This window comes from Saccopteryx bilineata, chromosome 1 (assembly GCF_036850765.1).
Source record: "Saccopteryx bilineata isolate mSacBil1 chromosome 1, mSacBil1_pri_phased_curated, whole genome shotgun sequence".
NCBI classification, from domain to species: Eukaryota; Metazoa; Chordata; class Mammalia; order Chiroptera; family Emballonuridae; genus Saccopteryx; species Saccopteryx bilineata.
Window position 1 is genome coordinate 270,527,442 of NC_089490.1, and position 142,830 is coordinate 270,670,271.

General features: G+C 47.3%; 2 protein-coding genes and 1 non-coding gene across 3 annotated transcripts; 2 read left to right on the forward strand and 1 right to left on the reverse strand.

Moving 5' to 3' along the window:
* The first annotated feature begins 237 nt into the window (after nucleotides 1-237).
* Nucleotides 238-96,046, forward strand: AHRR (aryl hydrocarbon receptor repressor). Its single transcript, XM_066253595.1, has 11 exons — nucleotides 238-360; nucleotides 21,151-21,223; nucleotides 29,558-29,739; nucleotides 50,514-50,620; nucleotides 77,438-77,527; nucleotides 84,306-84,435; nucleotides 85,422-85,555; nucleotides 88,937-89,136; nucleotides 91,535-91,596; nucleotides 91,867-92,008; nucleotides 92,792-96,046. The coding sequence occupies exons 2-11, from the start codon at nucleotides 21,162-21,164 to the stop codon at nucleotides 93,804-93,806; spliced, it is 2,124 nt and encodes a 707-aa protein (XP_066109692.1). The 5' UTR covers nucleotides 238-360; nucleotides 21,151-21,161; the 3' UTR covers nucleotides 93,807-96,046.
* Nucleotides 60,185-60,327, reverse strand: LOC136321291 (small nucleolar RNA SNORA48). Its single transcript, XR_010728560.1, has one exon. It is a non-coding gene; the product is annotated as a small nucleolar RNA SNORA48 (small nucleolar RNA).
* A 5,882-nt stretch (nucleotides 96,047-101,928) lies between the features above and the next one.
* Nucleotides 101,929-135,667, forward strand: EXOC3 (exocyst complex component 3). Its single transcript, XM_066243067.1, has 13 exons — nucleotides 101,929-101,983; nucleotides 103,582-103,776; nucleotides 106,189-106,408; nucleotides 121,906-122,587; nucleotides 124,539-124,656; nucleotides 125,484-125,609; nucleotides 126,626-126,726; nucleotides 129,287-129,397; nucleotides 129,476-129,626; nucleotides 130,983-131,105; nucleotides 133,267-133,428; nucleotides 133,963-134,090; nucleotides 135,243-135,667. The coding sequence occupies exons 2-13, from the start codon at nucleotides 103,633-103,635 to the stop codon at nucleotides 135,412-135,414; spliced, it is 2,238 nt and encodes a 745-aa protein (XP_066099164.1). The 5' UTR covers nucleotides 101,929-101,983; nucleotides 103,582-103,632; the 3' UTR covers nucleotides 135,415-135,667.
* The last annotated feature ends 7,163 nt before the right edge of the window (nucleotides 135,668-142,830 follow it).

Consider the following 142,830-nt stretch of genomic DNA (forward strand, 5'->3'; position numbering starts at 1 on the left):
GGAACTGAGGATGAGCGGAGCCTGGGGGCCTCGCGGGGGGCCTGCAGCAACCACCCCGGAGCGGGCAGTGCCTGGGGAGGCCATGGGGGTAGAGGGGCGGAGCGCTCGACCCCGCCGAGGCGCACACAGACCCGGAGGGTCAGAGGACGAGAGGGGATGCGCTCGCGCGCCCCCTGCCGCCTCCGGGTCCGAGGCTCCGGGGCGGGGCGGGCTCGCGTGCCGGGGTGGGGCCGTCCTTTCGCGGCCGCAGCCGCCGCCTGGTCCCCGAGATGCGAGAGCCCGCAGCCGCGCCGCCACTGCTCCCGGCCCGGGCGGGCTTCCTCCGCCGGCGCGCCTGAGCCTCCGCGCCGAGCGGCTCTGGTAAGTGCCCTGCGCGATGGAGACGCTAGTGGGGAGCCCTCTTCCCATGGTCCTTTTACCCCATCCTCCCTTGGATCACCCTCCGCCCACCCCATCTCACGTCTCCAGGCCCTGGGGCCCAACGGGCAGCTTCTCACTCAAGAATATAAAAGACTTTTGACGAAGCCGGTCCACTTCCACAGCTCATGGTTCCTCACCCGCACAGCCAGTAGTAGCCCCAGTCCCCGTCCCCATGCAGTGAATTGAAGCTCCTGCTTGTGATCCACCCTTGCTGGGGGAGTTGGTTTAATTGCCCTTCGGTGTTAGCCCAGTTTCTTTCAGAAATGTTTTGGGCAGATGCTGGCAGGGGGGCTTTGGACCCATGCCCTGAGCCCTCACCAGAGCAACTGGGAGTGGGGAAGGCCGAGGTGGAACAGCTTGGACCCTGGCACCGCTAGGCCCCTGCTTCCGGGCAGGGAAGCATCAGGCTTGGTTCTCACACTTGGGAAGGGCGGAAGGGCCCATGTTCCAGGAATTTGCTTGGTTTCAGTTAGTGGCACCAAGAAAGTTTTCCCCCATAAAGTCTAGTTTTGAGTGGCTGAAAATCCCAGATTGTGGATACTTCATGAATGGGACATACCATCAGGGACCTGCTCACCCTGGTATTGCCCCAGTGACCCCCATTGAGAGGGGCAGGTATTTGTCCCCTGGAAGCATCAGGCAGGCCTCCAGCTGTTAGTATCATTGTGGGGTGAGTGAGGAGGTGGCATCTGAGACCAGCCACAGGCTCTGGTCATAAGTGTGTGTGCCCTAGGCATCTATCCCCAGGCTCTGGGTACTTGACAGCTGTGAACTGGACTTCTCCAGGGAGCTTCTGGCAAACATGGGCTCCTAAATCCGGCTGGCCTCTGTCCCATGCCCACTCGCCATTGGGGCCTCAGATCTGGCGTCTGCAGGCTCCTGGGTTCGAGTCTGTCAGTCCTGGCAGCGGAGGAGGGGGGCTTTTGGTGATGTGCAGACCATCCCCACTGGTTGACAGTGAGTGGCCTTGACATGAAGGGCTCTACCATCTTCTGCAGCCTCCCCGAGGTGGCTGGAAGTCACCTTATTTTACAGAGGAGGAGTTTGATGCGATAATTGGCAGTTTGTGGCTTCTGTCCAGGCTTGGTCCCAGAGCGGTGCATGCCCTGTGGAGAGAGGGTGGGGGGTGCTGCTGGGTTGGGAGGATTTTTTGTTTGTTTCTTGCTTACCAGTATTTCCTAAAATGGACAGTTATTCCTTTTACCTCTTATAAGAGAAAGGTTTGTGCAAAAGTTCATATTTCTCTGAGACACACAGTCAGCTCCAGAGCTTGATCGGGGTGGGAGGCCCACAGCCCCCTGGTCAGGCTCAGTGTACCTGTTCACCTGTGTGATGCCCAGCCCCTCAGCCCTGCTCCCTGTGCCCCTGGCCAGCACCGTCTGCTGCTGCAGGAGGATGCCAGCCATGGGCAGCCACAGGCCGCAAGGAGCCTAGTGGAGAGGGTCCCCGGTGCCCCCTGAGGCAGAGAAGGAAGCTGGCACTGGGCTGGGACCTGCACCCTTCTCAGAAAGGCATTTCTGTGGGGAGTATGTTTCAGTCGAGGAAGCTTTGTCTTTTTTGAGGAGAGTGCACAAATATTTAGTAAAACAGAGAAACTACTGCATAGTATCCACCTCCTGTGTACGATTCCTAAGCTACGAACTCGGGCTCAGCCTCCAAACTGTGTTACTCAACTGGGAATGGGGTGGGGGCAATGGCTACCTCCACCCCCTCCCCAGTGGAGAGGTATCTGGAGATATTTATCTGCTCTTGGTGCTTTTTGCCATAAACTGTGTTTTTAGGGCCTGTTGAGCACTAAGCTGGAGACACGAAGGAGAATGTGGTTTTGTGTGTATGTGTGGGGGGGGGGCAGTTAGGGACAGGTGATGTGCGAGGCTGGGGAAGGGTCACGCAGAGGAGCCCGGGTCCTGTCTGAGCTCCCCCTGCGGTGGGGAGGAAGATTTTGGATGGAGTGAGCGGGGTCATGCTGCCCTCCCCCGGGTCTCCCCTGGTCCCCTTCTCATCTTCCCCATTGTCCCCACACCCTCCATCAATCCTGCTCTGAAGCTCTGGCTTATTTGGGAAGTGGTAGTGCTGGTGACAAACTCTCCTGGGTTGGTGCAGGTCAGCTCACCCCTTCACCTTTGACCTTGAGGGGTGGCTGCGTGGGTTACTGAGAGCCTGGCCCCTCTCGGGGTCCAGGGAAACTTCCCTGGCCTGTCTCCCCCAGGCTGACGCTGGGCCAGAGTGAGGCTCAGGATACTCCTGTTAGAGTTGAAAGGCCTTTCGGTTCAGATGGGAGGGTCTTGCATACTGGCGTCCAGCCACCGAGGGCCCAACCTGACTTCTCAGAGAAGTGCAGGAGTGGGGACCCTCACACAGGGCCTTCTGAAGCACCCGTCCACCTGTTCCTGCTACAGCCTGTGGGCACCAGGACCCTATCCCTGCTCACCCACCCCACCCCAGGGCTCAGAGCCCCCTGTTCCCTCCACAGCACTCTCTGTCAACTTAAAATGCATCTTCGCTCTCAAGCCCCTGCTGCCCCCGCATTCTCCTGTCCTCCGGGCAGAGCTCCCTGCCGGTGCTTTCGCCTCTGGCACCGATTTTCCCCCTGACATACCAGAAATTTTATTTTTGTATATAAATTTGTGTTGTGCATTCTTTATTGAGGTAAAACTCACATAACATAGAATTAACCATTTAAGAATGTATACAGTTCAGTGGCATTTATTTAATATATATATTGCCAAAATATACTAATTCCTGCATATTTACTTCACCCCAAACCGAAACTCTGTACCCACTAGCAGTCACTCTCCATTCCTTCCCCCAGCCCCTGGCAACCATGAATCTACTTTCCATCCCTGTGGATCTGCCTGTTCTGAACATTTCACATCAGTGTAGTCAACGTGTGCCCTTTCGTGTCTGCTTTCTTTCATGTAGCAGCATGTTTTCAAGGTTCATCCATGTTGGAGCATCAGAACTTTATTCCTTGTATGGCTGAGTAATATTCCACTCTGTGGAGAGAGCATGTCTTGTTTATCCATCCACCAGAGGATGCACATTTGGGTGGCTGCTACTTTTCGGCCCCTGTGAATATGTGGCTGTGAGCGTTTGTGTGCCAGGTTTTATTGAGCATGTTTTCAGTTCTCTTGGGCACCCACTTAGGACTGGGGTTTGCTGGGTCATATGAGAACTCTGTGTCTAGCTTTTTGAGGAAATGCCTCACTTTCACACAGCAGCTGCACCATTCGAGGTTCCTACTAGCAGTGCACAAGGGTCCCAGTTTCTCTACAGCCTTACCGAGATTAGTTACTTTCCATTTATTTGATTACAGCCATTCCAGTGAGTGTGGCATGGTATCTCCCAGTAGGTTTGATTTTCATTTCCCCAATGACGAATGGTGTTCAGCATCTTTTCATGTGTTTGGTGCCTATTTCTTTTTTTTTTTCAATTATCTATTCAAGTTGTTTGCCCATTTTTAAATTGAGTTGTCTTTTTGTTGTTGAGTTGTAGGAGTTCTTTGTGTAATGTGAATACTAGACTCTTATCAGCTGTATGATTGAAAAATATTTTCTCCCTTTCTGTGGGTTCTCTTTTCATTTCTCTGGTAGCGTCCTTTAAAGCACAAGTTTTTAATTTTGATGAAGTCCAATTTTTCTACTTTTTTTTTTTCTTATTTGTGACTTTGGTAACATTTCTAAGAATCCATCGCCCAATTTAAGGTCATGAGCCTCACGTTTTCTTGAAAGTTTTATAGTTTAACTCTTACACTTCAGTCTTTTAACTAATTTTAGTTGATTTTTTTCCTATGGTGTGAGTTATTCTCTGGCCTATGGGTATCCAGCTGTCCCCCTCCACCTGTTAAAGAGACTGTGCTTCCCCACTGGCCTTGCCACTCTTGCTGAAAATCATTGACCACAAGATGCCTATTCTCATGGCACATTTTCTCTCTATGTAATACTTTCAAATATATTATGGATATTTTCAAATCTTTTACAAAGGTGGACACAATTTCATAATGAGCCCAACCTATTCATCAGCCAGCACACACAGGCAGCTCTCCATATTGGCTGACCCGGTTCCGCTTACACCCCACTCGGCTTCCCCACTGTAGAGGCAAATCCCTGACATACCATTGCTTTCGTATGTGTTTTAGTATGCGTCTCTAGAATAGGTGCACTTTAAAAAAATTAGCTTTTTATATTTTTAGCTTAACTTTTGGTGTGATTTGAGAAACTTGAATAGAAAGAAGTATTAGCCCTGGCCGGTTGGCTCAGCGGTAGAGCGTCGGCCTAGCGTGCGGAGGACCCGGGTTCGATTCCCAGCCAGGGCACACAGGAGAAGCACCCATTTGCTTCTCCACCCCTCCGCCGCGCTTTCCTCTCTGTCTCTCTCTTCCCCTCCCGCAGCCAAGGCTCCATTGGAGCAGAGATGGCCCGGGCGCTGGGGATGGCTCTGTGGCCTCTGCCTCAGGCGCTAGAGTGGCTCTGGTCGCAACATGGCGACGCCCAGGATGGGCAGAGCATCGCCCCCTGGTGGGCAGAGCGTTGCCCCTGGTGGGCGTGCCGGGTGGATCCCGGTCGGGCGCATGCGGGAGTCTGTCTGACTGTCTCTCCCTGTTTCCAGCTTCAGAAAAATGAAAAAAAAAAAAAAAGGAAAGAAAGAAAGAAGTATTAGCTACAACAGTGGAGTAACTACAAAGGCAACAGGACCCTGATGGATTCCCCAGGGCTGAGCAAATCGAGAAGCACACTTAGGAGTGGAGTTCCCACCCCAGTCTGGGTTCAGGCCTCCTTGGAGAAGGGATTGTTCAGCCCCTTGATTGGTGGCGTGCACTGAGTCCTGGCCTCTGGCAGTGGTGAGCAGAAACAAACAGGAAAATCGGAAGCCCTAGAACCTGGAGCCCCTCACTCTTGCACACCTCTCCAGTGCCTCTCCTGGCAGTGGCACATTGTGCTAACTTGAAAGAAGGAATGCTTGAGGGGTCCGGCCCGTCAGTGCAGGGCAGGCAGGGAGGGTGGATGGTGCAGCTGGGAGGCAGCACCGTTCAGCCACTTCACGGGCAGCATAGGAACCTTATCCCAGCATACCTCTCCTGGCCTTGTGCTATCCTTGCCAACCCCCTGACATCTGCCGCTGTTATAACCCCCACGATACAGTGTTATCGTTGTCTTTAAATAGTCAATTATCTTTTAAAGATATTTAATAGCTAGAACAAATCTGTGCTTTGTGTTCTGTGTTGCCATCTGGTATCAGTTTCCTTTGGCCTGAAGACATTTCTTCTAGTGTGGGTCAGCTGGCAGGGAATTCTTTCAGTGTTTGTATGTCTGAAGAAGTCTTTATTTCATCTAAATTTTTGAAAGGTATTTTTACAGGGTGTGGAAATCTAGGCCTTAGTGTTTTTCTTCTCCGTGCTTTCCAGCCAGGGCCCCACTGTCTTCCGGCACGCATGTTTCTGATGAGGCATCTGCTGTCATTCTCACCTTTCTTTCCCTGCCCAATGACTGTTTTCTCGGGTGGCTGTTAAGATTGTTCTATTTATCGCTGGCTGTGAGTATTTGATTATGATGTACCTGGGTATCATTTTCTTCACATTTCTTGTGCCTGGGGATCAGTGACCTTCTGGAATCTGTATGCTTACAGTTTTCATTACATTTGGAAAATTTCCTGCTGTTTCCTAAATTTTTCCCCCATCACCTTCTTATCATCCTAGTCTTTTTTTTTTTTTTTTTTTTTTTTTTTTATTTTATTTTATTTATTTATTTATTACAGAGACAGAGAGTGAGTCAGAGCGAGGGATAGACAGGGACAGACAGACAGGAATGGAGAGAAATGAGAAGCATCAATCATCAGTTTTTCACTGCGCTTGCAACACCTTCATTGTTCATTGATTGCTTTCTCATATGTGCCCCGACCGTGGGCCTTCAGCAGACCAAGCAACCCCTTGTTGGACCCAGCAACCTTGGGTTCAAGCTGGTAGACTTTTGCTCAAACCAGATGAGCCCGCACTCAAGCTGGCGACCTCGGGGTCTCGAACCTGGGTCCTCCGCATCCCAGTCCGACGCTCTATCCACTGCGCCACCGCCTGGTCAGGCTATCATCCTAGTCTTTAGGGCCCCAATTGCACCTTCTGAAATACTTGCATATTTCATTTTTATTTTGGTGCTATTGCAAATGGTACTGGTTTCTAAAAATCTGTATTCAGATTGTTCATTGCTAGCCTATAGAAACACAGTGTGGTTTTATGTATTGTTCTTGTCCTATGACCTTGCTGAACTCAATCATTGGTTATAAGAGATCTGTCTTAGTAAAAGTATTGGAATGTGCAACCATCTGTCTGTGAACACAGTGTATATTTCTTCCTTTCCTGGCTTCATAACATTTCTCTTTGTCACCTCATTGTCCTGACTGGTGAGCAAATGAGATGTTTGACGGAAATGGGATGGAGGATGTCCTGGCCTTGTTCTATCTCAGGGGAAGTACTCAGTCTTTCACTGCCGGATGCAGGGTTGGCTGCAGGCTTTTTTGAAGATGCTCCTTCTCAGGTTAATTAAGTTGATTGCCTATTCCTAGTTTGATGAAAATTACTCATTATTATGAATCATTTGGAATTTGTCAGAAGCTTTTTTTATGTATATTGAGATGGTCATGTGTATTTTTCTTTAGTTTATTAATATAATGAATTATATCGATGAGCTTTTGGATGTTAAAACAGCCTTGAATTCCTTGGACAAGCCTCACTTGTGATGTATTGTCCTCTTCTGCGTTCCATTTGCTAATATCTAATTGAGGATTTGTGTGTCTATGTTCATGAGGGATATTGGTCTGTAGTTTTCTCTTCTTAAAATGTCTTTGCTTTTTGGTATTAGGGCAATGCTGAACTTGTAAATGAGTTGGCCATTTTAAATTTTATTTCCATTTTCTGCCAGAGGTTGCAGAGAATTGGTATATTTATTCCTTAAATTGGTAGAATTTATAAGTGAGACCATAGTTGTTGTTGGAATAGATATAGGAATAAACCTGTTATCTATTTTTTCTTGAGTGAATTTTGGTAGTTTGTGTCTTTTAAAGAATTTGCCCATTTTATCTAAATTGTTGAATTTGTGGGGATAGTATTTGTCTTGGTCAACTTGGGCTGCTAGAACAAAATACCATAGACTGGTCAGCTTAAATAACAGAAATTTATTTCTCATGGGTTAGAAAGCTGGAAGCCCAAGATCAGGGTTCAGGTGGTTTGGTTTCCAGTGAGAGCCTCATCTTGACTTGCAGATGGCCACCTTCACATGATAAAGAGAGAACTCTTTTTCTTCTTTCCAAGGTAACAGTTCTATGGGGTCAGAACTCTACCTTCATGATACCATTAAACCTTAATTACCTCCTGAAATGCACTCTGTCCAATATGGTCAAATAGAGGATTAAGGCTTTAACATATGGATTTGGGGGACACAACTAAGTTCATAGCAGTATTCTTTTATTTCCTTTCTAGTATACACGAAGTCTGCAGTGATATCCCTTCTTTAATTCCTGATATTGACAATTTGTGTCTGTCTGGTTTTTTTTTTTTATTAGTCTGGCTAGAGGTTAATCAATTTTGTTGATCTGTTCAAAGAACCAGCTTTTGGTTTCATTGATTTTTCTCTATTATTCTGTTTAAATGTCTTTTTTTTCTTTATTATTTCTATCCTTGTGTTTGATTTAGATTTCTTTTCTTGTAGTTAAAATGGAAACTTAGATTACTTATTTGTGACCTTTCTTCTAATATAAATGTTTAATGCTATCAGTTTCCATAAAAGTACAGCTCAGCTTATTCCTACAAAGTGTGATATGTAGTATTTTAATTTCCTTTCAGTCCAAAAGACAAAACTTTAAATTTCTTTGAGACTTTATTTTTGACCCATGGTTATTTAGAAATGGGTTGCTTTCCAAATATTTGGGAATTTTTTATATATCTTTCTAGTTTAATTTCTTAATTGTCAGTGAACATACTTTATATAATTTCTATTCTTTTAAATTTGTTTTATTCCCTAGGATATAGCCTATTTTGGCAAATGTTCTTTGTACAAAGATATGTACTCTGCTGTTGTTGGACAAAGTGTTCTATAATTTCCAATTAGTTCCTGTCTGTTGTTGTTTGGATGTTCTATATCCTTTTTTTTTTTTTTTTTTGCATTTTTCCGAAGCTGGGAACGGGGAGGCAGTCAGACAGACTCCCGCATGCACCCTACCGGGATTCACCCGGCACGCCCACCAGGGGGCGATGCTCCACTCATCTGGGTCATCACTCCGTTGCATCCAGAGCCATCCTAGCGCCTGAGGCAGAGGCCACAGAGCCATCCTTAGCCCCCAGGCCATCTTTGCTCCAATGGAGCCTTGGCTGTGGGAGGGGAAGAGAGAGAGACAGAGAGGAAGGAGAGGGGGAGGGGTGGAGAAGCAGATGGGCGCTTCTCCTGTGTGCCCTGGCTGGGAATCGAACCTGGGACTTCTGCATACCAGGCCGACACTCCACCACTGAGCCAACTGGCCAAGGCCTGGATGTTCTATATCCTTTTGATTTTGTTTACGTGTTCTATCAATTACTGACAGAGCAATGCTGAAGTCTGATGAATTACCTTTCCAGTTTTATCAGGTTTTGCTTCATGTATTTTGAGGCATACATGTTGTTAGGGGCATACACATTTAAGATTGCTATGTCTTCTTTTTTTTTTTTTAATAAATAAATTTTTATTTTAATGGGGTGACATCAATAAATCAGGGTACATATATTCAAAGAAAACATTTTCAGGTTATCTTGTCATTTAGTTCTGTTGCATACCCATCCCCCAAAGAGAGATTGTCCTCCATCACCCTCTATCCAGTTTTCTTTATACCCCTCCCCCTCCCCCTCCCTCCTTCCCTCCCATCACCTCCCCTAACCACCACACTCCTATCCATGTCTCTTAGTCTCATTTTTATGTCCCACCATTGTATGGAATCCTGCAGTTCTTGTTTTTTTCTGATTCACTTATTTCACTCCGCATAATGTTATCAAGATTCCACCATTCTGCTGTAAGTGATCCGATGTCATCATTTCTTCTAGCTGAATAGTATACCATGGTGTATATGTGCTCCATCTTCTTTATCCAGTCTTCTTTTTTTTTTTACAGTGATTAAAAGCCTTTAAGCAAACTCTTGGCCAATACTGCAAGAATCCATAAAAGAGTAGTGTCCTTAACATGTTCACCAAGTCCAAGTTGGCCCCATCACCATGCCAAATCCCTGAAAAATGCAACCCAACCACAGTTCAGTCTGTTAGGAGCTGTCACAGGGAGCAGGAGTCCAGGAAAGTTCCCCACAGGAAAAGTCCGCATGGCACTGGAATTGTTGTCACCATTCTATACTTTGCAGCTCATGTCCAAGTCCCAATGACCGCTGCTTCTAGCTGGTAATGATTCAGGTAGACTGGAAAAAGCCATGTGCAGCATGCGTGGATATGGAGCTTCTGTTCTCCTCTGCCTGGAGAGATGAGACCAGGTTGCTTTTCCCTGGAGCTCTGTGACTGTGGCCTGGTAAAGAGAACCTTGGGATACACTAAGCTGGGTGGCAAAGGTAGATTCATAATAGAAGTTGACAAAAGGGGGAAAGAGAGCTCTAAATTAGGAGTAGGTCCCAGCCTGAAATATGAGTGGGGCATTGAGGTAGGAGGGATAAAAGAAACACTATATATTAAGCAAAGCAGCAGAAAATAGGACTATCAACACCCACAACAGAGATCTTTGAGGGAAGAATAAAAAACGTGACTATTCAGGCAAAACATAGTTAAGTGGCCCTTGTGCAAATGAGATCAGTTTACCTGCTTCTTGGAAGAAATACCCTAGGCTCGTCCACAGTGTTGTAGATGGGGCCGACGGCCCTGGGCACCTTCAGCCTTCAGTGGCAAACTCCATCTTTCTGGGCAAGATTAGGTCATAGGTGGCTGGAGCAGGGCTGGAAGAGACTGAACCCTCCCTTAGAGGAGCAAGGGGCAAGCCTACCTTCCAGTGTCCCTGTCCTCACAGCAGAGGCATGTAAGCCTGGCAGGCTTTAGCTCAATGACCTTCCTTTCCACTATTGAAGCAGGACCCAGATGGCATCCTATGAGACCCCTTTGGGGTGTTGGAGCCTTTAAGGGTGTATCCTAAAAGCTGGTAGTTCCTCTGATCTCTATTGGGCTTTTTCTGCCTCTAGGTATCTTAAAAGCCATGCTCAGAAGATCTCGCTGAGGGGTTTGAGGATCCCCATCTGCCTATATAAATCTTTTCCATATATCTGGAGCTATTTGGAAAAAGACAATACAGTGTTATTAGCTGGATCTAATATAGAAGTAGTTTGCAGGCAAAAAAGATTTGGTGTCTCCTGTTCATCAGCATTCAAAAGAAATGTAATTTTTTTTAAAGTAAAAAGTATGATATGGTAGACCCGTAGGAGTTCCAGGATATGACTACCCCCTTTAAAAAAAAATTTTTTTTAATTGACCTTAAAATGTTTGCTGAGTACACTTTAATAATACCTTAACTTTAAAGATTGTAAGCATGACAAAATACAGTGAATGCTTTTGCTCCATATGCAGGAGCACTTTCAGTTTAGCCAGTTTAGGAAATCCAATAATAGAACAGTGCATACAGACAATGAGCTATAACATGTTTAGCAGCCTCTCCTGTTCTGACAGAGGTTACTATAGATCCGGAATATGTATCCACTGTAATGTGGACATACGACTGTTTGCCAAATGAAGGTATATGAGTAACATCCATCTGCCAAAGTTGTCCTGGTAGGGGTCCTTGAGGGTTAACTCTAAATGAAGGGGCAGTATAGGACCCCTTGGACAGGATTTCCCAATCTGCCGTGCTGCTTTCCGAGAGAGTTGAAACTGTTTACACCGGGCTGCAGTGTTCTGGTGATGAATAGTATGAGACTGACTTGCTCGGTCTGTCATGGTTGCTCTATATAATTTTCTTTTGGGTAGCTTGATCAACAAGGGCATTCCTAGAGATACAAATGGCCAACAGATATATGAAAAGATGCTCAGCTTCATTAGTTATTAGAGAAATGCAAATCAAAACTACAATGAGATACCACCTCACCCCTGTTAGATTAGCTATTATCAACAAGACAGGTAATAGCAAATGTTGGAGAGGCTGTGGAGAAAAAGGAACCCTCATTCACTGTTGGTGGGACTGTAAAGTAGTACAACCATTATGGAGGAAAGTATGGTGGTTCCTCAAAAAACTGCAAATAGAACTACCTTATGACCCAGCAATCCCTCTACTGGGTATATACCCCAAAACCTCAGAAACATTGATACGTAAAGACACATGTAGCCCCATGTTCATTGCAGCACTGTTCACAGTGGCCAAGACATGGAAACAACCAAAAAGCCCTTCAATAGAAGACTGGATAAAGAAGATGTGGCACATATACACTATGGAATACTACTCAGCCATAAGAAATGATGACATCAGATCATTTACAGCAAAATGGTGGGATCTTGATAACATTATACGGAGTGAAATAAGTAAATCAGAAAAAAACAAGAACTACATGATTCCATACATTGGTGGAACATAAAAATGAGACTAAGAGACATGGACAAGAATGTGGTGGTTACCAGGGGTGGGGGGAGGGAGGACATGGGAGGGAGGGAGGGAGAGAATTAGGGGGAGGGGGAGGGGCACAGAGAACTAGAAAGAGGGTGGCGGAGGACAATCTGACTTTGGGCGAGGGGTATGCAACATAATTTAATGACAAAATAACCTAGACATGTTTTCTTTGAATATATGTACCCTGATTTATTAATGTCATCCCATTACCATTAATAAAAATTTATTAAAAAAAACAAAAAAAACCCACACACACAAAAAAAACAAGGGCATTCCTAGGCCCTGGCCGGTTGGCTCAGTGGTAGAGCCCTGGCCTGCAGAGTGTGCAGGATTCCCGGGTTTGATTCCCAGTCCGAGCACACAGAAGAAGCGCCCATCTATTTCTCCACCCCTCTCCCTCTCCTTCCTCTCTGTCTCTCTCTTTCCCTCCTGCAGCCAAGGCTCCACCAGAGCAAAGCCACCCCGGGCACTAAAGATGGCCCCATGGCCTCTGCCTCAGTCGTTAGAATGGCTCTGGTTGCAATAGAGCAACACCCCAGATGGGCAGAGCATTTCCCCCTGGTAGGCATGCCAGGTGGATCCCTGTCAGGCACATGCAGAAGTCTGTCTGACTGCCTCCCCATTTCCATCTTCAGAAAAATACAAAAAATAAATAAAATAAAAAATACAACAATAAAAAATGAAGAAAAGAAAAGAGAAAGAAAGAAAAGAAGAAAAGAAAAAAAGAAAAAAAAAAGGGCATTCCCTTGTGCTAAAGCTCCAGGGAGCATGAAGTGAGCTTGAGTATGTCCTATGAAACATGGAGCTCTATGTTGACATATAAGTCTTTAAAGAAGGAGGAACTGCTGAAATAGTTCATCAGCATTTGTCCCTAAGACAGCAGTCTTTATAGTGGAAACACCATAAGTAAATATTTGCTGTCTGTCTATACATTAAAGGGGGAATATGGCAAATGCTGAAAAGCCATGATCTTTGTGCCCCTCCCTCCCCCAACCCCCTCCCTCTCCTCCCCCCCCTGTAACCCCAACACTGTTGTCCATGTCTCTGAGTCTCATCTTTATGTCCCACTTATGTATGCAATCATATAGTTCTTAGTTTTTTCTGATTTACTTCTTTCGCTCAGTATAATGTTCTCAAGGTCCATCCATGTTGTTGTAAATGATCCGATGTCATCATTTCTTATGGCTGAGTAGTATTCCATAGTATATATATACCAAAGCTTTTTAATCCACTCATCCTCTGATGGACACTTGGGCTGTTTCCAGATTTTTGCTATTGTGAACAATGCTGCCATAAACATGGGGGTGCATTTCTTCTTTTCAAACAGTGCTATGGTGTTCTTGGGGTATATTCCTAACAGTGGTATAGCTGGGTCAAAAGGCAGTTCGATTTTTATTTTCTTGAGGAATCTCCATACTGTTTTCCACAGTGGCTGCACCAGTCTGCATTCCCACCAGCAGTGCAGGAGGGTTCCCTTTTCTCCACATCCTCGCCAGCACTTATTCTGTGTTGTTTTATTGATGAGCGTCATTCTGACTGGTGTGAGGTGATATCTCATTGTGGTTTTAATTTGCATTTCTCTAATCATTAGTGAAGTTGAACATTTTTTCATATGCCTATTGGCCATCTGTGTGTCCTCTTTGGAGAAGTGTCTATTCATTTCTTTTGCCCATTTTTGGATTGGATTGTTTGTCTTCCTGGTATTAAGTTTTACAAGTTTTTTATAAATTTTGGTTATTAACCCCTTATCAGACGCAATGTCAAATATATTCTCCCATTGTGTAGTTTGTCTTTTTATTCTGTTCTTATTGTCTTTAGTTGTGCAAAAGCTTTTTAGTTTGATAAAGTCCCATTTGTTTATCTTGTCTTTTATTTCACTTGCCTGTGGAGACAAATCAGCAAATATATTGCTGCGAGAGATGTCAGAGAGCTTACTGCCTATGTTTTCTTCTAAGATGCTTATGGTTTCGCGGCTTACATTTAAGTCTTTTATCTATTTTGAGTTTATTTTTGTGAGTGGTGTAAGTTGGTGGTCTAGTTTCATTTTTTTGCAGGTAGCTGTCCAATTTTTCCAACACCATTTGTTGAAGAGGCTGTCTTTACTCCATTGTATTTCCTTACCTCCTTTGTCAAATATCAGTTGTCCATAGAGCTGTGGGTTTATTTCTGGGTTCTCTGTTCTGTTCCATTGATCTATGTGCCTGCTCTTATGCCAGTACCATGCTGTTTTGAGTACAATGGCCTTATAATATAACTTGATATCCGAAGTGTGATACCTCCCGCTTTATTCTTCCTTTTCAAGATTGCTGAGGCTATTCGTGTTCTCTTTTGGTTCCATATAAATTTTTGGAATATGTATTCTATATCTTTGAAGTAAGTCATTGGTATTTTAATCGGTATTGCATTGAATTTATAAATTGCTTTGGGTAATATAGACATTTTAATGATGTTTATTCTTCCTAACCATGAGCACGGTATATGCCTCCACTTATTTGTATCTTCCCTGATTTCTTTTATCAATGTTTTATAATTTTCTGAGTACAAGTCTTTAATCTCCTTGGTTAGATATATTCCTATGTACTTTATTTCTTTGGTTGCAATGGTAAAGGGGATTGATTCCTTGATTTCTCTTTCTGACAGTTCGTTATTAGTGTATAAAAATGCCTCTGATTTCTGACTATTGATTTTATATCCTGCCACCTTGCCGAATTCATTTATCAGGTCTAGTAGTTTTTTGACTGAGATTTTAGGGTTTTCTATATACAATATTATATCATCTGCAAATAATGATAGTTTTACTTCTTTTTTTCCAATTTGGATGCCTTTTATTTCTTTTTCTTGTCTGATTGCTGTGGCTAGGACTTTCAGAACAATGTTGAAAGAGTGGTGAAAGGGGACACCCCTGCCTTGTTCCTGATCTCAAGGGGATTGCTTTTAATTTTTGCCCATTGAGTATGATGTTGGCTGTGGGTTTGTCATAGATGGCCTTTATCATGTTGAGGTATATTCCCTGTATTCCCACTTTGCTGAGAGTTTTGATCATGAATGGGTGCTGGATTTTATCAAATGCTTTTTCTGCATCTATTGAAATTATCATGTGGTTTTTCTCCTTTCTTTTGTTTATGTGATGAATCACATTGATTGATTTGCAAATATTGTACCAGCCTTGCCTCCCAAGAATAAATCCCACTTGATCATGGTGTATGATTTTTTTCATATATTGCTGGATCCGGTTTGCTAATATTTTGTTGAGGATTTTTGCATCTAAGTTCATCAGGGATATTGGCCTATAATTTTATTTTTTTGTGTTGTCTTTGCCTGGTTTTGGAATCAGAATTATGCTTACCTCATAAAAGGAGTTTGGAAGTCTTCCTTCCTCTTGAATTTTTTGAAATAGCTTGAGAAGGCTAGGAGTTAGTTCTTCTTTGAATATTTGGTAGAATTCACTTGTGAAGCCATCAGGCCCAGGACTTTTCTTTTTGGGAGTTTTTTGATAGCTGTTTCAATCTCATTTGTTGTAATTGGTCTGTTTAGGTTTTCTGATTCTTCCAGATTGATTTTTGGAAGATTATATGATTCAAGGAATTTGTCCATTTCATCTAGGTTGTCTAGTTTTTTGGCGTACAGTTCTTCATAGTATTTTCTTACAGTATTTTGTATTTCTGTTGTGTCCATTGTTATTTTTCCACTCTCGTTTCTAATTTTATTTATTTGAGTCCTCTCTCTTTTTTTCTTGGTGAGTCTTGTTAAAGGTTCATCGATCTTGTTTACCTTTTCAAAGAACCAGCTCCTGGTTTCATTGATCCTCTGTATTGTTTCTTTAGCCTCTATGTCATTTATTTTTGCTCTGATCTTTATTATTTCCTTCCTTCTACTAGCTCTGGGCTTTACTTGTTGTTCTTTTTCTAGTTCTTTTAGATGCAGGGTTAAGTTGTTTATTTGAGCTTTTTCTAGCTTCTTGAGGTATGCCTATAATGCTATAAACTTTCCTCTCAGGACTGCTTTTGCTGTGTCCCATAAATTTTGAGTTGATGTATGCTCATTATCATTTGTTTCTAGGAATTTTAAAATTTCTTCTTTGATCTCAATGCTAACCCATTTGTTATTTAATAACATGCTATTTAGTTCCCAAGTGTTTGAATGTTTTTCAATTTTTCTATTGTGGTTGATTTCTAGTTTAATGCCATTGTGATCAGAGAAAGTGCTTGATATGATTTCAATCTTCTTAAATTTGTTGAGACCACTTTTGTGCCCTAACATGTGGTCTATTCTAGAGAATGTACCATGAGCGCTTGAAAAGAATGTATATTCTGCTGTTTTAGGGTGAAAGGTTCTGAAGATATCTATTAAATTGAGTTGATCTAATATGTCCTTTAAGTCTGCTGTTTCTTTGTTAATTTTCTTTCTTGAGGATCTACCTAATGACATTAATGGGGTATTGAAATCCCCTACTATTATAGTATTTTTTTTTGTATTTTTCTGAAGCTAGAAACAGGGAGAGACAGTCAGACAGACTCCTGCATGCGCCCGACCGGGATCCACCCGGCACGCCCACCAGGGGGCGACGCTCTGCTCACCAGGGTGTGATGCTCTGCCCCTCCGGGGTGTTGCTCAGCCGCGACCAGAATCACTCTAGTGCCTGGGTCAGAGGCCAAGGAGCCATCTCCAGCACCCGGGCCATCTTTGCTGCAATGGAGCCTCGGCTGCGGGAGGGGAAGAGAGAGACACAGAGAGGAAGGAGAGGGGGAGAGGTGGAGAAGCAGGTGGGCGCTTCTCCTGTGTGCCCTGGCCGGGAATTGAACCCGAGACTTCTGCACGCCAGGCCGATGCTCTACCACTGAGCCAACCAGCCAGGGCTCCCCTACTATTATAGTATTGCTGTTGATCTCACCCTTTAAGTCCATCAAAGTCTGCTTTATATATTTAGGTGCTCCTATATTAGGTGCATAGATATTTATAATGGTTATATCTTCCTTTTGGATTGCTCCCTTTATCATTATGTAGTGACCTTCTTTATCTCTAACTATGGTCTTTGTTTTAAAGTCCATTTTGTCTGATATAAGTATTGCTACCCCAGCTTTTTTTTCATTTCCATTTGCGTGAAATATTTTTTTCCATCCTTTTATCTTCAGTCTGTGTGCATCTTTTGATTTAAGGTGTGTCTCTTGTAGACAGCATATGTATGGGTCCTGTTTTCTTATCCATGCAGCTACCCTATGTCTCTTGATTGGATCATTTAATCCATTAACATTTAAGGTTATTACTGATATGTAATTGTTTATTGCCATTTTTTTCTTTAAAACTGTTTTCCTCTTTTGCTATATTCTTTTTTTCCTTTGATCTGTTTACAACAGGTCCCTTAGCATTTCTTGCAGCCTTGGTTTGGTTGCAGTGAATTCCTTGAGGGTTTTTTTGTCTGTAAAGCTTTTTATTTCTCTTTCAATTTTAAATGATAGCCTTGCTGGATAAAGTAGTCTTGGTTGTAGGTTCTTGTTCTGCATTACTTTGAATATTTCTTGCCATTCCCTTCTGGCCTCAAGTGTTTCTGTTGAGAAGTCAGAAGTCATCCTTATGGGGGCTCCTTTGTAGGTGATAGTCTTTTTTTCTCTAGCAGCTTTTAATATCTTCTCTTTATCATTTAGCTTTGGTATTTTAATTATGATGTGTCTTGGTGTTGGTTTCTTTGGGTTTCTCCTTAATGGAGTTCTCTGTGCTTCCTGAACATGTGAAATGTTTTCCTGCCTTAATTGGGGTAAGTTTTCCGCTATGATATGTTTGAACAAAGTCTCTATCCCTTGTTCTTTCTCTTCTTCTTCAGGAACCCCTATGATGTGGATGTTATTTCTCTTCACGTTGTCACAGCTCTCTTAGACTTTCCTCAGACTTTTTGAGTCTCTTTTCTTTTTTCTGCTCTGCTTCCGTGCCTTTATTTATCGTGTCCTCTAACTCACTGATTCGATTCTCTGCTTCATCCATCCTGCTTTTAATTCCTTCCATTGTATTCTTTATTTCAGATATTGTATTTGTCATTTCTGACTGATTCTTTTTTATTATTTCAATGTCCTTTTTTATATTTGTTATCTCTTTATTTAGGTTTTCATAATGGCTATGGTTGTTCTAATATCTTTAAGCATCCTAACAATCATTATTTTAAACTCTGCATCTGGTAATTTGGTTATATCTGATTCACTTAGGTCCTTTTCTGGGGATTTCTCTTGGTTTATTTGTGTTGTATTTCTCTGCCTCCGCATTTTCTCTTTGCGAGAGTGGCTGTGATTATGCGCTTGGGTGTACAAGTGTTGGTGGCCTTGGCCTTTGCCCCGCCCCCGTGTGTGACGTTATGCTCGGTCCTGAGGGCACTGGCGAGTACCTTTGCTGAGCTGTGGGTCTCCGCCTGTTTCCAGGCTTTCACCCTGCCCTTGCAGGAGGAGCCCGTTCAAGGGACGGCTGCTAGCCTTGGCTCTACCGCCAGGCAGGACTGCATGCCCAAGCTCAGCTCAGTAGTGGAACTCCACCTCTTCTGGGCTTTTGGCTCCACCCCCGCGGGAGTAGCCGGCTACCAAGTCAGACCGCAAGCCTGAGTTGCACGGGCGGGGCAAGGCTGTGCTCCTGCACCCTTGCTCAGGGGCTGGTCTCCAGCCTTTCTGGGGTTCCCACCTTTCTCCCACAGGCTGGATTACAGGCTGTCGACAGCTGAGCTTGACTGCTTTTACACTCCCCCTTCTCCCCAGCTGGGCAAGATTGAGCTCACACCTGAGCCCCGTGGTGGCCAGCTGGCTTCCGCCTCTGCCAGAAGAACCGCGCTTTTGTCTCCCGCTGCCGCCCGCCCTCCAGCGAGCCCTCAGTCGAGTGGGTGGGGGCGTTGCAGCTCGGACCCTAAGACTCACTACTGTAGACCCAAAAGCTCCCTCCTTCTATGTGACTCTTCTCTGAGTGCCATGGGGGAGCTTGTTTGGCTGCTCTCCTGCTTCCCTTTGCTGGTATTGCTGTTTCCGGGGGAAATATTCACTTCAGCTTTGGGGAGTGACTCGTCCCAGGGGTTAGGGTGACTATCTCCCAAAATGTTTCTCCCTGTGCCTCCTAGATTACACTCTCTTCCTGTTACTCTGGTCCCCTCCTCTCTCCCCATCCCCAGGAGCCCCGGGTGAGTGGTTGTGAGAGAGATGTTCTGTGCAGTCCCTTTAAGAAGGGTCCTGGGTCTGAGAAATCAGACTCTTTCTCACAAACAGTATCCTGACTTGTTTCCAGCTAAATACTGTCCTTACGCCTCTTCTGGGCTCTGGGGCTGCAGGCTTGGGCTTTGTTCCTGGGGCTCAGGACTCTTCCCCCTCTGCTAAACTCACTTCCCACCACGCGAGTCTCTCCCTGCTGCTGTTCACTCTGGGGAGCTGGGCAGCCCTCTCCGTGTGTCCGCTTTTCCTACCAGTCTCGGTGTGGCTTCTTCAGTGTTCCTTGGTTGAAGAGTCCTCTTAGTTTAGTCCAAAGTTGGTTTTTCCAATGCTAGTTCTTAAAATTAGTTTGTAATCCACTTTGGTTCTGGGAGGTAGATGTTGGTATGTCTGCCTACTCCAGCTCCATCTTGTAAACTCTTGCTATGTCTTCTTGCAAAACTGAACCGTCATTATGTGATACTCTTCTTTGTCCCTGGTAATATCCCTTTTTTGAAGTCTACTTTGATACTCATATAGCTACTACAGCCTCTTTTTTTTTTTCACCTTTCCGAAGCTGGAAATGGGGAGGCAGTCAGACAGACTCCCGCATGCGCCCGACCGGGATCCACCCGGCATGCCCACCAGGGGGCGATGCTCCGCCCCTCCAGGGCCTCGCCCTGCTGCATCCAGAGCCACTCCAGCGCCTGGGGCAGAGGCCAAGGAGCCATCCCCAGCGCCCAGGCCATCTCTTGCTCCAGTGGAGCCTCAGCTGCGGGAGGGGAAGAGAGAGACAGAGAGGAAGGAGAGGGGGAGGGGCAGAGAAGCAGATGGGCGCGTCTCCTGTGTGCCCTGGCCGGGAATCGAACCCTGGACTTCTGCACGCCAGGCCAACGCTCCACCGCTGAGCCAACCGGCCAGGGCCACTACTACAACCTCTTTTGATTAGTGTTTGCATGGTGTGTCTTTTTCCATCCATTTACTTTACCTGCTTATGTCTTTATATTCAAAGTGTGTTTTTTGTATTTAAAGCAGGTCCATGATGCATTTATGATATTCTCATGGCACTTTCAGCACAAGATGAAAGTAGCATGTTTAAGTCTTCCTCCTCTTCAGGTTGCACATGCTTGAGGAGAGGTGAAGGCTCTTGACTGCCTCTCCATGTCTCTTGGCCCAGAACCTGGCATTGAGTGGTCACTGCACACTCATCTGCAGGATATGTGAGGACTTTGATGTCCTTGCTGCACACAAGAGCTGACCAACCTCAGGGCACAGATAGTGAACTGGCCCTCAGGGGCCGCCTCTAGGATTCAGGCAGCTGTGTACAGCAGTGCTTGTGGAGGCAGGCATGTTTGTTCCGCTCGGCTTGGAGCAGCTGTGTTAGTGGTCAAAGTGGAAGCCCTGCACTGTGGACTCAAGTGAGATTTTTCACAGAAAAGAGGAAGCCTATTGGCCAGAAGTTTAGGGCCATAGGGAAGGAGATGGGAAGAGGAAGAAGACCCACCACAAAGACCACCGGGAGAGGGCACGCAGCCCTGGGCCTGCACAGAGTCCTGATGCTGTGCCTTAGCTGTGTGTCCTGCTCACAGGTGCCATGGGTAATGGCTTCTGGGTTGTAATGGCAGGCTCAGTGTATTTGTTTACTGTAAGCTTCCCAAGCCAGGCACAAGAGCACAGGGCTGTTCTCTGGAGGCATTCCTTGGGCCAGGCTGGAAGACCGTGATGCTGCCCATCAAAGGGGAGATGTCAGCTGGGGTGCACTGAAAGAGATGAGACGTGAGTAGTGCAGGCTTGTGCTGGAAGTACTGTGGATTATCTTGCTTGAATGGCAATGGAGGAGCGGGACCCCGGGACGAGGGGCATGACTCATCTATCTGAGCACAGGGACCTCAGCTGACACTGCTACCTTTGGCAGTCTGGGAGTCCTGCAGGCATTGGGGCCTCTTCAGCATGACCAACCCGATGCTCCTTCTTTTTATTTTCAGGGCCAAAGAAGATGATCCCGCCGGGGGAGTGCATGTACGCAGGGAGGAAAAGAAGGAAGCCCATCCAGAAGCAGTAAAGTATCAAGTTTCTTTTTCTTTTTTTTTTTTTTTTTGCTGATTGTTATTACTGATGAAGGTGGAAGGTGTTTCTGTTCTCATTGACAAACATGAATTTTAGGAACAAAGTGAAGGAGGGAGAGATTTTAGCCATGCTAAAATGGAGGGGTTTGCAGAGGCCTGGCTGGCGGTGCCCCCTGGCAGGAGACCCCCGCTGCTCCCTTTGGTGGTGACTGATGCTAGAACCTGCTTTGGCTGCTCTCCTGACTTTGATGGATGGAGGTGAGGGCCCAGTGATGCTTATTTGGCCAGAAGCCCACACGGAGGGCTGCGACATCACTCATACCTGTGGTGAGCACCTGAGCCCCCCTCTGCCTTGGTGACAACCCGTCCTCAGGGAGGATGCACCAGCGCTCCTTTGAGAGCTTCACCACAAATAAAAGAAGATTGTGTGGGGCTTGTCCTCTCGGCCTGGGGGCTTCTGGAACCCCATGGCTATAGATCCCCACCACCCCCGAGGTAGACCACCACTGCTCATAGTCCCTTTACCTGCCCGTGGCTGACCCAGTGGAGCTCTGGGCCACTGAGGTGTGAGGTCTGTGGTAGCTTCAGGAAGAATGGGGTTTGGGAAATGCCCTTCTTAGAAGGTCAGCAGAGAGAGGCATCTTAGAGAAACACAATCTACCTCTGGCTACTCCAACAGGGGTCCTGCAGGCGTCTACCCTCAGCTGGGCTCTCGATGTGTGCAAAAAGCTGTGTGATGCAGCTCGGTGCATGTGTGAATCCAGCTCTGAGTGACTGTGTGTGTGGGGGTGCACACCTGCAGCCTTGTCCATGTGTGGGTCTGTGTTTCTGTGACTTAGGCCGTCCTCCTGTCCTCTAGGGGCTGCAGGAGTCTGTGGGAGGCTCTCAGGAACGTGGCTCTACCAGCCCCAGTGATAGGCAGCAAAGGCCCGCGGGCTGGACTTTGGCAAGTGGATTTGTCACCCGAGTCTGCCGTGCAGCCCTTGAAGCACCACAGGCTTTAGGTGGGGTGGTGCCAGGAGCACAGGCACAGCATGGCCTGCAGGGCAAGGCATCCAGAGGATGGAGCTGTGTGTGCCTGGCTAGGGCAAGGCAGAAGGGCGTAGACTTGTGCCTCCTGCCAGCGTCCATGGAGCAGTAGCAGGTTATTAACTCGCAAGAAGGTAAATCAAGGCCCAGACCCAGCATGTACATGCATGCCTAAATGGTATTGCTCAGTCAATGGTATGAGCATTTGTGATGTTGACAGGTCACCAAACTGCCCAGCATTCAAGAGGTGCCTCTTCCCCAGCCTGGGCACACAGTGTAGTTCAGACTTTGGTAATTTGTGTGCTTTTGTTACAAGTGGAGGTTTGAGAGTCATTGTATTTCCTTCTTTGTGAACTGTGTTGATAACTTTAGCTCATTTTTCTATTATGTCATTAATATTTTTGTGTTTCTTCATCCTTAGGAACTTGTTTTATGCTAGAGAGACTAATTCTTGAGTGCGTTTCAAATACCACCTGTGTAGAGTTTTCACACACAGAGCGGGGCTTTTGGAAGCCAGCAATGGTTAAAGGATCTGGGTTTCCTGCAGAGGTCAAGGAAGGCCCAGGGGTCCCTTTGGAGGATGGATCGGTGACGGTGCCCAACTGGAATGCGTGATGGGCAGAGCCAACTCCTTAAGAAAACCACCCGCCCTCTCCTGGAGGAACAGAGAAAGCAAGCAGTGGGCAGAGGCTGAGTCCCACCCCAGACACGTCTCAGGACAAACTGCTCCCACTGGTGTGGGAAGTAGATGGACCTGGTTCACATCATCCCAGGGCTCAGCCCACCCCTACCGTCCATCCTCACTGCTGCCCCAGGCACTTTGTTCAGCAGCATGAGGAGGTACAAAAGTTGATAGTGGGTAGAGCAGGAACTATACTTTGCTGCAGTCCCCACCCCTCCCTGTTGTCCACATGGTGTTCTTTGCCATGCAGAAAAATTTAATTTCTTTCTTTTTTTTTTTTAAGTGAAAGAAGGAGAGATAGATAGAGAGTTTCCTACATGCGTTCCAACAGGGATCCACCTGGCAACCCCTGTCTGGGGTCAATGCTCGAATCAACAGGGCTATTCTTAGAGTCCAGGGCCAAAGCTTGAACCAATCAAGCCACTGGCTGCAAGAGGGGATGAGAGAGAGAAGGCGGAGAGGAAGGGGGAGAGAAACAGATGGTCACTTCTTTTGTGTGCCCTGACCGGGAATCAAACCCAGGATGTCCGTAAGCCGGGCCAATGCTCTATCTACTGAACAACCAGCCAGGGCCGAAATATTTAATTTCTGTGAAGTTGAATTTATTAGCCTTTTTCTTTTTGGCTAATTAATTTTACACCATGATTAGGAAAATCTCTGCTTCATGTTTCTAAGAGAATTTTGCAAATTCTTTTTTCAAATTTTACTGATTCTTGAAAAATTTTTTAAAAACCTTTAAGCCCTTGGAATTTTACCTAGTATAAGGAGTGGGGTTTGAATCTGTCGAATTCTTTTCCCCTATGGCCACCAAATGTTCATGATACTTTTATTGAATGATTATTCTTTTCCTCACTGATATAAGTGCCATGAGCCGTGCAGACTTGGGATTTGAGAAGCTCATAGGAGCAGCTGGGTGTGTGCACGTGCCCAGAGCAGCTCCCTGGGAACATGTTCCGGGAAGCAGGGCAGGGGGCACGTGACTTCTGTTTCCGATGTTTGAGTGCAGGGCACCCGAGCTCGCAGGCCCTCCGTGGGTGCGAGCTACATCCCTGCATCCCAGCTGTGGTCCCAGCCTCCTTCTCACCCTGCAGGGCTGTGGGACTGTAGTCTGGCCCTGCCTTCTAGAGTGGGTTGTGGGTGATGGGTCTGTGTGCACCCACCTTTCTGCTGGAAGGTGTGGGTGATGAAAGTCATGGAGCATAGAGTAAACAGAGGAGATAAAATTTGGCTGGGCTCATGGGCACCCAGATCCTGGGCAGGACTTGCTCCTGAGAGGGCCCCTTGGGGATGGACGCAGAGAGTGTATACAGAGAGTGGGCCTTGGTGCGGTTGGACCCCGTGGGCTTCTGGGTGCAGCATGACTGTGCTATCCTGGGGTGGTACTTGGAGCTCTCAAGGGTGAGTGAGCAGTGGGCCTTTCCTTTTGCTGCCTGCATTTCCCATCTTTATTGGGCTGTAATTGAGGTACCCTGGACTGCACAGATTTAAAGTGCGTAGTCCGATCAGTTTTATTTTTTTTATTTATTTTATTTTATTTTATTTATTTATTTATTTATTTTTTGTATTTTTCTGAAGCTGGAAACGGGGAGAGACAGTCAGACAGACTCCCGCATGTGCCCGACCGGGATCCACCTGGCACGCCCACCAGGGGCAACGCTCTGCCCACCAGGGGGCGATGCTCTGCCCACCAGGGGGCGATGCTCTGCCCCTCTGGGGGGTCACTCTACTGAGACCAGAGCCACTCTAGCGCCTGGGGCAGAGGCCAAGGAGCCATCCCCAGCGCCCGGGCCATCTTTGCTCCAATGGAGCCTTGGCTGTGGGAAGGGAAGAGAGAGACAGAGAGGAAGGAGGGGAGGGGGGTGGAGAAGCAAATGGGCACTTCTCCTATGTGCCCTGGCCGGGAATCGAACCCGGGTCCCCCGCACGCCAGGCCGACGCTCTACCGCTGAGCCAACCGTCCAGGGCCTAGTCCGATCAGTTTTAACCTATGTAAATATCTGTGAAAACGACTCTGAAACCAAGGTCACAGACACGCCTTTCATACCCAGAGCTTTCCTCTCACTCCTTCCTGTACCTCTGATGTGCTCTGTCCTGCAGACTGGTTTGCATTTCCTGGAATTTCCTATAAATGGAATCACACGCCATTGTGTTGGGCTCCTTTCTTGGGCAGAATGGCTCTGAGATTCCTCCAGGGTTTGTACATCAGAGTCATGCCCCAGATTGGAAACTCCATGTTTCTCTATTCCTGTGCTGATGGACACCTGGGCTGGTCCCAGTTTGGGACCTTTGCAACGGAAGCTGCTATGAATATTACTGTGTAGGTCTTTGTGTGGATGTGTGTTTTCATTTCCCTTGAATAAATACCTAGGAGTGGAATTGCTGAGTCATATATAGTGGGTGTGTGTTTAACTTCTTAAGAAACCACCAAACTGTTTCCGAAGCAGTTGTACTGTTTACATCTCGGCGGCAGTGTGTGAGCATTCTGACCCCTCCACACTCTGTCCAGGACCTAGGACACTGGTCCCCTTAGTATCAGCCATCTGCTGGGTTCTGTGGTTCTCAACATACATTTCACTAGACTAGTGACTGCTGGTGTTGATGACCTTTCAGGGGCTTTTTTGGCAACCATATATCTTCTCTGGTAAAGTGTCTGCTTAAATAATTTGCCTATCTTACTTAGTTATTTGTCTTTTCACTGTGTTATAACCCTTCTGTACATGTTCTGGATACAAGCTCTTGTGAATATTTTTTTTCCTATCTATGACTTACCTTTTGATTTTTGTAAGGGTGACTTTCAAAAGACATTTAAAGGTTTTTATGAAGAACAATTTTATTTTATGATTTTTGTGTGTGTGTTCAAAAAGTCTGGGAGCACCCCAAAGTCACTAAGATTTTCTCACATTTCTTCTAAAGCTATACTGTAGGTTGTAGATTCAGGTCCATGATCCATTTTAAGTTAATTTTTGGGTGTATTGTGAGATAAGGGTTCATTTGTTTCATGGATGTCCAGTTGACAGCACCATATAATGAAAAAGACTTTCTTTTCCCTATTGAAGTGCCTTAATATCTTTGTCAAATGAATTGACCAAAAATATTTCTATTTTGTTCCATATGTCTTTTTTTTTTTTTTTTTTTTTACAGAGAGAGAGAGAGAGGGATAGATAGGGACAGACAGCAGACAGGAACAGAGAGAGATGAGAAGCATCAATCATTAGTTTTTCATTGCGACACATTAGTTGTTCATTGATTGCTTTCTCATATGTGCCTTGACTGCGGGCCTTCAGCAGACCGAGTAACCCCTTGCTCAAGCCAGTGACCTTGGGTCCAAGCTGGTGAGCTTTGCTCAAACCAGATGAGCCCACGCTCAAGCTGGCAACCTCAGGGTCTCGAACCTGGGTCCTCTGCATCCCAGTCTGATGCTGTATCCACTGTGTCACCGCCTGGTCAGGCTGTATATGTCTATCCTGTCTCAAATACCAAATCATCTTAAATGTTGTGCTTTAGAGAAGGCTTCCAATCAACTTTGTTCTTTTTTAATGGGCTGTTCTAGATTCTTTGCATTTCCATGCAAATCTAGAATCATCAATTCTAAATTTCTATAGAAAGGCCGGTTGGAATTTTAATTGTGATTACATTGAATCTATAGATCAGCTTTATGAGAGTGTTGCCACCTTATGATATCAGGTCTTCCAATCTATGAACGTGGTATATTTTTTTAGTGATTTTGATCTTTAAATTTTTTCTCAGCTGTGTGTGTGTGTGTGTGTGTCTGTGTGTATTTTTAGACCCCCCTCCCATAGAGCCTCTAGGAAGGCATCTCTCAGCAATATTTTATAGTTTTAGTGTAGGTGTCTGGGCTGTCTTTTGTCAGATTTATTCTAAGAATTGCATATTTTTGGTGTCACAGGGCTTCCTCTATAACTCTCCTTTCATCTGAGCTGGCTTTGGTTCCTCCTGCTCTGTTCCTGTGTTGATAGTGCTGAGTCCCTTGTCCCCATCATTTCCTGCTGGGTCTCTGCCTTGGGGGACTGGAGCTTTCTCCATGTGTCCCTTACCCCATCCCTTCTCACCCACCTGGATGTGGAATGGGCAGTTCCTGCTCTGGCCCTTGGAGCTGAGAATGGGGGAGAGAAGAGCTACATTAGGGGGCAGCCAGGTGTTCTGAGGAAGTTTGAAGGAGCAGAGTGATGACTGCCAAGCTCTTTAGACACTGGTTTCTTCAGCAGGTGAATGCCCGTGCCCCAAGTGCCCCATGGGGATGGAGGATGGCAGAATAGTCATACTCAGTTCATTCTCAGACACATGCTCTCTGGGGACGCAGGTGGATGCCTGGTCCCCCAGGTCTACACAGAGGTGAGATTTGAGCCAGGACTTCCTGCCCATTTCCTTTTGTCTCTTCTCTGACCCCACACCAACCCTTGGTATTGCCCTGCTTCCAAGGAAACCTGGGAGTGGAGGGTCTTTCATTGATAGGGTGGGTCTCTTTTCTGGCCAGCAAGTGCCAGTCCACATTGGAGTCTGCTCAGTTTATCCCCGAGTCTCTTACCTACTTACGTTTTGGCTAGTGGTGTGAGTAAATCAGGGGAGGGGCCTCATTAAGACAAAACACACATGCGCACACATACACAGCAGAAAGTGAAAAGATAACCAAAGATATGGGATATCTGATAAAGGACTTGTATCTACAATATATAAAGAGCTCCTATAGCTCAACCATAAAAAGACAAATAACCCAATTAAAAATGGGCAAAAGAATTGAGTAGACATTTTCCCAAAGAAGATACACAAATGTCTAACAAACACATGAAAAGATGCTCAATATTGTTGGTCATCAGGACATAAAATCAAAGCATGTTGAGATACCACTGAACAATAGTGAGAGTGTCTATTAGGCTACAAAGGAGAATCACAAGTGTGGGCAGGATGTGGAATAACTGAGTCCCTCCTGCTGGGGATGTAAGTGGTTCAGTCCTTGTGGGAACTGTTTGGCAGTTTTTCTAAAAGTCAAACACAGAGTTACATATCAACCCAGCTGCTCCACTGCTGGGTTTATGCCCAAGGGAACTGAGCACACGTTTCAAGTGAAAATTTGGACATGGCTGTGTGTGCAGCACAGTCACAATAACCACAAAATGGGTTGGCGAAGGGTAAACAAAATGTGACAAGTCTATTCACAGGAACATTATGCAGCCTGAAAAAGAACAGAGTTCTAAAAAATGCTACACCATGGCCGACTCTTAAAAACGTGATGTTCAGGGAAAGAAGGCCAACACAATAGTCTCACACTGTATGGTTCCATTTATGTGAAATGTCCCAAATGGGTAAATCCATGGAGTCAGAGAGTAGATGATGGTTTCCGGGCCAAGAGGAGGAGAAACAGGGAGAAGCTGGGTATGGGTTTCATTTGGGGGTGATGAAAACGGTTCGGACCCTGATAGAGGTGGTGGTTACACAACACTGTGAATGTACTAAATGCCACTGAACTGTACACTTTAAGTCAGTTAGTTTTATGTTATGTGAATTATATCTCAACAACAGCAACAACAAAAATAAGAAGTGACTCTGGGGTTGGGACGGCTGGTCCTGCTGCGGTTCTTGTGGTCAAGGCCCTCAGACAGCACAGGGGACGGTTTTGTTGACAGGACAGAGAGGACAGGCTGTGTAAGGCCTGCTTTCAGTGTACTCACAAGTGAACATGCAATAGAAAAATAGGAACTTCTGTACAACCGATACCCAAGCCCCTAAAGGCAGTGGGAGCCCAGGGAGGGCCAGCCCTGGAGCCAGTGCCCCCTCCCAGCAGCTCCAGCGCTTCAGCTGCCGTTTAGGGGAGAGGTTTTCTGTGATGAGATCTAGGAAGGACACGTGGGAGAAGCTGCTCTGTGAGGTGGGAAATAGGGTCAGATGAAGGAGCTGTCATCCTGGGAGCAAGAGGGGCAGAAGCAGAAGGTCACTGTGAGGAAAGTGGACGTCTTGAGGTCAGGGAGGGTGGTCAGGGGACACTCCCCTTAAGGGGAGAGGAGGTCAGTTGTGGGTCAAAGGGAGAAAGCCTACAGGGCCCTGCCCACCTGCACAGTGCCCCAACCCTTGACTCTAAACCTTGGAGGGGCAGGTGGGACCACGTCCATGGTGCCCACGGTCCTTGACTACTCTTGCCTCTTCCCCCCACTTTCAGCCCTGCTGTGTAGAGGAGGAATGGAGGCCCAGAGTTTCACCTGGACTGCAGGGCTAGGACTCCAGGTCCTGAGAAGGCTGTGTGTTTAAACCCCGAGGAATTCCTGAAAGTGCAGCTGAGGGCCAGCTGTCTTTCTCCCACTCCTGGGAAAGTTGGCGCAGAAAGGTCAGGAACCATGCTGGAGGCACACAGCTTGCATCCCATGTTCTCAGGCTCCCTGTTCTTCATCTCTGTTCATGCCCTTTCAGTAGTGAGATATAGTCATGGAGGTGTAGTTTCAGGTTCTTAGCATTTACATTTTTATGAATGGGTGAGTTTTAGTTTGTTTTAGCGCCTCTTTCCCTAGCAGCAACTCTACCTTGAAGCAGGGACAGGTTTCCACCTGTGTGACCGATCGCCTGTGGTGGAGTCACCTGAGTCTGTCTGTGATTGTTCCCCCACAGGAAACCCGCTGTGGGGGCCGAGAAATCGAACCCTTCCAAGCGGCACCGAGACCGCCTCAATGCCGAGCTGGACCATTTGGCCAGCCTGTTGCCGTTTCCACCAGACGTGGTCTCTAAGCTGGACAAGCTCTCGGTCCTGCGTCTCAGCGTCAGTTACCTCAGGGTGAAGAGCTTCTTCCAAGGTAGGACTCTCACCTGTGCCCACCTGTGCCTCGTTGGTCTCTCCTGGGTTCCACCTTCTTTGTAGGATGGACCGATTTGTGCTACTTGTCTTGGGTAGCCATTTGGAGGAGAATTCGCGAATGCTGATGAACGAGGGCAGCTCTGGTGGGCGGGGCAGCTCTGGTGGGAGGGGCTGCGCTTGTTTCCCCTTCTTGGCCTCACTGGCTTTAGGCCCAGGGGCTTCCTCACAACCTCGGGGCTCCAGGGGGCCAGGCGGATTGCTGCGTGCTGTGCTATTGGCCAGTGGAAGGCTGAGTGGCTGGCTTTGTGTGGTTGCTTTCCTGTCCTGGGAGCCTGGTGTGCTCTCCCACATCTTCTTGTCCGGGCTGTGCTTATTCTCCATGTGGCCTGGCTCAGCTCCTGAGAAAGAAATGTGTTTGTCACCTACTTTAAAACTTGTGACTCCAACTACTAGTCAATTAGTTGAACTTCTTATAAAACCATGAACTTTGGAAGCAGGTAAACTAAATGTTTTAAGTGGGCATGTGTGGACAACAGGGAGGGGTGGGGACTGCAACAAAGTGTAGTTCCTGCTCTACCCACTGTCAACTTTTGTACCTCCTCATGCCGCTGAACAAAACGCCTTAGGCTGCAGTGAGGATGGACGGTAGGGGCGGGCCCTAGGATGATGTGAACCAGGTCTGTCTGCTTCCCACTCCAGTGGGAGAAGTTTGCCCTGAGGTGTGTGTGGGCTGTGACTCAGCCTCTGCCCACTGCTTGCTTTCTCTGTTCCTCCAGGAGAGGGAGGGCAGTTTTCCTGAGGACTTGGCTCTGCTACCACGCACTCCCGTTGGATACCATCACTGATCTCTCCTCCGGGGCTCCCTGGGCCTTCCTTTCCTCTGCAGGAGCCCCTGATCCTGTAATCGCTGCTGGCCCCCGAGAGTCCCTGCTTTGTGTGTGAGAACTCTGGGCAGGTGGCCTCAGTTCCCTCCTCGCCTCTGTGTGAAGCCCACTCACCTGTGTTCCCATTCTGTCCTGGGACATGAACCCCTTGTGGGTGGAGTGGAGCTGGTCCTGAGCCACAATGAGGTGTCTCATCACAAAAAGGCTGTCTGCCCCCAGGGGAGGCTAGCACATGAGGCTGTGTGGCAGTGGGATGGGCTGAACTGGGCTTGGTCCTGTGTGCTAGTGGCTGAGCCATACCGTACCTGACCATACCTGGGGCTCCTCTGGGGTGTCCTTGCTCCCCCTGCATACCCATGCCTCCCCAGGCCACCTGCCTGTGTCCACCCCACACTCATGCCTGTCGGCACTTTAGGCAGGGATGATGTGGCCAGCTTCCTGCCTTGGAGTGGGAGCTCTGCACAGGCCTCTCACTGGTCCTCCTGCATCCCTTCAGGGAGGAGGGTCTGTCCTGGGCATGTGTGACAGCTCACCATGGGGACCCTGCTGGTCTCCACGCAGGTCCAGATGCCCGTTATGAAGGGTATTGGCGCTGGGGATGCTGGAGAGGGCACCTGAATGACATTAACACTGAGCCTTCCGTGGCTCCCTCCGCAGGCCCTGGCCAGCGCCAGCACACCTAGAATTGAACACACCAACATGTTAGCAGCAGATGTCTCTGAGTGGAGACATACCAGGGGTTTTGTTTTACTTTCCAGGGGTTTCAATTTCATATTGAAATGTATTAATTTTATAAATAGGAAAAACTGAAATGTGTAAAACAGCCAAGAAAATCATCACAGTGCTGTTGTTATCCTGGTGTGGGGGCTCCAGGCTCGTAGTCTTGGAAACCCAGTTGTGCCAGGGCTGCTGGAAAAATAATTCAAATTAGTCAAATAATTGTTGACATCATCGCTTAAGTTTCTTATATATAAGTTTTGTAACCACACATTACACAGTAATTGAGGGCGAGCAGATGTCACCCTGAAGTGCTGACTTCAGGACGGTCCCTGGGCGAGGGCAGGCATCCACCCAGCAGCTAAAGACGCCTGCTGTGGGAATGCTGGAGGAGCAGAAGGAACTCTGTTTCATCAGGAAAAGCTGCATGACTCTGAGAAGTGACAAAGTAGACGTTATTATGCCCTGACTGCCGGGCCGGAAGGGCTGTGTTCACAAAGCTGAGAGAGTTCCTGGAGGGAATGACCAAGGGAGCCCTTCAGACGCAGAGCGTGTGCTACCGGCACACAGTCATCCCTCAGAGCCTGGCCTGATGCTGTGGGGGTCACGGGCTCGTACCCTGTTGCCTGAGTCTCTCCTCACTGGGGGCTCTGTCTCCATGCCAGGGGCTCCATCCCCATGCCTGGTGTTGAGGTCAGTTTACTGCAGTGACCTGGAACGTTATTACATTGTGCAGGACGACTGTGCTTTTTTTTCCAGGAGGGCTGTGACGTGATGCAGAAGTTAGGAAAGTCACACAAAGTGATAGTGCGCCATCACACGGGGTGCCTCTGAAGCCCTGTTTTATAGCTAGTGCTACTGGGCTGTTTGGGTAACTCAGGTCAGGTTTGAGGGTCAACCATGAGGCTATCAGTTCATCCTCTTCCCACTGACACACCCACGAAGACCAGACCTCCTGGCTGGGAGGTTGGGAGGGGATCAGCCACTTCCTCTCTGGAGCGGTCCAGCTGTGCCCAGCTAGGCCAAGGTTGGCATCTTGGAAAGACTGCTATTCCAGTAAGTGTCCAGGTAACCACCTGAATGCCTAGTTTCTAACCAGAAGCAGAGTGACAGTCCCATCTCACTGCTGATCCCACAGCCCCCACTGGTGCAGGGCCCCCCTGCCTGAGCTGACTTTATGTTGTGACTGTCACCACTGAATGAAATAACAAACCTGATTCCTCCATGACACCTTTTCTACCAAGGATTCTGAAGTTGTACATGTTATAGGAAATCCTAAATAAACACTTTCCTGAATTCATTTCCACTGTGTAGGTAGAAAAAAGTCAAGCCATAAGAATTGGATCTTAATCTGTGCTTCCTGACTCAGAAATGAATGACTTAATTTCATTAGAGCCTCTATAAAAAGTCACCTTTGGGAAGGACGCGAACTGGAAACTTTCATCTTCAAAGGGTGACAATGGCCTGAAAATTTCTGGGAATGTTTACTTTAGTGTTGACTTTCATGAATTTTTAAAAGGCAGTGAGATTATTTTATTTATTTGGTTTTTGCATAGAGCAAAGGGCTGGTGCTTCTGAGTTATAAACGCTTTGCTTGTACCCAAGAGCGGAGATTTCCACTCATAAATCTCACCATTCACTAGAGGGGTATTGTGGGAGACGGTGGGCAGAGGGGAAATGTAGGGTGTATGGAGTGAGGCTGGAGCAGATCTGCGTTCCTTCCAGGATGTGTCACTTCAGTATGTGTGGGTCGAAGAAGCCCCTCACCCCCGCACTTAGGCCGAGTAGTCAATTAGGTCACCCTCCCTGAGTGCCCACTCATCCGGGAGACTCATTGGGTCCAAGGGACAAGTGCCCAGTGTGGAGAAGCAGCACGCACAGATGATGAGAGCCTGATGTTCATGCAGGCCTGGCACATGGACAGTGTCCGCCAGCGAGTCCACAGATGGGACCGTCAATGGGGGGTAACAGATGTGTGTTCTTGATGCCAGGAAGTGCCAGGAAGAGGGGAACAATCTCAGTAAACGCAACTGTGAAGAGAAAGATGACAAAACCTGGAGATTCTTCATGTTGTGACAACACTGCCCCCCATTCTTCATGTACCAGGTGGTTGAAATGGGGCCTCCTGTTCTTTTGATTCTTTGTGCTCAACATCTGGCACCCAGTTCCATGCACTTCTGTCCTGGAGCCCTGCCTGGTTGACCCTGGTCCCCTAAGCACCTGGGCTGGAAGGGTCTGCTTCATTCCTACCCTCAGCAGGCAGGCCCAGAAGCCCTCAAATCACAAGCGTCTGTCCTGGGACCCCCACGCAGGTGCCGTGTGCATTAAGTTTCAGAAGTGAAGTGCTCCATGAGACCATTAATGGTCTTACAACTGAGGACTGAAAACTGTACAGTTATTAAGTTAAATTGTACCAGTTATAGCCTTCATTGAAAAGTCATCCTTCCCTTGTGAGCTCTTTCATGGACTGAATATTTGCGTCCCCACAAATGTATATATTGAGGACCTGATCCCCCAGGGTGGCTATCATTGGAGATGGGGGTCTCTAAGAAGGTAATTATGGTTAAATACAATCACAAGGGCCTGACCAGGCGGTGGCGCAGTGGATAGAGCGTTAGAGCGTTAGACTGGGATGTGGAGGACCCAGGTTCGAGACCCCAAGGTCACCAGCTTGAGCGCGGGCTCATCTGGTTTGAGCAAAGCTCACCAGCTTGGACCCAAGGTCGCTGGCTCAAGCAAGGGATTACTCGGTCTGCTGCAGCCCCACGGTCAAGGCACATATGAGAAAGCAATCAATGAACCACTAAAATGTCGCAACAAAAACTGATGATTGACGTTTCTCATCTCTCTCCATTCCTGTCTGTCTGTCCCTATCTATCCCTCTCTCTGTCCTGTAAAATAAAATAAAATAAAATAAAATAAAATAAAATAAAATAAAATCATGAGGGTGGAGCCCTGATCTGAGAGGATCAGTGTCCTTACAAGAAATGACGCCAGATCTCCCTCCCCCTCCCTCCTGTGGGGCTGAGGAAAGGCCATGCGAGGACAGAGAAGGCGTGTCTGTGGTCCAGGGAGAGAGCTGTCCCTGGGAACTGAATCTGCCAGCACCCTGGTCTTAGATGTCCAGCCTCCAGAGCATGTGTAAGCTGTCTATGTGTGGCATCTTGCTGAAGCAGCCTGAGGAGACTGAGACGGCCCTGTGGTGTGGGAGGCAGTCTAGGACCAGCCTTTTCTCTTTTGAACATTCGGTGAGTTTATTCCCATGGGACAAATGTAGGTCATTCCTGTTGGAGCCATTTCCAGAAGATAGCTTCCCTTGGGACATTTCCAGCCAAGATACACTGGTTTTGAACCACTCAGGAGAGAGCCAGCCCTATGCCAAGGTTGTGGTGACCATTGTGTGGCCACCTGCCTCTCTGACTTCAGGGCCCCAGGAGGTCCCCACACAGTTTTGTGAAAGATCTCTCTTGATTATATTTGTTCCTTTTTATTTGTTTATTTATTTATTTTTTCTTGATTATATTTGTGTGCTGTTTTATTTTCCCTACCATCTCTTTAATAACCTCCAAAAGATAAGGAGGTTATCTTTGATTCAAAGGTGGAGCGGGCCCTTGGTTCACCCATTCTTTCACCCACTCCCCAGGACACAGGAGGAATTGGAATGCAGGTCAACAGAAAACAGCTTTGACTTTCTCTTGCTGCCCCAGCCAACCTCCTTTGTGGCCTGGTTCCCCCTCTGCAGCTGGAAGAACAGGGACAGCCCCAGGACTACTCTGGTCCCTTTTAGTTAATTCGGTGTCTTCAAGTCACTGCCCCCCAAGCAGGCTGAGCAGCAGCAGGGGGAGCAGGGAGAGCTGGGAGGGGTCCTGGGCCACCAGCACCACTGTGACTGGCACATGCGCCTCGGCTGGGATCCAGGGGCTCTTGGGTATTTTCATGGTTTCTTGAGAGACCTTTGGGGTCTGTCTGCTGCTGGTGGCCAATTCAGATAATCCATTCTCTTCACTGGTCCCTTGCTTTTCCTTCCTTAGCCTCTGGTGTCAGATGGTGCCTTCAGCCTCTCTGCAGGGCTGCAGCACCTCCTGGGAAGATCTGAGACATCCCAGGCCAATGTTTGGGCATATGGCCCACCTGCTCTTCAGGAAATGTGCATTTTTGACTGGGTTGGCACATGGTGCTTCCCACGCTCAGCCCTACTGCCTGCCAGGAGCTCCAGGTACAGCCTTTACTCCCTGGATTAAGTGAGTGTAGAGAGACACCAGCCTTCAGTGGCCCCATCAGCTCCAAGAGGCAGGTGGCAGGCCCTCTCAGGGGTCCTTACTGGGTACAAGTTGAGAAGTGCCCCACCCTCCCCTGGTACAGGTGGGGGTATGGGACTCACAGCACCGCCCCTCCAAGGAAGCCCTCCTCCCAGCCTGAATGTCTCTCATGTCTGACACTGGCTTTGCAGCTCTGCCTAGGTCACCTGGAATTTCACTGTGAGGCTTGGATGTAGTTTGTACCTGTTGTCTTGAGGCTTCAGCCAAAATTCAGAGTAAAGGAGTTCCACATTAACAACCTGTTATAATGCAAGTAAACAGAAGAGCCATGGTCCCCGCCCTCCTGAGTCCAGTGGGGAAGATGTGCTCCAAACGTAATTCCAGCAGCAAGCAGGTGAGGACCCAGTCAGTCCTCCTGCTTATAACAGCCAGAAATACGAGATAAAATATCTGAAACCTATTAAAATATATTGATGAACCAGCAGAAAATTAAGGAATACTCAGCCAAAACTACTGAAGCTTGAACCCAAGGAAAACTTTATTAAAGGAAATTTTGAAGGAAGGAAATTCCAGGTGGTGGATCTCAGATGCAAGGAGGAAGGAAGGTGAGAAGGGGGTGACTGTGGGTATGTCAGGCCCTGATTGCGTGAAGCAATATCTGATACAGTATAAGAACAAAGAGAAATAAATCCCAGCCATAAGAACATATACATTTGGATTAGGATATTTGTGTTAAATAGTTCAACAGTTCTTATATTAATTCAGTTGATTAGCTAATTTGTAATAAAATTTCCAGGATAATCATCAGGACAAGAGAAATGAGATTGGGATTTAACTTCCAAACTTGTGGAGAGAAAAGTGGAATGAGAAATGTAATCAACCCAAAGAAAAAAAGACAAGAAAGGAGATGGAGATAACAGAAACATGAAGAGGATGGAACAAATAGAAAGGACCAAATTCCAAACATGTTGCTAAATACAGGAAATGTAAATGGACCAAGCATGCCAACCAGTGGCCTGGTGTTATGAGAATGGACAGCTGCCTCTATTTATCGAGGGCACAGGACAGGGGAGTGAGAGGGTGGGTTGATACTCACGGGAAGAAATCTGATGAAACCATATTAATGTCAAAAAATCTATTTGGGGATAACGAACATTACTGGAAATCATAAGACATTTCTTTACATAATGATTAGAACATTCATTTCATCAAGCAGATGAAATAATTTTAAATTTGCGTGCTTCTAATAACATAACCTCAAAAACAAAACAAATATTGACAGAACCATAAGGAAAAGCAATACATGAATTCATCATCAGAGAGAAAGATGTTAAGTAATTCTTTCACCATTTCATGGAGCAAATATGTAAATAAAAATCAGTGAATATTATAGACTATTTGAATAATGCAAAAAAGGCTTAACCTAATGGACATAGCTAAAACACTTTAGTCTGAAACTACAGAAGGTACATTTTTTCAAGTCCACATGAAACTTGTAAATATATTGAAAACAGATTGGTCAATGAAGCAAGTCTCAATAAATTTCAAAAGACAAAGTCATGGAAAATTCATGGTGAGGCCTCAGAGCAATTAAGCTGGAAATCAATAATGAAAAGATGACTTGAAAAACCCTCATATTTAGAAATAAACACACTTGTAAATAACTCATAGTTCAAAGAAAAAAATATGATGGAATTTAGAAAATATTTACAAATCAAAATGTGTGGGAGGCAGCTAACACAATACTTAGAAATAAGTAACCTTGAGTGTTTATATAAAAGAAGAAAGCCTGAAAATTAATAGCCTAAGCATTCAGTTTAATAGTTTGGATAAGAAAAACAAAACAAACAAAGAGAGTAAATAAAGCAAATAAGAAAGGAAGATGTTGATGAAACTGAAAAGAAACATACAATAGAGTTCCTTTAAAATAATAAAAATTGCAAAGATCTGGTGAGACTGAATGAGAGAGGAAAGAAAGAGTGTCAGGAATGTTGAAGAGACACAATAGATGATACAGATATTTCAAAGACAATTTGAGGCTACTATGAACAAATGTGTGTCAATAAATTTGAAAACATAAATGAGTAAATTCCTAGAAATACAGCTTATTAAAATTGACTCAAGAAGAAATGGAAAACCTGAACAGTCATGTGACCAGTAAAGCTATAAATCTTCCTACAGAGAAAATCTAGGCCCAGAGAGGTTTTGTTTGTTTTTTTGTATTTTTTGTATTTTTTCTGAAGCTGGAAACGGGGAGAGACAGTCAGACAGACTCCTGCATGCGCCCGACCGGGATCCACCCAGCACGCCCACCAGGGGCTACGCTCTGCCCATCAGGGGGCGATGCTCTGCCCCTCCGGGGCATCGCTCTGTTGCGACCAGAGCCACTCTAGCGCCTGGGGCAGAGGCCAAGGAGCCATCCCCAGCGCCCGGGCCATCTTTGCTCCAATGGAGTCTTGGCTGCGGGAGGGGAAGAGAGAGACAGAGAGGAAGGAGGGGGGGGTGGAGAAGCAAATGGGCACTTCTCCTATGTGCCCTGTCCGGGAATCGAACCCAGGTCCCCCACACGCCAGGCCGATGCTCTACCGCTGAGCCAACTGGCCAGGGCGCCCAGAGAGTTTTAAAGCCATTTCTATAAAAAATTACAGAAAAAAGAATTTCACTCTATACCTAATGTTGAGTTGGAATTGGAGGTATGGTGTGAAATCATGGATTTTGATGTATATAAATATAGATATAAATACCTATAAATTGTGTGTGTGTGTGTGTGTGCGCGTGCACGCGTGTGCTAGCTGTCCACTGACTGGGCCTGGGAGCAGTGAAGCCATAGTTTCAGTGAGCACAACTCACATTCAGATCTTGGTGTCTAGATACCATTCACCATTAAAAGGAACAAGGGCTTTTGGGGGGGGCCTCCTTCCAGAGCTGGAGCAGGGAAAATACTATAGAAGCTTAGATCATTTGGGCCAGAAAGCAAGGCTTTGCTCAGACAGTGATGGGGATGTCATGGGACACAGAGCCATCCAAAGGGGCTGCACTGGCCACATCTGGGACAATTTCAACATTAACATGACTAAGGATAGTAATGAAATATAACCCAGTGAATAAAATAGGATTCCATAAGTCCACACTGATATGAATAAGTGAAGAATAAGAGAAATCTCTTCCTTACAATAAACCAGTAACTGATAGAAAGGAGACAGGATTCTAGACAGATGACTGTAGGTAGAAGAGGTGTATTGTGAACTCACCAGTTGGTGATCATTGTAGTAACAGTTCAGGCAGGAACTATCAACAATGCTAAAATTAGTGTATCAAAGTGGAGTGAGAAGTGGGATTTTTGTGGTCTTGAACTATCTCCCAATAAAATACATATTAATTACAAAAGGAAAAAACTTAAATGGGGAAACCCAACACACACTATCTTAAGTGATCAAATTTGACGCCATCAATAGTGAAATAAGCTGACATTGTGCATGAGAATAGTGCATGGGCACTTCTATCCTATTCTGGCTGAGGACGAATAACCTTGGTCTGATCAAGAGGAAAGACCCAGCCAACCCAAACAGAGGGGCAGTCTGAAAACTAACTTGCTATAATGTTTAAAATCAAGGTCATGAAAGTCAAGGATGGACCAAGGAGCGCTATAGATGGATGGGAATAGAATGGTGGGACAGTGGAACCGGACCCCAGGCTAAAAAGATGTTAGTGGGACAGTAGGCAAAACTTGAGTGGAGTCTTTGGGCAAAAGATGTTAGGGGTGTTTTGTACTATACTTTCTTTTTTAAATTTTTATTTATTGATTTTAGAGGAAGAGAGAGAGAGACATCAATTTGTTGTTCCACTTATTTATGCATTCATTGGTTGATTCTTGTATGTGCCCTGAGCAGGGGTCAAACCTGCAACCTTGGCATCTCAGGAAAATGCTCTAACCACCTGAGATGTAGGGTGATTTGCACTATTTTTATAACTTGCCTGTAAGTCCAAAACATAACATGGCTCAAACATAAACAAACAGAAGAAGGAACAAAGAAAACTGCACCACCAAGAATTTGCTCTGAGGTGTGAATGGTGGGGCCCCTGGAGGGACCATGGGGAGAGCGAGTCTCTTGCAGAGGGGAGGATGGCGATGGCAAGTGTGTGGGGCAGCTGTGTCCAGGGAACATGGTGTGCTTGCAGGTGTTTGTGAGGCAAGTCACGTGTGGACCTTTTTGGAGCACTTGGCATTTTCGGGCACCCAGTCCTTCTGTAAAGTGAAATATGAGAATAGCCAGCACTCTCCTCACAGCCCCCAATGCCACCAACCATTTCATAAATGTGGTCTGAGCAGAGGTGGCTGGTCAGGCAAGAGCAGGGGAGTGGGTGGCTGTGGCTGTGAGAACTGGCCTGTAGCCCTGGTAGGAAGGGGTGCCATGGAGCATGAGGATGGGTCCTGCACCTCAGATGGGGTGCTCTCCTGACAACCCTGCCACCTGGGGCGAGGCCATGGAGCCATCCCCGGTGCCAACTTTGCTTGGACCATTTGAGCCATGGCTGCAGGAGTAGAAGAAAGATAGAGAGAGAGAGAAGGGGTAGGGAGAAGATAGAGAAGCAAATGGTTGCTTGTCCTGTGTGCCCTGACCAGGAATCGAATCTGGGACATCCACACACCGGGCCGAGACTCTACCTTTGAGCCAACTGGCCAGGGCCCACTTGCAGTTCTCTGATAGCCATGCCCCTGCCAGTCCCTCAGCTCCTCCAGGTCTTTTCATCAATTCAGTCTGTATCTATTAATGGTGAATTTTGTGTGACCCATAGGAACCCAGAACCTGAAGTGATATGTGATTGATTTGTGAGGAAATTGAAGGTGATGATGACTGACTTCAAGTCAGACTTATTTGCAAATCTGGGTAACTGGAGGATATATAGTAAACTAGAGTTTACTATGTAAACTTACTATCAATTTATTATAAATTCATGACCCATGCAAGAATCAGATGCTCTCTAGGACAGCTGAGCTGGGCACGCTTCTAAAGTCCAGGACCCTGGCCCCTAGGTGAGCTGCTCTAGGACAGCTGTCAGCTGGAATGGCTGCTGAGGACACTGTGTGGGGCTGACCCTCTGAGGCTCTGTCCTGCCCAGACTCCTGCCAGGGTTGTCTGACTGTCGCTGTCTGAGGTACTGGGTCCTTCATGGTGGCTCATGTGTCTTGTCTTCACACCTGCACACTGTGCAGGTACTAATTGAATAAATACTTGAATTAAATTTTTTTTTTTTTTGCAAAACATTTCTTGAACCCTTGGATTGATGCTGGTGCACTTTCCTTCCACTGTACGGAAACTTGACAAAAGCACCCAAATAGTTGGCTTCTTTCAGGTGTTTTATACCATGAACAGAATATGAACCTGCAGTGCATATAAATAATATTCCTTTTTCTTTTTCTTTTTCCAAGAGCTATTCTTGGCTGCATGGGGATTACAGGCAGGGTGCATCGGTGCAGCAGGACTTGTGACCAAGTTTCCACAGAGTCCCATGTGGGCTCTGGGGAGGAGTGACCTCAGAAAGTGGTTAGAAATTCATCCTCCTGACCAGAGAAGCTGGCCTTGCAGCCACTGCCCCCCCCGCCCCGTCATCACTGGCTCTGAGGAAATGCCCATTTGTGGTTCTTTGAGCCAAATTGCAGAATGAAATGTCTAAAGCTTACCTGGTGTATTTTAGAAAATATGAAAGTTCTTTCTGTAGAAAATTAGCAACTTGATGCACATACATCGTGGAATGTGCTCTCATTTTCTAACTATGTGAAATGCACATGTTTATTTATACTCCTGATGAGTTTTCTTGTCCAAGGGAGCTCTGAGTGGCAGTTGTAATCCCTTCTCCCGCAAGCTGTAAGGAGGTGGACAAGCAAATGGAAGGACACACACCCACAGCAGATCCCACAGCTGGGACCCTCTCTTCCCATGTGTGTGTTAAAACACGTCTGCACCATGTGGAAAGCATCCTCGCAAAGGACTCATTTATTCCCATTCATTGTCTCAACCCAAAATAGGACACACACACACACATACACACACACAGTGTTCACACACAAACACACCGAGGGCATTCACACATATAGCATTCACATACATAGAACATTCATACACACAGATTTCTCATACACAGTGTTCACTCATACAGAGCACTCACACACAATGTTCACACACACCTTTTATACACATGCACAGAACATTTACACAAACAGTAGTCACCCAGGGTTCACACACACAGCATTCTCACACCACAGAGTTCTCACACACTCACAGCATTCTCACACACACAGAGTTCTCTCTCACACACAGTGCTCACACGCTCACAGCATTCTCACACACACAGTGCTCACACGCTCACAGCATTCTCTCACACACGGAGTGCTCACACGCTCACACAGAGAGCATTAACACAAGACCTGCTGGTTACTTCCCCTCTTGCTGTCCCTTCCGACCTGGTTTTTTACATGGTGGGCCCACCTGGTGTGTGGCTAGCCCTCACAGGAGGGGCTCTGCCTGGGCAAGGTGGAACTGCCGGACAGTGGGGGCAGTGGGGGCAGTGGGGACAGAGGGGATGTGGTCAGGGACAGGGAGACCAGCAGGCTGGCCCCTCACCCTGCCCCTTTGCACTCCCCCTGGGGGTCTCCTCCAGGCCAGGCTGCAGCTGGGGAAAATGAGGCATGGAGAGAAGAGGGGCCACCATTCCCCCCCCCCAGGAACTCCTCATTCATCTGCAAACTTGGGCACATTGCTGAGCGTGTAGGCAAAGTGCACTGTGGGCAACACCCTCTGATAAAGGCCGGTGAGGTCCCCACAGATCCACAGAGGGAACTCTTGGGTAGAGGACGGAGAGCAGTGAGAGACCCACCCTCCCCTGGATGGGGCCAGCACATCTTCATGTCCTCACTGCAGGGAAAGGAGGCAGCTCCCGCAGACCCACAGGTGGCAGGCAGCCTGGGCAGCACTCTGCTCCCTCTCGCCTGGTGCCACAAGTTCTGGGAGGGCTGGGGGCTCTACTGGACCCTCCCCATCCTGGCCCTTCCCCAGACACTCGCCCTGGCTGGTGTTCCACACGTGCTGGACTCGCCTGCTCTGCAAGGCTGAAGTGTGTGTGTTCCTCGCTTATTATAGACGTGTGCGCAAGGCAGGCTGTCCAAAGCCACCCTGGTCCTTTCCCTATGGCGGGGCGCACTCTATCTCTTTCATGCGGTTTGAGTTTAAGGCTGCTTTTGCACATTTCCTGTCACCCATCTGGGTGCTCCCGACTTATTTGTGGGGACTCCACCTCCTTGAGGTGGTTCGGTGAGAGCTGTACCTGTCCAGGTCTCCAGCAAAGAGAACCTTTGGGTGGCATCCAGTGCTTCTGCTCACCCTCTCCGTGCAGAGCTGGGCAGGTGTGGACACTGATCACTGTAATCCTGCCGGCTGCTGAGAATGATGCTGAGGATCAGTTGTCTGCACCCAGGTGCACGCAGCACCATCTGTGCAGAGGGTAACGGAGGCCAGCAGCTTTCTCGACAAATGCAGTTTGTAGCCATCAAGAAACACTAAATACAGATACACTTCATGTTCCTCTTCCTAGGCAAAGCAAGGAGTTTGTCTTTTAGTTCTGGAAAAGTAAAGGGAAGAAGACTGAATTTTGGAGAACTGTGAAGTGGGGGTCCATTATTATGATGTCAGTGCAGCTGGGTGTGTGGACAGTCAGGATGGGGACCAGAGAGCAGAGGCGGAGCAGCCCCTCCTTGCAAGTCCATACCCTCCCTCCTCCTGCACTCCTGGTGGACAAGACCTGCCCTCTCTCCCTGGCCAGGAGCTCCTCCCTTCTCTCCCTGCACCTGCCTCTCTTCCACCCTCTCCCTCCCTTGAAGTATCTGCCCTCCTCCCTTTCCTGGAGCACCTGCCCTCCCTCCCTCCCCTGGGGCACCTACCCCCTCTGCCTCCCCTGGAGCACCCGCCCTCCCTCCCTCCCTTGGAGCACCTGCCCTCTCTCCCTCCCCTGGAGCACCTGCCCTCCCTCCCTCCCCTGGAGCACATGCTCTCCCTCCCTCCCTTGGAGCACCCGCCCTCTCTCCCTCCCCTGGAGCACATGCTCTCCCTCCCTCCCCTGGAGCACCCGCCCTCCCTCCCTCCCTTGGAGCACCCACCCCCTCTGCCTCCCCTGGAGCACCCGCCCTCTCTCCCTCCCCTGGAGCACCTGCCCTCCCTCCCTCCCTTGGAGCACCTGCCCTCTCTCCCTCCCCTGGAGCACCTGCCCTCCCTCCCTCCCTTGGAGCACCCGCCCTCTCTCCCTCCCCTGGAGCACATGCTCTCCCTCCCTCCCCTGGAGCACCCGCCCTCCCTCCCTCCCTTGGAGCACCCACCCCCTCTGCCTCCCCTGGAGCACCCGCCCTCTCTCCCTCCCCTGGAGCACCTGCCCTCCCTCCCTCCCCTGGAGCACATGCTCTCCCTCCCTCCCTTGGAGCACCCGCCCTCTCTCCCTCCCCTGGAGCACATGCTCTCCCTCCCTCCCCTGGAGCACCTGCCCTCCCTCCCTCCCCTGGAGCACATGCTCTCCCTCCCTCCCCTGGAGCACCCGCCCTCTCTCCCTCCCCTGGAGCACATGCTCTCTTTCCCTCCCCTGGAGCACCTGCCCTCTCTCCCTCCCCTGGAGCACATGCTCTCTCTCCCTCCCTTGGAGCACCCGCCCTCTCTCCCTCCCCTGGAGCACATGCTCTCCCTCCCTCCCCTGGAGCACCCGCCCTCCCTCCCTCCCTTGGAGCACCCACCCCCTCTGCCTCCCCTGGAGCACCCCGCCCTCTCTCCCTCCCCTGGAGCACCTGCCCTCCCTCCCTCCCCTGGAGCACATGCTCTCCCTCCCTCCCTTGGAGCACCCGCCCTCTCTCCCTCCCCTGGAGCACATGCTCTCCCTCCCTCCCCTGGAGCACCCGCCCTCCCTCCCTCCCCTGGAGCACATGCTCTCCCTCCCTCCCCTGGAGCACCCGCCCTCTCTCCCTCCCCTGGAGCACATGCTCTCTTTCCCTCCCCTGGAGCACCTGCCCTCTCTCCCTCCCCTGGAGCACATGCTCTCTCTCCCTCCCCTGGAGCACCTGCCCTCTCTCCCTCCCCTGGAGCACATGCTCTCTCTCCCTCCCCTGGAGCACCCGCCCTCCCTCCCTCCCCTGGAGCACATGCTCTCCCTCCCTCTCTTGGAGTACCTGCCCTCCCTCCTTCCCCTGGAGCACATGCTCTCCCTCCCTTCCCTGGAGCACCCGCCCTCTCTCCCTCCCCTGGAGCACCCATCCTCCCTCCTTCCCCTGGAGCACATGCTCTCCCTCCCTTCCCTGGAGCACCCGCCCTCTCTCCCTCCCCTGGAGCACCCATCCTCCCTCCCTCCCCTGGAGCACATGCTCTCCCTCCCTCCCCTGGAGCACCCGCCCTCTCTCCCTCCCCTGGAGCACCCGCCCTCCCTCCCTCCCCTGGAGCACCCATCCTCCTTCCCTCCCCTGGAGCACCCATCCTCCCTCCCTCCCCTGGAGCACATGCTCTCCCTCCCTCTCTTGGAGTACCTGCCCTCTCTCCCTCCCCTGGGGCACCCATCCTCCCTCCTTCCCCTGGAGCACATGCTCTCCCTCCCTTCCCTGGAGCACCCGCCCTCTCTCCCTCCCCTGGAGCACCCATCCTCCCTCCTTCCCCTGGAGCACATGCTCTCCCTCCCTTCCCTGGAGCACCCGCCCTCTCTCCCTCCCCTGGAGCACCCATCCTCCCTCCTTCCCCTGGAGCACATGCTCTCCCTCCCTCCCTGGAGCACCTGCCATCTCTCCCTCCCCTGGAGAACCCGCCCTCCCTCCCTCCCCTGGAGTACCCGCCCTCCCTTCCTCCTCTGGAGCACCCATCCATTTACTCTCCCTTCCAGGCCCTGGTCATTTATTCCTTTTGGTCTGGTTGCACTGCACTGCGTGGGATTCACAGACATCCCCGGTGTCTCTTGACTTGATGACGAAATAGTGCTAGGTTAACTGGGCATGTGTTCTGTTCAGAACAGGAGCTGGTCTGTGGACATGGACCTGTCTACTCTAGGAACTGCAGCTGGTCAGAGTCGGGTTTTCAGTCAAGCCTCCGTAGGAGCTCTGGCTCTCTACCACCCTGGGTGACAGGAGTCCTTTAGACCAACAGACAGCCCCATGGATTCCACATGCAGTGCACCCCATGTCCTGGGCTCATCTGTCCTGGACCCACCTATCTGGAATCCACCTGACACGGGCTCATTTGTTCTGGAACCACCTGTCTGTCTACCAGGGAGTTGGATTCACCGGAGCTAAGAGCAAAGTGGCTGCCACCTTCTGGAAGTCACAGCAGTGTTCTGAGGCAGAGATTGGGGAGTCTCCTGACTTCCACCAGAAGCCCTTGGCACCTCTCATTGGCTAGACTCAGGCACATGACCCCTAAGCTGCTCCTGGGTCCCGTGGCACATGGTTCAGCTCAGGATCACATCTTGCCTTGAGTCTCCTTGTGAAAAGGAAATAGAGGTCTCTTAGCAAGCAAGTGGGGGTACTGGATTGGGACTGGCAAGGTGCAGTCAACCCCAGTCTGAGCCTCAAAGGGAAGCCCTACCCCACCCTGGAGCCCTACATGGCTGTATACTCTGTGTGCATAGCATTTTCACAGGGACGTCCACTGTGCTCATGATAATGCTTCAAATTCTCTCTATTCCAAATGAAACTTCAGGGATGCAGGAAGTCAATGAAATGAGAGAAAGCCTGGTCCAGTTAATTCTGCAGCCAGTCGGGGGATGTTGTGGATGGGGCAGTGAGAAGCTCAGTGTGGCTACAGTTCTAAGTTGTGGAGACTCAGTAGGGTAGGACATAGTGGGGTCAGACTTCTGTTAGGGTTCAAGCAGCTGCGTGAGTGCCTCCTCATTTCTGGAAGTGAACAGCCCTGGCCCTGCCACCTGTCCCTGAGCTCTAACAGACAGGAAGTTGAATGTCCCAGGCTCTGCCTGGGTGAGATCGGCTTCCGTAGGGACCCCCACCTCTCACAACCCCTCAGAAGCCAGGCACTGGACACTTGGACACAGATGGGCCTCTCAGTCATTGCTTGGTCCCACAGGGAGGTCCTTGCACCCTGAGTCTTGGGGTACTTCTTGTCCCAGGAACATTGCTTCCTTGTTACCTCCTGGATAAGCTGGGCCTTTGGGAGGGGGGTGCACAGCGACTCTTTCTACACTTTCACCAATTTCCTGAAAAGACACCCACACTTGCTCCCTGATAGCCTTTCTCCTTGACCCATCACCTCGGGCAGTCAGGCATAGATGGAAGGGGACCTGGAACCTTGATGGTGGGCTTGCCCTCCTCACAGCAGTCAGAGACTGAGTTAGGAGAGGCTGGGACTCCCCCCACAGGGTGTGCCCAACAGTGGGGTGAGGTCTGTCTGCTGGCACTTCTGTCCACAGTCCTACCTCCACCTCTGCTCAGCTACCCTCTCAGGGGGTGGGTTCCCCCTCCTTCCAGGTCAGAACCTCAGGTCTGAGTCCCAGGGAGAGAGTGACTCGGGAGAGAACCCCGGGGACAGAACCCTGGGGACAGACCTCAGGTCTGAGTCCCAGGGAGAGAGTGACTCGGGAGAGAACCCCGGGGACAGAATAGCAGCCCCAGGGTGACCAGTCAATGCTGAGGCCAGGAGCTGCTGGAAGGGGACCTGAGGAGCCTGCAGGGGTGGTCCCTGCTGTGTCATCACCTCCACCCACTGCTAACAGTGATGGCCTGACCCACAGCCCTTGGGCCCCACTGGAACCTCCCATTGGAGTTTGCTGTCCCATTTCAACATCCTGAGCACCCCTGAAGAGGGGCGCTTTGAAGTGAGGGGGCAGGCCCTGCCAGCACAGGGATTTCGGGAAAGCTGCCCCCCTCCAACCCTGTGAATCGCATTTGGTTTCTTTCATTCTTGCAGCAGGCCTGGGGGTGGGGGGTGGCGGCCCTGCTCGCACGCGAGGCCCTGGCCAGGGTCCAGGCGGCTGTCACTGCGTGCTAAGGCCCCATCGCGTGACAGGACCCTAGGAGGCCGCTGGGTGTGGCCCGGAATGCGGCTGCGGAGGAGGGAAGTGGGGGGTGCCCGCGGCGCAGGGGGCCCCCCCGCGATGTTGGGGGGGCTGTGTCCGGGTGCAGAGTTGTGTGGAGGGAAGTGGGGGATGCCTGCGGTGCGGGAGGGGGCTGTGGGGGGAAAGGGGCACGCGATACTGGGGGTATGGTATCCGGGTGCAGAGCTGTTGGGGGGAACTTGATGCGGGAGGGGGGCGGTGTCCAGGTGCGGAGAGGTTCAGGGGATGCGGAGGTGTGGCGCCCCCCACCCCAGCACTTTTGGCCCCCAGCGTGGGCCGCAGCCCCTGAGTATCTGGGAGTAAACTCTGTACATTGCAGTGCGGAGGCGGGGTCCCAGCGGGGATGAAGGGGTCAGCATCCGCATCCGCAGTGATGTCACCGCCTGGGATCCCCCCCCCCCCCCAGCTGTAGGAGTCACTATTTCCCACCACGTGGTCTGCAGGGGCTGGAGAGTAGGAAGGCAGAGACAGTCCAGCCCTAAACCTCCCCTTCCCCTCAGTTTAAGGGATATATTGGGGAGGGCTGTCCCAGGGAGCTGACCAGAGCTGGGGTAGGGGTGGGAGTGACCCTTGCAGTGCAGTTTGCTGAACGGTAGGTCTTGGTGGTCTGCGTCTGTTGCAGGCGACCTGGGTGCACTGAGGTGGGATTTCTTCCTCCCCAGCACCACTCCAGGCCTTTACTGAGCCCCGAATCCTTCTGGGCACTGTGGGCTCCGCCCCCACGCCACCGGTCCAGCCCCAAGCGCTAAAGTAGTAGGACTGACTGGGCCAGAGGCCTGGCCAGAGGGCCTGCCTGGAGGGGAAGGGGGAGGGGAGAGGGAAAGGGGTGAAGGGGTAAACGGGTAGTAGTGGAGGGGAAGAGGGTGGAGAGGGGTGGTGGAGGGGAGACCTCTTCCTCTCATTCCCGCACCTGCTTTTCCTTGGTCTCAGCATCTGAGAACACAGACTGGGAGGCTCTCTGATGGAAGCTCACCTCAGCCTCTGGAGTGTCTGAGACCAGGCGGTCCCTTCAGGGGAGGGGCTGGTCCTGGATTTGTCTTCTGGGAGCAGAGCTGTAGGAGTTTAGGGTATTCAGAGCTCTCAGACTTCTGAGCTCCAGTGTATTAAGGATAATCTCCTTTACTGTTTCAGAGCTCAGTGTGTCTGCCTTGAAAACCAGTAGTCGCGTGTTGGCAGTTGGGAGGCTTGGTTGCTGTGAGGTTTCCACTTAGAGAGGATGGCTGGCAGCACAGACAGCCTCTGCTTATTTGTCAGGGACCACTCCCATCTACCCACCCAGGTACTACTGTTTATATGTCTCCAGGAATACACCTGTCTTCTGGGCAGGATTGAGTTCCTTCCTTGTTACATTCAGGGCAGTGACCAGAGGTTCAGTGCGTATTAGCTGTGGGAGAGGAGGGTGACGGCCCGAAGACTTCTGAGAGAGGGAGGGATGGAGAGGCCAGTGGAGACCAAAGACCACAGCGTGGCCAAGATGTGGCCACTGTCTGTGTGTGGGGCTCTCCGAAGGGCCTCCTCCGTGCATTGAGCTCTCTGCCCTGAGGACACTGTGCTGGCCAGCACCAGAGGGCTTAAATGAAGGGACCAGTGTGGCCTCTGTGGGGTGGGGGCACTGCTGGCCCAGGGGTGTGGCCTGGTATGTGTCCACTCTGTGGGGAGGAGGGTCAGACACAGTGTCCACGCTGGAGCGCACTTTCGGCCCTACGGTGCTGTGGGGCTGGGGGCCTGGGACCCCTGAGAGCAGTGGTACCCATCTCTCACTGTCAGGGGTGAGGGGTGTCTGTGTTGGTGGGGGGCAGGCACTGTGTCTGTGCAGATCTCAGTGGGGTGGTGAAGGCAGAACCTTGTGGTTTCCCTCACGATCAGAGGATGAAGCTGCCTGAGTAAGACAAGCATCACAGAGCAGCACATCCTGGGACAACCTACTGGTTTTGAAAGAGAGAATGCTGGAGATTTAAGTGCCCGTGCTTATAGTTTATCCCCAGAGCAGAGCAAGTGCTCGGGCTCCACCTGCCAGACAGCCCAGCCCTCAGCTGCACTGACATCATCTGTAGCTTCAGCTTGCAAATCCCAGAAATGAGGGGAAGCTGTGAGGCACTTCCCCACCTTCCCGCATGGAGGCAAGGCCCTGATCCCCGGACTGGCTCCCCCTACTTGCCTGTCTTCTGTGGCCCTGGGGGTCCTGCCATAACTCCTGAGTGCCAATTAGGATGTTGAGCATGGAGTTGAGGGTCCCTAACCAGCTCCAGGGAGCTGGGATGTGGAGATGTCTGTCTGTCTGTCTGAGCTCTTCCCCCAAAGTGGAGACAAAGCCAGAGGAGCGGGAATGTGGGGATGGGGGAGGCATAAGGGGGCTGCCAGCATCACAAGGGTGACAATGAGAGGGGAGGGCGGCTTCCTGGAGGCTGGGACAATACTTGCAGTGATGGAGGCCTGCAGGGTGTGGGCTGCTCCATACTGGGGGTCTCTGAAGCCAGTGGCACTCTGAGAAGTTTGCAGGAAGGGGCAGAGAATAGTTTCTGGGCAGCAGAGTGGGGTGAGGTCCTCAGGGTTAGGCCAAGCCTTGATGTCCTGATGTCCCAAATGTTAGCATGTTGCTCCCACCTAGCTGCCCTGGTCAGATGTCCTGGCTCTTGCCCTGCCCTGTTCTAGGGAGGCCAAGCTGCCTCAGTGCATCCTGGTGGCCACAGTTCAGTGTGGGACTGCAACTTTGTAGAGGGTGGCAGTGAAGAATGGTGGGGTGAAGAATAAAGAAATGTTAACCTAACAAAGGCTCACGACCAGGCCTGGGGCCTAGGAAGGGTGCTAATGTCCTCTGTTCCTCTCTGCAGCCGTGCAGGAGAAGTGCCCGTGGCCGCCAGCGGCCAGTGCCCCCTCACCGGGAGACAATGGTTCTTGTGGAGGGTCAGCCGTGCTGGAGGGAAGGCTGCTGCTGGAGGTGAGCCCCCTTCCCCCTTCAATCACACGCAAGGTCATGGTGTGCAGGTGTCTCCCTCAGGACTCTGACCCTGTGACTGTTTTCAATGAACTCATAGTTAAGGTTCTGAGAAGGGTCTGTGGATGGAGTCCCAGGACTTTCTGGGACCAGTGAGAAATTAGGGTCTCAGGTGCTCCGGGTGAGATGCTGGGCAGAGAGAACCAGCCGTGGCCGCACTTCAAATCTGAAAACCATTTGCATTCTGCATTCTCTGGTTTTACTTGTCCATGGGAGAGCCTAATAAAATATTAAGCAGGGTTTTTTGTTTTTTCAAATTAAGGACAGAGAATTGCACATTAAGCTTCCTGGGGTTAGGCAGATTGGCTGGCTGGTCCATTTATTGGTGTTGCATACTGGATGCTGAGGGCCAGGTTAGCCTTTTCACCTGAGCTGGACACCCCACCCTCTGTGAATCTGGGGTGTTTCCCCAGTCCTGTCATGTGCAGGACAGGGGAGTCGTGGTCAGTCTCTTAAGCAGATATAATCATGGGGAGCTTTCTGGGTTGTATCAAGTCACTGTTTCACAGTGAGGGTATCGTTGCCTCACCAGGGACCAAACACAAGGAGTGCGCCAGGGCCCTGGCTTGTCTTTTCTCAGGAGGGTTGAGAGGATGCAGCCATCCCTCCATGAGAGGGTGTGGGGGACACAGGGAGAGAAGCCTGTGGTAGGTGGCCCCATAACCAGCAGTCAAGCTTCCCCTGAAACCCCAAGGTGCTTCCCTGGGAGACGCTGGGCTCACATGGTCCCCAGAGCACCACCTCAGACCTGTATGTCTAGAGCAAAACTGGTTTCTCCGTCCCTAGCCCTATTTGGTGGGTGGTTCTGTCCCCCCAGCTGAAGGCTCCTTGACTCCTCTCCTTCCCACATTCGGTCCATCTGTCAGGCTGATGGGTTGAAGGGCGGAAATGGTGGACTACTGGTGCCATTTAAGCTGGGCCAAGTCCCCCCTTCTTTGAACGCTGGTAGCAGCTTTGCTCCAGGCAGTTCTGCTCCCCAGCCCGCTCTACAGCAACTAGAATGACAGGCAGACCCTGAAAGGAAACTGGTCCTTCACCCCCACCTGACGCCTATGCTGCTGGCATTGCCTCCATGATTCCTGCGGTTCGCTTGCTGTTCACTCTCTCCTCCCCAGTGGGGTGCCAGCCTTTCAAGGGAGGACAGATTGTCCCCAGGGTCGGCCCTGCCCCAGAGACACGTGGCTGACCTTGGCCAGCCCGGTGTGGCCTCATTGACCAGAGTGATGCTGGGCCACCTGGGGGCCTGGTGAGGCTGCATGTCTGACACGGACACACCGGGCGGCCCCACCCTCAGGCTCACTCAGCCCCTCCACTCTTCTCCTCTGACTCTTGCTGTTCAGTCCAACTTCCCTTGATGCTTTTCTGGGTCCTCTTGGCAGCTTCTCTGATCTGTCTCATAAGTTCTTAGACGTTCAGCTCTTTATCCTGTTTGGGCTGTCGTTGGGGTGGAATGACCTCTGATTATGTCAGGCCTCGAAATTGGTCATGGTCTGTGATCTTGATGTTTTTGCAGCCCCCTTGGGTGAGGACAGGGAACCCACATAGCACCTTTTCCATCTGACTCAGCCAAGCCCCTCAGAGATGGGCACCCTCTCCTTTTCTTCACTTTCAACTTATAGAAATTTCAAATGCTTAGAAAGAAGAGAGGATAGAATGATGGATGCCCAGGGACCTGTGGCCAGGCCTTGGTGGTGGTCAGCTTTGGCCAACTTGCTCCTTCTTGTCCCCCCAACCCTCTTCATCCGCCCCCCTCAGATCCCCACTCTGCCTTGTCTTATCAGACCCTTCTTTGCCCCAAGACTTCTTGGTCCCCTGATGTCCCCCCTTCACACTGTACCTTCTCATTGTATGTGCACTGTCCCCAGCCCTCTGCCTCCCCATCAGCCTGGTCGTGAGCTCCCTCATTTCCAAGGACCTGCATGGGTAGCCAAGTACGGTAGGACCCAGTAAGGGTGATGATGGATAGACTGAGAGACAGACAACATCTCAGTGAACTGAGTGGACCTGGAGAGCAGGAGAGGTTTGCAGCATAGGATCTGGGGGTGCTGGTGCCACCTGCCCCCATGTACTCGCCATGCCCAGCTCCCAGGGCCTCTGTGAACCCTCAACGACCCCTATGGTCCCCACAGGGACCCCACTAACCCGATGACCCCATACCCCCAAAGTTTCTGCCCTGCTGAAGGGTTTGTGTGTGCTATCATGAGGATCAATGAGCTTATAAATTATTTCCTTTTAAAAAAATAAACATGTGAGGAAGTACATTTTCGCTGTCTAGTTTGCTGGGTCGTGGGTGTTTGGGTGACTCCCGTTTCAGAGTGAATGCAGGTTTCATTTCAGTTTGTCTGACGCAGAATGTGGATCCAGCAGCAGTGTGGTTGGAGACGTCATGCTTTCAGTGGAGGAAATACTTCCATATTTCATCATTTATCAGAATGGATGAAATATACTCCATTTTTTAAAAAAAGAAAATTCTTAAAATTATTTTTCCTTAAAATTTCTTTTTGTTACTGATAGTAAAATTGGAGCTGGAAATATGGCAGTTTGAATTTTATTCTTGGCAAAGATAATTGGCATTACTTTTTCATTATTCATGCTAAAAGTTATGATGATAAAATCTTAATTATAAAATCTTTTAAAAACTTTTGTTCTGAGCTCTATCTATAGGAACAAAGTGCTCGATCTCCTGGTTGGAGCTCAGGGGACAGTCTCACACATGTTCACACCTGTACCCATCACTAACCCTCTTCCTGTTTCTCCGGTGGCTTTACAAAGGGCAGCACCCCAGGAGCTGTCTTGTGCTTCCCCCCACCATGTGGTTCTGCTCTGGATGACCGAGTGTTCCCTGGGGGCCTCCGGATGTGGATGGCATCATGACTAAGGCTGAAGCCCACGAACTGGTGACCATGCCTGACTCTTAGGTCCCCACAAGCTCCCTCAGAGCCTGGGAGAGAGGGCAAGGTGGAGCCCAGTCCCACTGTCTGCCACTGATTTTTGGAGTCCTGCTGCCCACCCAGAGTGTGTGGGTTTTTGAGGCTACCCTCTGAGCTGCCCCTTTTCCAAGGAATAGCCCCAAGGCCGAGGGGTCGGAGTCTGCTGCCCCTCTGTTCACGCACTGTCAGCTGTCCCGGTGCCCGTGGCCAGGGGTTCCTAGTCCGGTTGAAATAGTGTTCTCCCCTCTGCGTTTAGAGAACAAGATCCAGCAGCAGTTCTGGAAGCCTCTAGTGCTGCCTCTTGTTTATTGTTCTCTGTGGCCCACAGGAAGTTTCTGGAAGCTTCCTTTAGTTGCAGTCAGGGAGGTTATGTGTTGAGAATCCTTCACCTGGTGATTCTCAAACTTTGGGGTTAGAGACTCTTTATGAAGTTTAAAAATATTTCCAAACAGAGCAAAAGAAACAGATTAAGCAACAATAACAAGAAAATCCCGGCTTTTATTTCCAATCTTTAATCTCTTGAAAATAAACTAGAAAAAAGGAGAGGTTTATGGCAGGGCATCATTAATTCATAAAAAATTTAGAGCTGGCGCAGCCTTTGGAGTGCCTGTGGTCTAATGTCTGTTATTTTAAGATGAAGAAACCAAGATTTGCAGCTGTTAGGGGTTGGTCCAGGGTTCCTGCTGGGGCTGGGGCTGGACCCGTGTTTCTTTGTCTGAACTTAGTGGAGCTTGGGCCCAGGGGCTGCAAGCCCTTGGCTCCCCTGGGAAGCCAGGACAGACAGAGCTGCCATCTAGTGAGTGCCTTGGCACAGGAGCTGGGTATGGGTGACAGTGGAGGCCTAGGGCTGGGAAGTTGGTGGGGAGAAGAAGCCAGGAGTGTGTGTGGCAGAAGGGGGGATGTGGCAGAAGGGGGGATGTGGCAGGAGAGGAGATGAGGTGGAACACAGGGTCCTGGACACACGCACATTAGGTGTACAACTAGAGTGATGCTGTGAGCTTTGGGGATACTTCAGAGTGCCTGGATTTTTATTTTTACTTGTAAGGTGGGCAGCAAGGTCATTGTATTTAGTGTGGACATGGCAACATGTTCACAGAAATGTGAACTTGGGCCTGTGGTGGGGGGACCAGGATGATGTTATGACCACCTGAGCCTGGCTAGAGTTCAAGTGAATTGTGGCTGCACAGTACATTTTCTAACATTTTTATTCATTTATTTTTTTATTGAATGAATTGGGGTGACATTAGTTAATAATTAGTTTTAAGTGTACAACTCTATAATGCATCATATGTATATTGTATTGTGTGTTCACCATCCAAAGTTTAGTTTCCTTCTCTCACCATTTATCCCCGGTTTACCTTCTTCTGCCTCACCCTTCCCCCTTTACAGTAATCACTGTACTGTTCTCTGTGTCTGAGTTTTTATTTTTGACTTAATCCCCTCACCCATTTCACCCAGTTCCCTCACCCCCCACCCCTCTGACAGCTGTCATTCTACTCTCTATATCTAGGAGTCTGTTTCTATTTTATTTCTTTATTTTGTTCCTTAGATTCCACATGTGAGTGAGTCATATGGTATTTGTCTTTCTCTGACTGGCTTACTTAACCTAGCAAAGGGGTTGGGAACCTATGGCTCGCGAGCCAGATGTGGCTCTTTTGATGGCTGCATCTGGTTCACAGACAAATCTTTAATAGAAAAAATAATGTTAAAAATATAAAACATTCTCATGTATTACAATCCATTCATTTCCTACCACTCATGTTCATGGTTGCGAGTGGCTGGAGGCAATCACAGCTGTCCTCCAGGACAACACTAAATTTTAATTGGATAATGCATAATGTACACAGGTCATTGTATGGCTCTCATGGAATTACATTTTAAAATATGTGGTGTTCATGGCTCTCTCAGCCAAAAAGGTTCCCAACCCCTGACCTAGCACAATAACCTCTAGGTCTATCCATGCTATCTCTCGAAAGGTAAGGTTTCCTTCTTTTTTATGGCTGAGTAGTATTTCATTGTGTAACTGTACCACAGCTTTCTTATCCACTCATCTACTGACGGGCACCTGGGCTGCTTCCTAATCTTGGTTATCATAAATAGCACTGCAATGAGTGAGGTGCGCATATTCTTTTGAATTCAGTGTTTCAGGTTTCTTTGGATATATTCCCAGAAGTGGAATCACTGGGTCATAAGGCAGTTCCATTTTTCATTTTTTGGGGAAACTCCATACTGTTTTCCACAGTGACTACACCAGTCTGCATTCCCACCAGCAGTGCGTGAGGGTTCCCTTCCCCACATTCTTCCCAACACTTGTCATTGGTGGATTTATCGATGATAGCCATTTTGACAGTTGTAAAGTAAGATCTCATTGTGGATTTAATTTGCATGTCTCTAATGATTAGTGACATTAAAGCATCTTTTTATATATCTATTGGCCATCTGTTTGTCCTCTTCAGAGAAGTGTTTTATTCAGGTCCTTTGCCTATTTTTAAATTGGATGGCTTGCTTTTTTGGTGTTGAGTTTGAGTTCTTTATAAATTTTGGATATTAAGCTCTTATCAGATGTATCATTGGCGAACAGGCTCTACCATTCACTGGGTTGTCTTTTCATTTTGTTGTTGGTTTCCTTTGTTGTGCAAAAACTTTTTAGTTTGATCTAATCTCATTTCTTTACTTTTCCTTTTGTTTCCCTTATCCAAGGTGATATATCAGAAAAAAATATTGCTATCAGAAATGTCTGAAATTTTCCTATCTATATTTTCTTCTAGATTTTTATAGTTTTGAGTTTTACATTTAAATCTTTAATTCATTTTGAGTTTATTCTTGTGTATGGGGTAAGGAGTTGGTCTAATTTCCTTTTTTGTTGTTGTTGTTGCATGAATCTGCCCACTTTTTCCAACACTGTTTATTGAATAGATAGACTATCTTAACATGTTCTTGCCTTCTTTGTCAAATATTAATTGACTATAAAAGTGTGGGTTTATTTTTGAGCTATCTTGTTCTGTTAATCTGTATGTCTGTTTTCATGCCACTACCATGCTGTTTTGATTACTATGGCCTTGTAGTATAGTTTGGTATCAGGTAGTGTAATAAATATCTCCTACTTTGTTTTTCTTTCTCAATATTTCTGAGGCTATTCAGGGTCTTTTGTGGTTCCATGTAAATTTTTGGAATATTTATTTTACTTCTGTGAAATATGGCATTGATATCTTGATAGAAATTGTGTTGAATCTATAGATTACTTTGGGTAGTATGAACATTTTAATGATGTAAATTATTTTTACCCATTTAACATGGTATATGCTTCCATTTATTAGACCTTAGTTTATTTCTTCAGATCTTATAATTTTCCTAGTACAGGTCTTTTACCTCATTGGTTAAATTTATTAGTAGGTATTTTATTCTTTTCATGCTATTGTAAAAGGAATTGTTTTCTTAGTTTTTCTTTTTGATGGTTTATTATTGGTGTATAAAAATGCCACCAATTTCTGAATATTAACTTTGTATCTTGCTACTTTACTGAATTCATCAGCTCTAGTAGTTTTTTTTGGTGGAGTCTAGAATTTTCTATATATAGTATCATTTAATCTGCAAATAATGAGAATTTTACTTCTTTCTTTCCAATTTGGATGCCTTTTATTTCTTCTTCTTGTGGGATTGCTGTGGCTAGGACTTGCAGTACTATGTTGAATAAGAGTAGTGAAAGTGGATATCCCTATCTTGTTTCTGACTTTAAGGAAAATGCTTTTAGTTTGTCCCCATTCAGTATGATGCTAGTTGTGGATATGCCATATGTGGCCTTTATTATGTTGAGGGACGTTCCTTCTATTCCCACTTTGCTAAGAGTTCTAATCATAAATGGATGCTGGATTTTATCAAATGCTTTTTCTGCAGCTATTGATATGATCATATAATTTTTATCCTTAGTTTTATTTATGTGGTGTATCATGCTTATTGATTTGCAAATATTGTACCAATCTTGCATTCCCAGAATAAATCCCACTTTATCATGGTGTATGATCTTTTTAATGTATTGCTGGATCTGGTTTGCTAGTATTCTTTTTTTTTTCTGAGGTTTTTAGCATCTATGTTTATCAGGGATATTGGTCTATAATTATCTTTCTTTGTAGTGTCTTTATCTGATTTTGGAATTAGGATAATGCTGGCCTTATAAAATGAGCTTGGGAGCTTTCCCTCCTCTTAAATATTTTGGAATAGTTTGAGAAGGATAGATGTTAGTTCTTTGAATGTTTGGTAAAATTTGCCTGTGAAACCATTGGTCCAGGACTTTTGTTTGCTGGGAGTTCTTTTTATTGCTGCTTCAATTTTACTAGAGTAGAAGTAGTCTACTCAGATTCTCCAATTTTTCCTGATTCAGTTTTGGAAGAATTTATCCATTTCTTCTAGGTTGTACAATTTGTTGGCGTATAGTTGCTCATAATCATTTTATAACATTTTAAAATTTACGCACACTAAAATTTGTTCTTTTTGGCAGTGTGGTGTGACAACCACTATAATAAAGATATATGACAAGTCCATCACCCCCGAATCTCCCATGTGCAGTCAGAGTCAGACTCTCTGACCTACCTCCACCACTGCTGTGCTCCCCATCTCTCTGGCCTTTTCTAACAGCCTTTCTCAGAATGCCCCTTAGTCAGCTCTGACAGCAAGCAGCCTTTGGGGTTGGACTGCTTTCACTCAGAGGGATGCAGTTCTGACCCACGGTGTTGCCGCGTGCATCCCAGGTCCTGTCTGGCATTCGTGGTGCAGATGTGTTTCAGTGTGCTGGTCCATCTAACAGTGGAGGGACATTTGGTTTTTTTCCAGGATTTGGTGTTTATGAATAAAGCTGTGATAAACATTTCCACACAGGTTTTTTTTTCTGAACATAGATTTTCGGTTTTTTGGGAGGGTGACACCTATGCAAATGATTTCCAGGTCATAAACTAAGTGAGTTTTTAACTTTATGAGGAACTGTCGCACTGTTTTCCAAAGTGGCTGTGCCATGTTGTGTCCCCACTGGCAGTGATGGGAGTTATGGTTGTTCTGTATCAGGACTGTTGCAAAATATTGTCTGTTCTCAAAGCCATCTTAATAGAACCTCACTGAGGTTTTAATTTGCATTTTCTTTAGGACTAGTGATACTGGGCACGTTTTCATGTGTTGATTTGCCATCCATATGTCCTCTTTGTAAACTGTTTTCCATTTTAAAATATCAGGTTGTTTGCTTTCTTACTACTGAGGTCAGAGAGTTCTTTACATATTCTGGACACACATCCTTTGTTGTATGTATGCTTTGTAAGTATAAGTATTTCCTCTCAGCCTGTGGCTTGTATTTTCATTTTCTCGACAAGGTCTTGCGGAGAGCAAAAGTATTTTATTTTGGTGAAGTGCAATTTATCAACTTATTTTTTGAATAGAGGATGATTTTTGTGTCACATCTAAAAACTCTTTACCTAACCTAAGGTTATAAATATTTTAAAAATATTTTCTTCCAAGTAGTTATAGTTTTACGCTTTATATTTAGATGGGTGGTTTATTCCATTAACTTTGACACAAGGTGTGAGGTAGCAGTCAAGACTTAAGGTTTTTGCATAGGAATGTCCAGTCGCTTCAGAGTAATTTACTTGACAGATGTTCTCTCTCTGTTGAATTGCCTTTACATCTTTGTAAAAATCATTTGGCCATATTTTTGTGAGTCTATTTCTGGACTTTCTATCCTGTTTTATTGATTTTGGGTTGGACCTTTCACAAGTAAGCTCCATACTGTCTTAATTACTGTTGCTTTATAATAAATCTTGAAATCAGTGGGAATCTTTCTTTCTTTCTTTCTCTCTCTCTTTCTCTCTCTCTCTTTTTCTCTCTCTCTTTTTCTCTCTCTCTTTCTCTCTTTCTTTCCCTCCCTCCCTCCCTCCCTTCCTTTCTTTTTTTCAAAATTGTTTTGGCTGTTCTAGTTCCTGTTTTTCCTTATAAATTTTAGAATTAGCTTGTTGATATCTATAAAACATCTTTCTGGGATTATGACTGGGACTGTGTTAAATCTTTAGGTGAGTTTGGGGAGAATTGATGCCCTGAAAGTACTGATCTCCCAGTGGATCAGCACAGAGTATCCCCACTCACTTGGGTCTTCTGTTTCTTCTGTTTCTACTGCCATCAGTGTTCTGTAGTTTTCAGTACACAGATCCTGTGTACAGTGTTAGATTTTTACCTATGTATTTAATATTTTGATTGCTATTATAAATGGAACTATTATTTAATTTATATTTTCACTACTAATATACAGAAAGACAACTTGTTTTTCTAGGTTTAAATATTTGTGAGCTTCTTGAATTTGTTCATAGTTCCTGGAGATTTTTTTTTGTAGATTCCATGGGAATTTTTACATAGATCATTATGTTGTCTGAGAATAAAGACAGTCTTATTGCACTTCTATGACTTCCAGTACAATGTAGAATAGAAGAGAGAACACCTTTGCCTTGTTCCAAGTATTAGGGAGAAATCTTTAGTCTTTTTTTTTTTTAATTTTTAAAATTTTATTATTATTATTATTATTATTATTATTATTATTATTTTAATTTTATGTGCCCTAGGCATGAAACAGCTCTGGCCACCAATATAGGCATCAAGCTAGGATGAACTAGGGCTGAACACCTGCTTTGCCCCTGACTGATATAAGAACAGCACCACCAATCAGGTCCTCCTTGCCCATTGCCAGGGGTTAGAAATCTTTAGTCTTTTAATCTTAAGTATGATATTAGCTTAGGTTTGTTTTTTGTATTGTTTTGTTTTTTGTTGATACCTTATATAAAATTAAGAAATTTCCCTTTATTTCTTGTTTTCTGAGAGTTCTTATTATGAATCAATGTTAACTTTTGTCAAATGCTTTTTCTGCATGTATTTAGATGATGGTGGTATTTCTTCTGTTAACATTGTAAATTCCATTGACTGATTTTCAAATGTTGAGCCCATCTTACGTGCTCAGGATAGATCTTAGTTATACAGTGCTGGATTAAATTTGCTAGTATTTTTGTGGGGATAGTTGTGTTTATGTTCGTGAGAAATTTTTTTGTAGTTTTTATTTTGTAATGTCTTTATCTGGTTTTGAAATGGTAATACAGGCTTTGTAAAATTGGTTGAGAGTATTTGCTTCTCTTTTATTTTCTGGTTGAGATTGTATAGAACTGGAATTATTTCCTCCTGAAATGTTTGATAGAATTCATCAGTGAAAATAACTGATCTGGGAGTTTTCTTTGTTAGAGGATTTTGTAACTCTGAATTCAATTTCTTTAACAGATATAGGACTATTCAGGTTATTTATTCTAGTGTGAATTCTGTAGTTTATGTCTTTCAGAGAATTGGTCCATTTTACCTACTTTATTTAAATTGTGGATACAGAGTTGTTCATAGTTTCCCCATGTTATCCTTGCAATGCCTGTAGTTTCTGTAGTGATGCCTCCTCTTTTATTCCATTGGTAATTTGTGTCTTCTTTAATTCTTTCATAGTCAGCTGGACTAGAGGTTTACGAGTTGTATTGATTTTTTTTTAAAGACAGGTATTGGTTTTATTGAAGGTTGCTATGGACTGAATATTTGTACCTCTTTTCCTAAATTCATATGTTGAGATTTAATCCCTAATGTGATGGTGTTTGATTGTGAGGTCTTTGGAATGTGATTAAGTAGTGAGGGTAGAGCTCTTATCAGTGGGATTAATATCTTTGTAAAAGAGGCCCTGGAGAGATTCCTTCTCTTTCTGCCCCATGATGTTACAGCAAAATGAAACAAAGCAAAAGACAGCCATTGATGAACCAGGAAGTGGGCCCTCACTAGATACTGTCATTGGGTGAAGTATTCTATAAACATCAATCACATCCAGTTGTTTGATAATGTTCAAGTCTTTTATATCCTTGTTGATTTTCTATCTAGTGTTGATGTTTTCTAGTATAATTGTGGATTTTGAAATTTCTTCTTTTAGTTCTATCAGTTTTTGCTTCATGTAGTTTGGAGTTGTGTTGAAGGATTTAGGATTATGGTTCTTCATGACTTGACCTTTCTGTTATTATCATTATGTAAAAAGTCTCTTTATTCTTGGTAAATTTCCTTGTTCTGTAGTCTACTTTGCCTGATACTAATATAGCCACTCTGGCTTTTAAAAAAAAATTAATGTTTCCTTGGCATATTTTACTCCCATCTTTGACTTTTAATCCATTTATGTTATATTAACATGTATTTATTTTTCTCTTTTTAAAAAAATATATCGGATTATTTATTTAGATGTTTAAGCTCTCACACTAGATTTTTACATGTCGGTGAACATTGACAAATTATTTCTCCCATAGAACTATAACCACATATTTCTAGACAATATAACTATATGGTTGAACTAACATTAATACATGTCACCATTTTATGAATTACATAATAAAACAAATGATCAAGTATCCAAATATTAAGTTAATATAGCCCAAAAGGCATATAAAATATTATATGCTTACTTAATTCATTAGCAGAAATCCACTTCATTTTTGCAAGAGAGGATGTGAAGAAAAAAATAATAATATTTCAAATAAAAAGTTGGCAAACAACTTCAGAAAATATGAAAAAATTATAAGAATTTCAGAATTTTTATGATTGAGTTGTTTTAGCTACAATAACTAAGCATCTCTACCTTTAAAAAATATTTTCTGAATTAAAGAGCATAGTCTATGTGTTCCACATTAGACAAAGCAACATTTTACTAAAAATACTTAATAGTTCTCTCTCATTCTTTTCTCAGGCTCTCCCTAGAAGTTTCACCTAAGTGCAAACATTATACTTAACTCTAAGGCTTTTTGTCTGGAGACATCAAAGACATGTGCTTCTGGCCCTGGCTGGTTGGCTCAGTGGTAGAGCATCGGCCTGGCGTGCAGGAGTCCTGGGTTTGATTCCCAGCCAGGGCACACAGGAGAAGCGCCCATCTGCTTCTCCACCTCTTCCCCTCTCCTTCCTGTCTTTCTTCCCCTCCCCCAGCCAAGGCTCCATTGGAGCAAAGTTGGCCCGGGCACTGAGGATGGCTCTATGGCCTCTGCCTCAGGCACAGAATGGCTCTGGATGCAACAGAACAACAGCCCAGATGGGCAGAGCATCGCCCCCTGGTGGGCATGCCGGGTGGATCCCAGTCAGGCGCATGCTGGAGTCTGTCTGACTGCCTCCCCATTTCCAACTTCAGAAAAAAAAAAAAAGACATGTGCTTCTATACAATGTAGATTTTCTTTCTTTTTCTTTCACTTTTTTAGAAAGAGAGAGAGAGAGGGAGAGAGAGAGAGACAAGGGACAAACAGGAAAGGAGAGAGATGAGAAGCATCAACTTGTAGTGGCAGCACTTTAGTTGTTGATTGATTGCTTTCTCATATGTGCCTTGGGGGCTCCAGCTGAGCCAGTGACCCTTGCTCAAGCCAATCTTGGGCTGAAGTCAGCGACCTTGGGCCTCAAGCCAGCAACCTTTGGGATCAGTCCAGCAACGATGGAGTCGTGTCTATGATCTCATACTCAAACTGGTGAACCCACACTCAAGCAGGTGACCTTGGGGTTTTGAACCTGGGTCCTCAGCATCCCAGGTCGATACTGTATCCACTGTGCCACCACCTGTTCAGGCTACAGTGTAGATTTTCAAAATGGAGGCTTTCCATAACAGCACAGAATTAGATTTATAGAAAGATATTAAATAATCACTGGGAATTTATTTAAAGAAACCCAAAACATTTAATTGAAAGAATATATGCACCCCTATGTTCATTGCAGTATTATCTTCAATAGCCAAGATCTGGAAGCAGCCCATGTGTCCACTAGTGGACAAGTAGATAAGTCAGCTGTGGTACATTTACACAATGAAATACTACTCAGCCCTAAAAAAGAAGGAAGTATTATCCTTTGAGACAACATGGATGGACCTGGAGAGCATTATGCTAAGTGAAATAAGTCAGTCAGACAAAGACAAGTACCATATGATTTCATTCATATGTGGAATCTAATGAACAAAATGAACTGACAAGCAAAATACAGACAGACTCATAGATACAGAGCAAACTGACAGCTTTTAGGGGAGGGTTAGAGACTGGGTGGGAGAGGGGTGTAGAGATTGAGCAAAAAAGAAAAAAAGAAAGAAGAAAAAAAAAAGAAAGAAAAAGAAAAAACTCATGGACACAGATAACAGTGTGATGATTGCTGGGGGGGAAGAAGCTGGGGAACATGGAAGAGGGTCTAGCGGGGATAGCTGGGGATGGAAAAATAGTTGACCTTGGGTGGTGAACACACAATACAGTGCACAGATGGTGTGCTATGGGATTATGTACCTGAAACCTGTATAACTTTGTTAACCAGTGTCACCTCAATATATTCAATAAAAAGAAAAAAAAATCACTAAGACTTGGTATAAAAACTTTTAAAAAGTTGGCCAAACCTGGTATGTACGTGTATAAATGTGGGAGACATAAAAAGTAAGCAGGCAAATAACTATATAGGCCCTACTTTCTGCATTTGAAATGACTGGAGGAATAAACCACACAAGGTCCAGAGTGTTCATTTTTCCTGGGATGTTAGTTCTGTATGATTCTAAAAATAAACAAGTATTGTTCTGGGTACTTAGGCACCCAACCTTTCTTTTTCTTTCTTTTTTTTCTTTTTTTTGTGTATTTTTCCGAAGTTAGAAGCAGGGAGGCAGTCACACAGACTCCCGCATGTGCCAGACCGTGATCCACCTGGCATGCCCACCAGGGGGCGATGCTCTGCCCATCGGGGCATTGCTCCACTGAGGCTGGAGCCATTCTAACACCTGAGGTGGAGGCCATGGAGCCATCCTCAGTGTCCCGGCCAACTTTGCTCCAGTGGAGCCTTGGCTGCTGGAGGGGAAGAGAGAGAGAGGAAGGAGAGAGGGGAGGGTGGAGAAGCAGTGTTAGCTTCATAATTTCACACAAAGTCCTTGAAAACCAAAGAGAAATAGCCATGGAGCTCAATGGGAGCAGTGGTAACCAGACCCTGGACCCTGGACTCATATTCTCAAAGAGAATTGAGATTAAAGTCAAAACACCACCAACAGAGGGGGACTTAGAGACCATCTCAGCGTGTGGACACCATGGCCCCTGGTCAGAATAACTTTTAAATAAATAACTAGGGAGCAGTTAGCCACCAGGAGGCCCTCCTGGCCTGCACAAAGAGGGTTGGGGGGTCTCTGGGCCCTGTCATGGCAGGGTGATCAATGTTGCACACACAGGCTGAGCCCAGGCCCTAACTTGGCCCCCAGAGAACTGACTGCTTCCACCTTGTGGTGCGAGGCAGGGCAAGGCATCCCTGAGGAGCCTGACAGCCCAGGGAAAGGCCCAAAGATGCTGACCCCAGGGCTTCCCTCCAGGGCACATCGCCCCAAGGCCGGCGGGCAGACAGGCTCCATCGTGGGTGCAGGGCTTCCTGTCGCGTCCTGTGCCTGCTCCTAAGCCAGGCACACTAACATCACAGGACCCCTCAGGAAAGAGGTGACGTGAAAGACAGGAGCAGAAATCAGGGGTCAGGGCAACGTGTCTGAAGTCGATGTGCAGAGCGAAGAAATGAGAAAACCAAGATGTGCTCTCGGAGAGAACGGAAGGTCGACAAAATGAAAACAGGTTGCTGTAAAAAGGAATATTCAGCGACTTTTAAAAAATCAATAATTAAAAGCATGAGAGCAAAACTTAGAAATCTGTAGGAGGGTCAGAGATTAAAGTTGAAGGGGTCCTTCCAAGAGTGAAAGAAAAGCAGGGGAGAGAAGGAGAGAAAAGTCAGGCAGGCTGCCAGACCCCATAAGAGTTCCAGAGTTATCAGAGTTCCAGAAAGATCAGAAGAAAGGAAGCAGATAAGGAAGCAACCCAGAAGGTTTCCCAGAACCGAGGACTGAGCTTCCGGCCCAGAAGGTCCCACTGGGTGACCAGCACAATGGATGAAAGGACTAGGGTGTTTGCCTTTGTGGAATTCCACGCCGGGGACAATGAGAAAATCCTCTGTGCTGCCAGAGAGAAGGAGCCGGTTTCACAAAGGCCCGGCCAGGGGCTGCTGGCGGCAGGACCGCCAGGAGGAAATGCCTGCAAAGTGCTGCTGAAGGAAGGTGATTTCCCACCTGGGACTCACACATCTGCTCCATTGCTGCAGAGGAGGTGGCATAAGGACAGCGCCAGACATTCTGGATCTCAAAAGTTTCGCTTCCCTCACGTGCTTTCTCAGGAGGAGGACCCCTCCACCAGATCCAGGAGGGCGAAGAGGGAAAGGAGGCCGGCTTCCAGGAGATGAGTGGACAGCACACCGACAGAGAAAAGGCTTTCCTCCACTCAGAAGATTTGGGGGGTAAGTCAGGGACAGTATAATAAGTCAGCAAACAGGCATTTGTTAACTCCAGGCTCACAGGTTGTTGAGAGACAGTGAAGGGTTCAGTGTTTGTCAACATGGCTCAGCTGAGAAGAGTCTATAATAACAGAAGCACTGCACATTGATTTAATCAAAATTATGATAACAGCTAAATGAGGACAGTGGAGCGAACACAAGCATATGACTGCAAGCTGTGAACAGGTGTGTGGGGCAGCAAGTGATGTCTGACCCCAGGGAGATGGAGAGCTGGCTGTTAGTCAAGTAAATGTAAGTGAGCGACTCGGTGAGCTGACCTCAGTCCCACTGTCCCAGCAGGGCCAGGCGAGAGCTGGCAGCAGCAGCTCTAGGAAGCAGAAGCTGTGTGGCGCAGTCGGCATGGACTGCTAATTTAGTTACAGTCTGCAGTATCCCGTGCCTCTTAAAGCTTGCACGCTTGACTTTAGCCCCTTTTTCCCAGTAAATTCCATTTCATCAGATATAAAGTAGTCCCCAGCCTTCTCTGGCTTCTTTGACGCTTCATACACGTTTCGCCCTCTTTTATTTTCAGCTTTTCTCTTAACTCTGCCTTTTGCAGACGTTCACAAGGGACCCTCCCCCCAGTTTTCCTTCTGATGATTATTTTAACCTACTTGTGCTTGTAGTCACTCTTATTTGGGGGCTAGTTTCTGTCATCGTTTCTCTATCTTCCATTCACTATACTTTCATTGGTTTCTTTTTTTCCTCCCTAGCTCTCCCTTTATAGAGTGAGCTTTCATATGCTTTTGTATTTGGTGCTCATAGCATAAGCCCTTTCCATGTTGGTTTGATCTGATTAGACTTACCAGTGTTGGCATTTCCCCAAAAGACTTGCATGTGGCATATGCTCAGTCCCCTCCACACACACACACACTTGCACATTGATTTGGTCTGAAGTTGAATCCTAGATGGCACAGATTCTCATATTTGTTCCTAACTTTTTAAAAGACTCTCCTTTACAGTGTAGTGGGACTTGGTCACCATCCTTGTCATGTCCTGCAGCTTGGATGTGCTTCTCTTCCAGCGCTTCCCTCAAAGTGTTTTCCTTGTGGATCTGGGTGTGAAATCCTCCCTGGTCCCCGCATGCTGGGAGGCTGTTGTGCCTTCACATCTGGATAATAATTGGGCTGAATATACAATTTTAGGTTCAAAGATTTTGTTCTTCAGCCTCAAAAATATTGTCCCATAGTTTGCGGCATCCTTGTGGCTACTGGTATGGGGAAGTCCGAGAGGTTCGATTCCCATTCTTTCTAGCCGTCTCTCGCAGCTTTGGGATTCTTTCTTTGGCTCTCATGTTCTTGTTCTGACATGTCATTGTATTGTTTGCCTGTGTCACCTACATGGTGCTCTGTGCTCTGTCCATCTGAACTCTTCCGTCTTCAGTCCGGATGTCTTCCATTGTTCGTCCAACACCGTCCCCTCTGCATCAGTTTCGTCTACTGGAGCTGTCGTGCCCAGGTGCTGCCCTTCTACGTCATCCTCCCCTGCCTGGCTTCTCTTATCTTCTGTCTGGCTTCCTCCCAGCTGCCTCAGTGGGTGTTGGACCCATCCTGCCAAAACCCCACTGTTTTCTTCCCTTTGTGCCATTTCCATTCCTACTATTTCCAGTTGATTTGTTTGTAATGTTTCTTGTTCTTGTTGACTGCTAACAGTTTTTCATATCTCCTTAAATATCTGTATATAAATTCATGCTTGTCTCAGTTCTTTGGCGTCTGCTCTGTGCTGCCTGTGTGCTGGGCGTCTCCCAGGCTCTTGTGTGCTCTGTCCCTGTAGGTGTCTTATACCAGCTTTTCTGATTAGCTGTATGCTGGCCAAGGGTCAAGGGTCGAGGGTCAGAGGAGAGGGGAGGGGAGGGGCGGGGGCTAAGCGGGGGTGTGCTCTCCCTTTAAAAAGGGGCATAGTTGGGCTGGCTTCTCACTCCAGCTGGCCCTGCCCCTCCAGTCCTGCCCCTGTTGTCCCACCAGGGAAAGATTGTCCCCAGGCCGCCTAGAGGGGCAGCAGCAGAACATAAAAAGGATTTTTTTCAACCTGTTCTCTGTACCTCCAAAGCAGGCGGCAACCTCCAGTCTCCTGGTCACCTCAACCCAGACGACGGCCTTGGGTGGGAGGAGCCCAGGGGCCCACCTGCCCATCTCCATGGCCCTACCACCCCCGCACTCAGCACTCACCCCCACCCCCGCCTACCGCGGCATTCAAGAACTGCTCTCAAGTGCCGAAGCTGCTTCATGGCAGAGAGTCAAGCCTGAGTGTACTGTTTGTGGGATCTATAAACAGCCAGTTATTCCGCTCCCCAAGCAGGAACGCCACTCGCACGCACACTGGCCGCGGAGAGGCCCAGCGAGTGATCTGGCTCCAGGAAGCTGAGCCAGCTGCCCAACGCCCGCCCCGAGGGTTGGTGCCCACTTAGTGCTCACTTGCTGGGCTCGCGTGACTAGTGGGGTTTGGCCTTGTGTCGTTGCTTGGTGACCTTGGCAACAGCTCTCAGGGGAGTGCTCCGCTCCCCGCTGCCCTTTATTTGGGGAGGAGCAAAGAGGGGCTGTGAGAATTGTTCCTTTTCCCTCTTTTTGTCCCTCTGCTGTGACCTTGACAAACCATTTCTGGAGTACTTGCTGGCTGGGGTTTTTTCTTTTTTTTTTTGCCACAGGATTGGAAGAGATCAGGATATTCAAAGGGTTGGCCAAAGGAAGTCCTGGCTTTCTCAGACGTCCCTTTTTCCCAAAGAGTGGCTGCAGGTGGCAACAGTGACTGTGGCTGAGCTGGGTGGGAGGCACTGGCACCTCGGACCCTCGCCCTGAAGTGGCAGGTGCACGTTTCGTGACTTTCAGTAATTGAATGTAGATGTGATGATTTTCCCCTTTTAAAAAAAGTGCAGCCTTAAGCTTGGGGCCAAATCCTGTTTTCCACTTGGAAAAGTGATCTCATTTTCCATGTACCATGTTAAAAAAAGGAACACAAAACTCTTGTAGGATTAAAAAGAGAGAGGGAGAAAAAACAAACAAATGCTCACAACGCATATTTGAAGGATGGTCCCACATGTGTAAAAGTATTTGGCGCGATGACTCTGGACCAGAAAGTCAGTCTGATATTGAATCCATATGATTCAGAAAACAGCATTTTATAGTCTTTTTTTCTTCTTTTTTTAAAAAATTTCTGCTTTGTGAGTTAAAATTAAGGTTGTTTTGGTTGTGACTAATCTCATAAAATCTTTTTTAAGAAGGCATTTTATATGCTCAAGCCTTGAGCATTTCTTTGGTCTTTGAACTATTATTAGTAGGACATCAGTACACGGCAGCCTCGGCTTTGGGAGAAGCTGTAGGGGGGCCGTGCCCAGCCCGGTGCCCACTTCCTCCACTCAGGCTGCTCGCTGAGTTACTAGGTGCGGAGGATGGCGCCGCCCCGAGCCTGCAGGTGATTGCACCCCTTCAGCTTGATCAGCGGATGGACTTGAGGTCTCTTGAGGTCACTACTGCCCAGCACTCATGGGTGATTGCATTCTGACCACTGCCCTTTTAATGTATGTTCCCTGGACCACGTGGCCTGCTGGTTACATCAGGTTTTCTCTTTATTACTTCTTTCTTTCTTTCTTTCTTTCTTTCTTTCTTTCTTTCTTTCTTTCTTTCTTTTTTTTTTCAGAGACAGAGAGAGAGGGATAAATAGGGACAGACTGGAACAGAGAGAGATGAGAAGCATCAATTATCAGTTTTTTGTTATGACACCTTAGTTGTTCATTGATTGCTTTCTCATATGTGCCTTGACTGTGGGCCTTCAGCAGACCGAGTAACCCCTTGCTCAAGCCAGGGGCCTGGGGTCCAAGCTGGTGAGCCTTGCTCAAACAGATGAGCCCGCACTCAAGCTGGTGACCTTGGGGTCTCGAACCTGGGTCCTCCACATTCCAGTCTGACACTCTATCCACTGCACCACCCCCTGGTCAGGCAGGTTTTCACTTTTTAGTGATTTGTTGTGATGGTAAATACTTGCTCTGATAGTCTGTTGGAACTGACACCTTCCTTGTCTATAACAGTGCCTTGGTGGACCCCAGCATTACCCGACTCTACCTCTGCCCAAATCCTGAGAGCGGGGCCGCAGGGGCCTGATGGGGGGCAGCCTGCAGGGTTCCTCATCATGGGATGCTGTTGCTGGCTCCTGATAAGGCATGAGCCACTGTGGTGACAGCAGCACTCCATCCACTGAGTACCTGTGGGAGCCAGGCATTAGGCTCTCCTGGGTTGTCTGAGTGTTCCCCTGTCACCCTCAGATGTGGGTGGGACCAGCCCTGATCTCCTTGCTGAGTGCTGGAACCACATCCCTCGCCAGCACCAGAGCCAGAGCCTCCGCCTTGCTCAGGTCCTGATGAGCACGGGGTGGGAGTGACTTGTGCACATGTTCCAAAGTAGTCCAAGTGAACAGAAGCTCCAGGGTTTCTGAGATGAAATGCACTGAAGCCATCATAGGACAGGCAAACGATGCAGTCTCACGCCATCTGTCTTTTTAAAAGGGCTTCCAGCTCTGCAGGGTGCAGCATGTTTAAACCTCATTATGGGCCTCTTTTATCCCAGGCAGAATGGCAGGGAATAGCAAAGTGTGGAAATTAACTTCATTCTTACCTCAGATATTTTCCTTCTTGAAAATGTACTCACTGTCATACTGGTACCCCCATGGTTGCAGTAGCATCATCCATAGTAGCCAGAAGTAGAAGCAACCTAAATGTTTATAGATGGATGAACAGATAAGTACAGTGTGCTCCACCCACACACTAGAATATTACTCAGCCCCCCAAAAGGAAGAAAATTTCAGCCTAATACTGCAGTGTGGATGAACCTTGAGGACATTATGCAGAGTGAGATAAGCTGGCCTGAAAAGGGTATATCCTGTATGATTCCACTGATATGAGGTCCCTAGAGTTGTCAAATTCATAGAGACGGAAAGTAGAAGGGAAGTGCCAGGGCTGGGGATAGGGGGTGGGATGTGTAATGGGGACAGAGTCTCAGTTTGGGAAGATGGAAAAGTTTTGGAGATGAAGTTGGATATGGCCGCATAACAGCATGAGTGTGCTTAATGCCAACAAACTGTACACTTGAAATGATTAAAATGGTGAGTTTGGTGTTATGTATATTTTGCCACAATTAAAAATAATTTTAGTTAAAAAAAAAAAACTGTCATAAAAACGCACTGCTCGCCTGACCAGGCGGTGGTGCAGTGGATAGAGCATTGGACTGGGATGCGGAGGACCCGGGTTCGAGACCCCGAGGTCGCCAGCTCGAGCGCGGGCTCATTTGGTTTGAGCAAAAGCCTACCATCTTGAACCCAGGTCGCTGGGTCCATCAAGGGGTTACTCGGTCTGCTGAAGGCCTGTGGTCAAGGCACATATGAGAAAGCAATCAATAGTGTTGCAACCCGCAATGAAAAACTAGTGATTGATGCTTCTCATCTCTCTCCGTTCCTGTCTGTCCCTGTCTATCCCTCTCTCTGACTCACTCTCTGTCTCTGTAAAAAATACATAAAATAAATAAATAATAAAAAAAAAAAAACACAAAAAACAAAAAAACGCACTGCTCTGGCTGAGCCAGTGGTGTGAGGGACACAGAAATTGGGGCCTTAGTGGGTCCCAGCCTGGTCACAGGTGCAGGCTGTAGAGGTGCTTTATAAAAACCTCTGATCTGGTGGATGTGGATGAGATATACTTTTTTTTAAGTGGGTACCCTGACTGAGGATTGAACCAGCAACCTTGGCATATCAGGATGACACTCTAAACAGCTGAGTCCAGGGCTGATGAGATGATCTTAGATTTTTCTTTTTTTTTTTTTTTGAGATGATCTTAGATTTTTATGTAAAATGTCTCTGAAGTAGCACAGGACATGGCAACAATCACACTTGCTGATTGCTAGTCAGGGGAGATGAGTCTTTCTTCGAGTGCAGGATTCACCTGTTTAGGAAAACACCCATGTGATGCGGCTTTCACACCCTCCACTCAGCCAGCTTCATGTCCTAGAGTCTGACCTAAATGCTGAAGGAAGAGCTGTGTCCTGTCTGCACTCATCAGACTGGGCAAATTGGGTCTTTGTTAAACGATGTAAATAAGTAAATCTCAAATATTTCATAGGTTATTTTCCCAAGAAATTCTGTGTGTCTGAGAACAGAGGCACTGGAGAGACTGTGGCAAAATTCGCCAACTCATTAACCCAGTAGGATGTGGTCCAGGCATACTGCATGACCCCCTCTACTCAACGGTGTTAGGACAGTGGGACCAGGCACTTCTCCATAAAGCTTCATAGAGACTGCAGTGACAAGTGACACAGTCTGTTTAGTTCCCAGAAATGTTGTGGCAGACACACATGTTGCATGGGTCAGTTTCCCATTCTTTGGAGTTCAGGGGTGGGTGACTGATAACGAGCTTTGCAATGGTTTGTGGTCATCGTCTTGGGCTAGAGCAGGGGTCCCCAAACTTTTTACAGAGGGGGCCAGTTCACTGTCCCTCAGACCGTTGGAGGGCCAGACTATAAAAAAAACTATGAACAAATCCCTATGCACACTGCACATATCTTATTTTAAAGTAAAAAAACAAAATGGGAACAAATACAATATTTAAAATAAAGAACAAGTAAATTTAAATAAACAAACTGACCAGTATTTCAATGGGAACTATGGGCCTGCTTTTGGCTAATGAGATGGTCAATGTCCGGTTCCATATTTGTCACCGCTAGCCGTAACAAGTGAAATGATGCGCTTCCGGAGCCGTGATGCTTGCATCCCGCGTCACCGGAAGTAGTACTGTACGTGAGCGACGCTGCGCTTTGCAGCGCTGCCACATACAGTACTCCAGGAGCACAGGATGCGGGTGCATCCTGTGCTCCTCTCACTGACCACCAATGAAAGAGGTGCCCCTTCCGGGAAGTGCGGCGGGGGCCGGATAAATGGCCTCAGGGGGCTGTGGTGCGTAGTTTGGGGACCCCTGGGCTAGACCATTTAAAGCAGCCGCTGTAGCTGCGGCATATGTGTACTGGGATTTCTTGCTCAGAAAACTCAGCACAAAGTCTAAATCATGTTGTGAAGTCACTGCCCTAGTGTTCGCACCACTCTGTCAGGAGAGGTATCTGAAACTTCAAAATAAGGCAACCACTTGAGTGGCACATCCTTTCCACTCAAGGATCTCCCAGGGACTTAGTTTTGCATCTAACCGCAATCATGTCCTGACTGCCTGGAGTCACCTTGCTTCCCGATATGTTTTAGACTGGTTTTAACACTTCACTGCTTCCCTCTTGAGTAAAATCTTTGACATGGGCTCATTTTATATTTTCATGAGTGCCATGACGTTTCCTTTCTGAATTATATCTTGATGGTTGAAAATGTTGGAATAAGATAAAAGTTCACTTTCTCCATCCAGACAACTGACTGTTTCAGATACATTTGTGTAAAAGCCTCCTTTCTCCATTGGATTGACCCAGCACCTCTGAAGACTGCCTGTCTGTCCTTATACCATGTAGACTTAATTACCATAGCTTTAGAGTCAGTCATGCAGGCAGCATAAGTCCTACAGTTTTGTTCTTTAACCCGACTGCTTAGGCAAGTCTGGGCCCTTTGCATTTCCACATAACTTTTAGAACTAGCTTGTCGATTTCTGCAAAGAAACAAAACAAACAAACAAAAAACCCTATTGTGATGGCTTCATATCTATAGATTAATTTAGGAGGACTGGACATTCTAACTGTACTGAGTCTTTCAATCAGGAATTTGCATATCTCTCAGTGCGTTTAGGTTTCCTCTCCGCACTGTGTCACTGTTTTCAGCATGTTTTATTTGATTTATTCCTAGGTAGTTCCTATCTTTTTTCATCTGGCCTGAAGTTTTCTTTGTGGGATAGTTTTGATAGCAACTTCAACTTGTTTAATAGCTATTGGGCTATTTAGATTTTCTAGTTCTTCTTATATCAATTTTCTTTAAAATTTTTTTATTGATTTTAGCAAGAGAAAGAGAGAGAGAAAGAGAGACAGGAACATTGATCTGCTCCTGTATGTGCCCTGACCGGGGATTGAACTGGCAGCCTCTGAACTTCAGAATGATGCTCTAACCAACCAAGCTATTAGGCTAGGGCCTATATCACTTTTCTTAGTGTTTTTCAAGGAATTTGTCCATTTCATTTAAATTGTTTTACTTTATTGAATATCAGACTTTATATTTCCTTACTATCCTTTTAATATCTGTGGCATCTATAATGATGTAGCCTTTAAAATTCCTGGTGTCAGTAATTTGTATTTTTCTTGATTAAGCTTGCCGGAGATTTATTCATTTTATTAATCTTTTCAAAGAACCAAATTTTGACTTTATTGATGGCCTTTAATGTTTGACTGCATTAGGCAATTTTCTTTGATTTTTACTCTTTTTTAAAAATTTTGTTTATTTATTTATTCATTTTAGAGAGGAGAGAGAGTTAGAGAGAGAGAGAGAGAGAGAGAAATGGGGGAGGAGCAGGAAGCATCAACTCCCATATATGCCTTGACCAGGCAAGCCCAGGGTTTTGAACCAGTGACCTCAGCATTCCAGGTCGACGCTTTATCCACTGCGCCACCACAGGTCAGGCCTGATTTTTACTCTTATTCTCACTTTTCCTTCCTTCTACTTACCATGGAATTCATTGTTTTTCTTCCCCTAGTTTCTGGAGGGGAAATTCTACACTTTTCCTTTTGAAACAGTCATTTTGAGGTCACTGGGACTTCGTGTTGCCTCTCCTGCATATAACTTGAAGTTTACCAGTTTCTTGTGTCCTCATCACGTCAAGGGTGTGTGTTGTGCAGCTTGTTGCTCTCCATCACTTTTTAGATGTGGGGCTTGAATCTAGGTGGCTGCCATTATCCTAGACTGCCTAGACATCTTTAACATTGTAATTTAAAAGCTTAGAAATTGATATTTATAAACTCTAATGGAAAATTAGCACACAATCTACCCAGACAGTTTACTGGAAGAGAAATGCAAGTTACTGGTGATTATATGAAATGTTTTCAATCTTATTGATAATGAAAGAAATGAAAATCATAATAATGGTAAAATAATTGACCACTTATCAAATCGACAAAGATTTACACTTGATCTTAGCCAAAAGGCCAAGAAGCGATCAAATTGACAAAAAAAATTTAAAAAGAAAAGAAAAAAAGAAAGTATCCAGATGATCAAGAATTAAGAAAAGCGAGTATTACGATATACAGTCGATGGCCAAAGACTTCATGGAAGTTTCTAAATGTCTGTGTTTTAAAGATACAACGTGAAATACTTATGAACTCCATTGTCTAGGTATCTCAACTTCCCTTACCTCCAGCTTCTGTGCTGGTAGAATAAGGTGACAACCGCTCCTGCATGCTGGAGGCGACGTGAAATTGAGATATTTTACATAGGATGCCTGACACTCATGGGGACCTATGCAGCATGTGCTGCCCTTAGTTCATCATGGTGATGGTGATGATGAAGGAGAAGATGATAGAGAGATGGTAGAGAGATGGTAGATAATGGATAGATAATGGATAGATGATAGATAGATAGATAGATAGATAGATAGAATGCTCACTGGTCATACAATTAGGTGTTATGGTTTCCTGTGCATCTTTACTGGTGACAGTTTTGGGAAGTCACTGCAGAACAGTCTAGAGGGATTGCTTTATAAATGAAGGGAGACTTTAAGTCAAGTATAACGGCCATGTGCCCTACTTTTATCCACACACAAAGTTTACACTAATTATAGATATAACATATTTAATAATCATAAAAATATTGTAAATAACATACACTAACAAATTTAAAATCAAGATGAAATGGATGCAGCCTGACTAGGTGGTGGTGCAGTGGATAGAGCGTCGACCTGGGATACTGAGGACCCAGGTTCATAACTCCAAGGTTGCCAACTTGAGCACAGGCTCATCCAGCTTGAGCATGGAGTCACTGGCTTAAGCATGGGATCATAGACATTATCCCATGGTCACTGGCTTGAGCCCAAAGATAGCAGACTTGAAGCCCAAGGTTGATGGCTTGAGCCCAAAGTAGCTGACTTGAGCAAGGGGTTACTGGCTCAGCTTGAGTCCCCTAGTCAAGGCACCTATGAGAAGCAATCAACAAACAACTAAAGTTGATGTAACTACAAGTTGATGCTTCTCACCTCTCTCCCTTCTTGTCTCTCTTGCTCTCTCCTCACTCTTTCTCTCTCTCTCTTGCTTAATAAAAAAGATAAAGTGTATACATTATTATAAAATATTTTTAGATGCCAGAATTTATATAAGGAAAGTTTTAAAACTGAATATGCAACAACTCTTAAATAAATGACACCATACTAACATCTACCCATTTTTACTCACCATTTCCCAAGAATATGCTCAAATTGAATGATCTAAGATGTGAGGTGAACCAAACTCTCAAGGAACACATGGTCCTCGTCTTAAATAAGTGGGTCCAGAAAAATGAAAGAAGGAGAAAGGGGCCAGGAAATGAAGCAATTCATAGCATATAAAGTTATGATCAGAAAAGTTTATCCTATGTGTGTAAGAATGATTCTTTGTCAGGAAATCTGTCCTTGTAATTCACCGCCCAAATAGACTAATGCAAATTTATGTGATTATTTCAGTATAGAAATAGCACTTGATGGAGTTCAACATGTTTACATGATAAAAAAGAAAAAAGAAAGAAAAAGAAAATAGGCCCTGGCCAGTTGGCTCAGTGGTAGTGTTGGCCCAGCATATGGATGTCCCCAGTTCGATTCCCAGTCAGGGCACACAGGAGAAGGGACCATCTGCTTCTCCACCCCAACCCTTATCCCTTTTATTTCTCTCCCTCTCTCTTCCTGTCCTGCAACCAGCTGGATCAAGTTGGCTCTGGGCACTGAGGATGTTTCCATGGCCTTGCCTCAGGTGCTAAAATAGCTTGGTTACCAAGCAACAGAGCAATGGTCCCAGATGGGCAGACCATCACCCCATAGGGGTTTGCCAGATGGATCCTAGTCAGGGTACATGTGGGAGACTGTCTTTCTGACTCCTCATTTCTCACTTAAGAAAAAGAAAAAAACTCTTAGAAAAACCAGAATGCAGTAAGGCAGAAGATGAATGAGTAGGGGAGTCATGGGTGAAATAAAAGGCTCCTGCTTTGTTTCAGATACCGATGGGTGTCATCTTGTCATGATGATCTCCACATTTTATAAAACAAATTTTATAATCATAAAAAAACCCCACTAACCCACATCTTATACAACCATGGTCTTATATAAAACATGACCAAGTTCCTGTGTTACCTGCTAACTGAGACCTGTTGCAAAATGGTCTTAAATAAATTAAAAGCAGGCATTTCTGAGGATTATGAATACAGACTACAGAATGTGAGAAAAGGTTGAAAACTCAAGCAGAAATGATGCTTGCCCTTTTTCATTCTGAGTGATTACATGACTATATCGTGGAGCCAACTCGATTTCTGTTTCTTCCAGTCTCTAGATGGCTTTGCCCTGGTTGTGAGTGCGGAAGGGGTGATATTTTATGCTTCAGCAACGATTGCAGACTACCTGGGCTTCCACCAGGTAAGCATGGCTCTTCCGCCTGCCACATGGTAGATTCCGCATGTTACCTGTGGATGCTCCTTGTCCTCAAGGTGTAAACATCTCCCAAATCAAGCATTCCTTAGCACAGAGGTTTTATCAGATAAGGATTTCCACACGCCAGCCTTGTCTGGGGCTCATTCATGGCAAGAGGCATGAAGGTGTCCAGGGTGTCCTGAGTGTAAAGGGCAGCAATCGTGCCAACTGTGGCACGGCCCTCACTCTTGTCACACTCCCATGAGTTCTCGCCAGCAGCATCGATGCCTTAAACTCCAGGACAAAGTATGTCCTGGAAGCACCCTCATGGATGCGTAGATAATCCCCTTGGAACACTGCCTCAGACCAGCTGGGAGTGGGGGACAGAGGTTCCAGACATTGGGGCCAAGGGGTGCGGCTGAGGCCCACGAAACGCTGGGACCCACAGGGGCGGCTCCTCCAAGAAGAAGTTCAACGAGAAGTCCCGCTTACAGCCCAGGAAGGGAAAAGGAATCTCTGTGTGGCCTCTGGGAAGGGGAAGAAGTCTCTTGTGAGAGCTCTCAACACCCAAAAGCAATTTACACACCCACAGAGTGCAGACTCCTGAGTCTGGGAAGAGGAGTGTGCAACATGAAATCACAGACACGTGGGAGGTCGTGGCCTGCCTGGGGCTGATGCACTCCCTGAGGACTCACCATAACGAACAGGTGGATTTGAGAAAGAACAAAATAGCACTTTGCAAAAATAAAGGAGACAGCGTGTCAGTCAGTCGGGGTCCTGTGCAGAGGCAGAAACCATGCAATGATTTGAACAGTTTAATATAAGGAATTACTATAACTTTACATAAAGACTAGTAGCACGGATTAGCAATAAGGGAGAACAGAGATGGACACACACAGTGGATGGAGAGCAGCAGTGCCCACAGCGCTGAGGGGGCGTCCAGGGTGGGCACGTTGGAGACCTCTCCTCATTGGCGAGGGGAGACCTTGGCCCCTGGGGAGAGAAGTCCCTCGACGTACCCCAGGCCAGGACTGGCCAGCAGGAAACCGCCCACTGGTATGCTGGTGGGACCCTTGAGGAGGCTGCCGGGGTGGGGTGCTCCCCAGAACACTGATGGGAGCCTGACCCTTAGGGGGCGGGCCTCCCCCCTGCAGAGCCGGGAGCAGCTTTGCAGGCTGAGGGGAAACATTTGTGGGATCCAGGATCAGAGCCGAACTATGAAAGGAGGGTTTGGAGCCAAGAGGCAAGCCGTGAAGTTAGGAACAAAAACCTCACTGGTTGGGCCGAACACCAACAGGGGGCCTGGAAGCGAGGGACAGGGTGGGAGCCAAGATTTGAGAATGTGGGTGCCTGACAACCCACGGAAGTTCAAGTCTGCCGGAGGCTGAGGAAGCATTTGATCTGATTTCCATAGAAACTATCATTTTGAATGTTTGCAAAACTAAAGTAGCTTTCACTCCGCCAGGATTCTGAGGAGCCCTTTCTCTTACACCTACCTCTGTATTTGCTCTCCTACCACCTGGATGCAAGGACCAAATGACTACCACGCCCTGGCCTAGTCAGGTTTCCTTCTCATCATGGGCCCTGGGGGGTCCTATAGTCTCCACGGTAGGACACGGTACTGCCCTCTTCCTCCCACTACCCCCAGCTTCTGGTGCAGCTGACCACGTGGCCTGGTGAGACCCGGCAGCACACGGAGGTGTGGTCCCGAGGGACCCCATGGGATGGCCGGTGTGTGATGAGTGAGTGAAGTGCAGTGGGCCAGACCTCCAAGTGGTGTTCCCGGGCTGCAGGTCAGAGCCTTGGCCCTGCTGTCTTGGATGTTAAGTGACTGCTCTGAGCCATGTTTGGCTCCTGCACATGATGGGCAGCAGCTCTGTTCACTCCGAGGCATCTGCTTAGACAACATGGGTCCCTGAACATGCAGAGCATTGGAAAGGGCATTGGTGCCTGTGACACTCGTGAGAGGCATCCCCGCCACCAGCCCCACTACAGGGGAGGCTCCCTGAGGTATTTCTCCCTTTGGCTGCACCTGACAGTGTGTGACAAGAGCTCTGTCACCACATCCCTCTCCTGAAGATGTCCCATCTCAGGGAGATGGGAAGTGATGGGTAATGAGTCTCTTGTTCCTAAGATGATACGAGCACCAGCCATGGCTGGCTTAGTCCTGATGCCCCCTTCTCCACTGTCCCCCTTCTCCACTGTCCCTGCCACTCTGGGGTGCTTTGTGTACACACCGTTGTCCACCCCTAAGTGACCAGTAGGTTGGTGGGCATGGTCAAGGTTGATGGCTCCCTCACTGAGGTCACTCACAGAGCAGAGAGTTCACAGACCGCGGTGGACAGTGCAAGGATGCGACTCCAGCCCCCAGGTGGTGAAGCTTTCAGCTGACTTCCCACGATGGCTTGCTTGCTCAGGACCTGAATCTAGAGAAACACGATTTGGTTGGCTTTTTTGTGCTGTCACTTGAGTTGCCCTGTGAATTCTTTAGCCATAATTTGAAGGTCAGCACAGGCTTTGGCTCGGTGACCAAGGCAGGGGTGCTGTAGAGCAGCCTTGATTCCAAGTCTGAACTTGTCATTGGTCCTTTGTTTACTTGGAGCTTAGTTATTTCCCTCCAAGAGTTAGAAGTAAAGGAGTTATTATAAGAAAATTGTAAGGAAATTGTTTCCAAATGTCATTAAATCAGGCATTGACTCTAATTTATGCAAAATATTTCATAAAAATATTAGAACAGCTTTGTGCTGTTGTGAGATTCTTGTGCAAAATGCTTTACAAAGTTAGGAGCCAGATTCTTCCTATCACAGCCTGGGCCCATGATTTATCTTCAAGTCTGGCACTTTTTGTGATAAATACATAGGTTTAGATGTATATTTCAGTTGATGTTGACATTTATTGATTGAAGAAGTTGTCTATTCTCTCCAAGGTCAGCAGTCAGGGGAAGTTGTCCCTGTTTGAGCCAGGGCACCTGCTGGAGTTTGTTAATAGAAGCACAGGTGTGGATCACAGATGTGCACACGCTTTGCAAAAAGTAAAGATGATAACTGCTGGAGTGAGGCCTTCGTTAAAGTGATGCTTTTTTAAAAAATTTTTTTTATTTTTGTATTTTTCTGAATCTGGAAACGGGGAGGCAGTCAGACAGACTCCCGCATGCGCCCGACCGGGATCCACCCGGCATGCCCACCAGGGGGCGATGCTCTGCCCCTCCGGGGCATTGCTCTGTCGTGACCAGCGCCACTCTAGCACCTGGGGCAGAGGCCAAGGAGCCATCCCCAGCGCCCGGGCCATCTTTTGCTCCAATGGAGCCTCGGCTGCGGGAGGGGAAGAGAGAGACAGAGAGGAAGGAGAGGGGGAGGGGTGAAGAAGCAGATGGGTGCCTCTCCTGTGTGCCCTGGCCGGAAATCGAACCCGGAACTTCCGCACGCCAGGCCAACGCTCTACCACTGAGCCAACTGGCCAGGGCCAAAGTGATGCTTTTATTCTTAATTCCATAAATGATGATTAAGAGCTAAAATAATGACCACTTTTACTTGATCAAAACTATTTCTCTTGACCTCACTTCATAGAAATCAAACTGTAGGAGAAAGACAAAGGGTAGTCTGACATGCCACAGCTAATCATTGTAACACAGACTTCAGTTTCTTCAAACTGAAAAATATTCACATTGAATTTTTGCGGGGGGGGGGGAGTGGAACTCTTTTTTAATTTTATTTTTTTAAACTTTTATTTATTGATTTTAGTGAGAGAAGGAGAGAGAGAGAGAGAGAGAGAGAGAAAACATCCATCTCTTCCTATATGTGCCCTGACCAGGGATTGAACCGGCAGTCTGTGTGCTTTGAGACGTTATCTGGCCGGGGTGCACATTTAACTTTTTAAAATTTGCCTTAGTTAGAAATGTCTTTTCCAGTTTTATTATGCCTTCCTCCAAGTTAATCTGTCCCTGGGTTTGGTTGAGCTGCAGACTCATACCTTGCATGTTAATTCCACCCATCCCTTTTGTTAATAGCTAAGATGTGACTATGATGAATGGGGCCCCCAGGGAGACCTGTGGGCATCTCACCATCTTCTGGATTCTGTAAAGCTTGGGGGCACTAACTAAAACTCATGAGAGAATAGCATGAACCACAGTGAGAAGAACTATGACTACCCAGTGCTCAGAGGTCAGCATAGTCTTTTCTTTAATCAAAACAACAGAGGGAAAAATGTGATCCATCTACAAAAGGATGGAAAAACACCAAATTCGCAGTAATGACTCAACCACACAGAAAATATAAAACATTCTCTAAAGAAATTAAAGAGGATTCAGATAAATTAAGGGATATGCCATACTCGTGAATTGGAGGACCCCCAATATTATTATAAAGGTGTCAGATCAAGTTTAGAGTTAATGACGTTACCACAAAAACTGAGCAGCTTTTCTGGAAATTGACAAGCTGGTTGAAGTACAGACAACTATGACAATTGATCAGGGGAAAGGAGTTGGGGGGACTTGGGGGACTTATGATCCCAGATGCAAGGCTTCTCGTAAAAGTCAGCAGTTTTTACAGTGTGGCTTCGGTGCAAGGACAGAGCCCTAGGAGAACTGGAGGTGTGTGGATAAGATTTATCATAAAGGTGGCACTGCCATCGGTGGGTCTTGTCAATAAACAGAGTGAGGTGAACTAGATTCACTGGCAGAAAAAGAAATCTTGACTCTTGCCTCATACCACACACAGTAAATATCAGGCAGATGATAGAAGTCTCTAGAAGATAACAGGGCAGAGTTAGGTCTATGAGGAAGATTTCTTAGGACAAAACCCCACTCCTGAAGAAAGATTGATGAATTAAACTGTGTTAGATCCATTAAGAGAGCAGGAAGGCAGGCCAGGGGGTGGAGATGTTTGCAATGGAACACACCCAACAAAGTCCTCATGTCCAGAACAGACAAAGAACACTGACAAATCAGCATGACAGCTCCATGGAAAACGGAGAAGACACAAGTGGGCGACATGCACGACGCACATGACACGTGTACACACGGAGACTCACATCTGAAGACCAATAAATATGCAAGATGCTCCATTTCCTTAGCTTTCATGGCATGCAAATTAAAACCACACTAAGAAACCATGACACGTGTGCCACAGTGGCTCAAACGTGGAAGGCTGAAGTGCCGAGTGTTGGCCAGAATGTAAAGCAACTGGACTTCTGCACTTGCCACAGCAGAACTATTTGTACACGCCCTTTGGAAAGCTGTTTGGCAATATCTACTGAAGCTGAACTTCAGCTACTGTGACTGAGTAATTCCACCCCTGTCTGTGCACTCAGAGATGCAGCAGTGTCACGCGTAACGGGCCCAGACGGGAAACAGCCCGGATGTCCATCAGCAGGAGAGAGGGTTAGCCAGAGGTAGGGTATCTGTACAGCGAAACTGGTACAATGATGGGGGTGAAACCTGCCACACACACAATGTGGGTAAATGGACAGGGACCAAAGAGCAGAGTGCTCCACGTATGTATGGAACCAGTGGGGTCAGTGCTGTGACTGCGTCCGGGGAGGATGGAGAGAAGGGACTCCAAGGGGCTGCTGTTGTCCTGTTTCCTGGTGGTTATATCGGGAACTCATCAAGCTGTATATTTATGATTTGGGCACTTTTCAGCCTATATGTTATGCCTGCATCACAAAAGTTTATTAGAAAAACATCCCTGTGGGAAGTGCACTTGTGATCATAGAGCCTCCAGGTAAGGTGACAGCCATCAAATCAGATGAGCTGGAAGCCACCAGGTGAGAAAAGAACCTTCAGGTGAGTTGGGAAGCTGCCAGGTCTGGAACTTGAGGGAAAGCCTGGTTGGTCTCTGCCTGCTGGTCTCATGTTTATGTCCAGAGCCCTGACTCTGGACAACACGACCAATGACAACACCACTTCTGACCTCTTCGTTCACTTCTTGCTGTGAAAACGTAGTCTCTTTGGACTATGAGGTACACAGGTGATTGGAGTCCAATCTTCAATCACATTCCTGTTATACCTTCCTGAGGTTGTATCTTGCTTGACATACAGGGCTTCCCAGCCAGCCTTAGACACAGGGTTACAGTTAAGAGAAGGTACTGCGAGATGTATATAGGCTCTCATCATTTACTGACAATAGCAACAGTCTTCATGGCCTGTGCTTGTGACCTCTGTGTCCCAGATGGTGGCTGCTCAGTGTGGGCCTGGTGCTCGTGAGGGTCAGCCTCTGTGCCCAAGCAAATGGGAGGACAGCGGACCACAGAGAGGGTTGTGGACTGGTGGGCCCATGTGGCATCCTGGAAGGGGGTGGATGTGGCCTGGAGGTGCCAGGAAGGAGGAAATCACTGGCCAGGAGGCATTGGTGGCTCCTACCTCACTTCCCAGGGGTGGTTTTCTAATAAACTTTAATGATTCGAGTATAATATACAGGCTGCAAAGTGACCAAATAATTCAACTTGATGAGCTCCCCGAGTCACTGAGGGTCAGAATCAATTTAGAAAACTGGTTATCTCAGCCCTAGTAGACATTTAGTCTCTGAACCTCCTGTACTGCTGGGCAGGTGTGTGTAGGGGGGTGGCTGAGGGGCTCTGTGTTCCAGGCTGCGTGGCTCGTGGCTTGTCCTCTCAGGGGAGGGATGGTCTTGAGACCGAGCTCTGGCCTTTTCTGTAGGGTTTCTTCTCTTCAGGATGTGACTTGCTCTTGACAGATGGATGAGGCATTTGTACAGATAGTAATCACTGGGGTATGATGTGAAAACTCCTTCAGGATAAGGCTCAAATAACTGTTGCAATGTTTCAGACGGACGTGATGCACCAAAACATTTATGACTACATCCACGTGGATGACCGCCAGGATTTCTGCCGGCAGCTCCACTGGGCCATGGACCCTCCCCAGGTGGTGTGTGGGCAGCCCCTACGCCCAGAGACAGGTGCGTCTCACCAAGACTGGGAGCCCGTCACATAAACACATGGACACTGCCCAGGAAATTGCCGGCCCGCCTCCCGTCTCTGGTCCTCACATTGCACGCAGCATCCCGCCTCTTCCAGAGACCTCCTCCTGCACACCTCTTGTCTCCTACAGGCAGTCCCACGCGGCTCCCAGGCTCCTGAGTGTGATGGCCTCTCTGGCCACTTCTCTGTGCTCTGCCAGGACCTGAGAAGCCTTCACCAAAGAAGCTGCAGTGCTTGTCCTTCCCTGGGGACATAGTCCTCCAGGAAATTCCTTTGGCCCACTTAAGATTTACTATTTAAAAAGCCCCCCCCCCCAAGATTGTTGTCTGCTCATAGATGTTGCCCCTTGCGGGCAGGACTCCCTGTGAAGCCCTGGCAGACCAAGGTCCCTGCCCACTCAATACATGCTTGTCAGGCGTCTGGCTCCCGCAGAGGTAGCAGAGCAGACAGGTGCTCTGGGGACAATGCCCTCAGGCGCTAGGAGACAGAGCACCATCTACCTGGGCACCAATAGGGGAGAGTGCGCCCCAGTTCTTTCACATGTCTCCCCAGAAATTGTGAATGAGTCAAGACAATTTTCCAACACTACCTCACACAACAGCGTATTTGCCTCGTAAAGCTGAGTGAAGAAAGCTCACCCCAGAGGCCAACACACAATCCTATTTTATAAAGCTCAAAAGGGACAGACTTAACAACCGGAGGTGTCACACGTGCAGTTGCAGTGAAGTGACTTTTTAAGGGCAAAGGACTGTGAACACGTTTGTCAGAGCAGCTGTCTCTGTGAGGTCATGAGGACTGGGATGGGTGGGAGCACAGAGGGGCATGCGCATTGGGCCCTACCGGGCGGCGTGTTATATAGTGACTGCCGGCTGTTACATGTGCGACCTTGCTTATCAGCCTCTTTCCGGTTTCTCTTGGTCACTGCCGACCTGGCTCTCACCGCTGCCTGTGCCCACCTGGACAGGAGAGGATGCCGTCCTGGGGAGGCTGCTCAAGGCCCAGGAGGGTGGCGCAGGCCCCACCGAGTACTCGGCCTTCCTGACACGTTGCTTCGTCTGCCGAGTCCGCTGCCTGCTGGACAGCACCTCAGGCTTCCTGGTGAGTGAGCAGCAGGGGCTCCAGCGAGGTCTGGGTGCCTTGTGTCCTGTTGTAGGAGGAACGAGGGGGAAGTGATAGGCTCTGGGGTAAACTGCACACAGTTTTCGGCAGGATTGCATGACGATGGGTGGGTGAGCAAGTGAACATGTGACGTCTGCTACAAATCGATGACATGGCACAGCTAAAATGTTAAAAATCTCGGGTAGGTCTGCACTCTACTGGGCTTTCAGTTATGCTTAGTCATACCTTTATTTCAAATTCATTTTAAAAAAATTTCCCAGTACACCCACAAGTACCAGAGACCATGTCCCTGTCAGGCTCATTGGTTTAACCTCTTTTCTTGGAAACAGATACTAGGGTTCCCACTCAGCATATTTGACCATTTCCTCTTCCAGTTCCTCCTGGGGGCACCGCAGGGCTGGGGATCCCATGCCAGAGCTCTGCCGACCTCCCAGGCTGTTTGGTGTTCCAGAGCCCCTGCCCGTACCCCCTCCCCAGACAGGTCCTCGCACTCTCCTCTGGGTCACAGCCTCTCAAGAGCCCCAGTGCCCCCCATCTTTGGGCAGCACTTCAACCCGGAGACCCTATGACCCCAGGGCCTGTTGCCATCAGTGCTGCAGGGTAGGCCCCTTGGGCTCAGCTTCCGGTGTCTGGGTGAGTGCACCGCTGCCCCATCCCTCGACCACTGCACACCCCTCCCTAGCCCCACCTAGACTGTGTGCCCCTGAGGGGTCTGTCTCACCCGCCTGGACTTTGGGCCCATATATGGTGTCTATGTCTCCATCTGGACTATGGGCCCCTCAAGGGTGGCCCTGGGAGGGATGAATCCCTGGTGTTTGATGTTTGGCAAAGCCCCTGAGTGTTGGGCCAGGGCTGGGCTTGCCATTTCTAGCGGGTGCTCAGCATGCATGTAAGGAGGGAAGGAGAGCAGAGGACAGTGTTGTATCTGTGGATTATCCTCTAAGTGGTTTTGGAAGAGGGAGCAGTCCCTGCAGACCAGCCCTCGAGCGCCACCTACTGGCTTGTTGCATCAGTGCCTGTCTCGCTGTTCTTGTTTTGCGGCTGCTTTTCCAGCTCGTGGCCCTTTGAGCCACCCAGAGAGCCTCAGGGCTTTGGAAAGTGCACACCCAAACCATCTCACATTGGAGATGCCCACTGGTCCTGGGCGGAGGGGCAAGCCCCCTCAGGGGTCGAGACCCTTGGCACGCAGTCCTCTCCATACTGGGCTCAGTGCAGAGAGGCCTGTGACCAGCCTCGGTGGCTGTAGTTTCAATGAACCTTTTTCTGTTGGTTGATTGTTTTGTTTCTGCACTAACAGTTGTGGTTTTTTTCTTAATAAAAACATTATTTGTACACAATACAAATTCAGTCACTTCAGAACAGCCGAGAATGAAAAATATGTTCCTCCTTGGCTACCCAGGCCCCTTCTCCAGACATCACCACCCCAACTGCGGTGCATCTGGAGGTGTTTCCCCAGCTTCTTGTACCCTTCCCCCCATCCCTTCCTCTCTGCTCCGCCCTGGCCAGTGAGGAAGCTGAGCTACCGTTGGGTCTGGGAGACCCTCCCCAGGACTCAACCCTGTGTGTGGCTCAAGCCTCGCCTAGCTGACCCCTCTCCAAACTGGGGCCCCCACCAGAGAGGCTGTGCTTCCAGCCACACCTCCCGTGCCTCAGGCCACCCAACCTGCCCAAGTGCTTTGTATTTGCCCAGAGTGAGGCAGCTTAGCGAGTCACTCCTGGCTGCCTCTGGGTAACCATATTGTTTATGGCAATATTTTGGCTTCAACCATCTGGTAGAGAATTGACAGCTTCACGGCCCCTGAATTTTATTCTCTGTTTCAAGGGGACAGTGAAGAAGGTGGCTGGTGGGAACCAGCTCTCTGAGGACTGCGGCCCAGCCCCACAGGAGTGTCTTAAAGAGCTGCTTGCTTCCGCAGGACCCCCAGTCCTCACCAAGACCCTTCATAAGAAAAGCAACTGCTTACTTGTACCACAATCCTGACATACACATAATTGCTCATGTTTTATTTAGGCCACTGGTTATTCATAAAGTCTATTTTTGTTGTTCTAAATTTTGTAGGAAACTAAGATAGTTTTACGTAACTAGATATAGATACAATTGACTATACAGTCAAATGGGATTGCAATATAGATTTAAAAAGAAACGGTAACAGTGCTGAGTAGAGGAAACAAGAAAAATAAGGTGAGGAGTGTCTGGTTATATTTTACCTTTAAGTTCATTACTGTACCGCGGCCTGCGCGGGCACTCACAAGGCCTGTGCTGAGAGCAAGCCCGTGCGCACCGCGGTGTTTGCAGGACCTCAGGGCTCTTCCCCGCTCTGCCTGAGATTGGGTGAACCCCGGTTTCCACAGACTGGACGAGGTGGCGTTACACACAACTGGCTAGTTAAAATTTCAGGAATTTAGAGATCCAGTTGACATTATGTTGATAGCTTGTAATCAACCATGGCAGAAATATATACACCAAAGAAAATTGGCAAACAGTACAACTCAGGTGTTTTTTCCTCTGGAGAGTCTGATATCCCAGCATACTACTGCCTTGAATCCTCCGTACCAAGGTGTGGCTGGCATATAGTAGGTACTTTTCAGGTATTTATTCATTTAATAAACCCATAGATAAATGGAGAGCTGGACAGATTGATGTGGGGAGATCGAAGGATAAATGGATGGAAGGAAGGAAGGAAGGAAGGAAGGAAGGAAGGAAGGAAGGAAGGAAGGAAGGAAGGAAGGAAGGAAAGGGAGAAAATGGGGCCATGTTGTGGGGTCATTATTCTAACAAGGGCCGGAGCACAAGCATTCTGAAAGCACTTGGTAACTAACTTAATCATAAATCAGCTTTCCTATTATAGAAAGATCTTACTTTCTTTTATCACAAAGTGTTACTTGCTGCCTTTAAACTTACACTAAATACTATAGATAAACAAAATCAGTCTGTCCTTAAATTTTGTCATCATGAGTGAAGAAATAATAATTTGGAAATAGAGGGTAAAAGATGGAACAGTCCTCAGAGATGATCCACTCCAGGGGGGCAGGGGGTAGGCTGATGGCTGTGCCCTGGATCAGTGACAGCCCAAGTTGACGCACATTCACGCTCATGTGCGAGGGTCAACTCACTACCCACACACCTGTGACTGCTCACATGAGAACCCGACTGTCAGTTAAAGGATATTAAAGAGATCCAGGGAAACCATGGATCACTCTCCCAAGGAGGCCAAACATGGAGAAATGTTGGTTAGCGTCTCCTCAGTGACTTAGGATAAGATTCTTGTCCATGTTTCTATCCCCGAGAATGTCATTTTTGTGTCCTTTGACCATGGGGCTAATTGCTCTGTGAACATGTTTCTGTCTTTAAAACACCAGACGATGCAGTTTCAAGGAAAACTAAAATTCCTGTTTGGACAGAAGAGGAAGGCGCCATCAGGGACCGTCCTGTCCCCTCGGCTCTCACTGTTCTGCGTCGTGGTGCCCGTCCTCCTGCCTTCTGTGGCGGAGGTGAAAATGAAGGGTGCGTTTCTGAGGGCGAAGCACAGGGCAGACATCTCGGCTACGATGGACACAAAGTGAGTACGAGCCCTCAGCAGCCACACTCCCTGTCGCTGGTGCTTAAAGCAAAGTGCCTGACACGTAGCACTTTCTATCCACTCTTTATTCATTCCCATGAAGCAATAAAATGAGAAATTTGGTGTTTTTAAAGCTAGCACATGATGGAAGCAACTATTAGAAAAAGGAAATGCTTTTGTGAACTGTGGCAGCAAACACTGTCTATATCACTTCATCCCTAAATCGTCCAGTGACAGTCCAGTCACAGAAGGCTTCTCTCGCAAGCCCCAAAGGCCACCTTCATAACCCTGCCCTCTAGTGGCTGTGGGTGTCTAGTCCTCTTCAGCACCCGCGATTCACCTCTGACATCTTCAGCTACCATTGTAGACCATTAGGAAATCTGACAGCGGCCGCAGTGACTGGAGCACTCCTGGTGTGTGCTCTGGTTTTCTGCGCCCACCATTCTCAGTTCCACTCCCTGCGATGTGTTCCGCCTTGGGTCTGCAGGTGGGCCACTGCTTTCATGGCACAATCCCCCGCCTTTCTGCTGGCGGCCTCACATGTTTGCGCTGAAGGTGGCTTCCAGGGACACAGCTGGCTGTGAGCCTGGGGCCATCCTCCGGGTCCCCGACACATGCTAGCATGCAGTTTTGTGCAATGGTTTTAAGTAACATATGCCTTTTTACTTTTAAAGATCTGTAAGCACAAGTAATGAAGCTGAATCAGGAGGGTCTGCTGAGTGCAGAAGTGATTGCCCAGAGACCAACACACTTGTGCAAAGCCCATTGCAAACGTCTCATGTGCTTAGCAGGTCCATGCATACCTGCTTTCTCGCCACCTGGACTAATACACTAAAGTACTCCGAAATATTCTCCATCTTCATTTACTGTCTTTGAGTGTTCTGCGTTTTTAAGCTGTTGTGGCTTGATACCTATAACTGAAACTCACACAATGAGTTTTCTGTTTTACGCGTATGTTTTTCCAACCCTACAAAACAAAAGAGAAGAAAATTCTACCCTTCCCAGTGCCTCATAGAGGTCGATGTGCAAGGTGGGCTCCCGCCACCCCCTGGTGCCCACGAGGGGAAGTGCAGGGTGGCTGCACTGGAGCTGCCTGCGCAGAGGGGGCAGGAGGTTTGGCACGGCAGTAGGGGATAGGAAGGTGGCACTCAAAATGACGGCTGAGCCAACACCAGACATCATATTGTACAGAGCATCATTAAACTCAGATGAGAGGAAGACAAGGGTCCTGGGAGAATGTTGATTCTACCTAGCATTTTAAGAAAGAAGCGAACAGCTTCCTTGGCTTCCTCATTTTGGAATTCCCATCTGTTCTGAATGGAATTCCCAAGCCAGGGTTCAGTGCACATGGCATGTTCACTTCCCTCTGAGCTCAGAGACCATGGAAGGTGCAAACTGAGAGGATCAGAGGCCCTGAGGGCTGCTCTGGACCTGTGTTGTTGGGGTCAAGACCTTCACAACTTTCCCATGGGTTTTTGACACATTTTCACTCTCCATTCTCCATGGATTCTGTATGTGTGAATCCCTACTCACTAACACTTATTTGTGCCCCAAAATCAACATCCGGGGGCTTTTGCAGTCATTCGTAGCCATATAAAGAGTGACAGATATTTCAGTCGCCCGATGAACATATTCTAACAGAGGGAGGTGCTTCTCCCTCTTTCTCTGCTTTCCTCTCCCTTCTCCTGTTTCTGTTCTCCTGTCTCTATTCTCAGTCTCTGTTTCTCACCTCTTTTCTCCTGTCCCTGTTGTCCTACAGAGATGACCAGAGGATGGAGGGTGGGGGCAGGGCAGGGCAGGGCAGGAATCTCTGGCTCCGGGGCCAGCCGGTGGACTTGGTTTGAACCCCATCCTTGCCCCTGCTAGAGGGGTGGCCTCAGGCAAGCCACTTAACACTTCTGAGCCTCATCTTTTCTCTTGAAAAATAATTTTTAAAAAACCAAGCAGGAGGGCTTGCTTTGGGCTTAAGATTCAGCATAAGCTCTGTGAGGGTGTGTGTGTGTGTGTGTGTGTGCGCGCGCGCACGCAAGCACTTAAGAATAGTGGCTCAGTATCCACCAATTTAGTGTTCAGGTGACTTTGTAGAACATAACTAGAGTAAATACAAGGATCAACTGAATGTTCATTCTGGCCATCTGGAATAAAACAAAAAGCACTGAAAAATCATGCTGTGTGCATGTCTACTTGTTGAAGCAAATTCATTGGCCCTTTAATGGCCTAAAATTTTCAGCAAATCTGTATCTGAGAAAAGGCTTTACAATCTATATACAAAGTTCAAAAGTGTGAGTTACTGCTGCATCTCCCCCTCACAGCCATGGCAGCAATGCTATGGTGTTGTTAGCTTCCACCATCAATGTGTGTAATCTGCTATTATTTCACTGTTATCTGTCCTTTGCAGAGCAAAAGCCACCAGGAGTCTGTGTGTGTCAGAATTGCATGGAAAACCCAATTACTTAGCAGGTACTTTTAAAAGTTCACTCATTTTTAAACGGGTAAAATGTGTCTGTGTCCCTGGGAGAGCTCTCCCTGCTCCTGGAAACCACGATGTATTCTATGGAAAGCTGTTTGGAGCGAGGGGGGCTGGGGACAATGGCTGGTTGCCGTGGGCGCTGGTCTGTGCATTTCTGAGGACCTCCGTGAGTCATATCCATGGAGATCAAAGCAGTTCTTCAGGTCCAGGTGCTGTTCAGTTCATGCAATGATGGTTTTCCCTTCTCTGAATCCTGTCAGGAAGAAACAATGGAGAAAATGGCATTTCAGTGTTCAGGGCACAAATGGATGCCTGCCGCTGGGCCCGGGTTCCAGCCAGGGCCACATGCCTGTGCCTCAGGGGTGGCCCCGACCTTGTCCTTTACCCCGAGGGAGCTGCAGGGTAAGTGGTGCCTCTGCCCAGCTTCACCTAGCTAAGTCACAGTTGGGTGTCAAGAAAGAAAAGAGTGACTGGTGGCCTTGACCATGATGGCTAAACCTCACTCTTAGTGGAACATGCGTATACACACAGAAAGTGTGTATGCTTCTCGGCCTAGAGGTTGTCATTATGTGTGTGGGGACTGGCTAGAGACTGGGGAGGGGACTTCAGTGGGGGCTACCAGGATCCTTGGACTTACCCTCTGCCTCTAGCCTGGACCCTGTCCTCCACCCTCACCTTTGCTTGGAAACCCTCTGTACTGCTGCTCAGACCCCCTGTTCCATGACCAGTGGCTCTCCTTTTAGAGGACTGGGCTAGCTGTGTGGTTGCAGGGATTCCACTTCACCCTCCTGGTCCCAGTCTCCCTGTCACCACAGGTGATGCCACGCATGTAATGAGTATGGCAGCAGCATGCTCAGTGACAGGACCTGGCACACAGAAACCACTCGGAACCCCCTCTCCCAGTGTTAGAAGCTGCTGGTGTGCTGACCCTTCTCACATGGCATGTGCCTCACAGAGATGCTGTCCCCTGCACCCCCACCCCACCCTGGGCCCTCAGAGCCCTGCCAGGCACAGGAGGGGTGGGAGGATGCTGGCACTGGTGCCACAGGGCTGCAGGCAGGTTAAGAGCAGCAGTGTAGTGTGGGCGCATAGCAGCCCTCACAGATTCAGCCACTGTCACCCTAATGTAGAGCCCTCCCTTAACCCTGGCCCTGCTCTGTCTGATGGGCCATCTCCTCTCTGCAGGGACTGGGGAGGAGAGGAGCACGGGAGGGTGCCGAGCAGCTCTTCCGGGGTGAGGAGGAGGAGGGAAGTACACGCATACGACTGCCGCTTGGAGACACCAGGACCCGCGAGGCAGCTGAACTGGGCAACAGGGAAACATGGCCAGGATGGCACCAAGCTGAAGCTGGAGCCCAGCAGGAGCGATCTGTTCTCTGTGCATGCTACACCCCGGGGCTCCTGCATGTCCTACCCTGGCGCCCCAGGCACCATCCCTGCCTTCAGGAATTCACTTGGCTCTCACCAGCCCCCCAGTGCCTATGCCAGCCGGCCCAGCAGAGCCTTGCAAGATGGTGATCAGGGCCGGGTACACCCTCCTACCAGCTGCCCCTTCCCTCAGGGGAGCCTGGAGAGCCAGCTTTCTCAGCCTGGGGTGCAGTGTCTGGCTGCAGGAGGTTATTCCATGGAGGACATCAAGTTGCCAGGTATGCCCATGCCCTCGGAGGCCCCGTGCAACCCCATGTTGTCACTCAATGTGCCCATCAAGATGGAGAGTGACTCTGGGTCTGAGGATGCAGCAGATGGCTACTCTGTGTCCCCAAGCCAGGTGTGGCTGGGAGCCAGTGATGTGGCTAAGAGACAGCTAGTCACTTTCCCTACCAGGATGCACCTGAAAACAGAGCCAGACTCCAAGCACCACCTGTACCCCCCACACCTGGGGCATGCCATGCTGGGGGCTCACCCCAGGCCTGGCAGGGATCTGGTCCCACTCCACCCTACACACTTCGCCTGCCTGGAGCGTGGACATGGCCCTCCCGAACCGGAGCCACCCCCCTGCCTCTGTGTGCGGGACCACCAGCCCCCCAATCTGGGCTGTGACTGTAGAGCTCCCGGGACCACACCCGTAATCAAGCTTGAGCCCTTGGACTCACCCCCATGGGCCACTCACAGCCAGGGTGGGGTGCCCAGGATGTTCCCCAAAAGTGCCTTGGCGACACTGGTGCCGCCTAAAGCCTCTGAGTGCACTTTTCTACCTTAGAGCTGGGCATTTGTTAACAGTGGCATCTGTCCACACTCTGACTCACCATTTCAGCTGGCATGGCAGGTGCAGGTCGGAGCCTTTCTTGGTGAAATTCTGCAGAGCTGCACAGGTCCAGTCCTCTGTTATATCTGAGTGGCAGATGTTAGAGTGTGTTCTGTGTTTCCTAAAATATCACCAAAGTTCTTAACTGCAAAGTGGTCACAAATCTGTTCAAGTACGACAGTATTTCTCTCTCTGAGGGATTAAAATTTTTCAGGAAGTGGCCACAGGGAGCCATGCGGGCCTGGTGGCATGGACTCCAGGCACGAGATGGGGGCAGCATGCTCCCGGCCGACTGGTGAGCATGTCCACAGTGTGTGCTGAGGTGAAGTTTCCTATCACCCACACCTGCCTCCTAGCCCCTGGGTCAGATTCAGAGAACAGCCACACCCTGGGGGTTCCACTGCCAGGTGGTAACTTAGGGCTGCCACTCACGGAGCAGCAGGTGGCCTTGCGCTCATTCGTGGAAGGGATCCAGGAAGCTGCAGGCAGAGGGTGCTGTCAGCGGTCCTGCAGCATGTCCTCGGTGACCTGCGGTGGGGTATGAGGCCACACCGGAGTAAAAACTCACAGGGCAACGTCCAGGCCCTTCTGCAAGTCTCGCTGGGTCTTTGAGGGGGCCTCTGAAGAAGCTTTATGCTCCCCGGTCTCTGGGCACAGTGTGTAACCTAGATTTCACAGAGCCTGGGCTTGGAAGTAGAAAGAAGTTGAAAACGTAGAGAAAAAACAAATAAACAGGAGGTTTCATTGTCCTGCTGTCTTGTTTTTCAAATGAGAACTCTAATTACCATCCCAGGAAGAATTAAATTATTAGAGGAAAAGCAGGCAGGTAATTTTATTTTAATTGAAAAAGTAAAACATTCTGATTGTAGGAAATTTGAATACAAAGCATAAATCAGAAAGTGAAGGTGACCCCCGGTGCCCATGCAGAGATGGCCTGTGGTTGATAGGGAAGTTCCAGGGGGAACCCCAGGCATCCCATCAGGGTACGAAAACCAGCAACAGGCAGAAAGAGGCCACAGCAGGGAGGCCCTGGGGTCTCCCTATGGCCCAGCCTGCTTATACGGGACAAGGATATCTGTTCTTAAAGTCACTTCCAGCTGGGTGACCTAGGATGTACCAGGTGCCCCAGGTGAGGAATTGCTGTTCTATCATCTGGAAATTCTGTCCTTCAGCACAGGGTTCTCCTCTTTGTCACTGGTGGCTTTGGGGTGTCAGTGTTCACTTCCTGGGTTAATGCTGAAACTGGTAAGTGCCACCCTGAGGAACAGCCACCTAAAGACCTGCCGCCCTGGGAACCTACCATCTGTGAGGACCAGCCACCCTGAGAAGCATCCATCCAGAGGACCTGCCACTCTGAGAACCACCTACTTTCCCTCTCGCCCATGCTGGCCCAGTGTCCCCTGTCTACCCAGTTCTCGGGCCGAGTATAGCACATCTCTGTTCTCTGGTATCTATAGGTTTAATCCCAAAGACGAGGGTGGAGTTGCAGAATCTTCCTACTTTTTTCCTGTTCAAACTGAGTGTCTGCTCCTTATCATAGGGAGTCCCTGTGCATCTGTCAGAAGTCACTGTCCACTCTGTGCTTCCCGCCTGGGAGTCTCTCCCTCAGCTCTCCACTCACTTCATTCAATGGAGGTGATGCGGGCCGCTGCCCTTCCCATCTCCGAGTGCAGCAGATGGGCAGTACTGGGAAACATGAGACTGAGATGGAATTCAGAGATGTCATTGCAGCTTTGGACACTGTAGCCAGCTCCCAGCATAACTGAAGGAGAGCTGCAGGCATGAACCTCATGTGAGGAGAAACCTTTCCAGACACAGTCAGTGATCTCTGCAGAGGGCCAGGGTGCTTGCACTGCTCTGTCCTGCCCATGTAAGTGCCCATGCTGCCCCGCCTCCTCCCTGCATTCAGATGAACGCTTTGGTCTGCATTCTCCTTGGACCATGTGCACCCCGCTGGTCGCTGCTGGGCGGACAGGTCATGCTTACTGATGTAGAATTCAGCATCTGGATCTCAACTCCGCAAGTTTTCTGTCCTTGATATCTCCACTGTGCTTGGCCAGGTCCCCTCCGCTGCTGGGTCAGCAGCAATAAAACTTCCTTGAGTCAGCACTTCTGTTATTTTTCATTCATTCCTGTCCTGTGAGGGGAAGATGATGACAGGAGGCAGAAGGTGCAGCTGCGACATTGCCACTCCTGAGATGTCAGTAGCAGTACTAATTATATGCTACGTTCTGTTGTTTGTAGCTTTTGCCTGTATTACTGAAACGGGATAAAGGGATGGAGTGGGGGGCGGGGAGATAAATACATTATATTTTATATTTTTGCAGTTTCTACTGCAAGAAAGAAGTTTTTGATATCTAGACTGAGTTGTAGAATTTTACAAATGGATAACTATAATGTAAGTTTTTGTCATTGGTGCCTTTACAAGGAACTTTCAAATGTATTTCGGAAACTGTGGTTTCATTACATTTGCATTATTGATGTAAAATAAATCACGGTAATATGGGTTTATCATAAATGGAAACATATCATTGATTTTTCAAATGAAGTCACCGTATTTCCTTTAAAGTATGTGTTGGTTAATTTACATTCTAAGACAGTCCCTTTCCTGCAGGTACAAGGCAATAATAAAAGTAAAAATGAACACGGTGGAGCCAAAAGTCACAAGGAGGAGGGAGACCGACGACCTGGGCAGCATTCTGGCCGTGGCCAGGCAGTGCTTTCTCCCTGCATCCTTCTGCCTCTCCCCTGCCTACCAGGGGAGGTCTCCTGGTAGGGGACTCTATCAGGTGCCTCAGGACTCCTCAGACTCAACCTTTCCTATGGGACCAGATGCCCCCCGTGTGTGTGTGGGGGGCACTGTGGGGTCAGCCTTGCCTGGCCCAGGACCTGGTGATAGGTGTGTGGGAAGCGGGAAAGGTCTTCAGGGTCCAGGCACAGACCCCGCCAAAGCTCAGAGAGTAGTGGTTTTGTTTCTTTTGTTTCGTCAAAGACCACCACCAAGACTGAACACGTTTAAGGTGCCCTGGACAGAGAGCATGGATCCACCCCTGCCTGTGGCAGGGTGAGCCCCAACCAGGCCTCCTTTGGGGTCCTGAGACTTCTGTGTCCTTCCCAGGGGAGAGTAGGCCAGCCAGCCCCCATTTGTTGGGCCAAACCCAACTGCTCCCTCTATAGTGGCCACCTCTCCTCCCTGTGTCCCCTGTCTTGTCCCCTGTTCTTCAGACTCATCTGTGTTGAGACGCGAGATGGAGGTCACTCACTTTCACTGTCGCATGACTGCCTCACTTCTGTGGTGACAGATGGGCATGGGGTCAATTTCAGACCCCCGAGTGCATGCCTTGGGACTGAAGACACCTCAAGAGTGCCGAGGTCCTCCAAAGGGGTCCTGCTATGTGCGTACCTCAGTCTGCTCTGGCTGCTGTGACAGCACCACCACAGATGGGGTCTTCAACACAGACATTTATTATCATATTCCGGAGGCTGGACACCAAGATGAGGGTGCCGGACAGCGGGTGAGGGCTCAGCCAACTCCTCACTGTGTCCTCACTGGTGGGAGGGGTCAGCTCTGTGGCATTCTTTTTAAGGTCTAGGACATAGGGCCTAGTCCACTCCCAAAGGTCCACCTCTTAACACCATCACCTCTGGGGTTAGGTTTCAGCATATATAGTCTGGGGGACACAAACATGCAGCCCACAGCTGTACCCCACCAGCAGCCCTGGATTCATGTTCCCACCAACACTGGGTGTTGTCAGAGCTTCGGTCTTGTCTTGTCCTTCAGAGGGTGAATGGTGGTTGGTTGTTTTACGTGTATTCCCTTTCTTCCATCATTCAACAGTAGTTGTTGAGTCCCTGCTGAATGTCAGGCCTTGTGACAGGGCTGGGGACACACCAGAGATGGAAATGTGTGCTGGAACTGACACCCATGTGTGTGCACAGGGGAAGAGGAAGAGAAGTGACCACAGAACCGCTAAGTTCTGTAGTCGTCAGAAGGGAATGGGTACCACACAAATAGATTAGCTGGGGTGGGGCAGGGCAGCCCATGCGACAGTTTTGTGGTTAGGTTGTTCTGAGAGGCTGTGTTTGAGCCAAGAGCTGAGGTTGACTTGCAGGCACAGAAACAGCTCAGACAGGTGGGGATAGAGGTGGCCATGGGCTGGAGCAAGATGGGAGGAGAGGGTAAGATATGGTCCTGTAGAGCCTGCGGGTCACAGGTAGATCTGAGTGAGAGGGGGTAGCAGGGCTTTAAATGCAAATGACCCTAGGCTGTGGTTTGAAGGTTGCGAGGGCTGCAGGGCAGGAGGGGCCCTCATGGCCTCCTGAGGACACTAACCAGGGCCTGGGGAGGCACAGGACTGGTTTCTTCTCCCCTTTCCTACACTTGTTTATCATCCCTAGGTGATTTGAGGTTCTCTTTATTCAGGATAGCAGCACCCCTCAGTTACAGATGCTGTCTCTGCAGCTTGTTTTTTTTTTCGTTTTTTTATTATTTTTTTTTATTTATTCATTTTAGAGAGGAGAGGGAGAGACAGAGAAGAGAGAGAGAGGGAGAGAGAGGAGAGACAGAGAGAGAGAAGGGGGGAGGAGCTGGAAGCATCAACTCCCATATGTGCCTTGACCGGGCAAGCCCAGGTTTTTGAACCGGCAACCTCAGCATTTCCAGGTCAACGCTTTATCCACTGCACCACCACAGGTCAGGCCATCTGCAGCTTGTTTTTCAGTTAAGAATTTTTTAAAATTATACAAAAGGTTAAGGTTTTAGAATAGCAAACTGTTTCTTTATGTCTTAGGTGTTTAGTGTCTTAATTCTGACAGTGCCTTTGACATAACCCTTCTCTCTCTCTCTCTCTTTCTCTCTCTCTTTTAGAGATAGAGAGAGAGAGAGAGAGAAAGGAGAGACACATCAACTCATAGCTGTGGCACTTCAGTTGTTCATTGATTGCTCCTCATATGCACCTTGACTGGGGACCTCATGCTGAGCCAGTGATTCCTTGCTCAAACCAGAGGCCCTGGACTCAAGCTAGGGACCATGGGATCATGTCACAATCCCATGTTCAAGCTGGCAACTTGTGTTCAAGCCAGCAACCTCAGGGTTTCGAACCTGGGACCTCAGTGTCCCAGGTTGATGCTCTAGCCACTGTGCCATGATGGGTCAGGCTCATTTTTTCTGACACCAGCTTTCTGGCCCCAACTGGCCATGTGCAAACCCCCTCCACACTTACCCATACTGTTTGTTTTAAGTTTTCTCATTAATAACTGTTTTGTTGTTTTAAAATCCATTTATTTGTGTTCTGATAATTGATATAGTTGAACATATTTTTACTTACTTTATGTTCCTTCTTACACATGGTCCTTTGGCATTTCCTCCTTTCCTACTGGCCATGTGCTGTTGCTGGGTTTCCTCTGTTCCTTCCCCCATTTGTTTGGAAGCCACAACCCTATTTCTATTTCTTTTGTGGTAATCATACATGTGTGTACTTAACAAAGTCTCATTTGGAGTTAATCAAGATCTCTGTTACCCCAGAACAGACAAGGGTCTCAGGACGCTTCAGAACAGGCCACCTCACTCCCTTTACTCCTGCCAGCATTGGAGGGGCCTCTCCCTTTACTCCTGCCAGCATTGGAGGGGCCTCTCTAGAAATGTTCCTGGTTTGCTTCTGCCAAAGGGTGAGTTTCAGTGAAAGCTTCTAGGCTGAGGAGGGCACAAACCCAAGGGAAGTGCAGGCCCCTCCTGAGAGTACTTGGGCACCTTCCTTGACTGGGGATCCCAGTGTTGGGAAGAAGGTGCCTTTTGGGGTTGCTGTTTCCCTGGTCCACTCTTGCAGTGATGTACCCTTTGAGCACCCTGGCCTCGCGGAGGAGTCTCCGAGTCCACCTGCTGGAACTGTGGCCCCATCTGTCCCATGTGGGTGTGAAAACCCCGCCCTGGAAATCAGAACCACCCTCTCATCCATGCTCCAGGGGAGGTTTGCACTCACCTCACTCTCCCTTCCCTCTTTGCTTAGTCACCCTGGTCATTTCCTGTGTTTGCTTGTGAATTCTCCTGTGCATTTGAAAGGGTGATTGCTATTTTTATCCAATGTTTTATGGGAGGGATTTCAATTATTTGGATTGCCAAAAAACAGAAGTGAAAAATATTTTTAATCAATGTTTTGTTTTGGTTTTTAGTGTTTAAGGATAAAAAAGTCATTTAACAAAGCATCTCCCTTTTTAAAAAACAACTGGAACTTACTCTCTCATGGTCTGTAGGCCAGATAAAAGGATCACATTAAAAAAAATTTTTTTCCCATTGAGTTGAGAGAGACAGAGAGAAATATCAACTCGTTCCACTTAGTTGTGTATTCATTGCTTCTGCAATGTGCCTTGGTCTTAACCGGGGATCAAACCTGCGACCTCGCCACACGGAAGATGCTTTATTCACTGAGCAATGCTGCCAGGGCCAAAGCACTGCATTTACAACCATCTGGATGAACTGAGGAAATTAGGGAGCCCTATATCCAAGGCTGATAGCACAAGTCTCTATTTCCTCTGTTAAATTTTGCTGTTTTGAAGTGACAGTTCTAAAAGTTTTGATCATTTTGGCACTTTTATTACTTTCGAAATACCTTTACAATTAGATCTTCAAGTGTAATTTTATTTTTTTGTTTACATGCTTCATTGTTCAACTTAATGCTCTATTTTTATAATTTCTAGGCACAGATGAAATAATAAAGGGATCAGGCATCAATTAGAATAATGAGGTCCCTCCTCAGCTTTGGTCTGTAGTAGGAGTAAGTGGCACCTCCATCTTCCTCCCGCCCCCGCTGTGCACCCAGGTGTGTGCGTGTGTGCCTGTAAGTGTGCAGGCGCCCAACCCCTCTGTTGCTGCCCCACCTCCCCCCCCCCCCCAGATCCAGTCCCTGCCTATACCATGTCTGCGGACTTTCAGGAGGACCCCATTGTACAGTCTAGTTCAGGGGTCAAGAACCTTTTTGGCTGAAAAAGCCATGAACGCCACATATTTTAAAATGTAATTCCGTGAGAGCCATACAACAACCGTGTACGTTAAGCATAATCCAATAAAAATTTGGTGTTGTTCCGGAGGACAGCTGTGATTGGCTCCAGCCACCTGCAACCATGAACGTGAGCAGTAGGAAATGAATGGATTGTAATACATGAGAATGTTTTATATTTTTAACATTATTTTTTTATTAAAGATTTGTCTGCGAGCCAGATGCAGCCATCAAAAGAGCCACACCTGGCTGGCGAGCCACAGGTTCCCGACCCCTGCTCTAGTTGTAACAGTGAAAGGTTTCCTTTTTAGTTTCAGTTAAGGCAAATAGTGATTTTCTCCACAACAGACAAATTCTGAAATCTTATTAGTCCATCTTTCTCCCTCAGGGAGTAACACAGGGACCTTCCTCCTCCGCTTCCTTTCCAGCTCAGACCCTGCACGTCCCCAACCCTTGCACTCTGCCAGCGAGGCACCTTCATGCTCCAAGACCCGCGGGCTCGGCCTGTGACCTCGCGTTCCGGCATTCTGTGACTGCCATTCCCAGGTGGGTTGCTCCCACGTGGTCATCTGATCTGTTTGTGGTCCCTGATGGGCTTAGTTCACGTCAGATTCTAGGGTGCAACGACAACAGCTCACGAAGAAGCTGCCGAGTGACACGGAGGTTGTCGGGTGTCACACATGACTCTCATTTACTGAACGTCTGCCACGTGCCAATCGTTGGTCTGGGGACAGGGCCCCGCTACACTGTGCCGGGCAGACAGGCGTAGCAGATGACCAGGGCGCATAGAGGTGGAGGCCGTGGTGGAGACACGAAACGAGGTGTGGCATGGCTGTCCCGCAGAGGAAGGTTAGGGAGGACATCCGAGGGCAAGCGCGGCACGCGCGGGTGAATTTCTGAGGACGCGGTCCAGAGGAGGGGACGGCCGCTGCACTGACAGGAGAGACCCGAAGAGCGCCTCCCATTAGCAGTTACCCCTTCTGAGAGAGAAGCCGCGTAAATCCTAGTTGCCTCCACAGGTGGGCGCGGTCCGTGGGCAGGAACGCCACCAGCCCCGCTCTTCCGGTCGTGCGGCCGGAAGCGGAAGCGGCTGCGGGTCCCTTATTTCCGGTCGGGCGGCTGGCGGAGGCTGTACTGACGGTGAGGGGTCTGCGAAGATGGGGCGGGGGCGTATGGGGTCTCCTGGGCGGTGGTCGCTGGCTTCTGCCTCTGTCCCTCCACGGGCTCGGGCGGGCGGCGGGGCGCCGCCCTGAAGGCGGAAGGCACAGTACGGGAAACAGCCACCGCCGCCCCTTCGCCCCAATTATGTTAGGGCCGCAGTCGGTCGTGGCCTCCTCAAGAGCGGCGGCCGCAGTATCGCCCGTCGCCCGGGGATCCTGTCGCGAGTAGGTGACTGTCAAGTTCTGAAGACGCCCGGCTGTCTGGGAAAGACGGTCGGGGCTGCGGCCGCTAACAACCACAAGCGCGGTCTGATGCTTTGCGCACCTGCGACCACTGGCGACCCCTCCTTGTGCGACTCTCCACAAAGTGAAAATTGTACAGGTGTTAATGTTGCTGGAAATGCTGGAAGCATGTCAGAGCAAAACAGGGAAACAAAAGCAAATACAGGGTTATGTACGCAGGTGGATGTCAACTTTGGAAAACAAAAGGAAAACCGGGAGCCCTGGTAGAAGAGGCTGCCTCTGAATGACGGGTTTAAGGCGGGTTGCCTGTCCAGATTTTCTGCCTTGGTGTCTATAACTTCATAATCAGAGAATAAATAAATAAATAAAAAAGAAAGTGGTTGCATATAGATCCATTTGAAAGAGAAATGAAAAGGCATATCATGTACAAACGGAGGAATTATTTAACACTGAGCCCTCAGGAAATCCTCCGTGATGTCAAGTGTTTTTCTGAAAGCATGTGGGAATGGGAAAAGGAACATTTTGGGAGAGGGCGAGTCTTTTTCATATCTTTGAGAAATTGTGTACAGAAAACATGCATGGAAATAGAAGTTCTATGGCTGAAGTTAAGGGGAACGGATTCCTGTTTTATCCTCGTTCGCCAGACAGTAACCATATCTCCCTTTGATTCCATGACTAGGATGTTGGTGGAGCTAGGGTTGAAGGCAGATTTGCTTGATACCAGAGCATCTATGCTCTGTGTTGCACCTGAGCCTGCTGCCCTCTTACCTTTGTTTCCCTAGGCTCTTAAATAGTAGGAAACAGAAATCTGGGTACTACAGGCAGTAGGGATTTTTGAGGTGAATCATAGGATGTGTGTTGGGACTTTGGCTGGGGTGGTGAGGTGTGCTGTCCCTTTGCCTCATTGTCCTCACAGACATTTTGGTGCAGCTGCTCCACCAGCATGGCCAAAGGGTGGTGTGAAAGCTCTGGAAATAAGAATTTGGTCCTGTCTGAGCAAGAAAATATGCCTTGAAGACCGACACCTGATAGGCTGAGTGATCTGGGTCCACACAGAGGGATCTTTCATATGCTCATATTTTATACCCCTGAATGCATACCTCTGCTCCCTTTAAAGGTAGAACTTTCACCATATTTAAGTTCTGAAGGTTTGTATTTCTTATAAAGGAGTTGATATTCCTACTTAAACATTTTTTCAGATTTACTGGATTAATCAAATGCTCTCCTAGCTCCACTATGAACAACTAACTATGGGGAACAGGTGTATTTTGTACTTAACATTTCTACCTTTTTAACACATCTTCCCCTCCTGTTCCCTCTCCCCCATGCACACAGGGTACGTAACTCTAGTATGACAGATTCAGAGATTCTGCCTGCTTTTTAACCATGAAGGAGACAGACCGGGAGGCTGTTGCAACAGCAGTCCAAAGGGTTGCTGGGATGCTTCAGCGCCCGGATCAGCTGGACAAAGTGGAGCAGTATCGCAGAAGAGAGGCCCGGAAAAAGGCCTCCGTGGAGGCCAGATTGAAGGTATGAGGCCAGAGAGGCCACAGGCACCTGCTACACCCCATTTATTGCAAATTTTAGGTTTTTGCTTAGTTTCATTATTATAACTTTCCTATAGACTTAGTGATGATCTAGAAAGAGGTGGAATGGAGAATTACCTTTATTTGGCACGTTCCTTCCAAAAGTATATTACCAATCAGTAGATTTATAAACAAGATTGTAGGAATATTGAAAACACCAGGGGAGGCCCTGGCTTGTTGGCTCAGTGGTAGAATGTCAGCCTGATGTGTGGATATTCTGGGTCTGATTCCCAGTCAGGGCACACAGGAGAAGTGCCCATCTGTTTCTCCACCTTTCCCCCTCTCGCTTCTCTCTCTCTCTCTCTCTCTCTCTTCTCTCCCTCTCTCCACCTCCATCCCTCTCTCTCCCTCCCCTCCTTCCCCGCCATGGCTGGATTGGAGCAAGTTGGCCTGGGCACTGAGGATGGCTCCATGGCCTCTGCCTCAGCCACTAAGAACAACTCAGTTGCTGAGCAATGGAACAACCCCCCAAATGGGCAGAGCATCACACCCTAGGGGGCTTGTTGGGTGGATCGCAGTCAGGGTGCATGCAGGAGTCTGTCTGTCTCCCCTCTTCTCATTAAATTAAACAACAACAAAACACCAGGGGAACAACCTTTTTAAGCACCTGGAATTTTCACTTAACTTTTTAAAAAATATTAGAAGAATAACAGCTATTTCTTTTTCTTGAAAGCTCTTCTACAGAGTGCTTTCCAAAATTTTTTTAGGTCACTTTAGCATGCTCTGTGGCTGGGGAACTGTGTGCCAGGAATTCTGCTGGCCCTGGGATAGTAGGGAGAAAGAGACACACATTTATTAAGAGTGTGTGAGGCCCTGGCCAGTTGGCTCAGTGGTAGAGCGTCGGCCTGGCGTGTGGGAGTCCTGGATTTGATTCCTGGCCAGGGCACACAGGAGAAGTGCCCATCTGCTTCTCCACCCCTCCCCCTCTCCTTCCTCTCTGTCTCTCTCTTCCTCTCCTGCAGCCAAGGCTCCACTGGAGCAAAGTTTGCCCAGGCGCTGAGGATGGCTCTGTGGCCTCTGCCTCAGGCGCTAGAATGGCTCTGGTTGCAACAGAGCAATGCCCTAGATGGGCAGAGCATTGCCCCCTGGTGGGCATGCTGGGTGGATCCTGGTCGGGAGCATGCGGGAGTCTGTCTGACTGCCTGCCCGTTTCCAACTTCAGAAAAACACACACACACAAAAAAATGAGTGTGTGAAAGTGGGGACAAGAAAGAAAATAATTTTTGTCAAGGTATTATATGATTTGGATTGGCTTTCGACTTAATTCGTACAAAAAAGGGAGGTTTTATTAAAAAGTACGCACTAAAAAAGTACGCACTGAGGATAGGCATAAAAATGTTAAAATCCTGGGTGCATGGTTGATAGGCAGCAGAGTGATCTTGAGAATTTGTCTTTGAGGAAAATTAATTTTTACACTATCTGTCAGTGAGGTCAGCTCTCCATTGATAATGCTGGTATCCAGGTATGGTAATGGCAGCCTGATGAGACAGGATAAGGCCATTCATTTGTACCAAAGAGGCATCCCAAAACTCATGGGATAGATTTGAAACAGCAGTTTCATATTAATTTTAAAGAGAATGTGGATCTGCATTTTTAGTCAGAATTTTCATCTATTCTGGAACTTTTGGGATTAACTAAAGATTATCATTAGTGACTTAGAAACCTTGCGTGGTCTGTTATAGTCACTGTTAATTATGCAACTTAAGACTCCTGGGTTAAAGATGTTCCTGGTCTTTTTGTGCTACTTGGTCCTTCCCTTTCCTTCCCAGTCACCTGCTACTGTTCTGTCAGGCCCTCTCCCTCTGACTGTACAGCTCACTGCATTTTGGTGGGCTCATGGAGTGAGTCCCAACCTTACATATACCAGCTCTTTGCAGTGGGGCTGGTAGTCTTTGAGTAAAGTCTGACTCAGGGTGAATGACAAGAGACCTCTCATCCCTAAAGCTGATGAGCAAATTCTGACAGTTTTCAGCACCAAGATAAGGCCTTTTAGGAAACTGAGAGGCACCTGGGAGATCACGAAAGGTGTCCTAAAGATAACCATTTAAAGGGTGTCCACAGGACCTGAGGGGCAGCCATGGTGGTATCTATTGTAGTCTTCAGGCAGAGGGGCTGGATGAGGAGTGTTGTGAGGTTTTCTCAAAAAAATTTAAAAGTCATTGTTTTGTTCTAAGGCAGCAATGAAAAAAAGAAAAGAAAAAGTTCCCTTGGGAATCAATTGGGTACTGTTCAGTTTTATTCTCCTTTCTTGGGTATTGACTGTTCCCTGCTACTGAAGTGACATTTCTCCACTTGAGCCTCCTAGGAAGATTTGTTTGTGGCTGCCCAGGGACTCACTGGCCAATGTCTCCCCCAGGCAGCTATCCAGTCGCAGTTAGATGGAGTGCGCACAGGCCTGAGCCAGCTGCACAATGCACTGCACGATGTGAAGGACATCCAGCGGTCCCTGGCCGATGTCAGCAAGGACTGGAGACAGAGCATCAACACTATCGAGAGCCTCAAGGACGTGAAGGATGCCGTGGTGCGGCACAGTCAGCTTGCTGCCGCCGTGGAGAACCTCAAGAACATTTTCTCAGGTAGCTGGGCTGATAGTGGGGCTGTGGGCACCTTGGGCATCACAAGGTAGAGTGTAGAGTGCTGCTGGCTCATACCTACAGCTCTTGCCTGGTTTTTCTTGCTCTGTGGGTGATGCAGAGGTGGTCCACCTTTGTGCACTGTTTTATAGATCTGCCTCAGAGTGGGCAGTAAGTGTGATTCCTGCTTACACAGTTAACGTCTTATTTTGGATAATTCCACGGATGGAAATGATCAACTGAGCAAGTAAAGGCTAGTTCTGTGTTTATTGAGACAGTACTGTGTAAGCTGCATTCCCTCAATGGCAGGGTGGCTGTTAGATCAGTATTCCAGCTGGGATTCTGCCAGATGCAGAAGAATGAAGATGCACCACAACACACCCTAGAAAGGAGCTTGTGGTCTGTGAGAGAAGCAGCCCTGTGAACAGGACAGAGAGGGAGCATTCCCCAGAGGGAGAGGTAGGTGACGAAGGAGAGCAGCAGTTTCTTGGAGGATGAAGAGTATGCACAGGCCAGGGGCCTGGAGGGCAGGGTTGGGGCACCCCTGGGAGCCTCAGTCTTAGTTGGTACCAGACCTGGTAGAGGCTGTAGGGCTGGTGAGGATGGTGTAGGGGCATAAAGTGTGGGAATAACCCTTTCAGAGTAATCTCCCAACACCTCTATAGTGGTGGAGAGTGCTCCATGGCCTGTTTAGGAAAGTGTTAACTGTCACCTGACCTGGGTGGCCTTCCTGTTGTGTTTAGCATAGCTTCCTCACATGGTCTGCTGTGTTAGGAGCTCCTCATGCAACCCCTACTCCAGAGCCCATCCCTCCCCTGTCCCCTTGCCTCCGTCAGCATCCCAGCAAGAATCCTCTGGATAGTCTGATCACTTCCCTGCCTTTATGTTGTGCCTGATCTCAGTGAGTTCTTTCTGTCTTTCTCCAAACTCTGCTTGACCCCTGAGTGTAATGTAGTACGGTTCTTCCCACCTACCCACTGCTGTAAATCCACAGCACAGGAGGCTTTGCTCCTGCCACAGTGTTCTTTGGTGTGTCCTGTTCTTATATCTGTGTCTGATGGCAGCACTGTTGAGTACCTGGCCCCGTTATTCTATATATGCTCATCTCCCTGGGGCCATGTCTTGCATCCTCCTATGAATGGCACAACACTACCGATTCCACAGTGGGTGCCTAGGAAGCTGCTCCTCTTGATGACTGTGGATTGCCTGGAATTGGAACAAAGTCCTCACACCAGGATCTCCTTAATAACATTCAGCCAGTGCCTTCCTAGTTAATTTTCTCCTCTTGTGCTTGCCTGTTGACTGGCAACATTTCCTTTCATCTTGTAAAGTTAATGCCAAATGACCAAAGAGTTTCTTTACTGGAAAGCAGTTCATCCACAGAAATTGAAAATAATTTTATTCCCATGATGAACAATTGTACCTATGTTTCATATGTGTTTTTTTGTTAGGAGTGGATTTTTCCTGGGAGGATATTGGGCTTATTATTTAGCTCTCTCCAGACTTTTCTTATTGTCTGTAATTCAATAATTCTGTGTACATAACCTTTTTTCACCCACTTTTTAAAAATGTAAATATATATTATATAAAATATGCTACCTTGACCATTTTAAGTGTACAGTTTTGTGGTATTAAGTACTTTCATATTATTGTGCTACCCACCACCATCAATCTTCAGAACTCTTTTCATCTTACAAACCGAACCTCTTTGTACAGTGCTGTATGTCAGTTGTATCTTAAAACTGGAAGAAAAAACATCATGAAACTCTACACCCATTAACTGATAGCTCCCCACTCACCCCCTCAACCCCTTTCTAATTTGAGGTCTATTTAGATTTTCTGTTTCTTAGTGACTTAGTCTCAGTAGTTTTTATCTTTCTAATAATTTGCCACATCATCTTCTAGGCCAGGGGTCTCCAAACTACGGCCTGCGGGCTGCATGCGGCCCCCTGAGGTCATTTATCCGGCCCCCGCTGCACTTCCAGAAGGGGCACCTCTTTCATTGGTGGTCAGTGAGAGGAGCACATTGACCATCTCATTAGCCAAAAGCAGGCCCATAGTTCCCATTGAAATACTGGTCTGTTTGTTGATTTAAATTTACTTGTTCTTTATTTTAAAATTGTATTTGTTCCTGTTTTGTGTTTTTACTTTAAAATAAGATATGTGCAGTGTGCATAGGGATTTGTTCATAGTTTGTTTTATAGTCCAGCCCTCCAACAGTCTGAGGGACAGTAAACTGGCCCCCTGTGTAAAAAGTTTGGGGACCTCTGTTCTAGGCTATCCAATATGTTGGCCTACAATTCATGATATTTTCTTACCATCTTTTTATCTCTATAGAATTGATAGTAATGTCCACACTCTCATTTCTAATTTTAGTACTGGAGCCTTTTTTTTTCTTAGTCCATCTAGCTAAAGATTTTTAAATTGTTGATCTTTTCAAAGAACCATATTTTGGTTTTATTGATATTCTCTATTATTTTTCTGTTCTCTATTTGTTTATCTCTGCTCCAACCATTTTTATTCCCTCCTGGTAGCTTTGGGTTTAGCTGTTTTTTTCTAGTTCCTTAAATTGCAAAGTTAGGTTGTTGATTTGAAATCTTTTTCAACATGAGTGTTTTTTATTTATAACACTTGTCCTTTAGCACTGCTTTCCTTGCATCCTGTAAGTTTTTTATTTTTATTTTATAATTGATTTTAATTTACTATGTTTACATAGATTCTAGTGTTGCCCCAAATGCATCTACCCTTCCCAATATTCCCCTCAACATCTCCCTTGCCCCCTTCCCATAGCGCCCTCCCCACTTCCCTTCAGGTTTATCCCATCCTATCATCCCTTTTCCCTCTGTCCTGTTTTCCTCTGGTCCCTTTGATCTCTCCTCTGTCTCAATTCACATTGTTCATTCGATTCCTCAAATGAGTGAACTCATATGATATTTCTTTTTTCTCTGCCTGGCTTATTTCACTTAACATAATAGTTTCCAGGTCCATCCATGTTGTCCCAAAAGGTAAGATTTCTTTCTTTTTCATGGCCCCATAGTATTCCGCAACCTGTAAGTTTTGATAAATGTTTTCATTTTCATTTGTACCTAAGTATTTCTAATTTTCCTTGTGAGTTTTCCTTTGACCCACTAAGAGTATGTTGTTTCCTCAAATTTGTGAATTTTCATCTGTTACAGTTTTCTAACTTGATCCAGTGTGGTCACAGAAGGTACTTTGTATGATACCTATCCTTTAAAATTTATTGACATTTAATTTGTATTCTAACCTATCCTGGAAAACATCCTATGTACATGTAAAAAGAATGTGTGTACAATTGTTGTGTAGTGTTTTGTATATGTCTGTTAGATCTATTGTTTAAATCCTCTAATTTTTTATTTACCTTCTGTCTAATTATTCTAGCCATCTTTGTGAGTGGTGTATTGAAGTCTCCAACTATTATTATATATGTTTCTACTTTCAGTTCTGTCAGTTTTTGCTTTATGTATTTTGATAGTCTGTGTGCAAATGTTTGTAATTGTTGTGTGGTCCTGCTGGATTGAACCTTTTATTAATACATACTTTCTTCTTTGGATTTTGTAATTTTTCTCAATTTTAAAATAAAATTTTCAAGTTTATTTTGTCTGAAAATAGTATAGTCACCCCTGCTCTATTTGGTTACTACACTGTTCACAAAAACTAGGTGATATTTCAAAATGAATATGAAGTGATAAAAAAAAGAAGCATTTGATTTATTTTTTTTATTTATTAAACAAACAAGAAGACCAGGAAAGTTGTTCAGTTATGCAAATGAGATGCAAAATCAACTTTTATTTCATTGGTGAAAATGCACTATACAGAAGGCTGAAAGTAATGGAGTATCTGCACGGTCTCTGATCCCCTAATTTTTATGAGCAGTATATTTGCATGGATTATCTTCCTATCCTTTCACTGTCCAAATCTATTTGTGGTTTTGGATCTCAGGTGAGTTTCTTGTAGTTGGAGTGTGAGATTTTTACCGATTCTTCCAGTCTCTGTCTTCTGGAGAGTTTAATATACTTATATTTTAAGTACTTACTGATAAGGAGAGACTTAATTCTATCATTTTCCTGTTTGCTTTTTATATGCCTTAGAGCTGTGATGGCGAACCTTTTTATAAAAACTGCCCACTTTTGCAGTGCTAGTCAACTTGGTCCCTCCTGCCCACTAGTGGGCATTCCAGCTTTCATGGTGGACCAGCACTGCAAAAGTGGGCGGTTTTTATAAAAAGGTTCGCCATCACGGCCTTAGACCATTTTTATTCATTTTCTGCATTGTTATCTACTTTTGTGTGTAGTCGATTTTTTGTGTGCTGAAACATTTTTTTTTTTTTCATTTTTCTGAAGCTGGAAACAGGGAGAGACAGTCAGACAGACTCCCGCATGCGCCCGACCGGGATCCACCCGGCACGCCCATCAGGGGGCGATGCTCTGCCCATCCTGGGCGTCGCCATGTTGTGACCAGAGCCACTCTAGTGCCTGAGGCAGAGGCCACAGAGCCATCCCCAGCGCCCGGGCCATTTTTGCTCCAATGGAGCCTTGGCTGCGGGAGGGAAAGAGAGAGACAGAGAGGAAAGCGCGGCGGAGGGGTGGAGAAACAAATGGGCGCTTCTCCTGTGTGCCCTGGCCGGGAATCGAACCCGGGTCCTCCGCACGCTAGGCCGACGCTCTACCGCTGAGCCAACCGGCCAGGGCTGCTGAAACATTTTAATGTTTTTTTTTTCTTTTCCTTTTATGTATAGCCTATAGCTATTTTCTTTGTGGTTCCCGTGGGGATTACATTTAACATCTTAAAGTTGTAACACTAATTTGAATTTATGCCAGCTTAACTTCAACAACATATAAAACCTCTATTTCTTCAACTCTGTTCTCATCTCCTTCCAGTTACTAATGTCACAGAATTACATACTTACACAATACAGTGTGTCTGTAAAGTCATGGTGCACTTTTGACCAGTCACAGGAAAGCAACAAAAGATGATAGAAATGTGAAATCTGCACCAAATAAAAGGAAAACTCTCCCAGTTTCATACCTATTCAGTGCAGTTCGATGTGGTCTCACGCACAGATTTTTTAGGGCTCCTTAGGTAGGTATCCCGTATAGCCTCTACAGGCTCGTCACTGACTGATGGCCTACCAGAACGGGGTTTCTCCACCAAACTGCCAGTTTCCTTCAACTGCTTATCCCACCGAGTAATGTTATTCCTATGTGGTGGCGCTTTGTTATTAACACGCTGATATTCACGTTGCACTTTGGTCACAGATTTGAATTTAGCGAGACACAGAACACACTGAACTTTCCTCTGTACCGTCCACATCTCGACTGGCATGGCCGTGGGCTGCTCTGCTGTATACATGGTGTTACGTCATCATCTGCGCATGTGCACATACTGCCACATCAACATACAGAAACTGGGAGGGTTTTCCTTTTATTTGGTGCAGGTATCACATTTCTATCATTTTTTGTTGCTTTCCTGTGACCAGTCAACAGTGCACCATGACTTTACGGACACATTGTATGTGTCCCAAAACATAGACTAATAGGTGTTCTTAATGCACCAGTCTCTCAAATTATGTAGAAAACAAAATAGGAATTATAAACCAAAGTTACAGCAATACTAGCTTTGGACTAATATTTTTATTTTTTTCTAAATTTATTAGTTTCAAATTATGTAGAGTAAAAGGAGAATCACAAACCAAATTTACAAAAAAAAAATAGCTTTTACAACTATCCATGTATTTATCTTTACTGAGATCTTTATTTCTCCATATAGCTTCAAATTAGTATCTGGTGTCCTTTCATTTTACTTTGTAGGACTCCCTTGAGCATTTCTGGTGAGGCATGTCTAGTGGTCACGAGCTCCCTCAGCTTTTGTTTATCTGGGAATGTCTTAATTTTGCCTTCATTTCTGAAGGATAGCTTTGCCTGATCTAGGATTCTTTTTTTTTTTTTCCTGAAGCTGGAAACGGGGAGAGACAGTCAGACAGACTCCCGCATGCGCCCGACCGGGATCCACCCGGCACGCCCACCAGGGGCGACGCTCTGCCCACCAGGGGGCGATACTCTGCCCCTCCGGGGCGTCGCTCTGCCGCGACCAGAGCCACTCTAGCGCCTGGGGCAGAGGCCAAGGAGCCATCCCCAGCGCCAGGGCCATCTTTGCTTCAATGGAGCCTTTGCTGCAGGAGGGGAAGAGAGAGACAGAGAGGAAGGAGGGGGGTGGGGGTGGAGAAGCAAATGGGCGCTTCTCCCATGTGCCCTGGCCGGGAATCGAACCCGGGTCCCCCGCACGCCAGGCCGACGCTCTACCGCTGAGCCAACTGGCCAGGGCCAGATCTAGGATTCTTAGGTAACAGTTTTTATTCTTCTTTTAGCACTTTGAATATACCAGCCCGCTGTTCTCTACCTCCAGTTTCTGATGAGAAATCTGCTTATAATCTTATTGAGGATTCTTTGTATGTGATCAGTTGCTTCTCTCTTCTGCTTTCAAGATTCTTTTGTCTTTGGCTTTCAATAATTTGATTATAAAGGCTTAGTATGGGTATTTGAGTTTTTCCTACTTAGAGTTTATTGAACTTTTGGATGTTTATATTCATGTTTTTCATCAAACTTGATAAATTTTTTTACCATTAGTCAAATAATCCTGCCCCTTTTTTTTCTTTTCTTCTGGGATTTCCACATTGCGCATTTTGGCCTGTTTGATGGTGTCTCAGAGGTACCTTAGGCCCTGTTCACTTTTCTTGAGTCATTTTTCTTTCTCTTCCTTATACAGACTGTTGTACTGTTTTTAAGTTTGCTGATTCTCTCTTCTGCCTGCTCAAATCTGTCTGAATCCCTGAAGTAAAATTTTAATTTCAGTTATAGTACTTTTTAGCTTGCCAATTTCTTTGTTTCTTTTCAGATTTTTATCTACCTATTTATTTATTATCTTTTAATTGAATTTATTGGAGTAACACTGATTAGCAGAATTGTATAGGTTTCAGGTGTACAGTTCTACAACACATCTTCTGTACACTGTATTGTGTGTTCATTCCCCCTTTTTTCTCTTTATTTGTATTTCCATTTTGTTCATATGTCATTTTCTTAGCTTTCTCCATGTCTTCCTTAGTTCTTGGAGCATATTTAAACTTGATTTAAAGTCTATCTTTAGTAAATTCACCATCTAATCTTTCTCAAGGACAGTTTTTATTGTTTTTTTTTCTTTTTTTTTTTCTGAAGCTGGAAACAGGGAGAGACAGTCAGACAGACTCCCGCATGTGCCCGACCGGGATCCACCTGGCACGCCCACCAGGGGCGACGCTCTGCCCATCCTGGGCGTCGCCATGTTGCGACCAGAGCCACTCTAGCGCCTGGGGCAGAGGCCGCAGAGCCATCCATCCCCAGCGCCTGGGCCATCTTTGCTCCAATGGAGCCTTGGCTGCGGGAGGGGAAGAGAGAGACAGAGAGGAAAGTGCGGCGGAGGGGTGGAGAAGCAAATGGGTGCTTCTCCTGTGTGCCCTGGCCGGGAATCGAACCCGGGTCCTCCGCACGCTAGGCCGACGCTCTACCGCTGAGCCAACCGGCCAGGGCTGGTTTATTTTTTACTTTGATCTTTCATATGTTTCTATATCATTGTATATCTTGTGATTTTTTTTGTTGAATACTAGACATTTGAATCTATTAATGATAATTTGGTAACTCAAAATCAATTCTCTTTCTTATTAAGTATGCTGATTTTTGTTTATTAAGTATGCTGATTTTTGTTTATTGTGGTTTTTATATTGTTATAGGCTGTGTGTACTGAGGATCAGCCTCAGATATAAACTTAAGGTCTCAGGTCTTTTCTGAGCCTGTGCCTTTCCCTGGGCCTGTGTAGTCACTTTCTAAATTCCCCAGGAAATGAGATTGCTTTTGAATGTCCTAGTCCTAGTCTTTAAACACCTAGTTTCCAAAAGGGAAAAAGAGAAAAATGAAGGGAGTAAAATGGTACTGGTCCTGTAAGTCCCCTGGAAGTCACTTCTCGCACTTCACCTCGTGGGAGAGAGGCTTGGAACAGTGGGGGTGGGCTGCAGCAATAATGGTGCCTGCCTCTGTGTCTGCACCTCTGTGATCCGAGGCAGCAATCAGCAGTTGGAGCACAGATCCCCAGTATTTGGAGGGGAGGGTCCTTTTTATATACTCTGGCTCCCATAAGCTGTATGTAAGCTGCTGCTAGAAACATGTGGTGGACATGGTAGGGGGTGGGGGAACAGTAGTTGCTGTTGTGTTAAGAGCTGAAATTGACCAAAGTTAATTGCAATTTATTGTCTGAGCCTTCCCCTGGAAGTTGTAACCCTTCAATAGACTAGAATTCCGGAAAAGTTTCGATAAGGTTTGCATTCACGGTGGCTTTTAAAACCAGGACCCCCTTTATAACTAAAATTCCCCCTCACCCAATTTCTTACCCAGGCTCAAAGCAGCACATTTTCCTTCCCCCACTGTGAGGTTGTAATTAATTGGCTTGATATTCTCTCACTTAATGGCTTCCTGAACTTCATTTTGAAATATAGAAAAAAGTTTATTTTGCAAAAGTTAGGGAAAGCTTATATTGGGAAGGGGCCTGATAACTAAGTGGAGTTTACATCACAATAAAAGCCTGGCTACAGGCCCAGGGGCACTGCCTTCTAATAGCAGATCAGCCCTCCCCCACCCCCATTCCAAGGGCAATGCAAACCAGTGGGAGGAGGGGGGACTGGCTTGCCTGAAGCTTCGACCTGCTGGGCTGGGCCTGGGACCTTTTATTTATTTATTTTTTATTTTTATTTTTTTGGTATTTTCTGAAGCTGGAAATGGGGAGGCGGTCAGACAGACTCCCGCATGCACCCGACTGGGATCCACCGGCATGCCCACTAGGGGGCGATCCTCTGCCCATCTGGGGTGTCGCTCTGTTGCCACCAGAGCCACTCTAGCGCCTAAGGCAGAGGCCATGAAGCCATCCTCAGCGTCCAGGCCATCCCTGCTCCAATGGAGCCTCTGCTGTGGGAGAGGAAGAGAGAGACAGAGAGGAAGGAGAGGGGGAGGGGTGGAGAAGCAGATGGGAACCTCTCCTTTGTGCCCTGGCCGGGAATCGAACCTGGGACTCCTGCATGCCAGGCTGACGCTCTACCACTGAGCCAACCGACCAGGGCCTATTTATTTTTTATTTAAAATTTTTTTTTATTAATTTTAATGGGGTGACATTGATCAGTCAGGGTACATAGGTTCAGAAAAAACATCTCCAGGTTATTTTGACATTTGATTATGTTGCATACCCATCACCCAAAGTCAAATTGTCTTCTGTCACCTTCCATCTGGTTTTCTTTATGCCCCTCCCCTTCCCCCTCCCTTTCCTCCCCCCCACCCCGTAACCCCCACACTCTTGTCCATGTCCCTGAGTCTCATTTTGTGTCCCACCTATGTATGGAATCATATAGTTCTTAGTTTTTTCTGATTTACTTATTTCACTCAGTATAATGTTATCAAGCTCTATCCATGTTGTTGTAAATGATCCGATGTCATCATTTCTTATGGCTGAGTAGTATTCCATAGTATATATGTACCACATCGTCTCTATCCAATCTTCTATTGAAGGGCTTTTTGGTTGTTTCCATGTCTTGGCCACTGAACAATGCTGCAATGAACATGGGGCTGCATGTGTCTTTATGTACCAGTGTTTTTGAGTTATGGGGGTATATTCCCAGTAGAGGGATTGCTGGGTCATATGGTAGTTCTATTCTTAATTTTTTGAGGAACCAGCATACTTTCTTCCATAATGGTTGTATTACTTTACATTCCCACCAACAATGGATGAGGGTTCCCTTTTCTCTGTTGGAATCCATGGGAGTCCAAAAAGACCAGAGTAACAGGCTTTATTGAAAGGAAGAAAGGAACCCTGCCGGGCACTTCTCTGGGGAGAAGGGCACCGGTTACAGACTATGGGCGAATTTTATAGGGTTTGGGAAAGCCTGAGGGGGTACTGAGTAAGAAGTTCTGGTATGTTCCCTTTTATGGTTTTATGGTTTCGGCTTTCTGGAACACTCCTTCTTGAGGTGGTTGACCAGCTTCCTGGAACTCTTCTGCCTCAGTGGCAGTTATCCAGTAAGTAAGGATGAGGTCAGGTAGCCAGGTGGGACAACAAAAAGGCAGTTGGAGTTCAGGTAAATTAATATATCTATCATTTCTCAACTCTGTGGTATGATAAAAAGTGAAAGAGGTGGGGGGAAGGAAAGGGTATTGGGTTCAGGAAGGAGGTTTGTCTCAGGAGCTACTTCATGCTGTTATCTTTATTGGGGGCCTCCTTTGTGAACACCCCCCCCCCCGGGTAGTTGGAGTAGGGGTTGTAAAAGCATTTGATTGTAGGTAATCCTGGAGATTTCTCTCATTCGAGCCTGCAGGAACTTGATAAAGAAAGAGGCAAGCATTAAAATTAGGCACAAAATTAGGAGTGGTCCTATAATTGGTGCTAGCATTGAGAACAAGGGGTTTTTCCACCATTATTTGGAGTAGGGGTGTATTTATAGGGTTCCATATTTTTCTGTTTTGCAAGGGCAGGTTTCAGGGTTGGTGTGTAGGATTAGGTAGATTTTTCCAGTTTTCTGATTGGCAAAGGTCTGCATGCGGTTCTGTAAGAAACTAGTGAACAAACGTAAGAGACAGGGTCCAAAAGTTACAAAAATAAATAGGAGAGTGAGTGGACCAATGAAAGGCAGTAGTCAAGACACCCAGTTTGTGTGAAACCAGATTCCATGTTTACAAATTCGCTGGGCTTCAGAGAGAGGGGAGAGAGAGAGAGTAGGAATAAGACAGGGAAGTGGCCAGTCCCCCTGGCCCTAGACCTACTTCTGTAGAGATTCCTAAAGCAACAAGAAAAGGGATTACCTGTATAGCTCGTTTGGTCCTTAGATTGACGGGTAGTGTACTAGGAACTGGAATAGGCTCATGGGGTGGGATTAAGTTGATGTTTGGGGTGAGATAGTTTAAGGTACAGGTGTCTGTCCAGTTAGTAGGGAGACACATATAGGTGTTATGCCATTTTTCTACTTTAGCAGCAATGGGAATTGCCAGGATCACAGTGTGTGGACCTGTCCACGTGAAAGTCAGTCCTTGGGTGGAAGTGTCTCTTGGACAGTCTTTGAACTGTTTGCTGAGTAACCTGTAAATCCTGCAAGTACTTAGGGAAAGGGTGGTTACATTTCTACACTTTGCAGTTAGAGTTTAAGTCCTAGTGACCACTGCTTCTAGCTGGAATTAGCAGCAGGTCCCAGCCTACAATAGGTATGGGGCATTGAGACAAGAAGAATAAAGGAGATACTATACATTAAATAAAGCAACAAAATCAAACTGTCACTACCCACAGTAGAGATCTTCGAGGGATAAATAAAACTTAAATATTCAGGCAAGACATAGTAGATGGCCCTTGCGTTCACAAGAAATGAGATCAGCTTATCTGCTACTTGGAAGAAATACCTTAGGTTCATGAACGATGTTGTTGGGCCTTCAGTGGCAATTCCCAGCATGCTGGGCAAGGTCAGGTCACAGGTAGCTGGAGCAGGGCTAGAAGAGACTGAACCCTCCCTCCATGGAGCAAGGGGGCAGCTTACCTTCTCGTGTCCCTTTTTCCACAGCAAAGACTTGCGGGCTTCATTCAGTTCAATGACCTTTCTTTCCACTCTGGCGCAGGGCCCTGATGGAATCCTATGAAGCCCTTTAGGGTGCTGGAGCCTTTAAGAGTGTATGCCAAAAGCTGGTATTTCCTGACCTCTTTTGGGCCTTATTTGCCTTTTTCTGTTACTTCCTTGGCCATTATAGACCTTAAAAGCCATGCTGAGAAGATCTCACTGAGGGGCTTGACTCAGAGAGCAAAATTGGGAATCCAGTGTCTAAAGAAGCCTATTAGACTGAGGAAAGAAAGGATTTGATTTACGGTGGTAGGTGGTTGGAGACTGCGGAGGGTCTGAATTTGATCTAGGGTGAGACCTCAGGTGGTGGGGGTGAAGGCAATGCCCAGATAGACTACAGACTAAGAGTGAAGTTGAGCCTTAGCAGAGAAGACATGCTATCCCTTCATGGTGAGGAAGTTAAGAAGGGTGGAGGTGTGTCTCCTTGAGGCAGGCAGAGAGGGGCTGCAGAGAATGAATAAGCCTTGATTTAAGAGGAGGGTAATTATTGGTTTAAGGCCTTAGAAACAGACATAGTTACACATTAAACAAAGACTTCACATACAAATATGAATTAAGAAATTTAAATGAGCACGCTTTACTTGTTTCAGTTCAAATTATACTAGAGATATTTTCTGACAAACAAAGAGACAAGACGGATTACTTACTCACACAGCTTAATAGACAATTCTGCTTTTTTAAGCTTTTTGAGATGGCAGGGAGTTGCTAGCATAGAGGGGAGGAAGAGAGGAAGCAGACAGATGGACAGTGTGAGCAGCTGGATGGAAAAGAAGGAGGGTCAGAATCAGGAGGAGGAGGTTAAAGTGCTGGTGGTGGCGCCACATGGTCAGAGGAGTCAAAAAGATTTAGAATTCTGAGAAGAGGGGAGGGGGCAAGGGGGAGTGGAAGACACAGTCGCAGTCTCTGAGGAGGGGGAAGAATGGGTAAAGGGATGGCAGAAGCCGGTGGGGAGGGGGAATGGGTAAGATACAGCTGAAGCCGGTGGGAGGATGCATCAAAGAAGAAAAAGAGACAGAACAGCCCATCTGTAAGGAGGGAAGAGGGGTTTAAGAACACAGTGAAGAAGGGAGGGGCCCCTGGCCAGCAGGGGAGGAGAAAGAGAGACTGGTATTTGCAGGTGAATAAGAAACAGAATTTTGTGAAGGGAGGGGAGGAGGCTCTCGGAGGGAAGAGACCCAAGCAGAAGAGGTCCACAGAGGGACCAGAGAGAAGTCCCGAGAGAGGGGTGCCCCCAAGGGTCAGGCAGGAGGGAGAGAGAGTTGGGAGTCTGCGGAGAAGGACAGATTAGGAGCAGAGGCTTTAGGTGAGTTTTCTTTGGCCAAAAATGGCCTGCGTGTAGAACAAGCGGCACAGAAATTAAGGACAGGAGTGAAGGTAGAAGGAAGCCTGCATGTAAGGAATCTTTGAGACCTTCCCAGTCTAGTGGCAGAAATTGTCAAGATGTCTTAGGATATTGTAATGGTAGTAGAAAGCAACCTGGCTAGGTGCCTAGACTTTCGAGGAAGTCCATAGAAGCAGGCTGCTCGGAGTAGAAACCTCCCAAACTGTGAACCTCAGAGAGTCGAGTGAGCATCCTGAAGGAGTAGAGGAGTAGTCTCTGAGGCCTGAGATTGGGAGGAGCCCATGTTCCAAGGAGATCTTCTCAGCATGGCTTTTAAGGTCTATAATGGCCAAGGAAGTAACAGAAAAAGGCAAATAAGGCCCAAAAGAGGTCAGGAAATACCAGCTTTTGGCATACACTCTTAAAGGCTCCAGCAACTTAAAGGGCTTCATAGGATTCCATCAGGGCCCTGCTCCAGAGTGGAAAGAAAGGAGTCTGGCTGGATGGTTTGGACTGGGAGGAGCCCACAGTAGAGGAGACTGGTGAGAGAAGGGGGCGTCCCTGCCTTCAGTCACAGTTCCAAGAGGAGAGAATCTCTGTAGAAAGAGAGTCTCAGACAGGAGGTCGTCACCCCAAGGCTGAGATCCCGGGACATAGGAGAGGGGCCTGGCTAGGCGCGCCTAGACTTTCGTAGAAGTCCATAAAGGAGTAGAGGCAGACCACTCATAGATATGGGGTCCAAAGTCAAAACCGTCTGACCAGGAAGCAGTGGTTTTAGAGAGAAATTTGGAGGCCAACTGAGGAAGGGGGAGGGAGAAACTCCTTACCTTTCTGGTCCGGCAGGGGTTCGGGACAGATCGCCGGCCAATCAACCTACAATTACACGTTCAAACAGAATCAGAGAGTAAGCCCGGGACGAGCTGCTGCTGCCCATTGTTTCCCTGGTTGTAAGTTTGGATGGCAAAGAGGGATCATCCAGGCAGTTAGTACCCTGTCCCTGGTTCCGGCACCAAATGTTGGAATCCATTGGAGTCCGAAAAGACCAGAGTAACAGGCTTTATTGAAAGGAAGAAAGGAACCCTGCCAGGCACTTCTCTGGGGAGAAGGGCACCGGTTACAGACTATGGGTGAATTCTATAGGGTTTGGGAGGGCCTGAGGGGGTACTGAGTAAGAAGTTCTGGTATGTTCCTTTTTATGGTTTTACGGTTTCGGCTTCCTGGAACGCTCCTTCTTAAGGTGGTTGACCAGCTTCCTGGAACTCTTCTGCCTCAGGGGTGATTATCCAGTAAGTAAGGGTGAGGTCAGGCAGCCAGGTGGGATAACAAAGGGCAGTTGGAGTTCTGGTAAATTCATATATCTATCATTCTCCACAGCCTCTCCAACACTTGTTATTACCTGTCTTGTTGATAATAGCTAATCTGACAGGTATGAGGTGGTATCTCATTGTAGTTTTGATTTGCATTTCTCTAATAGCTAATGAAGATGAGCATCTTTTCATATATCTGTTGGCCATTTGTATTTCTTGGCCTGGGACCTTTTGAACTAGCACAGGCCTCCTTTAGACAGTTGGGCGGGGAGGTAAACAATTTGGAGAAACTGTGGTGCCTCTCCAATCCACATAGGAAAAAATACTACTTTGTACCTAGAGAGCAGTGACATTAGTCGCTTTTTCCAAGATCCCTGATTAATCTATAAATATCCTACTCCAACCCTCCCCTGGCAAACATGGCATTTGGGTCCATCTTAGCACGCTTACGCCTAAGCGTTTTAAATAAACTATCCTTTTGGAATACACTAGCCTTGTGTTTCAGTTTGGCTCTCCTCGGTGCCCACCCATAGACTCGAGAAGGGGTTTAACCTGTCAGCTATCTCATACAGCAGGGGTCGGGAACCTATGGCTCGCGAGCCACATGTGGCTCTTTTGATGGCTGCATCTGGCTCGCAGACAAATCTTTAATTAAAAAAAAAATAACGTTAAAAATATAAAACATTCTCATGTATTACAATTCATTCATTTCCTACCGCTCATGTTCATGGTTGCAGGTGGCTGGAGCCAATCACAGCTGTCCTCTGGGACAACACCAAATTTTTATTGGATAATGCGTAAGGTACACGGGTCGTTGTATGGCTCTCACGGAATTACACTTTAAAATATGTGGTGTTCATGGCTCTCTCGGTCTAAAAAGTTCCCGACCCCTGTCATACTGGATAAGGCAGTCCACTGGGGTTCTGGCCAGGTCAGACCTAGTCCAGGGTTTATACCAACCTTCCAGTTGCCAAGAGAAGCTGAAAGGAGGCTTTCCCCTTCCCCAGTGTACCAGCCACCCCACAGCTTTAACCTAATAGTTACACCCGGCAGATTCTGTCAGTGCAATTGTTTTCCAGATAGAAGGGAGACAGATTCTTGGTGCTTCCTTCTCTTCCATCTTCCCAGAATCTTGCACAGCCTTATGTGGTTTTTATACAGTGCCATCTTGTGCCCTTTTTCCTAGTGCCTGAGATTGTGAGGGAAACCGAGGACCTCATAGAGCAAGGGGCACTCCTGCAGGCCCACCGGAAGCTGATGGATCTGGAGTGCTCCCGGGATGGACTGATGTATGAGCAGTACCGCATGGACAGTGGGAACACTCGTGACATGACCCTCATCCACAGCTACTTCGGGAGTACACAGGGGCTCTCCGATGAGCTGGCCAAGCAGCTGTGGATGGTGCTGCAGAGATCACTGGTCACTGTCCGCCGTGACCCCACCTTGCTGGTGTCAGTTGTCAGGATCATCGAAAGAGAAGAAAAGATTGACAGGCGCATACTTGACCGAAAAAAGCAGACTAGCTTTGTTCCTCCAGGGAGGCCCAAGAATTGGAAGGAAAAGATGTTTGCCATCTTGGACAGAACTGTAACTACCAGAATCGAGGGCACACAGGCAGACACCAGGGAGTCTGACAAGATGTGGCTTGTTCGTCACCTAGAAATCATAAGGAAGTATGTCCTAGATGACCTCATTGTTGCTAAAAACCTGATGGTTCAGTGTTTCCCTCCCCATTATGAAATTTTCAAGAATCTCCTGAGCATGTACCACCAGGCCCTGACCACAAGGATGCAGGAGCTTGCATCGGAAGACTTAGAAGCAAATGAGATTGTGAGCCTGTTGACTTGGGTCTTAAACACCTACACGAGGTAACACTAACTGTACACCTTATGTTTTCTTTTACTTAGAAACTGTACAATAACATACTGACCGTCTCTAAACAGCTACTATTGTTTTGCTCCAGTCAGGTGGTCAGCATCCATAGGCATTATTTTGTAGTTGATGAAAGCCTTATTTTTAGTCCGTCTATGGGGGCTTGTCCTTGAGGTCAGGGCCCAGCCTCTGGTTGGCTAATGCTCTTATGTTTGGGTGGTGCCTCTGCCCTTGACGTCCAGTCCATATTGAGTAGTTCAGATTGGACCTTCCTTTGGTACTAAGTGTTCACTATGCACTAACCTGCTTTCTCCTCGAGGTGGCACTGAGCGGGTAGTTTCACCTCAGTTGGCAGGTGAGGACACTTGGGCCTAGGAGTTCCTTCAGAATCATGTGTTTGGGGAGGGGTTGCTCCTTCCCCAGGTTTGGTGTCTTCTTCTCTTTAGTATGCTGGGAAAATCAGTTATCCTTTTCACATTTCAGCCTTGGGGTTTTGTCACTTCACAAAAGGGACACGAGTCATTTATTTATCTATTAGTTTGAGGTAGGGTTTGGAAAATGAAGCAATGGTGAGGTATTCTGAAATTCTTTAAGATGAGCTAGCTGAGAGGAAGCAAATTTTAATCTTGCATCATTTTGTGAATAGACAACAGTATTAAGTACTGTATCAGAATTTTTTTTTTGTCTTTTCACTCGTGCATAGAAATTAATTAAACCTCTTTTTTCAGTAAGGTTTTAGGATTATTTTGTTTTTGTTTTTGTTAATTGGGTATAGTAGGAAATTTATACATTTCAGCACAGAAAAATACAGAGGAAATATCTTACCTTTTAATGATGATCCCTGTGGCTGCAGCTTTTGTCACCTCCTGGTGCTGCTCTCACACCGCCTGGGAGTCCACAGCTGCCCTGGTCGTCACCTCCGGCAGTCATCTCCATGCAGCCATGACCTACACGTGAGGAAGACACTGACGATTCTCTTCCTTTGTATGTGAGGGAACTGAGGCACAGGGAGTAGTAATGTGTCCACTTCACATGGCCAGCAAGTCAAATGGGGAGTAGGACTCACATCCGGACCCAGGGCCTTTGCCTGTGTTCCAGCCACCTGATCAGGGTGTGTGTGTTTTGTGTGACCTGCCCAGTTCTGTGTGTTGATTTTGTTTTCCTTCACTACATTATAAGTACTTTTCTTTCCTTGAGAACTCTTGGGCAATTTCCTGTTGTTATACCTTTCTGTCATACTGGATTGTATTATGGAAAAAGTTGAACTGCTTTCATACTGCAAACATTTTCATGCTAAATTAAGGCCCCCCCCCAAAAAAAAATTAAGGTTCCTGGGATATATAATCTGGGTTAAGTAAATATTCTTTTGATTGGCATAATTTTATAAAGTGGTTTTTTAGTCACGAAGACTTGGATTTCTTACAGAGAGTGGACTAGTATCATTTAAAGACACATTTAGTGAATGCAGCATAAGGCATATGAATTTTCTGAGAAGTTGAACCTTGGACTTTTAAGAACCCAACCACGTACACAGGGCCCTGCCTTCTTAAGCATGGTAGACTGGACACAGTGACTTTTCCTTGCTGACTTGAGCTTCATTATGGATATCATGTGTTCTCTGCACTAGAAATTATTTTCCTGTTTCACAGGATGTGTCTGTTCAGCACCTCCTTTTTGCCTCTGGTCTTCCATGGGAGGTATTATGGATGAAACAAAGAAGTCTCACCCTCACAGTGCTTTCTTCCTAAGTGGGCCTCCAGTACCCCGTGACGTGGCACAAACGCTCCTTGGCCAACGCTCTTCCCAAGGCCTCACCTTCCCTCCTCTCCTGACTGCCATGAGGGTGGTTGGGTATTTGTGTGTGAAAAGCAATAGCAACACTTACCTGAGAATTTTCTGTCTGTTTTCCTGGTTCTTAGTCTTTCTCATTCCTGGGTTTTGCTGTAGCACAGAGATGATGGGAAATGTGGAACTGGCCCCGGAAGTGGATGTTAGCACCCTGGAGCCTTTGCTTTCTCCAAACGTGGTCTCTGGGCTGCTGGACACGTACATGTCAACTCTTACTGTGAGTAGAACAGTGTGTGGGCCCAACATGGTTTGTGTCTAGTGCCAAGATTGCATTGGGTCTCTGCATGTCAGCCTGGAACCACTGCCAGTGAGCAAAAGAAGGGAGTAGAACCCTACCTTGACAGTTGCCTCCTAAAGATGTGTGGGCTATATTTCTGGTAAATTAGGTCTTGAAACGTACATTTGCCAGTTAGATAAGGAGAGGGACCCAGTCTCTGGCCCTGGATCTGGAGATTGTCTGGGGTATACATTCCACAGTTATGGAAGCCATCTTTCGTTGGAGGAGTGAGCCTGTCCTGTCCCTGGTAGGCTGGCAAGACCCCAGGACATCCTGCTGATGTGTGGTAGCACCTGCCAGCCACTTAGCACTGAGTCTGGGAGTGAGAGGGTGGCAGTTAAGGCACCAAATACTGCCCAGTGACCCCTGGGAGTCTCAGTAAGATGAGGAGGTCAGGGTCTGCTTCTTAGGACAGTGCACCTGCTCACCAGACAGTGTTCTGACAGAGGCCCACGTCTGGGAAGCAGGGAGGGGTTCTTTGCACCTGAGGTGATGGTACTGGTGTCTGGTCTTCCACGGACAGGTCTACCTCCACCTTCTGTGTGCTTCTAACAAACCCATCCTGTCCTCCAAAAGGTTAAGTCGGTGGAGGCTGGCAGGGGCACCGCCACTATGGAGCTGGCTTTAGGGATGGCTTTTCTGGCATTCCCTTGTTTGGGAACAGGGATTCCTAGGGTGCTGTGTTTGGTTTCTGCAGCTACACCACAGTATCCTTGGCTCAGAGGACCTGTTCTTTTTTCCCTTCCTTCGATGCTAAACTTCCTTAGTCAAACATCATTGCCTGGCTGCGGAAAGCTCTAGAAACAGACAAGAAAGACTGGATAAAAGAGACTGAGCCTGAAGCCGATCAAGATGGGTACTACCAGACAACACTCCCGGCCATCGTCTTCCAGGTACTAGCTGTGGATGCTGAGGTTCATTTCTGGGTAGTTAATAGGGTCTGCAGGTTTTACAGATGAACACAAGTGCCTCATCTCATTGAGAAGATAGAAAGAACCCTTCCTAGTGCCTCAGGTGCCTTGTCTCTCTGGAGCCGAAGAAACTGAGGGTCTTACCTGCCAAGTAGTGCTGTTCTGGGCCACTTTAGTTTTTCCAATCCTTTTGGATTTGAAGTATAACCGAATTCTGTATTTTTGTGTGTAACGCTCACATTTGAGTTTGCTTGTTTGGAGTTTCCTAATACTGTAAATGGCCAAGATATGTTTCTGTAAGTGCCACAAAATTGAGTCTAACCTGATGGATCTGGGGAAGAGTCCTTTAGATTTTACTTTAAATTCCTGGCCACCTGCTGGTGTCCCCCCATTGTCCTTTTTCTCTGGCCTGTGGAATTTATTTCCCTCTGAGTTGCTGACAGTAAGAGGGCTGAGTCCTGTTGGACTATTTGTATGGTCTATGTCTACTCAAAGTGCTCTCTAGCCAACAGAAGTGAGTGCTGGTGGTGTTTTTCTCCAGGTGATGCCATTAGGTAGCCACAGATTGGTCCTTACCTTTATTTTGAAAAGTCTGACAGCCCATTTGCGACAAGGACCTAGGGTACGTTCTGCCTGCTGGCCCTTCTCTGTCTTCGCAAGTCTGATTTGCCTCAGCTCCGATATATGCCCTAATTCTTTTAAGAAATTTACATCACTAGTCACAGTGCAGCCCCTGCCATTCATGCCGCCTCTCTGGGCCCCCCATCTTCCTGTCAGCTTCCACATTCCAGGAGACCTGCCATTTGCTGGTAATTAGGAAATGATTCACTTGGTTTTTTACTCAGAATTTTGTTTAACTTTATTTTTCACATGGTTTCATTTCTTTTCTCTGAATTTGGACTGTCCTAACTGCCAGTTAGCAGATGAGGGTTTTATTTAACGGGAAACCTGTGCTTTTATGAGTTTATATTAGAGTTAATAAGTTCTCCAATTTTTAGATGTTCGAACAGAATCTTCAAGTTGCTGCTCAGATAAGTGAAGATTTGAAAACAAAGGTACTAGTTTTGTGTCTTCAGCAAATGAATTCTTTCTTAAGTAGGTATGTATTTTTGCCAGTGTACTAATTTAGAAAGTATATGTTTTTAAAAATTAAAAGCAGAAATATATTGATCCTGATATGCTTGATATTAAAAAAGAATTTAAGCCCAGGTTGACTGTAGTCACCGTCTTTTGTTATTTATAAAGGCAGCCTATTGAATGTGTATTTTGTTAGTTCCCTGAGAGCCCAGATCTAATCTGTCACATCCCCAGCAGTATAGTCAGCATGCTGCAGACTGGAGTTAGAGCTTATCCTGAAACACTTCCCTTTCCTATAGTCTGAATTTCTGGGGAAGGGAGGACAGCTCCAGGCACAGTGGTCACTGAATTTCTACCAGTGGGAAGCACCCCCAGCAGAGTCAGCCTTGAGCAGGAGGCTCAGAGGGACTATCTCCAGGACATCTCCTCCTTTTGAATTTTTCATGAAGATTTTCAAACCTGTGCAGAAATAAGAAAAAATGACTTAAATTTTTAAAAATATCATTCAGGTTCAAAGTTGTTTCTTTAAACCTCTTGCCTCATCTGGACTTTCTCCCCCTGCCCCCCTTCTCTGCTGAAGTCACTTCAAAGAAAATCTCAGACATTGTGGCATTTCCCTTGCATTCTCTACCCTAACTACAGTGCTATCAACCCACATGAAACTTGTACAATCACTCTACAGGACAGTCTGATACCCAGCCTGTATTTGGGTTTCCTCAGTGGTTGCAGACATATCTCTTTATAGTTATGTATTCTGCATCACATGTGGTTTCTTGGGTTCTCAGATCTCTGGTACAAGAGAACAGTCTCTTCCCCTCTTTAAGCCATTGGCTTGTGGAGACACATACATTGTCCTGTAGAGTGACCAGCATCATATAGCCCAGGTCTCAGATTGTCATCTGTCCAAAAACCACAAGTTGTCTCTAAAGGCTTGTGGGATTTTCTGTATTTACTTAACTGTTCTGTAAGAATCCTGCATAGGTGGTATGTGTGCTGCACATGGCAGTACATCAAGAGATGCATGTCCCTCCATGCTCTTCTGGTGGCTCGGTGCTGACAGCCAGGCCCTCACAGTCCCCATTAGCTGTCCATCTGGGGGTCCTGGCCTGAGTTAGTCATTTCGTTAGAGGAATGAAGTGGGATTCTTCTGTAAAGAGGAAGTTTTCCTCCTCTACCTCAGGTGTTTAATTTCCTGAACCACATTTTGGACAGAATAGAATAAATACTGAATAATTTCCTTTTAATTGCCAAATTTTCCATTTGGTTCCCTCCCTTTTTTCTTATTATTTAATAAATTAAATTTAACAGGGTGACATTGACCAACCTTTCTTTTCCTTCTTTTTTTTAAATTATTAAGTGAAAGGTGGGGAGGCAGAGATAGACTCCCGCATGTGCCCCAGCTGGATCCACCCGGCAAGCCCCTACTGGGTGATGCTCTGCCCATCTGGGGCTGCTGCTCTGTTGTTGGACAACCGAGCTTTCTTAGTGCCTGAGGTAAGGCCATGGAGCCATCCTCAGTGCCTGGGGCCAACTTGCTTAATCGAGCTGTAGCTGTGGAAGGAGAAGAGAGAGAGAAAGAGAGAGAGGGAAGGGAAGGGGGAAGGATAGAGAAGCAGATGATCTCTTCTCCTGTGTGCTCTGACTGGGAATTGAACCCAGAACTTCCACACGCTGAGCCGTCGCTCTACCACTAAGCCAACTAGCCAGGGCTGATCAGCCTTTCTTAAGATCTGTAGTGCATTGTACTGTTCTACTCCTGTACATGTTTGAAAATCTCTATAATAAGTTTAAAAATAAAGCATGTAGGCATCTCAGTGGTTTGTTTTCATGCCATCTAAAGAGTCTATTTTTAATTTGATTTCTTCAGGGAGAGTTTCAGAAAGGGACATTTTATCTAACACTTGATAGTGTTCCTGTTGTATAAGTTTCTAGGCAAATTGTGTCAGATAAAATAAGGTAATACTTTCCCAATTACTCAAAATCAAATATTTTAAAATATTTGTATAATCAGAATACTGAAGCCTGACCAGGCGGTGGCTCAGTGGATAGAGCGTCGGCCTGTGATGCAGAGGACCCAGGTTCAAGACCCCGAGGTCGCCAGCTTGAGTGTGGGCTCATCTGGTTTGAGCAAAGCTCACCAGCTTGGACCCAAGGTCGCTGGCTTGAGCAAGGGGTTATTCAGTCTGCTGTAGTCCCCCCAGTCAAGGCATGTATGATAAAGCAATCAATGAACAACTAAAGTGCCTCAACGAAAAACTGATGATTGATGCTTCTCATCTGTCTGCGTTCCTGTCTGTCCCTATCTATCCCTCTCTCTGACTCACTCTCTGTCTCTGTAAAAAAAAAAAAAAATTACTGAACCCTATTTCAAAGAGTTGATATGAAGTTTTTAATAATTCATTTAAAATGACTAACATTTTTGTTCTTGTATTAGTATAGAGCATCCAAAAAAATTTTTTTTAAAGCTCATCTGGTCAAGTATTAGTGATGTGATGTTAGCTATTAGGCATGATGTCAGTGTGGCACTTGAAACACTGCAAGTTATCCTCTCATAGCATTTGATGTGGGTTGTGTATCCTCAGATACAAAGATGAAGCTCAGTTATATAAAGAGGAACACTTGAGGAACCGGCAGCATCCGCACTGCTACGTCCAGTACATGATTGCCATCATCAACAACTGCCAGACCTTCAAGTAAGTGACCATTAGGGATGAAGACAGGCATGTGGGTACACTTAACCACCTCATTGAGCCTCAACTGTTCCCTTGCAGAGAATCTATAGTCAGTTTAAAGAGGAAGTATTTAAAAAATGAAGTGGAAGAAGGTGTGTCTCTTAGCCAGCCAAACATGGACGGGATTCTGGATGCCATCGCAAAGGAGGGCTGCAGTAGCCTGCTGGAGGAGGTCTTCCTGGACCTGGAGGTGGGGCACCCTGTCTGCACTTGAGCTGAGTATGCACGTGGCTTCATTCTCAGTCACAGTTACAGCACTGTGGCTTTTGTGTGACATGGTGTACTCTGTGGTATAGGCCCAAGTTTTGGTCCTTCCGCTATACAACTAAATAGAGACTCCCAATAAATATTGGTGAATTACAAACTAGAATCAAATATGTCACAGGAAGATTGTTATATTCATTAGCAGAGTCTTGATGTCAAACCAAACAGAACACGTACATGGTACATACACATAACATATAACAGTCTGTTTTGAATAAAGATACAAAACAAAGTCAATACAAAACACATTTAGCTTCATATCAAAGGCATAAATACCCTGTGAACAAGTAAGATTTATTTCAGAACTACAAAGATGGCTCAACATTATTATATAGATGTATTGGCAGAAACCAGAATATATTTAAAAAATAAAACCATGATTATTTTGGATCCCCTAGAAATGAGCTCCTGGGATGATGGGTGGGATAATTTCATGATGTCTGTAACATTCTAGAAAATTGTTTGGCAAACGATGAAAATGTATGAATTTGAAATTAAAATATGAAAAGAATTGAAAAGTATACAAAGGACATAAACTTCACAGTAAAAGGATTACAGATGTCTTAACTACAAAATAAAACACCCAATTTTATTGGTCTTCAAAGAAATGCAAATTTTAAAAATAGTTGTTGCTTCTCAAGATGGCAAGGATGGCAAACATTGATACCCCTCGGTGTATGTTGCTCATACCCCAAGGGCATGAGCAAAGGGACAGACAGTTTTGTGTTCTGTGTAGAATGTGAATTGTGCAGTTTTTGGAGGACAGTTTGGAAACAGTTGAGGTTTTAGCTTGCATACTTTTTGAGCAATTCCACTTTTAGGAGTTTCACCTGCAGAAGTGTAAAAATTTACTGCAGCATTGTTTTTGATTGCAAAATGTGAAAAATTTTAAATGTCCATTGAAATTGGGTATTCAGAGTATTTGAATAATACAGGGTGGGGTAAAAGTAGGTTTATAGTTGTTTGTATGGAAAATAATACAATAATAATAATGCAAGAATAAACTCTTTTGCATACTCACAACTATAAACTCTTATTTTTGCCCAGCCATGTATATACAGTTGTTACAGGTGAAATGTATACACACAGATGCCTGCATACTTCATGGGTGTGTGTGTCTGAGTCGTGTAAAGTGCATACTTGCAGGTCACATACTAGTAGTGCATGTATATACCAGGCACTGTCACATTAGCACATCTGGTAGACATGTGGCGCCTCCCTTTTGATACATATGTCTTGGGAACAATGTCGAGATGATGTTTTTGTGATCTGTGCTTTTTAGCAACATCTGAGTGAGCTGATGACAAAAAAATGGCTGTTGGGATCGAATGCGGTAGACACCATCTGTGTCACTGTGGAAGACTATTTCAATGATTTTGCAAAAATTAAAAAGCCATATAAAAAGGTAAGATTGAAGCACAGTGTGTGGTGTGAGCTCACCTGTATGCTGGGGCCCATGTGGCATCTTGTGTAGAATTCGGTGTCAAATTAGATCTGTGAGAAGTTCACAGGTGGTTTTATGAACCCAATGTAGATAGAAGGCATGAGAATCTAAAGATCAGATAGAGGTAGAGGTGATATGGCCTTTGAGTGAAGATTGAGACCATTCATCTGACTTAACTGCTTTCTAACACCCCACTAAACCCACAGTGACATATGGCTGCAGACCAGGAACCCTGCAGGTCGTGGGGGCAGTAGCCATAGCTCTGATGAGAGGACAGAAAAAGGACGGTCCCCTGTCCAGATCCCTGTCAGGGCACATTGGCTGCCGGCCCTTCTCCACTCCACAGAGACCCCATGAGAACAGGGAGCTCCTGTGTTACTCGTCTGAGTCTCCTCCAAATCTTAACTCTAAAACAGCACTGTGTGTTCATCTAGGGTTGGTCATCTTTCCCATATATGCTTAGCCTTGTGTAGTTTTTGCTGCTTCTATTAAAAGTGTTACTCTATAAAATCCTGCTTTCTAACTTTTTGTTTCTAGAAAGTAAGTTGTTTTGATATGCTGACCTCATCCAGACACTTTGTAAAACTTTCTGATTGTCCCCACATGTTTTCAGGTCCCTATGTGGATTTTTATCTATAAACAGTGACATTGTGTGTTTTCATTTCTGGTCCTTATAGTCTTCTCCATGTCCAACCCAGTGGGCACCCACATCTAATTCCTAATTTTAAAGGAAATTCTGTCATTAAAAGTGGTATTTGAATGGAGACTGTTGTTTTTAAGTCCACCTGACTGAGGGGTTCCTTCATAGCTGTCAGGAGCCTCTGGTGCTTAGAGGTGGGTGGGACTAGTTCAATTTTTAATTTCTTGTTGCTTGCAGTTTTTGGTTTTATGATTTATTTCTTTAAAAATTTTGTATGTTGATTTAACAGTTGATATCTGGGGTCTATGTGTGGAGTCCTCGCGCTGGGAGTTTGTTCTCTCTATAGACTCTCAGTCTTGGTGGCTTATCTCCTGGTGTGATTGGAAGTTGTGCCTCAAGTGAGAATGTCTGCTTTCCCGAGAGCCTGGACTGTTAGAGCAGCACACAGTCCTTTAGCCCTGGTCTCGGCTGCGGCCCTGTGCGGGTGCTGGGTGCCATCTACTTGTCTTGTTTGGGGCCCTTGGGATCCTCATCCCTTTGGCACAGGGAGCAGAGCATCCAGCCTGCCCAGGAAGATACAGTTTCTTTTTGGTCTGAGGTTGTGATGCACATATCACATCACTGCAGTTTTATTTACATATTTGTGGGATGCCTGCCTCGTGCCCGTGTGTTGCTGGGGGTGGGCCCCGGTGGGAGCCAGGATCCACATTGTGTTCGCACATGTTGTAGAGAAAACCATGGCCTCCTTTGAAATGTCTTCAAATGGATGGACTAGGGGTACCTTCTTCCTCTGAAGCTCCGTCACTGTTTCTACAGAGTGGTTGTTAAACAGCTCTCTGTGGACAAGGCAAGATGTATGTGTTTCATGCACATCTATCCTGTGGATCCCATCTGCCTGGACCTGACCTCAGGTCCCCAGTTGCTCTACTGACCCAACACTGCACCCTGGGGGTGAAGTATTCTGAGATGCATGCAGGATGGGGCAGCTAGAGGAGTTGACCCAGAGGGGTGGGCATGAGGCCCTCTGAGAGGGTCTGGGGAAAGTAGGTGCTGTGCTGGGCACCTGGTGGGAAGTGGTCCTGCGGTGATACCTGCTGCTAGAAGGAAGTGTCACAGGGGTCTGAAAGCAGGTGTCATTTGAGGACCTTTATTTTGTTTACTTTTTGGAGGGACCATCAGTATCTGAGGCACAAGGTCAGTTCTGTGGGTGTCCACATGCATAGCTCATGCCCATGGTGCCCTCTGCCTTTGTGATTTCCTCGCTGGGTTTTAGGGAAATAATGAATACTGCTATGGTTTTCTAAAGTCAAAATTTATAATTAGAAGTCACAGTTGTGCTTATTTATTTAATATATTTACTATGAATTCTTCTGTTTGTATTGATGGGAAATGGGAAGGATTGTGCTCTGTTCACATATCGACCTAGATTTAAGTCGAAGCCTGCCTGCCTGTCTGTGTTGCTAACATGTCTCTGCTCCTCAGCGGATGACGGCCGAGGCGCACCGACGTGTCGTGGTGGAGTACCTGCGGGCAGTCATGGGGAAGCGCATCTCCTTCCGCAGTCCTGAGGAACGCAAGGAGGGTGCAGAGAGGATGGTCCGGGAGGCTGAGCAACTGCGCTTCCTGTTCCGCAAGCTGGCGTCTGTGAGTGCCATCGCCTCATGCCCTTTTAGAGCCACTGTCACTAAGAAGTGTTGTTATGGCTTCTTTTCCACTTTCCACTCCTAGGATTTTTGGACCAGTAGATCAAGATCAATCACATCAAGAACCAAGTGACCATTTGATTCTTGCTTCCTTTGTAAACAGGGAGATCTGTGGGCAGATCTCTCTGACCTGTCGTGGGGACACGTGCACTCAGCGCAGTAGCTTCTAGATTCCTCTGGTGGCAGCACAGAACCAGACTTCAGCTCAGAGACAATGCTCACACACCTCCTCCCTCAGAGGGGCTAAGCTGACTTCATGACCTACCCAGACTCCACCACAGTCTCTGCTGAGTACTCCCAAGGGAACAGCCCCCTCTGAGAACCAGTCATGGTGTTTACTTGAGAGTAGGGAGAGGGCTGTAGAGCCAGGCATCCTCAGCTAGGGAGAGGGTTTGACAGACTCCAGACTAGCCTGTGTCTGGCTGGAGGCATGGTAGTGCCATGCACTGCTCATGGGCTCTGCACTCACTTCTAGGGATTTGGCGAAGACACGGATGGATACTGTGATACAATCATCGCTGTAGCAGAAGTGATAAAGCTGACAGACCCGTCCCTGCTCTACCTGGAAGTCTCGACTCTGGTCAGCAAATACCCAGACATTAGGTAACGGCCTCCTGTCTCAACTAGGACTCAGGGACCAGAGTAGCCGGATCATTCCTAGGGTCCTGAGCTTTAGTCATGGCCCCAAGGAGTGAGAGTATGGCAGGTCCAGGCACCTTTGAGAACAAGCTCTGCAGACAACAGTTGCAGGCAGAGTGGGCTTCTGAGAACGATAGTGGACATGCCTGTGTCTCATATGCCCTTCTGCCAGCCCTGCCTTGATTCGTGTACCTCCTAAGTGACAGAGTGCAGGTGCAGGTGGGGCCAGGCAGGGCCTTGATGTGGGTGGACAAGAGGCTGAGCAGAGTGTTTTAGAAAGCTTGTGTCGTGCTTATGGTGGATTCAAAGAAGGGAGACTGTGTGCCATGCTTGGCCAGGACACCTTCCAGCCTTCATGTGGAAAGGGGCTTGTCCACAGCTGCTGGCTGCCTCCTCCCTCCAACCTTTGTGAACCTATTCAGGTTGCCTCAGCCAGTGTCTTCTCTTCCTGCTGTTGCTTGGAGCTGGCTTTGAGCAGGAAGAACCAGTGGTCCTGAGCTCTCCAGGGTCTCCTGCTCTCCTGCTCTAGTGAGACAGTCCATTAATCAAAAATTTAGAAAAGTAAGCCTGGCCCTGGCCAGTTGGCTCAGTGGCTAGAGTGTTGGCCCTGCATATGGACATCCTGGGTTTGATCCCTGGTTAGGGCACATGAGGAAATGACCACCTGCTTTTCTCCTCTCCCACTTCCCTTCCTATAGCCAGTGGCTCAATTAATTCAAGCATTGGCCCTGGGAACTGAAAATAGCTTGGTTGATCCCAGGGCATCAGCCTCAGGTGCTAAAAATAGCTTGGTTGATTTGAGCATCGGCCCAAGATGGGGGTTGCCAGGTGGATTATGGATGGGGCACATGCAGGAGTATGTCTCACTGTCTCCCCTCCTCTCAAAAAAAAAATGCAGTCTTTAAAAAATGTTGTAATTGTAGGACAAAGGACCACATTATAATATGAAAACTTGGGCTTCTCTCCCTCTGACATGACAAGGGAGACTTGCCTTTCACCTGCACTTGTTGATCAGTTCTGGGACCCTGGAGTGGGGGATCTCGAGTCAGGCTCAAGGTGAGCATCTCGATGCATCCCCTCACACTTCTGTCAATTCCTCCTCTCCCCATTTCCCAGGGACGACCATATTGGTGCACTGCTGGCCATGCGAGGAGATGCAAGCCGGGACATGAAGCAGACCATCATTGAGACACTGGAGCAGGGCCCCACACAGGCGAACCCCAACTATGTGCCCATCTTCAGGGAAATCATAGTTCCCAGTCTGAATGTGGCCAAGCTCCTCAAGTAGCCTTTCAGTTTCCGGTCTGAATCTGGTCCCTCACTCTCCACCCCTCGTGACAGCCAGTGACTCACGGTGCCAAGCTCAAGGCTTTCTGATGGACAGGTGCTCTGGTGGTAGGTTCTGGCCCTCTCATCTGTGGACAGCTTTGTGAGCAGGCTCCTGGTTGACTTCTCCTTCGCCTCTTGGTCTCACTCCTTTTGTAGTGTCAGTGCTTCTGACGCTGCTGCACAATAAAAGTACATGCTGCAGGGGAATGTGAGTGTCCTAGCTGTGAGGTTTTCTTACTAGCGGTGACTGCAAGGGACTCAGACGCAGCATCTGAAAGCTGCCCCTGCCCTCCCCCGCCTGGGTGGGGTCCCCCGGTGTCCCTCCGGTCTGCTGCTCTGCAGCCGCACAAGCAACAGCCCTGTGTTTCAGATTAATGGGCCCTGCTTATTCCTAACACAGGCTCCCTGAGACCCTCTTTCTGCCATTCAGCTGTCTCTCTGTGGCTGTCTTCAGCTGTAGCTTCATTTTACACATTAATCTTCATACCAGGCTCTTGAGAAGGTCCACCCAGGATCAACAGTGAGCCCCTGTATGTGCCTCCCTAAATCTCCCTCATGCCACCATCCAGTGAGCAGGAATTTTTAGACGGGTGGTGTTCTGGCTTAGCTGCTCAGTGCTGGCTGAACCAGGAAGCAGAGGCATTTGCCCCGTTCCTCTGTCGCAGGTCCTCTCAACCCCGATTCAGGGTCTCAGGGACGTGCCTGTGCTGCTCCTTCTCTGCGGGATGACTCATGCACATGGTGTCGGGCTACTCAACGTCGGAGTGTGTGTGGATAGGCTTGTTTCCCCAAAGACACAGTCCAGATGGCAAAGTTGATAGTGTACTTTCACCCTCACGTGACATGGAAATATCACAGATAGGACTTTTTCTTGAAAGAATCAAAACTGAAGTGATTAACTAAAAATGAAATCCAGTTATTCTGAGTATTACTGGCTCAGAAGAGATGTAATCTTCCTAAAGACATCTAGCTAATGTGCAGTCTGTCAGTACTCATATTACTCTAGTTCCCTTCTCATGACATGCCTTAAGCAGCATTTAGCAATACTCAATAAATATTTTTAATTAGTTAATAATCATTTATTGCCCCTATTTAATAAAAATACATTTATTTTCCTTTCAAGTTACTTCTGGAATAAATGTCCAGGGTGACTATTTCAAGAATAACAGATTCAACTGGCACATGTTGTTCTGGCTGGTGTCCTGCTCTGATTATATGATGGTCACTGGCTACATCAACTTTGGGGACTGTAATGCCAGTGGTCAAAGCCAAGCAGGTTCACATTGGATTCGTGCAGATGGTAAAGAAACTACAGAGCCAAAAAGCATTGGGCCATTTCATTTAATTGAGCCTCCCAATGGCGGACAAGCCCACAGGCAGGGGAAAACCGCTTCTCAAACAGCAAGAATGGCTCCTCACAGTGCTGGCAGGCAATCCACGATCCATAATCCCCCCCCATCTCTCTCGAACGCAAGCACCCATACCCTTATATAGGCCATGCACACACGGGCTGCTACGCACCCACCCACCAATCAGACAAAGTGTTTACAGCCGGTACCAGTGAGCAAGCCTAACACAGCTGCCCCACATTCCACCCCTTTAGGGTTGCTCACCTCACAATAGGTACATTACAAACATACCAAAAATGACAATTACAAAGGTGCCCTTCACAATATCTCCCTGAGCTCTCTGCCCAGGGAGTTAAATGGAGGCCCACCTCCAACTCCCCACCCCACTTTGCGAACAAGGCCACCCCTTATAGGTGGGGGCCTGTACAGTCCAGGGCTATGTCCACTGAACCCAAAAGGTGTCCTTGGTGCATCTCTGCAACTGGGTGAGAGCAGCTTCCCAGTGCAGGAAGTCTTCCACAGGTGCCACGCTCCCCCATCCCCCCATCAGGGTCTCTCACAGCCACAGTCCAAGAGTCAGTCCACAATAGACAGCCCAGCTGTCTGTGCAAATCACCAAGGTAAAGGTCCATTACAGGCAACTAGCCATACAGCTTTTTATTAACAGACCTCAGCACCTTTCCACAGTGTGCTTTCTGTTGCCACAAGCCCTATCCAAACCCCTCAACAAGCTTACGGGGCCTGGTGAAGTCAAACACATTCAAGGCCTGTGTTGCCTTAACAGTTCTCTTTGCTGCTGCTGCTGCTGCTGCTGCTGTAAAAAAAAAAAAAAAAAAAAAAAAAAGGTCCTATTACCTTCTAATGCCAATACCTGCTGCATATTAGAAGGGGACCAGTGGATTGCCAACTTCACATGGGGCCTCTGGCCCCTGCCTGTTCCTGCCATATGGGTCCCTCACCCTTCCCCCTATTCAAACTGGGACAGCGGGTCTTGGGGATCCTGTAACCTGCATGCCAGCCATTTTCCTGGCAGATGCTGGGGCCACCCATTTCTCTCACTTTGTCAGAGGCTGGAACCTCTGACTCAAGCTGCCACCAAACTCCAAAAAGACTTTATTAGGCTTACCATCTAATTTCTCTCTATCTGCCATAGCTGCAATCAAAATCTACCCACATCTGTGTTTGGGTAATTTTCACAGGTCCATTTCTCTTACTAGTCGGGGGGGTAGGAGGCAGCACAGGCACCAGCCCTCACAGCCTTATGGTCCATTTCTCTTCTGGAGAGCATGATGCCATCCACCCCCTATGTCCTGCAGCCACACCAAGCAGGCTGCCAGGGGCTCAGTGGGTTTCTGCCTGAATTTCACCCCCAACTCCATCAGCTCTGCCTGGGTGTAGGGCCAGACCACAGAGTGCTCCACTTCCTGGGGAGGAGGCTGTGGCACCCCCTGAGGGACTCTTGGATGCTGGTCTTTACCTTCTTGGTGACTATCGGCTGGGCTCTGAGTCAGTGGATGGCAGTTGAAGCCTGAGCCTCCCCCTCAGAAGAGGATTTGGAAATGCCTGCTCCCACTGACTCAGAGCTGCTCCGCCGGCAGGAATGCAGCTTCATCTTCCACACCTGCTTTGGCTCCTGCAGCTGCCAGCTCTCAGCCTGAAGCTGACTCTTGAGCTCCTGAACCCACAGTTGTTTCTTTAGCAGCTGTCACTGCCAACGTTCAGCTTCCAGGCAAATTGCAACTCATAGACCTGCAATTCTTTGTCTAGAGACTGCTCCAGGTCCAGGCGCTATTGGCGCTCAGCCTGCACCTCACACTGCAACTCTCGGACCTGGTTGGTCTCCCTCTCCAGCGCTTGCTCCAGTTCACACCATTGTTGGCGTTCATTATGCAGCTCATCCTGGAGCTTTTGACAAAGCTTTTCACAAAGAGCTCTTGGTTTCTTCTTGCAGGATTGTGACACCCAGCCCACAGGCCCCACCAGGAGAGCCATCAGAAACAGCCACTCCTCTATCCCACCCTTCAAGGGGTCAGTGGCTCCATACCTATCTGCTCCAAACCCTGCCCACTATGCCAGATGTAATGCCAGTGGCTGAGGCCAGGCAGGTTCACATTGGATTTAGGCAGACTGTAGAAAAACTGCCGAGCTGGAAAGGGTTGGGCCATACCATTTAATAAAGTCTCACAACAGTGGACAAGCACACAGGCAGGGGAAACCGCCTCTCAGGAAAACAAACAACAAAATGGCCCCTCTCGGTGGTGGGCAGGCAATCCGCGCGTCTGCAATCACCCTGAGTACAAGCACCTATAGCCTTATATAGGCCACACACATGTGGCGCTGCCACGTGCTCATGCACTAATCAGGCAAAGTGCTTGCAGCCCGTAAACCTGCAGGCAAGCCTCACACGGCTGCCCCACAGACAGGCAGCCTGCAGCTTGTACTGGGAGCCACCAGCTGCATCCCATCTCGTTGGGCCACTGTCTCCTCACTGAGTCTCGAGGTCATTCTCCATAGAAACACTTGCCGTTCAGGAGAAAGTTAATCTTTAGGAAATTTCCTTGACTCTTATTTTATTCAGTGGGTTTTCAGAGAGTGGGGAAGGGTCCCTGACTGTTTAATTGATGAGAGTGCGTGTAGCTCTTGCCAGTCAGCCTCCTGTCTCCTCGCCTGCTGTCTCCTCGCATTTGCTAATGCACCATCCAGACTGCTGTAATGAGGAAACCCCAAGATACAAGGCCTGAGCATGGGGAATGGGGCTTTCTATCCAGAGGAAACCAGTGGTGCCTAGTAGGCCTCACCAGGGCTGCTTTACCTCGCCTTCCTATGCAGGGCATGCCTTGGCCAGGATGACACGGGACACCAGGTGCCCCCTGACACAGAGCAAGGAGAAGCTGGAAAATGGCTCCCTCTGGTAGCCAACCAGGGCAAGGGGAGCTGGGAACCCTAATCTGATATTACTGTATCCTTGCAAGGTGACGTGAAGTAAAGACAGGTTCGGGGTGATGCTTCCACAAGCCTAGGAGCAGCAGATTTTAGAGCTGGGAGCACCCCTATAGGGTGCAGAGGGAGCCGGGTCAGACTCCTCATAAATGTTATCAATGGGCTTGACTTTTATGAGCTATTTTCCTTTTATAATGAACATTCAAAATTTTAACTTTTAAAAGATATTTCTCTGTGACACCAAGACCTCAAAGATGATTGCCTAGGCCGCCCTGTACAGCTCCACTTAGGGGGAGGCTGGATCCACCTGAGTGGTGGGATTTACTTGGGGGGTGTGATCCATTGGGACATTTAAGGACAGGCACATGGCTCTGTCTTTTGGGTCCACCCACATCTATGCCTCCCCAGCTATCCTGACCTCGACCCTGCAGGCACCCTCCTTGTTCACCTAGGCGCTGGACCCTGTTGTCCCCACCCAGCTCTTGGTTCAGCCCCAGGCTCAACCCCCCCTTGATATTTCAGGTGCTTCACCTCCCACTTAGGTGGGGTGGGCACTGCTCCCTTCCTTCCTGGAACCTGTCCTCTGTGTGCAGTGACGAGTCTAAGCTAGTGAGTGGTGGTGTCCACCTGTTTCTGCCGAGGAGGAACTAGTTTCCAGGGCCTAGGCTGTGCCCACAACTGTGTGTTCCACTACCCTGAATTAGCCAGAAGGGCCCTCCTTTCTCTCCTGCGCAGACACACATGCACACACTTGTGCACATGCATGCAACGTTAATTCCAGTGCCAGAGCAATGTCTACCTTCAAGACACTGCTCCTTATATTCTCAATATGATTTCTCATTGATAAAATTTGCACCAAAAAATGCCTTGAAATGTTTTTAATAGATTTGATCAGGCAGTTGTGGCAGGGTCTATGATGGGACCCCTGCACAGACACTGCCAACAGCACATTTGGGGGACACTTTAAGGCACATCAATTGTGATTAGGGTTACACAAAGTTTGACTAAGATCACTTTCACAAAATTAAATTCACAATTCACCATTCATAATACACTTCAGTTCCAGTTTCAGTAAAATTCTTGCTTTACATCTCCTTTCACAATAGATCAACAGTACACAGTATGTGAGCACTATGACAAAATTATTTTCAAGATACAGAAGTGAGAAATAGAAACTCCTAAATTTGTGTACTTTATAGTCTACCACAAAGTAGGCCAAAGTTCAGTATTAAATAAATAGGAATTCTTTCCTAATAAAAAATTTTACAACAGTTTTCCTAAGGAAATACATTCATAAGACATTGTTTGCATTCTGTTTTACAGTGACAAGAACAGCTAGGATTCTCATTTATGAAATGTATCCATAGTACTAGGGTTTATAACACTGTGTCAATAGACAGTTGTCTTTCGATTACTGAAATGTAGGGTTTGGGGTTCTGCAAAGTGAGGTTTCATGTCTGGAACTTATGTTCCATTATGGCTGTGCTTAATCTGTGCAGTTCAGCAAACAAAATCTGCCCACCCAGCACAGAAACACAGGGCTGAAGGTTTTGTCCAGGAGATAGTTTTCAAACAGATTTACCACCTGAGGTGAGTAGGACATCCAGGAATTGCCCCTGAGCTGTTTTACCCTACTCAGCCTCTGGCCTTGCAGCCGAAAAGTGGATCTGGGTCCAATGGCCCAGGGGAGTTGTTAAGGCAGCTGGAAATGTTGGACTGTGGACCCTGGATGACCATCTGTACCTGTACCTAGCCTTCTCTGGACAAACCACTCCAGCAAGGAGCAGACAAACTTCCTGAAGTTGCTGTTAGTGGCTGTGGTTCAGCACCAGCTGGCCTGGGATCACTCAACGGGCAGTTTTGTTGTGCAGATGATGGCTGGGTTTTGTGTTGATTAAAATGGCTGTAGAGTATGGGGAACAACTACTGAAAACCACACATCACTCCTTTATCTGTGATGGCTGAGCTAATGAGTCAAATAATGAGCAGCTCTGCTCCCCTTGGGATAAAGAGCCTTTTCTGTGTTGGTGAACAAATACCACACTGAATGTCCCTTTTGCTGTCACTTGTTTTTCTCAACAGCAAATTGTAGAGACTTTTCCATCAGGAACTCAATGTGCACCAGGAAAACACTACAGACTGTTAATAGTCCTTACCTGTGATGGCTGTGAGACCTTAAACAGCATAAAGTCTCCTTTCCTGAGCAGAGCTGAGTCTGGTTTCTTCAGAAAAGCCTCTAGGAGTGTCCTGAAGTCTACTGTCCCTTTCATCCTTCACTACCTGTCTTCACACAAAGCCTTACATCTGAGGAACAGGAGGGCAGATGCAGGCCAACTTGGTAGCCCATTTCCTGACTCACTGCTCCCCTCAGAACAGGTGGGTCTGGCAAGGGGGATGAGGGTGGGGCAGCTTTAAGGCCACATCCCTGAAACCCTGGAGGAGGTGGCAGGAGGTCTGTGCTATAACATCCTCAGCGTGGGGCCAAGGGTTTGACCCCTCCTTCAAGTCCTTTAGCTTTCCACAAAACAGCAGCTCCCAAGGTCAGGGGTTCCACCAGTGTCTCCCTGCTGTGGTTAGGAGGGGCCAGAGCAACCACCTGGCCCAGGTTCACTTAAGGACTGGCTGTAATTCTGAACAAGAGTTGCTAAATGAAGGCCCTACTCGACTTAGCTGGAGCTAGAGCAACCTCTAACCCAGCCTGGGCCATCTGCTAGTGTCAGGTGGGGGCAGCTTAGGCCAGAGAATAGGTGTTTGACAACCGGGCAGCACCTGGTACCCAGAGGCGCTGAATACCCGGGAAGAACAAGTGCTGGGCTCTAGGAATCTCAACACAAAAGGATGAACAAACATGTTCTGCAATTGTCCCAGTTCATAAGGTGACAGGCGGCTCACAGAACTGGTAACTGGACATATCACACAGTGCAATGGAGGACATGGCCCACTCCCTTGGCCTGTAAACTCCTGGAGTCATGGCTTCTGACCTCCTGGGGTCCTGAGAGAAGCCAGCCTGGGCCTGGAACCAGGTTGATATTATGGAGGGCAAATCTCATTTTCCTTGGGTCTTGGTTTCCCTGGCAGAGCTGATG

Coding starts and splice junctions, on each gene's coding strand:
- AHRR (XM_066253595.1), top strand. CDS start 21,162: ATGATCCCGCCGGGGGAGTGCATGTACGCAGGGAGGAAAAGAAGGAAG. Junction 29,740..50,513: donor GGTGAAGAGCTTCTTCCAAG/GTAGGACTCTCA, acceptor TCCTCTCTGCAG/CCGTGCAGGAGAAGTGCCCG. Junction 91,597..91,866: donor AAAACCCAATTACTTAGCAG/GTACTTTTAAAA, acceptor GAATCCTGTCAG/GAAGAAACAATGGAGAAAAT.
- EXOC3 (XM_066243067.1), top strand. CDS start 103,633: ATGAAGGAGACAGACCGGGAGGCTGTTGCAACAGCAGTCCAAAGGGTT. Junction 129,627..130,982: donor AGGTCTTCCTGGACCTGGAG/GTGGGGCACCCT, acceptor TGTGCTTTTTAG/CAACATCTGAGTGAGCTGAT. Junction 134,091..135,242: donor AGCAAATACCCAGACATTAG/GTAACGGCCTCC, acceptor CCCATTTCCCAG/GGACGACCATATTGGTGCAC.